Source organism: Anser brachyrhynchus (genome assembly GCF_964034855.1).
Source record: "Anser brachyrhynchus genome assembly, chromosome: 1".
Taxonomy (NCBI): domain Eukaryota; kingdom Metazoa; phylum Chordata; class Aves; order Anseriformes; family Anatidae; genus Anser; species Anser brachyrhynchus.
This window is the reverse complement of record NC_137694.1, coordinates 143495163-143605631: the sequence shown is the minus strand read 5'-3', so window position 1 is coordinate 143605631 and position 110469 is coordinate 143495163. Positions and strand designations below refer to the sequence as shown.

The window sequence follows — 110469 nt, the reverse complement described above, 5'->3', positions numbered from 1 at the left end:
CTGAACTAAGTCTGTACAGAAGTGGACAGCATTTGTGAAATTAGCCTCTACTAAGCTGATGTGTCTGTGCTAAGGTTTGCCTATAGTTAATGGAAGAGAGACTTTCCTTCAGACATCAAGTGAGAGCACCTTAGGGTTTAGCTTTTTAATCTTCATCTGGAGGGGTCACTCTTGCTTCACTGAATGTAAGAACTTAAAGACGAGCCTGCTAACTCGTGTATCTAAGACAGCTGCCTAAAGCTACTGGCAGAGACGCTTTCTTAGAGACCAGATACTTGATCCCCTCATCTTTCTTCAATAAAATAAAAGGACTGTATGGACTGAAATACCTGTGTACCAATCAGTGTTACCAGTCAGCCTTACTGTGAAAGCAGCAGGGTCATTTTACCAGCAGGTTTTCTCTGGGAGATTTTTAGCTTTTTTTTTTTTTTTTTAGATGTTTTTTCAGAACTCAGTTTTCTGAAGTGAACCTTTTTTGTTTTTCTGAAAGTTTACTTCCATCATTTCCAGCTCCCAGCCCAATTATCTCCATTGTTCCTCTATGGCATGGAAACCAGTGCTGTGACATGATCCTTGGTACAGAATTGTGAGAAGAACAGCACGGTTTGCACTCCCTTCAAGGTTAGGCTGTCTCAGGCAGCTGCAGGATGCCCTGAGGGGCTTCTGGAAGCCATCCCTTCAATCTTGCTGTGACAGATGAACATGTTACCCGGTTATCCACCTTGTTCTCTGTTGGATGTTGCTGCTTCTGCCAGAGAGTCAGCAGAGGGAAAGCAGACCTGTACATTGGCTGCTCCATTTAGTAGCAGTCAGTTTGAATTTAACGTGAAAAAGTGTCTGCACAAAGATACCAAGGTGGGAACTTGGCTCTCTGTGGTGGGGGCATGTTAGCAAATCCAGCAGAGGAGTATCAGAAAACTCAGGACAGCGATGTCTTTAAGCTGTGAAGCTGCTGCTTTGTGAACACAGGTCAAAGCCCTGGTATATGTTGGGTCAAACCACTCTGAACTGTCTGTTGTGCCCTATGTTTGTCCCAGTCCAAAACTGGCTGGTTGGAAGTACAGAGCTGCCTAAGACCATCAGAGTTTTAAGGGAATAAGAAATGAGCTGTCTGCATTAGCAGCTTATTTAATTTCCTAAGCTATCATTCTCATCGCCTATGCCATATCACAGATCCCGTAGGATAATATTTGTTTCTAGTTAATTGGTTGCCAAACATCTTGCAAAGCTGTAGCTCATACTATAAAATCTAAGGTGAATCACGTAGTTGAACAGCCACAGGAAAATGTGTGCAAGTCCTGCAATAAAGCCTTTTGGCTATTTTATTTTATTCTACAAATAAAGACACTGTCCATCATTATATGGAAAAAAATAATAGTTTGAGTCGTATATAGCATGAAACAGTAGTACCCTTCACAGAAACATTTCTAATTCATTAGTTTATTACAAAATATCCACTCACAAAAAAGCACAAGCACAATCTTTATACTTGTGAAATGAGTTGATATTTCATATACAAAATAATTTCCACATAATTCCATATAATTTTATTTTATATAGAAATAGGTCATTATTACAACAGCTGTACAATACACTACTTTTTATTTAATAATTACATAAAATCTTTCTTAGAAACATATCAACAGAAAACATACAAAAAAAGCGAAAAGTGCATTTCTTTTTTTTTCCCCCCAAAGGAAAATTCAATCCTAAATGTTATAATGAAAGAGATATGTAATAGTCTGCAGCATCCCGAGTCAGTGGGCCAAAACACAGTGCATATTTCTCAGAGACTTGCAGTGAGTGAGTTATTTAGCTTGAAGAAGGATCCATCGTGTATTATGGGAGAGTTGCATGATTGTGCTTACAAGTTGAGTTCTTCTTTGCAATCACAATTCATATGTATAAAACAGTCCAGTGTTTTTTGTTTTTTGTTTTTAGTTGTGAAGAACAGTTAGGGTAAGCTGCATAATACTTTTCAGATTCTAAATCAAGAGTTATGAGCTGTAGACCATCTTCACCAATGACCAGGCTTTCTTCTCCATTGGATGTGCTAATTTGGCCACAAGAATAAGGAAACAAACTTCTCTTTACAGAAAGTGCCTAGGTTTTGTCCTCTGTGCAGTTGTGCAAAATAATAACAATAATCATAATAAAAATAATCTCTTGTTCTCTCCTCAATAGACCTTTGACGCAGTGCTTTTCATACACAAAAGAAGAACTGAAACAGTGAAGGCCAAGTACCTCAAGTGTCTGTCAACAGTCTTTTGGAATTGCCAGACAGCTTTCTGAGCGGCACGCCGAGCTCGAACTCCTCCTCCCGTGCAGCTGGTGACGGTGGAGTTTGCACAGGACGGTGCTCCTCTTCGTTCCGCTCTGCGCAGTGCGTACTGCGCTCACCAGACAGCGCCAACTGGATCCTGTGGGCCCTACGTGCGCTGTGTGCGGCAGTCTGCGCCCTGTGGCATCCTTCTGTCACAGAGCTCTGAAAGAAAGGCTTGTGCAAAAGCCAAAACGGTAAGTACAGAGTCATTCTCTCCTGCCCCATGTGCCCATTGGTTAAAGCTAATCGTGCATTGATTGTGCTGGTGGGACTCTATCGCAGTGGCTGTGGTAAATTTGATGATTCTGATAAGCTATTGCTTCTTCTTGGTAGTTGCTGCTGCTGCTGCTGTGCCTGATGATACCCCGTGTTTCCTTGCTGTGGTGAGTAAGGTGGCAGGAGCAAAGAATCGGTTTGCTCATTGTGCAAAGAACTTGGTGTTTGCACCTACAGATAAAATAAAATTCACCGTGTTGTTTGATTCTTTCACGTTAGAGCTCGTCGTCCTCAATGTACAGCGTGCTTAAAAATATTACTCTTTTTGCTGGCTTTTATCTCTGGGGCTGTGTGCTAGGCATGGGGTTAGCCTACCTATGCTAGAAGGAACAGATTTAAATTGCAGCAAAGAAGATTACAATTAGGCATTGAGAAAGGTTTTCTAGTAGGAATGCACTGCCTAGGATTTGCGGGTTATTCTGAAAAGCCTGTTTAAGAACAGGCTGAGCAAATATGTCAGAAATGACAAGGCTAGATGACAGAAATGAAGCAGAAATAACACAGGGGATCCTAGTGGACCTCATGAGGCCCCTTCTAGCCCTTTCTTGTTGTGAGTTTACAGTAGGGTGCGACATTGCAGTGTTGAAGTCGATGTGAATTTTGCAGATGCTCGCCTGGGAATGGTGTCTGCCATGTTTTTTCATTAATTCTCAGCTATGATAAGGATTTCGTTTTTCAGTGTGATCATTTGAAGCCGATGATTCTCTTTCAGTGATTCCAGTGGAGATGTGATCAGGTTTTATAGACTCAGTTCAGCTCCTTCTGAGTTAATAGACACCTCCTTTCCCCCCTTTCCCTTAGCTTTACATGTGCTGAATTGGGTAAAAAAAAATCAGTATTTTTATATCTTTAAATCACCTGGTGCTTCCAGGTGATCTGCTCCAATTCATCTTCTTTGCCTTGTGGAGTTGAGGAAATACGCTAATTTATGGAAGGGATATGGGTATCTGATCCTGATCTTATTTTATGTTGGTGCTGGTAATTAAAAATCATCTTTTGACTTGTAAACTAAGCAAATTTTGTACTTAATAAAGAGTGCAGAATAAATCCAAAGGCAGCAATTTTCTCCATCTAGAAATACACTTTAAATACATCCAGGATAATCTGATTATGTTTCCAATGTACAGGATTAGTAATTTCCTTTGAAATATTCTGACTGTTCTCACTGCTCCCTTGCTATACTGGAAGGGTACACGACACCGTATCAGTGTCTTGCACATTTCAGTTATCTCTGAAATGGCCATCTCTGCCATGATCAGGCTCCCGCTGAAACTTACAGCTTGTCAAGGCTTGCAGGCCCCGTTTGCACAGCCCGTTTGCCTTATAATTCTGTGACTATGTTTTATACATTGTCCTCTTTGTCCTTCCCTACCTGCAGGTAGCGTTGTTGCTGATGCTGTTGGTGCTGGAGTTGCATAGGTGGCAGAGAGGATGGCTGGGAAGGAGGTGTCGTGGCAAACCCTTGGTTTAACACTGCTTGTCCCATCAGAACGATTGGAGAGCCACTGCTGGAAGTCTGCACTTCCAAACTTTGAAACATTTGTTGGTTTTGAGAGTATCTGTGGAAGAAAGAAGTAAAACAGTCAAGAACAAACGTGTAGAAACAAAGGCCTTCTCTTAGGATATGGGGTGGGCGTCAATAGTCTTCATAAATAATTCTTAGTAAAGGATTCCAGGGCATCAGACCTGCACGCATGAAAACCAGCAGCATTGGCTTAACACCGTACATGAGCTGGACTTGGAGGGCAGAATACATCTCACCTCAAAACCCAGACCACATTTTAGATTCATTACAGATTCTGGTTTATGCATGTCTTCTCTTCAGCCACAGATTCACATCCCAGGCTCATTAAAACACATGGCCTTTGATTTTGTATTAATAAGCTGAGTTCTGAACTGCAGCAGCTGAGAAGTAGACACGTTCCCTGTTCTGCTGCCTGTGCTTCTATACGACTGCCTGTGGGGATGGTAATCTGCAGGATGGCTAGGGTTGATTACTTTTTAAGCTCCTCATAGACATTGCCAAGTATGGTCAGCAGTTCCCATAGCTGTGACCCACATTGTAGGACCAGAAGAAGTCTCTAGAAGTCCTCTGGACTGGGGGATGAGCCAGAAACAAAATACTCAGCCTCTGTTGCTAGTCTACTTTTGCACAGCAAAACCCAAATATTTGTTGTTTTGTGGAAGGCTGTGGGTAAAACCACAAGGAAGCTACTGCCAACCCAGCCTAATTCTGTTTATCCTGTAAAGGGTGATGAGATCATAGTGTGGTGTGTGTTTGTTAAACAGCTGTTCAAAATTAGGGGTTGGTCAGAAATGGTAAGATTTGGGTACTTATACAAGCATGCGAGCTCCAAAAAAAGTGTCCTGTGAGTCGGGCAAAATATGTGAACGGGAGGTGTATCTTTGAAATTCCGGCCTTTTTTTATTTAGAAGCTTAAAAGCAGATCTCAGCTGCAGATCGGTATGTTTTAAGTTGGAGGTTTTAACTCAAGGTAATCTTAAGCAGCAACAGTGATGTTTGAAAAGAAAAGTGCTGAATACCTACATTCCTGAGGTAACATACAGAATCACTTTAATGAGGGTCAAACATTATCATTTCGGCAGTTCACAATTAAGGACAGAGACAAAAAAAAGAAAAGAAAAAAAAAAAAAAAAGATGAGGCTGACCCTGACACTAGAAGGCAGGCTCGGCCCAGTAACGCGCTCCTGCATTTATAACTACTTCGTCATCTTACTAAAAAACGCTATTTCCCCTCAAAAGCAACTTTGGTGTTTTTGACAAGTCACATACTTAGCCTGGGATCCAGCCATGCTGAGGTCTGAAGGGTGTCTTGCATTACAGGACCCGGGCATCATTGGCTGAATAGGTTGGCTGAGCAACAGTCTTGCACATGGAAAAAAGAAAAAGTGATACTGCTGTGAGAGAAGGACCATACACATGCCACATTTTGAAAACTGACAAAGGATGCTTTTGGAGGCACAGCGCAAGACTGAGCATTAGGAGGTGTAACCTCAGCTCTGGGCTGTAGCAGATGCCTCCTGGGCGCTGCTGGGTGGAGGTTTGGGGCCGTGCCCTTCAGTCCTGGTCACTTGGGTGTCCTTCTGAGCTGCTAGATTTCAGGAGAGGGAAATTTCTGTTGCTCCTGCTGGTTTCAGTGGGAATGGCTCATATTGCCTGAGTATCTGTCATCTTTTTGGTTCAAAGAAGCGTGTAGGTTGGAAAAAACCTTCAAGGTCCAACCATCCGCCTAAACTACCAAGTTCATTGCTAGACCATGTCCCCTAGTGCCATGTCCACACATCTCTTAACTGCCTCCAGGGATGGTGACTCCACCACCTCCCTGGACAGCCTGCTCCAAAGCTTGACCACCCTTTCCATGAAGAAATTCTTCGCGATGTCCAATCTAAACCTCCCCTGGAGCAACTTGATGCTGCTTCCCCAGGTCCTGTCACTTGTCTCCTGAGAAAAGAGACCGGCACCCTCATCGCTGCAACCTCTTCAGGTAGCTGTACAGAGCGATGAGTTCTCCCCTCCTTTTCTCCACACTAAATAACCCCAGCTCCCTCAGCCACTCCTCGTAAGTCCCTTCACCAGCTTTGTTACTCTCAATGCATTCCAGGACCTCCACGCCCTCCTGGTAGTGGGGGGCCCAACCCTGAACACAGCACCCGAGGTGCGGTGTCACCAGTGCCGAGTACAGAGGGACAATCACTTCCCTCCTCCTGCTGGCCACACCATTTCTGATGCTGGTGCAGATGCCATCGTCCTTCTCACCCCGTCCCTCACCCACCCACTGAGGGCAGCCCAAGATGGTGGCCACCTGGGCGCCCCCCCGTGTCCCGCCCTACCTGAGCTGCTGGTCGTGGCTGCAGCCGGCGGCGGGTGGGCCGGGGCCGGGGCCGGGGCCGGGGCCGGGGCCACGGCGGGGTGGTGGGGCTGCAGGGGCCGTGGCAGGGCCGAACGGTGGGGCCGAGGCGCGGAGAGGACGGCCACCACCCGGTGCCAGCTCCGTGCTCCTCACTGCCTTTGGGCCCTGCAAGAGAGCGGGGAGAGACGGATTGGGGTGAGGCCTGGTTAGCCCCGCTGTGAAAGCCCTGTGATGGCAATGAACCCTACAAAAGGAAAAGCTGTGTTTTTTTTTTTTTTTTTTCCCTATTTATCCACTTTTTGTTTTAATAGTCATGCTAATGCAGGTGTGTGGGAGGTTAAACGCTACGGCTGAGGGGTCTGAAGCTAATGGTGCCGCTACATTCGCCACACGCCCAGGCAACAGAAATAAGAGCTAGGTTTTCTGAGAAGGGAGGCACAACAGGTGGGTGGAAGAGCGAAGACTGGAAATGCCAAGAAGCCTGCAGTAAGACAAAAATCCTGTCCAAGCCTACTTGCTTTCACAGGTCTCATTTACAAATACCTGAACCCAAACTTTTTCCTAGGGAAGGAAAGGGAAAGGCACATTTGCAGGACTGACATGACTTCGCTAGCTTGTTCAGTAACAGCTCAGCGTCTTCTTTCCGTATTAAATGCTCCTCTAGTCAAAGAAGTGATTACCTGGCTCGATATCACACTTGCTTCTCTCAGTACTTGCTGGTTCGGTGTTTGCGGAGATGCAATTTGCCCGGGGAGCTGAGGACTGGGGACAAGCTGCTGCTGAGAAATGACCCCTGGCCTCTGCTGTAGCTGCTGCGGCTCTGGCTGCTGAATATTGCTAAAGCTCAGGGACACCGTCGGCTGCTGTAGGAACATCTGGAAAAGAAGAGGGGGACGTTTTATTGACATAGCCCAGCTGTCACGGATAATGAAGGTTACAATTAAATTCAAAGATATGTTCTAAAATAAAATCATCACAGCTCGGAATTCACCACACATTTACTGTTAATTGGAAATCACATTTCTTTCCTATGTTAACAGTTCTGCTGTCTCTGGTTTCTTTCTTTCTTCTTCTGAAAATGCATTCATTACTTGTGAAATGTGTCCTGAAGGTAAAAGCCCTCTCTCCACGGGGCAGGCAGAGCCCTCGTGAGAGCAGTTCGCTGTACATTCACCGTGTTCTGGGGCATCCCGACCAGAGAGCTGGGAGTAACTCCATGTCTTTTCAATCCTTTCATTTCTCTTTTCAACAAACCAGGCTGCCTTTCAGGCAAGGCTGCTTTTGAATTTGTCTCGGAAAATTCAACACCTTCTATACAGTTGGGTCACTGAGTGTATTTAATGAGGCCACAGCCAGGCCAGAGTTGACTGTGTTGAATGGCTGTGTCCTTATCATTGAGAAGATGTGTAAACAGACCGTCACTGTCATTTATCTGATTTCCTGTCAGGTAGCTGTCACCTGGTGTTCTCCCTAATCAGGCCTTGCGTTTGACTTGTGCAAAAGAGCCAGCAGCCCCTCTGTTAGTGTTCTGTAAATGATACGCTCTCCATTCTTGCATTGCAAGAAGAGTCTTTCTTCTTTAAAAGTTGCAGGGCTTTGGAATATTTTTGCTTTTCTAGAGGCTATTTCTTTCAATAGAGCCATACAAAAGAAAAAAGGCATCTTTTAAAACTATTAATTATTAATGCTACAAGCTATCTTTGCAATATTTCAAACCTATCCTCTTGCCACCAAGGACTGTACAAAGCGACACTTCCCAGGTAGTTAAAGGCATTTTTGGCTCTGGTTCTGATTTCACACCACTTCTACAAGTGTGGAACTCCATTATTTTAAGTGGAGCTACTCAAGGCTTAAATGAAATCAGAATCACAATTATTTTCTTCATTACTCATCCATCAGTCTCATGCCTAGCAGTACATCTGAGGTACACCCAGTAATTAGTACACCTTTCCGCAACTTATTGCTGTATTAGCAATTCCCTAAACTATCACGTCCCCTGTAATTTCTCTTGGAATAAAACCCTGCACCTTTCTCTAAAGAACCGGCACAATGCATTGCTTTTCTCCACAGAAGTATGGGCTGATCCATCATATTTGTGCTTATATATCTAGCTATTAAAACACAGTTTTTAATTTACTATGATAAATTTGTAATGAATCTCTGTGTGCCAAGACTTGACTCAGAATTGAGTTACAGACAAAGCTCATGTTAATCAGTTACATTAATCAGCAGAGAGAGGTGGGCAATTAATGAAAATGTTAATGGACCTAAAGCAACGTCTTGTTTCAGGTGCTGTAGACTAACTACACCTCAAAGATGTCTGATAGAAATAAATGGGTCAAGTAACAGAGTTGTGTCTGCTTGCAGTAGGTCTGAAACTAGCTCTGAGTGTTTTCTTTTAAAAACAGTGCTCACAGAGTTTGGAGCCATTACATTTCAGAAAGACAGATGGTCTTGCAACTTCTGCCAAGTAAATAGGTCTTATTATGAATAAATCAAAGGCAGAAGTTATGAAAATTCATTTTCTTGCTTATTTTCTCTATGTAGAAGCTAAGTTTTGAACATGTTCGGTAAATGAACCTGATTAGCTCTAGCAATGAAATTGGTCTCCATTGATATGAAATGTTTAATGTAACATTCAGAACAGGTAAAGCAAGTGGTGTGCTTCAAAAATGTCATGTGGGATGTGAGCCCACTGTTTCTGGAAGATCAGCATGAAGTAAGACCGTAAGGAGCAATATCTTAAGCATCCTCCCTGTACAAGGCACACAGTGCTGGCAAAATACCAAGTTCATCCAATGCAAACTCAATATCCATCAATGCAAATGTTGGGCAGGGTGGGGACTTTCAGCAAATGACTTACTCTGCAGGGAGCTGCCTGTGTGCATGCCTTACTTTGAAGCAAAGGCCAAGTAGCTTATTCTTGAAAGAAAGCAGAGCAACCTGCTTTGCAATTACCAGTGTGTGCCACTGGGTAGGAAAGCGCACGGCTAATGGTTGGCAGCTAGCATGCTATAAATTTACAACCAAGTTTATCACAGTAAACCAATTTCTTTTATTTATGTGTTCATACCCTGAGAGACCTACGTGCGTTTCATATCTAGGGACGCTCTCCCTTGCGTTATAATGGCCAAAGCAGCATTATTACTGTCAGAACACAAATGTCGGGGAAAAACAAGCTCAGGGCAGGAAGCAGTGGTGCCATTTAACCCATGTCCCCACAGAACTGGAAGACTCAAGATGCCTAATCAAGAAAAGAGTTAACCTAAGAGAGGATCGAAGTGGGGAGTTGCTACCTGCAAGTAAGCCTGAAAGCAAGAATGTACTTCATTTGTACAAAACAGTGCTTTTTCATTATGTGTCTCTTTCGTGACTGCCTGAATTCCTCTGAAGCACAAAAATGTTGCAGCTTTAAATAGCAACAGAAACCCCATAATAAAGAAAAAAATCTTTCTCAGTCTGAGCAAATCCAAGCAGACAAATTAGCAGCCCCCTAACTGTGCTGCCGATAACGACACGTCTCACAGCTGATTTTGTGGACTGCAAGGCCAGCGAAGCATCTTATAAATATTTTTTAATTGGCCAGATTGTTAAGATACACAGCAAAGCTGTGAGGGAGGGAAGGGACCCTCTGACACGGCTGCCCCCTCATCCCGAGATAGACGGTCCCTGCAGCTAATGGGTGAATCGCATTGGCAAGACATTGTGGGGGAGACAGCTCTTTGACTCTTCCTGCTCCTTGGGTAATCAGGTGGTGATAACCTTCAGGCTCATCGTTAGAGAAGGGAAGACTCCTTATGTAAAATAACAGCACTGGGAATCTGAGGTTCACGGACTTCGAAGGGAGACTGGTTTGTGAATCATGGGTGGCAATGCACGGTCTCATCTGCAGTTCTTGCAAGCTGGTCAGGCTCAGCTCTTCTTTCTGCTTGCCTCTCCATCCGCAATTCATTAGCCAGACTGTTCAAATCTGGCACAGACACGGCATCCTTCAGACTTCTGAGGTTACTCTTGCTGCTGCCGCCCTTAATGCTTTCGTTTGTCAGGAAAAGCAGTACCCGAGATTTAATGGGGTTTTGAACACTCTTCTTCAGGGCCCACAGCCCTCCTGCTAGTTTGGTCTTTCATCACGCAAGGCTCTTGGAAATAGTGACAAATGCAGACGACTGCTCAACATCTGTCCGGTTGGGAAAGCGTTTCTTGGTGGACTGCTGCACTACAGTTTTGAAGACCTCTGAAGGAAATGGAAATGGGGCTCAATTCTCCACAGAGCTACCTGTACACGTCTGTGTGGAAGGGAGGGAGCCGGGGGGGGGGGGGGGGGGGGGGGAAGATATGCTAATAAATGAGCTAACGAGGGAAAATGATAGAATGCTTCCCCCTTTGCAGCCAGCACACGGCACTCCCCCATGCTTACAACCTGCACAGCCCCATTCTCTACGCGGAATATTAAAAGGACCAGAAATTCACTCAATAGTAAGGCTCTTCTGTTTGCCACTATGCTTTGTAGCCTTGATAATAGACACAGATCGATGTCTGCAGACATCCAGCTCCTTGAATGATGAAATCTGTTCAGCAAAGCATGCGGTTAGATTTCTGATTTAACAGTTTACTCCTAACCTCTTGTGAGTCACAAAAGTGCTACATGTGAAAATGTGAGGCTTTATTTCAAATTGCCTCTAGCCAAGTAAGACAAAGCTAATTCCTGGTCTCACTCCTTCCCTGTAATGGCACAGTAATTTCTGGTTTTCTTTTTTTTTCTTTTTTCCTTTTTTCTTTTCTATTCTTCTTCTTCTTTTTTTTTTTTTTTTCTTAAATCTAGAGAAAGCGGGAGAAGGAAAAGTCCCCACTCCAAGTCAGCGTGACTTCTTACAGCTCACTGTCTCGTGTGATTGTTCTGGGGGGGCTGAAAGGCACTTGGATGACAGACAGTGATCCTCCCCATCCAGCTTTGCCCCCTCAGGCTGATAGGCAGCCCCCACATTTCCGAGCTGCCCTCCAGCCCCCCTGCCTCTCAGTGCTGCATTTGCAGGGAAATGGTCAGTACCAACATCAGAGATCTTGCGGTGCTCTGAAAATACGTCCTCCTTGGTCCAACCTGGCACAGTCCTTGTGGGGGAGCAGATCACCCAAATAATGATCCAAATGATCCAAATCTCAGAGCTACAAAGCAGTAGGGGGTAGGCAGTACAGGGCCTACCATTTACCCACTGGGCCTTTTCTCTCTGCTTGGGCTCCCGGTGAGCACAGCTGAGGATCTGTCCCATGGTCTTTGGGTTATTAATGCGTATGGAAGATGACTATATAAAAATAAAATCCCTTTCCCGCATATAAGAATGTGCTCTGACTTTCTATTTTTTCCTGAAGTATTTAAAAAAAAAAGGGGGGGGGGGGGGTGGGGGGATCAGTGTATCTGAATGTTGAAGACTTCACCGGGAGAGAGTAATGGCTTTTGCCCAATTAAAAGGACAGGAAGTGAGAATATCACGTCTCTTGATATTCATAATAACAATAATAGCTTTCAGACACATACCATGATTCTGAACTGAAGGGCAGTTAATTGCAGACTTTCCCTTCCCGTTATTCAGAGTCAATGCAGAACCAGTAGAAGAAATACACTGAAATTAAACCTGGTCTACCTATATGTTTATATGGTACCAGGAACAGGGAGTCCTGGTTTTGGGACCCGCTACTGCTGTGCTGTCCTATAGCAGTGCGTATGGAGCAGCTTGGGTGGAAAAGTTTCAAATTTGGCTTCACCGATCCCTTAATTGCCTAAACGTACAATCCAAATTTGTTTTAATATGTGAACTGTGTGTTCACAGATGTCGATGATGGGTGAGATTCTGTTTCTGTGCAAGTTGGGAACAGAATTCCCACTGGCCTCAGCAGGTCCCAGGTTTTCATCCTGTGCTTAAAAATGTTCTTTGAGATACTCATTTATGTGACAGAGCTTGTCTTCTAAAAAATCTTGTTAGTACAATGCTCACAGTGGGTCCCCAGTGCAACATTTCTGGCAAGGGTCATTTAACCCAGTATTTATAGTTACATTATGAGGAACAGAGCAGTAATCACCCAGCTTTTAGAAAACTTCCATAAAACTGGATGATTTCTCCATTTGTCATTAAATGAAACCTGAGATGTGCTAAATTGCACTCACTGTTACTCATGGGGTGCGGTAGACATCGGGGCAGTACAAGGCAGGTACTGTACTAGCTCTGTGTAGAAGGTATCAAAGACATAAGAACAGCAGCCTCAGGCTGCTTCACCCTAAAGGCTTGAGCTGGTCCTGTGAAGAACAAATTCAGATGCCTCCCAGGTGTAAACAAATGAACAGAGGTTTGAGCAGAGTTTTTTTCTTCTTTTATAAACATGACAAGGGAATTCATCTCCTGTGCTCAGTGTCTAGGCCAGGAAAACAGGGAGCGAATGATCTAAAAGAGATGAGCACTTGGAGAGTGCCTGAAGGAGAGCTGTTGGCTAAGGGAGAGCTGGACAGACGTGATACTGAGCATCAGCAATGTCCCCACGAAGCATGCAGTGAATGGATGGAAGCTAATGAACTGGAGAGACATAATCAGTGCTGAGTCCAAATGTGAACACTGTTCCATTACAGCTGCTCATTCTGAAGATTCAGTAGATAAAGCATTAAAATACTTCTGTAAATGACCCAAAATCTTCTCACCCCCATAAGGCTGAGATATTTCTTCCTTTTCTTCTTGCAAAAAGCTCTTAATCTTGATGTAGGCTACTCAAGAGGCTTCCAGAGGGCAAAATCCCCATTCAGATGAGCCAGATTTCTCATGTCCTGGACCCTGGAGCTAATTTTAAGATGCCAGCCCTATCAAGTGCTTCAGGAGAGGATGCTCTGCCCCTCCCAGCAGTAACCCACCTGCACACTGGAGTCCTGGACCAGGCAGAGCTGCTCCTGTATCTTCTGGAGCTCCTCTTGCTGCCAGCGGATGTTAGCCTGCAGGATCCGCGTTCGCTGCTCTAGCTGGTCTTTGATGGTCTGGAACATGCTAAACTGCGCTGAGAACTGAAAAAAAGGGGAAAAAATCAGTCTTTATAATAGAAACGGGCCTCAGTATGACATTATTTTGAAAGAAGTTATTGGTTTCTTGATTGTAAAGCACAGTGAAAGGAATAAAGTATGTGTTTGTAATATAGTAACGTCTAGGCAGAGATAAATCTTTTCTATTTCCAATTTTACGCACATATATTAAATTGCCTCAGTTATAGTGATCTTCTTACAACTGACCCTGTTCTGTTAGAGAATTATCAGAATGCCTGTTTTTGAGAGCATGCTGCTTTAAAATATCAAGAGCATCTTAACTCGGTGGCAAATGAGAGCATTATTATTATTAGCGTGTAGTTTGGAGCCCTTAGCATGGCAGAGCTGCATATTCCAAATGTGTTTTACCAACACTTTCCTTTTTCCTCACAGAAATAGCAGTGCTGCAATGGTTTGTTATGCTGATTACTTACTACATGATCACGCAACAGCTGACCACAGTAAATATTTTCTACATTTCTGCATCTGAGTAGTGGCCAGGGTACAAGAAATACTCATTAAGTTATTTTTATACGTGACAAAAAAATAAATAGCCCAGCTCAGTGGGAGAAAGGCTATTCTAAATAATAATACAAAATGGAGATCGCTAATAAGGGTCAAGAAGAAAGTGCAACCTCCAGTAGCAACAATGCCTCGCACAAAGCAGAATCACTCCATAAGCATGGAGGGGACTAGCATGGCAACAAATTCCTAGCTTTATTTGGTATTTACAGCCATGATTCAAAGTCCACCAAAGTTAATTATTACTTTAATTGGCTTTGGAATCACTGCTTTGCATGATCTCATATTCCAAAAGTAAAAAAAACACACCGAGAAAAAAGCATGGTGTAATACTTCAAAAAAGTTCTGTGAGCATTTCGGTAACCAGGGCATCCAAGATGCCTCTGGAAACATGCAGTTCAGGAACATCCAGGCAAAAAAATAAATAAAAGAAAACATTTTGCTATGACTTGCATGACTTGAAGATGGCGCATTGTTCCTGTGGTTATTTTTGTGGCTCTGTTCTGGGGGGTGAAATGATGCAAGCTGCTGGAGCCTTCCTGCTTAATGGAGTTGCACTTGCTTACACCATTTCTGGCTTTCACTTTTTTAATAGGAAAACAAAAATGGTAACAAGAAGGGAAAAAAGGAGCGCTCTGGTGCTAGCAACACTGTACAGATGAATGAAATTTCTGGGTACTTAGAGAAATCTAAATATGACAGGTCAGATTTGTATCAGCTAAGCGCTTGCTTTGCAACATCTAAATACGTGAAAGTACCTTCGCATTCCCTCCAGCAAACAGCTGAAATCTCTGTGTAAATGTCCTTTAGGTGAGAAAGGAAGAGAACTTCAGTGGGTTTATTTATATTTACACGGCTGGAAGGTGTCTTTCCAGCCCAGCTCAGGAGGTCACCCTCCAAAGAGTTTCCTCGTGTGGCCACTTTGAGGGGAGGCTGGTTGCCAGCACTGCTTAGGGGAGAGGAGGGCTACCAAGGTGTGACATGCCAATGCTCTGGAGGCCCCCAGAGCCCACTTTGGTGGGAAAGACATCTGCGAGTGCTCACAGCTTGCATGGTCTACCCAAGGAGATAACGTGAGCACGTTGCCTCTGGCACTGTTGTCAGCAGCACTGTCACCTGCAGCCCCATCCTCTCCCAGAGCAGAGTCAAAGCCCCCGGTGGGAAGTTGGTGTTGCTTCTAATTGGTGTTAAAGGGGAGAGCTCGGAGCTGGTTCTTGCTCTTTCTCTATTCCATGCAGAAAGCATTAACCTGAGTAATGGATGAGTGGAAACCTCTGATGTTTGGGAACGGAGGTAAGTGACTCCAAGGGGCTGCCTGCTCTGCTTGCTCGAGCCCCGTTCCGTGTTTCAGAAGAGACCTGGGCACCCTGGTCTTAGGAGTGGAATAATGCAATGTAGCAGTGGCTTGACTAGGTTAAATGCAGCCATGTCCTGCTTCAATGTGGGTCTGTACAGAAGGACATTTCAGAAAGCCAGGTCTTGGAACCTAATTCTCTCTGTATTAACTCTGTTACTGAGGTCTACTCTGAAGTCACTAAAAGAGTCTTTATCAGAAAGGAATTTAAAAAATTTTAGCCAAAAGCTTCATTTTGACTGCCTGGCTTGCTGATGGCAAACTTCTCATTAACATGTGAAGTCCCTGAAGAGACCTTGGGAAAGGAACCTGGTTTTCCTCAATTAATGAACGTAAGAAATTTTATAGCTGAAAATTTTATAATAATTTTGTACTTCAATAAGAAATGATTTCCATGTCCAAGCCTTAGTTTTAAATATGAGTTTGCTTTTCAATATTGCACACAAAAATGTATTGCTGTTGATTTTAGATCATTAGTCCATGATTTTTTTCATCACCTTCTTATGTTTAGCATATTCAGTATTGAATATGTATACTGAATATTCAGTATATAACCTAGTATTGTCTTTTTGTTTTCTTCTTCATGTTCCTTTTGTATTAATACACTTGACAGCAACAACAATTGTATGGTCTACTGGAATGAGAGTTGCTAAGGAAGAGGATGAGGAACTCTCTTTTACTTTTTTCCCTTTTCCTCTCTGAAACCAAAGTTTCTTGATAACTCTAGCAGTGACCCCTGTGATTACAAAGCTTCTATTGTTTTTGTACAATGAGACAGCAACAGCAACTGACCTGCACAAGAGAGTATTTATCTCAAGATCATTAACTGTTTTACCAATTAAGGAAGAAATCTGTAATTGTATAATGCATTAAAAGAGCTCGACTCAAAATGTTCCACAGAAAACACTGCACAGCTTTAAGTCTGCCATTAACATCAGATGAGGTTGATATTTGTCTCACTAAGATATTTACAAACTTCTGTGGGATCCTCAGAAAACTGCATGTTATAGCTCTCCCAGCTTCCCAGGTACAAACTGGAAAGACTCAACTGGTGAGATATCTATAATTGCAGAGGATCGCCAGTTTAATCAAGGTTTGTTAGTTCAGGGAAAATAATAATAACAAAGCAGTAATTTTAGTCTGCTCTCTTAAAAATAAAAATAAAAAATGAGTTTTTCATGCAGTCCAGGGAGTGGGACCGGCACATGTTGGGTGTGAGCACTCGGCACGGTCCCCATCAGAGATGTGATGAACAGGGGAGTTGGGTACCTCGAAGACATTCTGTTCCTACAAGTTTCAAGAAAATAGGTAGCTGGGTAAAGGCAAGAGACCCTATTTATTTTTTAGCTCGGTTTCCTAAAGAAATGAACCTTTCATTTCCTTCTGCCTTCCAGCTTCCGATCCTTCTGGCCGGTGCTAGAGACATGCAAGAGAGTTGCGAGAGCCTCAAGAGCACCAGGTTGCCATAATGCCACGAAAGCTCTAGCTGAGCAGCGGCGAGAGGGACCCGCTCATTCCCCTCCTGCCACGCCAGTCCCTGGGAAACCAGGTTTCATTAGTTTTGCAGCTCACTGAACAACTTGTTCGTGGTTGTTGTTTTCCGAATAACACCTGCGCAATCCCAAACAGAATTATTAGTGCTGATTATTATTCAGTCATCAACATCCGCTGTGTTGTAGGGGATTTTAATTTATTACAATGAGGCAGACAAACAAACAAATATTCTAATAGGGAGCACTTGGTTTAAAGCAAACCATTTACATTCAGGCAGCACCTAGGACTGTGCTTTAGGGTTCATTCAGATAGCCAGGTCGGGGTCTAAAACTGTATTTTGGCGGAGACAAAACCCACACAGCATTTGCTTGAAACAAAACCAAAGTTCAAGCAGATGGAGCTCGAGGCGAGCACTGGCTGCTCACTGCAGATGCTGCTGCCCTGGGCTGGGATGTTTGCCACAAGGACCCTCATCAGCGTGCTGGGGCCCTGAAGGTCCACAGGCTCAAGCATCTGTGTGTCTGGTGAGACCTTCACCTGAGGGTGGGGAGCAAAAAAGCCAGTGGGCAGCAGCTTCTGTGGCTCTTCCTGCACCGGCGTGCCCTTCCCACGGGGCTGCAGGATGTGGGTTTGTGGTGCTGTTTTCCTGCTTCACAAGAAGGGGAGCTCCAGCTTGAGCTTCTCCAAGTCACTGCTGAGTGACCGAGCTTTGCTGCTGGTCAAGAAGAGGGTTGCTGGGGGATTGGCCATGCAACTGAACGGCACTGGGAAGAAACGGAGCTGGAGCACCAGCAAGTGTTTTATTGGGAAGGGGTGGGGCGGCGGGGTTTTTGGTAAACAACTGGAAAGCATCTCTCCAGAAAGAGCTTTGGTAGAGAAGGGAGGGAAATAGAAGAGAGTCAAGCAGAACATGCACAGGTTTATAATAAATAAACTAATTGATGTTTGGAAATGCATTAATGAATAAAGGAGAGGAATATCTGTAAAAGAAAATGACTGCTCAGAGCAGGTAATTGATATGCTGTTTCTTCACTGCATGCCAGTGTGGAGTCGTGAAAAGAATATTAAGCACAAAAGATAAATGAGAATTTGTTATTTAAAAGCAGAGATCCTCAGGATTTTTTATGTTTTATATGCTACAGGAAGAAACTCTGAGATCTTGCAAGGGAGTACAGTGTACAAGAGGTAGAAGCAGCTTAGGTCCAGGACGCTGTCATTTCTAAAATCAGAGGATGATGAGATAGATATTCATCACAACATGACCACAGGGCAGAAACAATGAGATGAGAACACGGTACTCAAATTTACTCCTTCAAAATCCACTGCAAATGAAACACTGGCTTTTTGGGCCATCACCCACACTTGAGATGTGGGTTCACAGATTTCAGTGGAGGATTTTGTCTCTAGTGACATCCTCGTTGTTGCTAGCACACCCACAGAATAGGTGTTGTGGAACTAGTGTGCCTTTTGCTGCTGGCTAGTTGTGCTTCAGCAAAGCCAAACGGGTGTTTTAGGAGTGTCTTTGTTAGTTTTTGCTTTTAATTCTCATTGTAGCCTTGATTTTGAAGGGACCTGATTCTGTAGAAGCAAAGTTGAAAGCTGATTTTCCATCTCTGTTTTCTGTCCTCCCGTGAAGTAGGTGTGTGTACACTTGAACCTACTCACACCTGGGCTTCTGCTGTGAATGTCTGTATGCAGAAAAATATTTAAACACACAAGTGTACAATTCAGATTACATTCCTACAACATTTTAGGAGTTTGAGAGCTGGTGGATTTGGGGATTTTATCTACTAAAGAAATAACCTAAAAACCCCAAAAGACCTGGAGTCTCATAATTAATTCATTTACTAGATGAAGGGAGAAAACACCAAGAGAGAAACAAGTGACCTATTCCACTTCCGAACCCCCAACTAACCTGTGCCAGTGGTGCAGGCTGACTTTGCAAAGTTGCTTGAGGCAGCAACTGCTGTGGAAGAAGCTCACATGAAGGCTGAGAAGGCAAAGAAGCCTAGGTTAAAAACAAAGCAAAACAAAACAAAACTTTATTTGTAAGTTTGTCTCCTTTAAATTCTAGGTTTCTTCTAATGCCTTGGCTTTTGTGCAAGTCATTTTGATTTGTTAAACTGCTTACGTGGCACATGCCTTATACCTTCTGCCTGTTCCTGTGGCTCTTGGGAGTTACCTGCAGAGCGGTAGGTTGGCTGAGTCTGTGTGCTGATAAGTCCTGCTGCGTGCTGGGTGTCCTTTGCAAGGGGGTGCTAGCCTCTGCAGTCAGCTTTGTTGGTGTAGCTGCAAGAAAAGTGTGGGTGAGTTCTCACAAACTGCAAATCATCGCCATTGGAATTCAGGATTACAGTGAGACCTGGCTAGAAATGATTACGGCCTGGCTGAATTCCAGATGGAGTCGAGGCTGTTCTTGTTGGCTTCAATGGGAGCAAAATTAAACTGATAAGGAGGGTCTGGGCAAAGATAAAAGTCAAAGGGATAGATCGTGATTCCAATGGGCAGAGCAAAAGGACCCAAGAGCTGTTCTAGAGCAGCTGGAACTCCCTTGCATGGACCAAATAACTGTAAATTTTGGTTAGCTCATTGGCTTTTCTTCCAGATCAGGGAGCAGAAAGAGTGCATAAGGTGTGCTCAAGTCATGGCTGGAACATCCTTAATCTTGGCCAGAAGAGCTACCACCCTTAGGCTGCTATTAGGTAAGTCAGGAGGGGCCTCTCATTGCTCATACTGACACCCTCAAATCGGAATATAGAAGTCTTTATTTTCATAACAGATCTAAACAGCTGGTCTCATGGCTAGTTCTGCTACCCATTTTCCAGTGTATGGATGGTCAGACTAGACCCTTCCATCTCGTACATTACCATTGTAGATGATGCACCTCATTGCCACTGACAAACAAATATCAGTACCTCAGGTTAATTTGCAGCCGTGGTATATAGACACGCATTCTGTAACTTGGCTAAATGCAAAATACCGCAGTAACCCAGGAATGCCACTCACATGCTGGGTCTGACTTGGGTGTGTGGGAAGATTTTGGTGAGCTCCTGGATGATACTGAGGGTGTCCGGCTAGCACTGAGGATTGAGGCACCAATATCAAGTGCATTAAAGTGCTGTTCAGGATCCAAGCTGGAGCTACTGTCCTAAAACAAACAGAAAAGAGAATAGCTATTGCACCTGTCAGGGTAAAAATATTTTGAAATGCACCTAGTAATACTTGCAGACCCAGTTCTTTGGCCGGCCTAAAATTACTTGAGCAGAACTAATCCCAGGTAGGCCAGCAGAAGACTTGGGCACAAGTGTCGATGTCCCTTCCAAATAGCATCTAATTAATCCTCTTTCCAGTGAACTTTCACTGAGGTGGAAATAAATAGGAAGCTACTGCCAGAGTCCTTTTGCACATTCAGATGTTTTTCTGAATGTGTGTTTTGCATACAGTTGGACTTGACAGCAACTGCAACCTCTGTGAGACACTCAGCTGTGTGGAGCTTCTCTTTCTTAACTCAGCAGATGTCCTCGATGTAGCCAAGATGGACTGTCAGAACATGTCCAGATGAATCTCAGAACTGTAGCACTTTGCCAAGGAAACATGAAGATATATCACATTGCCCCTGCCCATACTCCACTTAATTTAAGGCTGTCTGTAGTCTCCAGGTTTAACCTTTCATGAACTTATCTAATTTACTTTAAAATTATTCAAGTGAGCAATGAATTCTGAACTTGTTAGGGAATCCACTCAGAAAGACAATGCTGAAATTTTCAGTGATGTTAACATAGGAAATAGTTGCAATTACTACATGTATTTATGAAAAAAACTTGTCTCATTGTACCTTTAGTGCTGAGGACACAACCTCTGAGGACACTTCTTCCAAGCCCATCTCCTGTCTCCGCTCTACCCGAACATCTGCATAACTGAATGTAAAATATAATTCTATGTATCAACACGGTACCGTTATATTTCACAAAATGTACTTCAAGCAAATAGAGGAAAAAAAATATTGTGAAATTTTACAGGTTAAATGAACAGCTTAAAAAAATCACGTCAGATGCAACTGCACAACATTTGAGAGACTATGGTTTAATTTTAATTCCTTTCTCTACCTATCTTTTTGAAATCAAGAAGTGTATTAAAGAGTAGAGGTCAAGTTCACATCCTAAAACTACTCTGCAACTTCACTGAAAAGCTTCCACATATCTCTTAAAAAAACAGAACAGAATAAAACAAAACAAAACTAAAAAAAAAAAACGAAACACCAAGGATTTAAGGAACAGAATAGTAGAGGGAGATGTCTATTCCCTATTTTTGCACAAGATGGAAAAATGCAATAGTTACTCTCCCCCTAAACTTGTGGTCAATAAATGACGCATAGAATAGAGCAAGGCTTAGTCAGAATATTTTTCTACAATGCAGATTTCCTTCAGAGAGTTTAGGCTTCATTTCTGTAGCATAAAAGACACGTCACATTTCTAAGAGGAAACGTTTGCAGTCATGAGGATGCCCTTGTCTTACTGTCCTTTACATCCCCGCTGGTTGATGACAGTTTCCATACCTTACCACCATGTGTGTGCACACAATGAACTCTGGCTTGGAGTTCCACTGGTGGTACGTGATATAGTAATGGGTCTGGAGCCAGATCCACTGCTGTCCTTTGGTCAGAAACCGATAGCAACACGACTTCCCCTTGCCAAACTGCATCACTGTCAGGACAGAGTACACACAGCTGGTCACACGGTTATCAGCGTGAGAAGGACATGAAATATGAACAGTGTTACAAAGGTGTCCACGGCCCCACTGGTTCCCAAGGGAGATCAGAGCCCGAGTACCTTTTGAGTGTGTGGGCCTGTGAATCTTAGGATAGAGACGATCATAACGATCCGTAGGTGCCTTCTTCTGACAACTTGAACAGTACATTCTTTAACAGTACAATTAACTTTAACGCTAGACACAATTGCATTAATGTCTGCTACAACTTAAACATAAATCTTTCCCTGGTTTATGTGCTGCTCACATACTGCTTAATGAGGCATCTGGGATTAATTTCTAAGAGTGATCATCTGAAGATCTATAGCAGAAAAGTACAGGATAAAAATACTTGAAAAGATGAGTATTCCGTATGGATGGATTTTAGTGACTGCAGAATGAAGTGAGTATACGAGATAACATTGTGCAAACACAGAAATCATTTGAAACTGAAAGAAAATTCCCAGACTGACAAGAATTTGAAGTACAGTAAACTGTGGTATATTATAAGTTTCAAAGACTCAAGGACAAAACTAATGTCTGCTTTTTGTTCCAGTGATTTCAAGGGGATCCCAAAGATGCACATATTTAGCCTTTCTGTATTTTAATGTCAACATATAAAAAACTAATTTTGGCCAGATATTTTCAGGCCACCCAGAGGCAGTAAGACTGAGATGTTCCAGTCAAGTCTATAAGTAAATATTTAAAAAGGATTGCCTCATTTTCTTTACTTAGTGAGAGAGCTTTCCAATTAAATCTTAATAGTCTATCTTTAAATAATCACAGGTAATGTCAATGCCAAATACTTGGTGAGCAACATTACAGTAAATAATCTGCAAGAATTTTACAAAATGCAATCTCCTCAGAAATTGCTTGATCTATTCCTGCATATTCTTCACTAATAGAGCAGGGGTCAAATCTGGCATATTTTATCAATTCAGTGAGTCTCACTGACTACTTCTGGGAATAGGGGAGGTGAAAGTGCTCGTTTCAGAGCTGGAGGAATATGGGCCAGATGCTGATCAGCTGCGATGCACCCGATCTGCTATAAATACACTAAGGCATATGGCTGTGAGGCAAAGGCTGGTACCTCACCTTCTGAGTTTTACACCTATTTTAACTGAAACTACATTTTACTGAAAAGAGGTATCCTGGTTAATTAATGGAAATGTGGGTTCTGCAATACTTACGGTGTTCATGGCACCTTGCGAGCAGCTCTAGGTCATCTATATGGTAATAGTCATAGCCAGAAGTACCCAGCACTTCAAAAGGCAAGTATCCTATAATCGGCGGTGCTCTGCATTTAGGCACAAGATAAGTGAATTCATACAACCAGGAAACGAACAGTGTCTCTGCATGTTGACACGGATATGCTAAAAGCCCAGATCTACTCTCACTCATAGGCATATAGTCCTAGCTGCCAGGGGACGGGACCCTGACTTTGCCCTGTTGTGCCTGGAATACCCGGCTGGGGTTTGCCTTGCATCTGGGACCAGTACCAGCACAACAGTGCCTGTGGGCACCTTCCTCCCAGCACAAAACCTGTGATAAACCCTTCTTTTCAAGGAAAAGATGCTGGTGGAAAGCAGCTCTGTTTCTATGGGGCCTTCACGTGAAAACCTGCGGCAAAGGAGTTGTAACTCAGTGGGAACTGCACACGCAGTCATGGGCTGGAGTTTGAAAGAACGATTTCCACAGCTGTATAATAAGGAGTTGTTTTTGCTCTGGGACAGGTTTCAGTCCATTGATATTTTTAAAACAAACAAGAACGAGGTAATCACAAATTCTGCCTGAGAAGCAGTATAGCTTTCTTTTAGAAGACGGATAAAAATAAATGCAAGGTAGAATAGTAAACATCAGCTTTTGTAGGAACTTTAGTGGTAGTCCTCCTGTGACTTAGATGTGAAACATAACACCATTTGAGAGAATTGCACTTATGAAAATAGCAGTAAACAAGCACAAAACACAATCAAGAGTGCTTTTCTTGTCACCAACCTGTGATCCAGGAATAAAAATTTCCATTCCAGACTGTGTCTTGACGTGAATTCCTCTAAAGGTTCTTCCACGATGCACATCTCCTGTGTGGTGAAGAAAACTGACTTACTGAGAGGTGCAGTTTCACCTTTCTACTTCATCTAGCTTTTGTTAGCAATAAATACACAGTACATAAGGAGATAAAACAGAGGATTCATACATTTCCTGCTAATTACAAAGAGCAATCTATTGCATCTCTTCCTGTGTCATTGGTCCCTTTCCCCTCATCAGGGTCACATCTGACCCCAATTCCTCCCACCCTGTCCAGCATACCCAATGCCTTTGCCTCTCCCCTCAAGCTCCCTCTGCCTATTGCCTCTGATCTGTCCCCCATTTCTGAGGAGGAAACAAGGCCTGGGTTCTTCATAAATTCAAGTGTGAAAGTAGGGGGTGAGACAGTGAGTGAAGGTGCCCTGCAATCCCTCTGTGGTCAGACAGGCATCTTCAAGGCTCAACTCCTGCTCCTCTAGCTGCCTAGAGTGAGCCTGCAGACCCCTGGCCTGGGACTTGCCAGCATCAGTGCTCAGGATTTGGAGGTGTCCATGGTTCCCATTTCCCTGTGTTTCTCATGTGCTGGCTGCACAGTGGCAAAAGGCTTCACGCATACCTTAAATTCCTCTTTTTCCTTCTCCATTTTACACCTAAATCCATGCTGATGCCAAGAATATACTCTACAAGTCAGTGGTTGCTCAGGTGCAACGTGCAAACATTGCTACGTGAAACCAAAATGCTGATTCTGCCATGCTTAGCCAGTCAGATACATATTTCTGCCTTCACTTGAGAGGACAAAGCCGAGACCAGGCATTACGTGACTCATCCAGGTGAACTGGAGAGATCTGTGTTTAGGATTTCCTGGCAGTTAAAACCTTCCACCGGTGGTTCAGCAGCTGCTGTCTCCCTCGCAGTGGCTCGCTTGTTGTCATGTTTGCTTTGAGATGCTAGTTACCCCACGTGGGGGAATTTGCTTCCCGTGTTCCCAGATAACTCTGACTCCAACCTCTGCTTCTAGCGTGACTACTATGGTTAAGATTAATGGGAGGTGTCCTCACGTACCGCAGAAGGGACCCTGTGTTCCTGTTGGGGCTGTGAATCAGTCAGGAGTGCCCCACGAGGGCCCCGTGCAGTAACGGAGCCAGGCCAAAGGGCAGTGATTTCATCCAGTCTGTGTCTCAGCTGTGCTTTTTAATCTCTTAACCCCTGGGGATGGGACACCTGATGCAGTAGCTCACATTTGTTAATTAGGGAACCACAGTGTCAGGCACAAGGTTACATCGTCTATCCTTTTTTTTTTTTTTTTCCAGAAGCAACTATTTTACTACCCAGGTTTGGGAGGAAGAAAACTAGGAGCAGTCACCTGAAGACACCAAGGGGCACAAATGAAAGCATGGGTAGCCGTCTGTATGCTGTCCCATCACAGGAGCAGAAGATGCACAAGCTATCTGCAAAGTGACATCGCTGTTCCTTGTGCAACCAGGGTTCGGGTTTCCAGTGCAAGGGGGGCAGGAGTGACACCACTTCTGCAGATCCCGACTCACCCTGCTAATCCTCTTCACTGGGTTTCTGTGCATGAAATGTGATATCTGTAATCCATTCAGTTAGCTAAATTAAGATTTTTGAGCGTCACCCAGTCTGAAAGTGTTTCGAGAACTTCTGGAGTGAGTGGGACCCGGGACATGCTCTTACCTTTAAAAACTGAGGCGTTGCCAAACGAACGGTAGCGACGAAGCAGATCTGCTTTCCTGGTGATGTTCGGTAAGCCCTCGGGACAGCATCATCGAAGCCATTGCAGGTGGAGTTAGGCACTAGGCAGGGAAAAAGCGGGACCCGGAGTCATGCCTTGTATGAGATTTGCTCTCCCTGCATGCTTTGCACACTTGAAACGTACTAATACTAATTTTATTCACATAAAGTGCTCTAGAAGCTTTTAAAGCTGATATGCATATATTTAAATCCAAGTCAGTCATGTTAGGCAGAAAGGCATCGGAGCTTAACTCCACGTACAAATCTTAGAGGTTAATCCTGATAAAAATAAGGCCAAACCTTATTACAGAGCATAAACCAGCTTTCTGGAAAGAAACCCCACGCATCCAATTGCTCTTTTTCACCGCTCACAATACAAATATATGCTGCAGCATGCCTAGCGTGTTCCTTCCGTGAGGCAGTGAAAAAAAGATTGGCGAGGGAAGAGGCTGGAGGCAGTTCTTCAAGCCATCAGTGGCAAAACACTGAGGACCAAAGCCAGCAAGGCTTCATCGAGCTAGCAGAGCCTGTCTGTGATTTGTAGCTGCCAAAACGTGTGCTCCTGGTCTACGTTTAGTAACTGTCCCCAGTGAGCTTGATTTCTGCTTGTGCTGAAGAAGAGCAAAGAGCATCCGGTGTATGGCACTAGCTGCCATCTCTCATGGGTCTGCACATGGCCTGCTGTCTCCTGAAACACTAGCCAGAAGGAAAGACTGGGTGCAGTGTGGCTGCAGTTTTTATGTATGGTTTTCATCTGTCTTTTGTAATCGCTTGGCTCTTGTGTCGCTTTGAGGGCCTGCTAGTACGTCCTGCCATAAAGATGTGTTGCCAAAAGAATGCGTTGCCTTAAGCTTGTCCATAATCCCACGTTAAAATGACATAATGCAAATTATTCATCCAAATCTGAGCTGTTTAGAGATGATAATCCCACTCGCACAGGACTGAAAGAAAACTGTGTTAAACTGCAGTAGGAACTGGACTTGCCCAGCTGACTGTCTCCTTTGGAGGCAGAGAGGGTCCCATCCAGTAGCCAGATGTCACTAGCAGTGGTTAATCTAATGCTAATGGTGATTAATGCTACCACGGAACTATCTTTCCTCAACATTAGACCCCTATAATCAATTTTATGAAGTTTTTTACAGTTTGTTTCTTCTGCATAGGGCAAAGCAAGGATAAGCATGTCAGTTCCTGTGAAAATGAAGAGTTTTGTATCTGTCTGGGGAGGAGTTCACTAGCAAATTTTATTCTGGGGTGCTTCTGCATTGGGCTTTAGTTCACTGGCATAAATTGTAGAGATCGAAGAAGTTTCGATTTACCTATCCCATGTGCTTTTGGTACCCAGAAACCTATTAAAAACCTTAGCGTAACAATACCTAGCTGATATCAAGGATAAGAATGAGACAGAAAAATGAGTGCTCTGAGGAGAATTCACAACTGTGATTAAGTGGCTTAGACCACTGTGTGCACAATACTTTGCGCCAAGAAGGGGCAGAAAGATTTCTCATCTGAGAAGGCAGCACAGGCATGAGCATCCACAGAGATTATAGCCCTCTCTTGCAGTTGAGTCTTGAGGGCATGGCTGACTGGATATTAAGGTAAAAAATATGGGCAAAATTCGACTCCTTTCACCAGCAAAGCTTACTCGCTCTGGGGACTTCCTAGGAATATGTATTCCAGTTCTGATCCTGGGGTTATGTGCACATAAGAGGGCTTCTATGGGATTATTAATACAAGAGGTGGAAAAAAGAAGAAAGAGTTAGAAGCTGCAGGAAATGGGAGAAATCTGAGTAAAGAGTTATTGTTTTTGCTCTGATATGATTACTTCCTGCAAGTCTGTTAATTTCTGTAGTCAGACCAGTTTAAAAAGTAATGGTACGGCTATAAACCCACATTAAGGACATCTGCTGCAGAGAGCACTGAGGTCGCCTCTCGGACTCCTCTTCTCCAGGCTGGACAGCCCAGGTGTCCTCAGCCTCTCCTCACAGGACGCGCCTTGTAGATCTTTTACCTGCTTTGCTGCCCTCCACTTTCAAGTACCTTAGCATCCTTCTATATTGTGGAGCCCAGTACGGCACACAATGCTAGATATAGTGGGAGAATCACCTCTTTTGACCAGCTGGCTGTGCTGTGTTTAATGCACTCCATAACATGAGAAATAGAAATAAGATAAGCACATTCAGCCTCCAAAGTACAGGTATGAGAAATTAACCTACTTAATGAACCCATGGGCTTGCAAATGACACTAGTTCCAGAAGAAATGCTGAATGGAGAGTGAATTGCACCAAAGAGCGCAGATGGCTTTTTTGACGTAAGCTGTTTGATGTAAATGGACATGACTCTGAGACAGTGTATTCCCAGAAGAGAGCCAAATACAGCCCTGAATGTGGCGTTTAGAAAATAGGATTATATTTCCAAGAGGTAAATGCAATACTAAAAGGGTAATAATTGTCATATAGTATAGCAGTGTAGCATATTTGGGATTTCGTCTCTGAGAATGTCAAACTCTGAGGCAGTGAGAGAGAGAATAAGCCTGAGGAGATGAGATAGAGCTGGCCTGGCTGAAAGTCATCGAGTCTTCTAACTGATCCTGTGCCATCTCCATGTTTGATTGCCTTTGACAAAGTCCAAAGGATTAAAAGCATCCATAATGCAGGCAGGTAACCACCACCTTGAAATGTACATCTCGATCTGAAAATAACAACTGCAATGAGTGAAAGAAACAAAAACGTGATTTGTTTCTGAATTACTTTTGCTGCCTGACTTATTTGTTGATATCTGTTCTTTCCACAGGTCTATCTTCACCGCCTGTTTTGCTCTTTTCTTGCAGTTGGTCAGCAAATTCCAACTTTTTTGTTGATACCTTTAAAGTGCAGTTAAAAAAAGAGATCAGTACATGAATTAAATATATATATATTGGTGTAATCTTTTAAACATGCCTTCTGAAAAATCATACTATATGATTCTTGAAGTCCCTTTGAAAGAAAAAATACACACAACATCTTTAAGTTAAAAGATCAGTAGTGAATTTTCTGAGACCACAACAGAAAACCAGTCGAATGCAAAATATAGGGTGAAGTCTAAGGCTATGATGATATTTACCTTTGTAAGTCAAATATAGGTCTTGGAGTGCTTTTGTCAGAAGGTGTCTGATGAAAATGTTGAGCTGGCTATAAGCAGTGGGGTCAGGCGAAGGAGGCCATGTGTGTTTCACAATTAAATGATCTAGATAACACATCCTGAGTAGGGAACTATAAGCTTGTCTGAGAAAGCTAAAGACACAGTCAAAGGTGAAACAGTTGTCTCATATATATCAGTTAGCTGATCATGCTCCTCAGCAGGAGTTTTAATAGTGTTCGTGGTTACCTATCAGATCTGCTGCTCCTAGAGCATGATTCTTTTGCAGAGGAGGTATTAAATTACCTGCTAAAATGTAACAAGATAGAGGAAACTGATTTGCCTATACAGGGGGTTTGAAAATAACAGGCTCAGGTATATTAAGGACAAGATGTTAAAAATAAGTAATATATAAAGAACCAAGCTCTTAGACACCATATGCAAAAAGACTTTTGTCCTTAGGGATACAAATCATGCCACATGAAATGAATGAAAACATGTTTAAAAAAAAAAAAACACAAAAAAACAGATGACAGTATTCAGTTAATTATAGTACAGCCGTCAGTTACTTGGTCATCTTATTTTAACTTAGGATGTTTAAAACATAGTCTTCCTGTAGCAGCAACCTCTCATTTATGTGATTTGAGAGAAGAAATCCCTCCTTCCTATTTTGCCAGTAAATGTTAATGTTTAAAGAACTAGCTTTAGTGACTGACAAACTAACTGAATGGCCATTTCAAAAAACGCAAGCCAAACAGACCAGAATAAAACCAAGAGTGTTTCATATAAATAAACTCAGACCCCAGATAAACAGGACATTCAGCGGTTAATATATGTAATGAAGAACTCTAAAGTGCTAACGGCAAGCAAGACTGCACTCAATAGCTGTGGATGAGTAACACTGATGGTGTCCGTACATCACTTGCCGACTTGGATCTGCTCTCCCCTCTTTCCTCCTCCTGCCATCCTACATGGATACGAACCCCATGCAGACCCTTTAGGACAGGAGTGGTGTCTTTTGGCTTGGTGCTGTGGTGGCCCATAGAGAGCCCGGCATAAGCGGTGTAGGTTGCTAGCAGCAGATTCTGCTATATTGATAATAGTAAATAATACATGGCTGTCAGTTCTGATCAAAACACTCATTTCAGACTGAGATATTCTTGTTATCAGATGTTTCTGCATATGCTTGTGGAGACTCGAGATCAATGGATCTTCTGCATAAATCTGTTTATTTCCTTTAAAAGAGAATTCAGACTAAGTTAATTGTTCTGGGAGTGAATATTTTTTTTCTCCTCAGTGTAATAATTTCCTTGATGGTTATTCTTATCTTAAGAGACACATCAGCTAACAGTAGACTTATCTGCTATTATTAGCATCCAGTAACTAGATACTTCCCAAGTTTCCATATAATTGGGAATAAAGACACACAGTTTTAAATTCCACTATAATATTTAATTATATTTATATTACTTGATCGCGAACTCCTTTCACATAACAGTTATCTCCTCCCTTAAGAGGAAAACCTCAGGCATTTTGGATAAAAGGACAAATCTGCCCCTTTAAAGATGCTGCTGTTCCTTTTTTCTTTTGGTGAACACTTTGAAAGGCAGGGCTGAGTTCCTCTCAGGAGTGTTTAAACAAGTATGTCACCTCAGGAATATGATACCAAAGCCTATATTTGGTTATATAATGTGAGAGATCTTTTTCTGTTTACAAGTGTGCAAACAATTTTTACAGGAAGGATAAATCCAGCCCACCTTATCTTTTCTTATCAGAGTGAGCTATTAAGCAGCTTTGTAAAATAATTTATTCTCACTTAATATGGCATTTCATACTGGGAGATAAACACTTCCTTCAAGTTTTTGGAGGATTACATTTATTGTGTTCCTCCCGCCTCAGCCCTCAGCTGAAACTGGCTGGGAACCACTATGTTATTTGTTGGTAATGCTGACATGAGTCTGCCCCACATCCCATACTACTGGTCAACAGGTGCAGCGGTGGCACTTGGTTCCCTCAGGTATTTCAACATATTCGGCTCCCTTGTTAAATTCGGGACTACAGAAAAGGCTTCAATTAATTGAATGGAGATGGTACTGGAATGGACACGGTCCTGAGCAACCAGCTGAAGGTGGCCCTGTTTGAGCAAGGGGTTGGAAAGATGACCTCCAGAAGGTCCCTTCCAACATCAACGATTCTGTAATTCTGTTATTAAGGCACTTATATCCTGAAATATATAAAAATATCGAAAGGTGTTCCTATTTGAAACAAACAAATAATAATAATAATAATAATAATAATAATAATAATAATAAAAGATCTTTTGCTTTGTGAGCAAGTAGGCATTTCTCATCAAAACAGGGGTGGAACTCTACCCTCCTCTTCTGAGTGGCCTGTAGACCATCTCTCTTCCTCTCCAGGGACTACCGAGTCTTCTTGTCAGGTTACAGTCCTGCTTTTCTCATTGAAGCTTAATTAATGATGATTATATAATCCTCCCAAATGGAAAATCAAATCTCTTGTATTTGATTTAGCACAGCCAGTGACTCATGCAGTTGCTCCGCACAGCTTGCACTGCTGCTTCGCTGGTCGGCCCCTCTTGCCTGGGCACAGCTAATACGAGGGGGGTTCACTCGTGTGCAGGCAGCTCGTGCCACATCCCTGGTGGAGATACAGCTGCAGAAACGTCTTTGCAGCAGGGGCCACAGAGCACTGCACCATCCTCAGGACCAGCCCAGGCACGGATGCTGCTGCTAACCCTGGCTCGGGGCCGGTGCAGCTCCTCTCGCCTCCAGCTATAGCTGAGCCCAGAGGCTCTAGGGACAGTGATCTTCTGAAAGACTGAACACATGCCGTGAGCAATGTGAACTTTTCTGGCAATTTCTGGGGGTTGCACATGCACCTCCCTGCACCTTCTGAGATGGGGAAAAGCTGCCAGCGACTGCTCCTCTGGGGGAGCAGCACAGGCTCGGTGTAGGCCATGTGAGAACCCTGACAGCAATCCTGGTGACAAGTCACCATTGTAGATATCAGGTATTTGTTCTGCTTTAGCTAAATAAATAAATAAATAAATAAATTCTCATTGGCTTCTCAGTGTTATAGCAAAATGGCCTTTAAAGCTGAAGGGGGAATTAGCCCCACAGCTCCCGCTGAAGTTAGGGAGAGCGGCTAAGCCCCTAAGACTTCCTAAGTCTCAGTCTTTCAAATTAATCCATTCAAACCCATCCCTATATGATGCTCTCAGCCATAAGTCACAATGCGATTAACAGAGGAGGAACAAGGGAGGAGGGAGGGGACAAGGGCACCGGGACCCCAGCACACATCACTCTCTTCCCCTAAGCACTGCTTCTATATCAGCAGCGAACAAGAATAAAATGAGCCTGAGAAGAAGAGAACTCAGGGGAGGTTGTGTAAAAGGTTACGTGGAAGGAGAATGAAGCTAGTGGCATTTCTGTTAAAAGAGGCCGAAAATGGACCTACCGGTACTCCAAAATGTTTGATGAAGGTTGAGAAGGAAAAGTTCAGGCTGCCATTAGGACTGTCGCTGCCACGACACTTGGTTAATGGGAATGGGATAGGTCAGTGTTCTGGGGAGGCACAGCCTAATGTGGGGGACCCTGTGCTGGTGTACCAAGTGCACACAGGGAAAGTTGGCTTAGGAAACACACAGCAAATCGTGAAAAACAAAGGTAGAATTTGGCATCGGGTGGCTAAAAAGGAACGGCAGAGATTTGTATTTGGAGAGGAACATCCTGTATTCGTCTCCCATGCGTAAAAACATGCTCACACTTCCACTGCTGTGAAAAGCTACAGGGAAAAGCATTCCTGAATACATCCATAATGAACATCTCCTGCTAATTAAGCTTAATTTGCAATTTCTGTCTTTCTCCCTCCACAGTGTGATCTGCTAACTCTTTTCTTACCTTGGGCTTAGCCTCTTTCCTCCACAAACACCTCCAAAAAGCAGAAGCAGAGGCCAACACATAGGAAGAGCACTGTCCTGAGTGATGCATCTCTTCCCTGCCTCCCTTCCCACTGCTGCCTTTCTCACCCACCTGGCTCAGAAGTGTTGGCTTCACATCCAGCAGGGGGCTGGCTGGGGAACAGGTATTTATGTCATGTAAATGTAATGTAAAAAGAGAGCAATGGATGCACAAAGGTACGACCAAAGGGTCTGGCTGCAGCAAGTCGGGAAGAAATTGAAAGAGATCACATAAAATGGAAGATTTAGAGGAAAGTGGCACACGGAAGAAAAAGCAAAAAATTGAAGCAGAAAGCACATGTCTTATTTGAAAGCTATAAGCTGGGGTCCTTGGAAAATGATTTGGTGTCTTCTGAAATCAATATGTTTCCACTTAGTTTGTATGCATTAAACTAGGGGAGATATCAGGAGCAACAGAGTGAAAATGTAAGTTTTATCATTCTTCTGAGAAATAGCCACTGATCCAAATGCTGGGATGTGAAATCCTAACAGGGAAGAGGGCAATTTTAAGGTCACGCAAAAATAAAAGGCTGAAAATCCTTGAAGAAAATGGATCAGAAATTCCCCTGGTAGAAATTTATCCTTATGAGTCAGCACCTGAAATCCGGTTTCTGCTCTAGAAAACAGAACAGCTTGGTGTGTGCGTCTGCCACACGGCCGCATTTCACTTCATTCAAACTAGAAAGCATACAGGCGGTTGCATTTTTATACAAATAAAGCCTCAAACCGTATGGCACCAAGCGAGAAATACATGCCTCCATACTGCATGTAGGTTTCTATTCTAGTCGCGTGGATCAAGACCAGAAAGTTAAATGGGGACAGGGACATTTCTTCACAGTGTGGTGTGCGGTTTCTGGAAAGCACGGTGGGGAATTTTTGCTGAGGATGACCTATTTGGAGCAATACCAGCAACTTTTGAAATGCCACTCCGGAGTTCAATCAGGCAAGTAACTAAAGCAAACTTGGGCAGGCAGGAGAAGGGAAAGCAATAAAAGAATATTTCATTTCTGACACTAATAGCCATGGAGCAATCTGTTTGTTAGGGAACACACGAGGTAAAAATCTGCTTCTTGTCCCTTGAAAGATGCTTTCCTAAGAACGACTGTGCTGCATTAAGGGCTGTGCTGAGTGTATTTCTTTCCTTTTGTTGTGGGTATTGGGCACTGTGGTGCTGGAGAGGAATGTGAAATGGCTGCGTGGGTCTGCGTGGGGCCGTGGTGGCTCGGTAGATTATCAGCACTGGCACAGGCTGGAATTCATAAACAAGTAGATAGGGTGCCACTATTCCTGTTTAGCTAATAGGTACCATCTTAGCACACAGCATTAGTGAGCAAAAACCGAGCCTCCTGGTGGTGTTTGCAAACTTACCCAGTATCTGGGGCATCTGCTGGCAAGCGAAGGGCATGGACAATAGGAGCTAACACAATTTCAGCCTTCACCGCTACTCGTCCAGCTTTTGCAAATCAACTGTTAGATCCACGGGAAGTGAAATTTACCCCATAATGTTAGAAATAGCCCTTCCAGTTACAAGCCTGTCTCGTTCAGTGGAACAACACTTACAGTTTATTTTACATAGCTAAAGTAACATTTATATAACGATTAAAGCTTACCATTGCTGTAAGACCGAAAATTTCCTACAAATTTTATGTATTCATATGTTGGAAATTCCTTTGGGTTCAAACTTCCTCTCAGAAGATGACAATAAAACTCCAGTTCATTGTCAGCTGGATTGTTAAAAGAAGAAGAAGAAATATACTATTTAAGCTAAACACAATGAACAGCGCCTTCTAACCCCAATCATTCCAAGCAACTGGAAGCAGAGTCAGAGCCCTATGCACCAAGGTACATTAAATGGCAGGGTCAGCACCTCTGCAAGAGTGCCTGGCACGGATCTGGGTTGTGCAGGGCTATGCACAGGTCTGCACACAGCTAATTCACATGGGTTTGTTCTCTTATACTGTCTTCATCATAGGAGTTACGCTGACATAAAATCGGTGTATTGAAGCAGAGCACTGGATCCTTCAGTTACAGCTTTTTTTTTTTTCTTCTCTGTTTGGGCTTTTCATGACTCACAGCTGTTCTACATCTCATGTTGGAAAACTATGCCTAATTACCTCAAAATATCTATTAAATTAACTTTGGCATATTAGCTATCAGCTGCAGGTTTTATATATACAGTAGATTAAGCAGCTGTACATCTTATATTTGTGTGTTCTCTGGTTTCCTACATCTTACCTCCCAGACTGAATAAGGATGAGGCAAATAAAAAGATTTGTAAGAAAAATAAAATTCAAATTGAAAAAGAATTACAACGATTTTACAGCTACTTTTCAACTGTAGTGCAAAACAAAGGTATGCAACATTAGCATATCTCTGAACAGCATCTTACTTTAATGGGCTGAAATATCAATTAAGATGTGATTTGTCTCAGGCAAACTCTCAGTTACCATTGGATAACCTATTTTCCTTTGCTGTCTCAAAAGATACAATATTTAATAATTAACATAACTGCAAGTAGACTTAGCCTAGTAAAATAAATGCAATGGGTTTCATTTAAAAATAGTACCAAAGGGTCATTCTAGGTGGTGAGATCTTTTTGAAATGCTACAAACATAAGTTTTATACTGCATGTCACATAAAAAACAAAACAAAACAAAAACTCCTTTTTGTATCCTGCCCATACTTTTTGATTTACTGGAAAGATAAAATAAAACTTACTTTTTAGGTAATCCGATGAGGCAGAATCTGTCATAAGCATACAGGAAGATAACATCTTATAAATTTCTGAATGTTCTTGCTCCGGGAGGAAATTTAACAAATTTTGATCCAAGACATCACACTGCAAAGAAAAAGAGACCTTGAGGAAAAAACAGAAATGTCACGACAGAGAGCGCAGCAGCATTCACATCGACTCCTTCCTCCCTTGGCTGATACCAGCAGACTGCATGTGGATGCAGTGGCACACAGCAGAGCAGATACACAGCCTGTGGTGGCCAACAGGGGTTGGTGAAATTAGGTCCACTGATTAGGGCCACCTGACAAAGCCTAGAACAAGGGAACTGTTGTGTCTACCCCGTGGCCACTTCTCCCTGGCCTGGTTCCCTGCTTAATTCTCAGCATTGTGCTCCTGTAAAGTTTCTCAGACCATCAGGTGCATGGGGTATGTCCATACAATTCAATGTCAGGACCTGGAAGTGAACTGGGAAATGAGTTCCCAGCTCTCCATCCTGTCTGCCAGTTGGTAGCACAATGCCCTCGGAGATGCAGGATGCCCTTGGATACAGGATGCCCTCGGCTGCAGCCTGGGGCAGCAGCCCTTTCTCTCCCCTTTCTGCATCCTAGGAGGCAGGGCAGCCAGGTGGGAGCAAGGAGAAGGTGATGTCCTGCTCCAGACATCGTTTTGCAGCAGTGGCGTTCCCCGGGTATGGGGAGTTCGTGGTGCCATCAGCACAAGGCCTCTGGCCAGCTGTGGGCTGAATGCCCAGGTGCCTCCCACCTCGCAGCCACCTGGTGGGAACCTGAAATGCTTCCAACATCTATGAGGGAGCTATGCTGCTGGTACTGAGATTTGGGAACAGAAAGAGGAGAATGATTTGTGCAAAAGGCCATGACCCGCCCATGATGGAGAAGACAAGTCTGTCACTGGGTTGCCAAGAAAAAAGTCTCCCTGTATTCAGCGTAGTGACAAACCTAATGCTAGAAAAGCATATCTGAAAGGAAGTTTTCAGATAAAGTAACCCTCTAATGGCATTAACTCGCATTCATCTCACTGGAGACTACCTCGGGCTGAGCTGGCATACTGACATAGCTTCATGTGTCATCAGAGCAGCTGCTTTCAGACTGTATGTTCATGCTGAAAATGTGTTAGCTCTGTATGAGACTGGCAAGTTATTAATCATCATCACTTATTTATGTATTTACTTAAGATTACACTTCGGTTTCCCTCTGCTTTCCACTCAAGCCTGCTGTTCTGTGTGGATTTCCTATTTAGATTTGGAAGATGTGGAGAGTATGCTTTGAAAATCAGAGTGTGACAGTTTGTACCCTGACCTTGATGCAATAATATATTACTTTATTCAACTGTGAGGATTTATTACATATGCTCATTACTTGAATATCCCCTTCGTGAAGAATACTTGAAAATAATTTTCATTACTTTTGTATATAACTTAATATGCATCCAGTTGATGCTGTGTGTGATTCAGTTTTACATATATGTATCAACATATTCATACAAAATATATTACATTGTCCATGTAATTGTGGACATATGAAGAAAGAGCACCTGAAGGGAAACTGCTGTGCTGAGTGCAGTTCAAGGCTTATGGAACAGTATCGGAAAAGTAATTTTTCCTTCCCAATCCTTTTCTACCTGTAAATGGGAGATAATGGTGCTTATCCACCAGCTTCACACAAGTGTCATGAGGGTTAATTAATCTCCCATCCACTCAACAGTAGCTGCAGGAGGACTGGAAGGAGCTGCTCACAGCTGTATGCAGGGCCTCCTCTGCACCCAATGTGAGCTGTCACCACTCCTCACATTCACCATCACTTTGGCAGTCACCTGAGGTTGTACTTTCAAGGTGCCCACTGCCAGGACAGGGGGCAATGGACACAAACAGGCCCCCAGGAGGCTCCCCCTGAGCACCAGGAGCACTTCTGTGCTGTGCGGGTGAGGAGCCCTGGCACAGGCTGCCCAGAGAGGCTGTGGGGTCTCCTCCTTGGAGGCCTTCCAAAGCCGCCTGGAGATGGGCCTGGGCAGCCTGCGCTGGGTGGCCCTGCTGGGGCAGGGCTTGGGCCTGGTGGCCTCCAGAGGGCCCTGACAGCCTCAGCCACTATGTGGTTCAGTGATTCTACGCTGCTTTTTGTCTCCATATTGCGGCCAAGTTTTGCAGTGTCTCTTCTGTTTAAGATCATATCCATTGGGGCCTGCGACTCTGTGTACAGCAGGAGTTGCAGGAGGCTTTCATTCCACCCACCCATCAGAGCAATCTGCTGCCAGGAGCACCATCTATTCATTGATTTCACTAATTTGCAAGTCCTGGCATTTATACTATTCGCCTCCATCATGTACTATGTCCAGAATTCATTTATTTATTTATTTATTTTCATCTTTCCTGTTGGAAAATGCCAACTTTTTAATTTTATTATTATTATTATTATTATTATTATTATTATTATTATTATTATTATTATTATTTGTGGGTAGGAAACTGGGTTCTACTTCTTCATGTCTTTCACAACTCTACCCCTGCAGAGGTTAGGCACACCTGTAGAGCAGTGCACAAAACAATTTCTGGGGCTCATACAGCTCAGGAATACAACAGTATTCTTGAATCAATATGCCAATCAATAATATATTGACATATCAAATATAAAGAAGGGAGTAAATATTCCACAGTCTCACTGGAGCTATAGGAAATGTCAGGCAAGCTAATCAGAGTTAATTCTGCACCGAGCCCAAAGAGCAGCCATCTGGTGGTGTGGCAAAAAGGTGACAGGAGAGGTGGACAACATTTGATGACCATGGACAGAAATGCATCAGTTGGAGGGGGACAGTTTGCAGCTTTATCTAATTCCTCTGCTCTGGGCAGCTCTTGCCCCATCAACAGATAGGCACAAAGCGTTGCCGAGTGAGACAGGCAAAGCAGATAAATGATAAATTACAGTGACTGTGGGTAAAGTGGTTACATGAACTGCATTAATGCATATTTATGCTGCTAAGCTTTGGATCCTCACTGCACCTTCAAATCTATGGATCCTGCTAACAGAAACTTCTGAGAATTTATTCCTGATAGCTATGGCAGAAAAGAAACACCACCTTTGTGTAAATGGGTGCTGGTCATCAAAAACAATACACAATAAATCTGCCCCAACCTCTGCAGTCATTTGATGCACAGCTTAAATGTCTGTGTACTTTGAACAAAACAGCCATACTCCAAAATGGGGCTCTTTCCTCAGATTTTCACTGCTTTTTTGGAGGGGGACGAGGAGGAAATATGATGAATAATTCTTGCTGCTGGAAAAAAACAAACAAAAAAAACCCCACTACACAGGGTAACTGTAACAGGGTCACAACAGGAATGGGAAGGTTGCAAATGAGATGGGAAGGCTGCAAATGAGACAGGATTCTTTCCCAGCAACCAAAAAAATCAAGATAGTTCTTCTCTTTTGTGCTGGGATTTGACCTCTTGTATTGCTATATTAATCCGTATATCTTGCAATGATGCCCATTGCTGCCCTATCTAACAGCAGCACAGCGTACAAAAGTCTTGTACACTATAAGGTGCTGGGTTTTTCCACGTCTGACAATTAACTAAAGCACCCACCATAGCAGAGCAGCTGCCTGAACTTCACCTGGGAGCCAATGGGGAGAAAGAGCCCTCGGGAGGAGCTCAGCCCTGCCAGGACTCCTGCCTTGGCACTATCACCTTCTTGACCAACATCAAGGATCCCTCAGCTATGGGACTAAAGCTGGGTGAGAGGGACACCACAGTCCTGGTCTGTAAGCAGATGCAGCACCTTCTGCCTGAGTCCATGGACAGGCAATGTCCATGGGAAGGCTATCTCCTCCTGTATGTTGGAAATTGTCACTCTGACACCTGTGTTTAATTGTTTTCATTGAGCCAGGCAGGCAAGAGGGGAGAGGGAGGATCCCCCTCCAGAGACCTGCCTGGTTTTGGGGGTGTAACGTGTCATCTGACTGCTAAATGCTATGAGTTGTGACCGGATTTACAAGAGTTCACTTTACTTTAGCTAAAGTCAGTCTTACCACATGAGATAAACCTCTCTTTACATCAACCGACCCTAGAAGTAGCCTCCAACTCTTGTAATAACAGACTATTTAGAATTACCACAGAGGCAGCCGGTGTTTGAAAATGCTCCATGAAACTTAGGGAAGCTGTATTAAAGAGAATTGGATATATTTGTTCTCAGCACCAGAGCCTTTCATGATTTTAATGAAAGAAAATACATCAGATTTCTTGATAGGGGCCCTCAGAGAGCCCTGCTCTATGCTCTGCCCAGTTATGCTTTCCTTTCAGTGCTCAAAGCAGCAGATTTGCAGAGTATCTTTATTTATTTATTTTTCCCCTGCAGTCACAGAGGAGAAAGAATTGGTATTTTGTCTCTCAAACAGTGACTGAATTTAGCTTCCAAATAGATCCTGGAGGTACACAAAATAAGTGATAAAAATTTTCCAGATAACACTCTGATCAGTTTTAAAATGTAAGAAGACATGTAGAAAGGACAGAACAGGACTAAAATGCCCAGTGAGCACCTCACTGCATGCTCTGTTGGGCCTCTGCCCATGGGCATAGTGCTTTTGCACACCTCGGGCAGGCAGAAGCCATCGTTGCTTGCTCATGCGCTGTCTCTGGGATGCACAACGTGCTCCACAAGTTGGTGGCACACTTCTTGGTCATTATTTCTCCATCAGCTCTGAGCAGGTCTGTGGGGACTCCTGCCTCTGCCTCCAGGTTGGTCCCTGGCTCAGGCTGCCATGTGCTTCTTCAGCATGACTGGATAATCCTGCTCATCCTTGTTACCGTTTTGGGCTGGATACTGGGCAAGATTACCACACGAGGCATGGCTCTGGGAGGGAAAACCAGTCTAGTTTTTGATGGTTCAACTCAGGAATTATGGACCTGAATCCATCCACCTTCAGCCATGTGTTGGAAGCAGTTACAGAGGTAACCTTGCAGTTTCAGGGACAGGGTCTGAAATAAGTGACCCTCCCGAACAGCAGTAATTTCCTGCGCAGATCTACCATGTCCACTAAGATCAATATTTGGAAGGAAGCATAAAACACCCAAACCATGAAAAAAACACAAGGCAAACCAAAGAAATTCCATGGAAATCAGAAAGCACATGAAAACACAGCAGTTTGCATGCAGGACAGGGCTCTCTCTGCCTTTGAAGTGAAGACAAATGTCAGAAAATAGTCAACCACTGGGCTTCTCAACTGTTGAGGATTAAAGAAAACTGAAATAGATAGATTCAGTTCAATCTGTTGTTGCATAGCAATATTCTTGCATTTACCGGGAGCTGCCGCCTTTCATCAAGTTCCTTTCGCCTCAGAAGAAAATAATTTTTGTTCGTATTACAGCAAGGTAGCGTGTGTGAAATACATTTGGCTGGGTGGAAAACATAGCACGTATTTGGTGAAAAAGTAAACGAGAGAAAAATAATTGTAATTTTCCTAAGAACATGGGGGTGGTGGTGGTGCAATAATGATTTGGCAGCTATTTTTTTCTCCTGGGCATGCATTTATTTGAGACCAAGCTACTAAAAAATGAGCGTTTGCATTAATCCTTAATTACTGTGCCTTTTCTCCTAGAGCAGCCTTAGCAACAGGAGCAGGGTCCAGAGCAGTCCCTCTGCGCTGCTCCTGCAGCCCAGCCCAGCAGACACAGTCTCCAAGAGCAAGACCCACAGATAAAGCAGCTGTGTGTGCCTGACCCCAGCACGAAGCATCACCTGGGAGCAGGGTGCGCTCACCTGGGGAAACCCAGCGTAGCTGGGGGAGCAACCCTGATGAGCAGCAGCCACCAGCTAACTCCCACCCCTCTGAATTCAGCGGGGTTTTGTCCTCTGCCTCCCTGGAGCAGAATAAAGCCCTTACCAAGCTCCTCACCAGGCTGCCAGAGGCACTGGTGCTGTTCTCACTAGCTTAGAAATCAGAGATGGAAAAAGATCAGCCAGGTCACCCCGTCCCTCCCCTGGCCAGAGTATTCCCGCAGAGCTTTTTCTATTCAGACCCAAGTGCCTCATAGCAACAAAAGCCTGAAGTGCATGAATCATACTGAAAGGGAGCAGAGCTGATCAACAGCAGCGACCGGCATAACGCAGGGACAAAAAACCCTCTCTGGATTTGCAGGAAAACATCCTTCCCACCCCAGCCCCCACTTTTTTTTTTTTTATATGTCCGTTTCTAAAAACTGCAGGGCCCGATCCCATGATTTTTAGTAGAAAAGCTTATGCCGTAGTTACTCACCGGCAAATGCCCTAGAAGAGGTGTAATGCTGTCAGACACGTAGATGATGCTCCCACCTGTGGTTACTGCGATGATGAAGCCATCTAATGCCTAAGGAAAACATACAAGCGGAGAGTGCTTTAGGAGGAAAGAGGGGTGTAAACAGCGTGTCTCGCTGCATGTTGATCAAAACTGTTTTACTTCAGCGCCGTGTGGTTATTGAGTTGTAGGAATGTTATCTCAAGTTGCAGAACAGTAATTCTCTGATTTTACAGTCTGATTTAACTTTTACAACGTTCTTTGTAGTCTAGTAAAACCTACTATTGAAGCAACAAAGGGTTCACAGGAACATTTCATGTCTCAGTTTTTAAATTAATCACACATTTTAATAATGCAAAATGACTAAGACTGGATCCCTTGGAAGTTATTAAAATGAACATTTGAGCTCTGTGTAAATATCAAAGGACGATGAAAGGATGCAGCCCTATCTCAAAATGGTAGTTCTCTGCAAAACCCATAAATCTCAGTTTGTATTAATGTAACGTTGTGTATGGCTGGGCTTTCATGTAAGTAAAAGCAATGCAAATGATCAAATAATCCTTAGCCTGCCTTTTAATTGAGTCATTTATTTTAAAGGTCATGGTATTGGATTACTCATTCAAAGAGAAATTCCCCCTTCTGCAGAGCTTCTTCCTTGCTTAGGTCCCACCTTGCGGTAAGCGCTCTCACACCCAGGACTGCAGTGAGTGACAGCGCTCTGCACGGCAATGCTTTCACTTCAAAATTAGTTTCTTCTTTATTCTGAGCCACCAGGATTTGAGCTAAATCTTGTTCAAAGTTAAATCTAGGTAGATTTCCAGATCTCGAGCTACATCTCACCTATTCTGAGCAGAATCACACTCCCCCCCAAAAATAAAAATAAAAAATCAAAGGCAATATTAGGTGCCCAGAGGTGATATCAAAACTTTCCCATTGCAGTTAAGGAGTCGCAGGTGAAGATCCCAGTGCCTTCAGGTGGAGCAGGTCTGTGTCCTTTCTGTTGGTTTGCTGGTGGCCCCGGGGTTTGTGTTGACTACCACAGCTGAACAGTAGAAGCGCCATAAGCATGATTGAAGCAGAAGAGGGTTTGGGTATGCTCCAGAGGAAATACCTGTTCCTAAGACAGGTGTATTGCTCGGCTGGGGTGGCATGGAGTTACAAAACCTGCCCGTGAATCCAGGAATCCCTCCAAGCAGGGCTAGCAGTTGATCCTGCGAGCCGCAGAGCATCCTGCTCCCCCGCTGACTTCAATAAGGGAAGGAATTCGGAGAACACTAGAAACGCTAATTGTTTCGTAAAAAAAGGAAAGCACAAAGCCTTGAATAAAGACACAAACATATGTTCCTTTTTCCAGAGAATGCTGAGCACCCACAACTATTTAAGTCAATGGGAATCTGCTGGTGCTACAATCCTTTGAAAAGCAGGTCAATAACTTATACCCCAGCAGAAGAGTGTGTGTTTAGCATCTCTGAAAACCCTCCAGCTGCTATAGTTAGTTTTATTTTGTTAATCTAAGTGCACAGGATATGTTTTTTTCTTCTTTAGTATAGTATATTCAAGCTGTTTTCTAAAAAGCATGATAGCTGTTAACCCATAGAAGAGAGCAGTGGTTTCACAAGGCAGCTGGATTGTGCATGTTACTATGGTGAAGGTTTTTCTTTCTTTCTTTTTCCTTTTTTTTTTTTTTTTAAATCAAGTCTTTATTTCATATCCAATGCAAATTATACAAAGTGACTCACATCAGAACTTTGTGGTAAAATCAAGTTAATGTATGCATACATGATTTTATTTTTATTTACTTGCAACTAGTCCTTCCAACACTAAGACGTCAGATCTCTCATCAGAGATTTCACTACTGCAACAGCTGTAGATGGACAAACAGATCCTAGTACCCACTCCTATACAATCTGATGACAGCCTTTTCATGGAGGAAGAAAACGCTGTTTTCAGGAAAGCTGCTGTATTATTACTGTGGTTAAATATGCTTTGATTCTTTTGAATCAACGCTTGAAAAATTCCTTCCCGTTTTTAATAACAGGACAGGAAAAACTTCAAGCAGTCTTGTCCAAATGCTAATAAAATAAGATTAGAGGAAAGGCAAAAAGAAGAAGCAAATAATGAACAGCTGGCTCAACAGGACATCCCGATACTCAATGTTATCATGAAGGGCATAGAAAATCACAGTCATAAGAAGGTGGCTTATAAGCTAGGAAACCAAAAGCAAGTGTTTTACTCTAAAACTGTGTGGAATCAAAAGTCAAGAGATTTGCCAGTGTCTTGCTTTCTGAGGGAGATGTTTTAATGCAAACTGAAGGAGTGATGTATATCAGGTTCCTGTGCACTGAAATGGGAGTCAGCGGTTGTGGGTGCAGCGTGAGCAAAGCGTCCCTCAGCCCTGAACCTGGGCGTCCCATCACCGCCAAATGCAATGGCTGAGGGAGGGGGCTCGGCAACCTCTGCCTGTTTTGGATGGGAGATGATCATTGTTGAAGAAGGTTCTGGCTGTTACCAGGAGCGAAAAATACATTTTAGCAGCTCATTTGCATTTCATCTCGAACGTGCATAAACGCCATTGAGTCACCTCCCTTCAAATCACAGCTAGTGTTAAAAGCACCTATGGTGTAATTTAAAGATAATTTAAAACCTATCATTGCAAAATAACCCTGCTCCCTATTAGAATAAAAAGTGTTTGATAAGGGCCTGGAAATTCGTTACAGAGGTAGTATTAACCGCATCAAGCCAGCAGGAGCTGTCAGTTTTTATCTGGTTGGACAGCACCTAGCACTAAAAGGACGTGACACTGCTGCTTTTTAGGTGCTACTCTTGCATAAATATTAGGCAATAATAATGCATTACGAGTACAGGAGAAAAACTGCCGCCTGCCCTTTCCCTCACCTCTAGTTGTAAAAAACAAAATGCAAAGTGTGCTTTGAATCCCCCTTCTGGATTGCATTTCTTGGAGCCCCATCTGCACCTCTGCAGGCTGCGGCAGCACGGTGCAATGGTGCCGCTGGTACAAGGGTCAAAAGCACCATCATGTGCCAGCTCTAACCCCTGGCTGACGTGACGGCTTTTCTTGATGGTCAAGTACCTGGATAACTGAAACTTGCCCTCTTGGAACTGCCAACCACACTTTGTTCCACAACGGCTAGACAAAATGAGCAAAGCTACACGCATGCTCACCTCCAACATCAGCTGGGTGAATTCTTCGTTGCTGAGGAATGAAGGCTTCCAGTCCTGCTGAATTTCAGAAATCTCCGTCTGTGCCGAGACTTCTAGACAAATAAAACATTTCATTTTTTTAGAATTCAAAGAAAATTATATCTTGCAAGACTATATGTAAATTGCTGAAAAGATAGAAATCACCTCTATATTCAAAAATTGCAGTTTTCAAGCACAGGTTTTGCATACAGAGTGAGAGAATAATGACTGTCTAAGCTGGGCCCAAATCTGAAGCATTTTCTCTGTTTTTACTCAGCTCAGCTTGAACTGAGAGCTGTGGGAGCTTGTATTCACCTAGCCATTGGCCTCTATCAGCATTGTTTAGGGATTGATCAAAAGATAAAAACAGTTTTCAGAAAATTAAAATTAAGACAAGGATCGGCATATGCCAAATTGGTATTTACAATTTGATTTTTCCAGATTAGGATGCCAGAGAGCTAGAGTTCAGCCTGCAGCTACTGTACCAAATGAGAAGCAGCAGGAAACATTCAGAGAAGCCCCAAAGCTTCACAGCCCCAAACAGCAAATGAATTTCTCCATTCTCCAAAATACGTGTGATATCTGGGTGTTGGTGCCAGCCTTGCATGGTGCTGCTGCCCCACTCTCTACTGTGGAGAAGGGATGGAGCACCGGTGTGTCATCCCAAATCCTGTCTGGAGGGGGTCTCCTGTACTCATGCCCTCATGGGCATCCTCCATGTCCTCCGTGAGCTCATGGAGGATGCCCACGAGGATGACCCAGCTGTTGGCCAAGCCTGGCCAGCAGCAGCCAGTGGACACCTAGTGCCTGAGAGCTTTCCATGGAGGAGTGTGGGCACGCCGGCGTGACGCATCATGTGTTTGCAGTGAAACCTGGCACCGTACCAGGGAGATCTGGGTGCACTGTGTTAAGCCGTTTCCTCCAAAAAAAACAGTGACTTGTGTTAGCTTTACCCGAGCAAGGCATTACCAGACTTGTCAGACGACGTTATGGGGGCAGATATTATAATTTAGGGAGGCTGGCACGGGTTTTGTTCGCTGCTCACTCTGCTTCTCCAGAAGTGCTTCCTCATTCAGCGCTGGTAGTGAGGGGATGCTGAGAGCAGCCTGTCTTCTCCTTTCAGTGCTGCCTGCTAATTAATCCTATTGATTAACACTTACAGAGCATGTAATACCCAATGCTCCCTATTCTGAGCACACAGGCAAACTGGCCGGAGAAACGAAAGTGGCTGAATGATATTAAAGATGGTAAATTTATAACAGTGCCTGTGCATGTCATCTCCTAGAGATAAACGAAAGCCTTCGCCTGAGCTTTCTGAGTGGCATGCAGCTTGTTCAGCTCGCTTTCTGTGCTGCTGGGGGCTGTCACAGGCAGCACAGCGGCTCGGCACTGCTGGGATGGTTTTACAGGGAGATTTTAAAACCAGGCGAAGGAAAAAGAGCGATCAGCCCCTGTAGGACTTTTATTATGTAGTCTCAAAATAGAGGATGCTTTCGGCAGGGCCATAGCTTGGAAAAGCTGATATACACAAAACATCAACTGCTGGAAGAATTACTGGAGATTTGGGAGATTCTGTGGATTATGAAGAAAGAGACTGTTTACGAAACAAAAAAATCTAAAAATTGACCCGTTCCTCTGGTATAAGTAAAATCTTGGTTTAGCCTACTAAGTGAAAGGGAAATATGACTGAATAAACCAGATCCAAACTATTCTGAAGATAATCAACTTTAAACTGTGATGCTTTGTATTATATTGTGTGACTACTAATCTAGTTTAAAAATAGACAATATTTACTGTTTTTAGCAAGTGCACAAAACCAGTCATAGTTTGACCCAATTGCTGTGAAAGGATTTGTGACTGTTAGATTTCTTTTACCTAGTTTTTCTTCTAGAAATGAAGTGCCTTTTGGCGTAAATTATTTAGGCTATCAGCTGCACTTGTCTACAATGTTTCAAGCCTTGTGCGATTGTTCTTTGCCTGGCTCTTATAATTGGACATATTCACATTTTCCTTTACTCTGCCCTGGGCAGCTAAAAAAAAATATATGTTATTACTGTCTCTTTTTAATAGGTATATACAATTATCAGACTTTGAGATGTCCTAGTCATGCCCTCCCATATAAAATCACCTAGTCTATGGCAAAAATAAAATCATTTAAAGAGAAACTTTGCTCTAACAACAGAATCACTATAATTATTTCCTCAGCAAGTTTGACATTTGCGACTCCATTATGTTGGGAGTCATGATACAAGAGTTTTTATGTTCTTTTCCGTTTCCCCCGGAGCATCTCCAGGGTGGGAGATGCCCGATGAGCAAAGGCGAGCCAGCTGATGCTGACGAGAACCTTCTCTGCTTTGAGGGACCAGGGACATTCCCCACAGTCACCTGCTGAAACCTCATCTTCTCCCTCAAGGGAGCAGGGCAAGAGGGCCCCATTTTAAACCAGTGCCCTGATTTATAAAGAAGAAGCACTTCGGCTGTTTTTTTTTTTTTTTTTTTTTTTTTTTTTTTTCCTGCTGGAAGATGTTAAATGCATCGGGGAGCCTGCTGCGTGTGCTTCTCAGACCTACTGGAAACTAGACCAAAGGGACTAGAGCAGCAGGGGCAGAAATGCCCTCTGCGGTGAGGGTGCTTTCTAAGACACTTCACTGTCCCCACTCTGTGCATTTTAAAATAAGCTCCTGGTTTTCCAAGGCCAAACTTGACCATTGCAACTGCACAGTGCGCAAATGATGTGAGATAGCTTTCTGCTTGGGCAGGCCAGGTAAAGCATGTCAGCTACCTATGGATGCAATTTGCTGACACCGACTTCAAAAAACCGGGGCTTTTCTGGTCTGAATCTTCTGCTCTCTGTGGAAGTTGAGTCCCACACAGTCCACTGAGGAGCAGGGGGCTGATCAGATTGCTTCCTGGCACTTTTATCTGGAGAAGCTGAGGTGAATGCTTTGTTCTTCTGCTCAATATGGCTATTTTCAAGGAAGGGAATCTCCCCTCTGGCCCCAGACCCCTCTCCCCAAAGCATCTCTCTTCTTCACATATGCTGCAGGGCATTGCTGCCTCAGTTCCTGACATTTGTCCCCTCCCCTAGCAGGTTGAGAGCCATTCTCAACTAACGAGCAGCCGAAGAGATAGATTTGGGCAGCACTGTGCCTGCAAATTATCTTTTTAGAAGCTATGAGATAGAAAAAAATATACCTTACATTGGCACTTTTAGGCCCCTTGAGCCATTTTGATAATCACTGAAGAAAACAATATTGTAATGCCGTTTGGCAAGCGCGTGACGAGCTGCAGGAACTCTTACCATTGTGTTTCTGCAGAAAGCCAATGACTTTTTCCAGCACAGTAGTTTTGTCCATTTTGCGAGTGTTGCCTGGAAGCATGGAGCTGAGCTCTTTGATGAGAACATTGAACTGATCACGCCTCTTCTTCTCAGACTTGTTACGCGAAGCCCTGTAGACAGGGAAAAAAAAAAAAAAAAAGGATGAGCAGAGAGAAGAAAAATCCTCATGCACCTCCTCTTTGCAATGTACACACATGGAAATTAGCTTGCTGCGTGCCTCACCATGTGAAGATCTGCGCTGGCCTCTAGCAAAGCTGCAGAGACAAGTAGGAGGCAACGGTTCCCACCTCCTGCTCTTGTCTCCAGGCCCCTTTCAGAGCCCAGCAGAGAGATGCTCGCCCCTCTGTGCTGCCTCTGGATGCTGTTTGGACAAGCCTATCAGTCAGCATTAGGCCTGCAGGCGAAGGAGCTCTGTCTGTCTCCTGGGCGCACACAGCATCTTGAAAGTCCACACAAAGCAAGAGGAAACAGGGCTGCTCCAACACTGTCAGTTGGGCAAACCATTCGTAAAGGAGAAGAGTGGAGACTGGTTAAAATGTGGGGCATACCCATCTGTGCAGTTTTAAGAAAGAGAGAGAGAGACCCCAGTCCTGCAGCTCAGCCACTGCACTGGAAAGGGGTCCACCTAGAGCAACCTGCCTAGGTTTGCACAGGTCCTCTCTCTACGTCTAAGTTGGGTTATGGAGAGCCATGGGGCTGTTGCCTCCAAGTCATTCAGATCAAGGACCTCAGCAGAGGCTGCTGCAGCTGCCAGCTGGTTCATGTGCCACCTAGCTCAGTCTCCTTTCCAAGGTCGTGAGGGCAAGGATGTGTATCCAGACCTGGGGGCTCAAAAGTGCTAGCAGGGGTCCCCTTCTTGCCCATGTCTGCGTGGCACTGGGCAAATTGCTTACGGTCATGATGGCCCAACTCCTTAGGTGTAAAATGGGGACTCCGCAACTTTCTCTGCCAGTCCTGACTGTTTTGATTGCTGACTCCTCAGAGAAAGCCTACTTCTGCTGCTGTATTTCAAGAGCTCGTAGAAAGAAAGGACCCGACTTCATCTGGGGTGTTTTGGCACCTTCATAATATTATCATTAATCTGTTGATCATCTTTTCAGATTTTTCAGTGCACTTTTTTATTATTTTTTATTTTTATTTTTTCTTTTTAAATATATATCAAGCTATACACAAGGGAAGGTTTCTGAATGGTCCCTATGAATACGACGATCCCTCTATGTGGAGGGTATCTCCTGGACTTCTGTAGCCATGCAAAAATAGAAATAAATACGACCCAGAAGGTTTGTTTGTTCTTCTGAAAGGTCCTCAAGCAGACAATATTTGCTTTGCTAGTTACATAAAGATCTAAAAATCTGGTTGCATGTAGGCAGGAAAGGAAAGCCAAGAGGTCGGTTCTCCTTCTGAGTGTCTCGGTCCCAGTTAAATCTGCTGTACCTTGTAAGGAGCTCTGTACACATGCTGGTGAAAATCAGAGCAGAATTTAGCCCGGCATTTACGTCCCCCCAGGGACCAGTATGGCAATAAACATTTTCAGCAGAGAAATCACTGCAGAGGCTTCTGGATGTTACTACTGACAGAGGGGTAATTTTTGTTTGTCTTGCTCTCAACCCTGAACACACTTGTAGATGCACTGGATGGAAGCCAATGCTTGATTATTTTACAGCACGGAACACAAGAGATTGGGTGGATGCTGCCTGACTGATTCCAGCCTGCTCTTATTACAGCGCAAAAGGCTGTCAGAACAAGATGTGAAAAGCTCCATCCTTATCCTATTTCTGTACAGTTCAAGGGGACTTAAAGAACATCAACATTTTGCTTCCTCATAATTCAATCCTCAGTTCATTTTAAGCTCAAAGGGTCTTGATCCTCCTAAAAATAAAATAAAGAACCAACCATCTATAGGGAAAATGTTGCTTTGCCAAAATATAAAGATGCTTTGACAGAAATGTAAAGTATCTATTTTTAACACTTGAATTTTATTCACAAAGGAAATAAAAAACCTCCTCTAGTGGAAATAACTCTACCAAGATCTGAATCGATGATCGCAGTTAAATTTATAAAAGAGAAAAAACCCACAATTAGGTCATCTAAACTATCCCTGTACAGTTGTAAATGCTTTTGTTCAGTCCAGTTGTAAATGTCTTAAATAATGCAGTTTTCAACACTTCCCTTGGAAGATTATTCCCTCGCCTTGTTTACTTCACTGCTAGGGCATATCATTTACAGTAAGCCAAAACAGTCTGTGTCTTAATTCCATACTGTTTGTCCCAGTTCTCCTCCCTCCTCGCTACTCCGAAAAAATATATGGCATATCCAAGGGGAAGAAGGAGACACGGTATGAATAAAATCTGGATTTTTAGTGAATACAGCTAAAGGCAATACAGGACAGCTTGAATTCAAAAAGATCAAAACCACCAATTTAAAATGTGTTCTCAATAGCCATTTTTATTCTTGTATATTTGCTGCTTATTGTCTTAAAGAGAGGCTGATACTTGTTGAGTAGTAGCTGTTGCACTACGCTGATTTACAATGAAATGTGACTTTACACTAAATTTCACATTCCTCTTTGCTGTCCAATGGGTTATATAATTAGAATAGAATAGAATAGAATAGAATAGAATAGAATAGAATAGAATAGAATAGAATAGAATAGAATAGAATAGAATAGAATAGAATAGAATAGAATAGAATAGAATAGAATAGAATAGGATGTTCTAAACATCTTGAAGAGGTCTTTAATGCTGCCATGTTTGGGGCCATCATATCCACATTTTAGTGTTTGGAATGAGGTTAGGGAGTCAGGCAGCACAGAACAGGGCTCAAAATAACCAGTATCCTGAAGGAAGAGCTGTGCAGCTCAGCCGAATAAGAAACACTTGGCCCAGAGGTGAGAATGCAGATGCCTGTCCTCGGGAGAGGATGGCCACTCTTCTCAGCATGGGCGGGATGTCTGGATAATACAGACTGTATGTGCCTAATAAACTGAAGCTGATAGCAAATGGGGGGAGCTACTCACACTTCTCACTTGAGATACCCAGCTCCTGGCCTGGGAACACCCTCAGTGAGTTACGTCCAGAAAATTCCAGTCTCACCTACTTTTTACTCAAGAAATGGAAGAAGAGAGCAATTTTCCTTGCATTTTTTTTTGCCCCCTCTTGTCTTTCTCCACTTAGAGGGACCCATTCCTCATGCTGAATAGAATAAAACAGACTCTGTTTCCCCTACATCGCAGACAAGATGAGAGCCCTTAGTTTTTAGAGCACAACAGAATAATGTTCAGCCAATGGCTTCTCCCATGTTTGACTTTCTTTAAAGCTTTGGAAGAAAACATTGCAGCTTTTAAACGAATCTTAATGGTTCTAGTATACTATAGTAACTTTAGACTGTTGTGAAGCCTCTCATGCTTTTAAACGTAATTTCCAATTCAGATTTATTTCTAAATACCAAAATGTACTTAAATTATGTTCTAAAGAAGTGATTTCCCCTTTACATTTTAAAAGTTATATATTTTTTTTATTCTACCTTTGAGGAGACCTGCCCCAGGGCACGACAAAAATTCCCTCCTCGAACAAGCGGCACGAAAATCACACCAGATGGTGATGACAATCGCCGATCGTGAGGATATGCCTTATCCTATTTTTGTCCTCTCTGTATTCATTTAGCGCATTTTTTCCTCAACAATGCTAATATCTTGAAAACAGGCAGGACTTAAGCGTGCCAAGCGGTGATGCTTGATTGCAGGTGCTGGCTGCCTCCTGCTCACCACCTCCTTGACCCCAGGTGCCCGCACCAGCATCCTACACTCCTTGGGGCCCCGTGCACTCTCTATCGGCTGCTGTTGGCCCAGGAGCATGCACAAATTAGAGGTAAGAGCAAAGGAGAGCGGTTAAGCTTGGTAGCGGCGTGTGCTGACCTATATTGGTGAGAAAAAGCTGCAGGGAGGGAAGAAGCGGAGAAGGAATCAAAGGAGATGAAACTGGATCAACTAGTTGTGCCTGGACTGGAAATACTCTCATTAGGGGGAACCAAGGGAAAAAATGCATGCAGCCGATGGCTCCCTCTCAAGCAATTGGACTGTGTGCTGCAGTATTGATAATGCTTCCAGAAGAGAATATAAAAATAAAAAAATCAACAACCACAAATGCTTCCAAACAGCTTTAGTGACACTGCAGATGCCGGCCAGATTGGACGGTTATTAGCGTTTGATTGCCACGGTTCTTCTGCCTTGAAGCACACCCTTCCCCTGCCCACAAAGTGCTCACAACAATTTCCTGCCCACGGATCAGCTGGGGCTTTATCCTGGAGCGAAGAAGAGATGTGAATAAATGTTTCTGCCACTTTAGGGCTGACACAGCACTTTGAAAGGTCTTTATCTGGTAGGAAGGTAACTTCTGGGTGTTTTCATCACTGTTAGATAAGCATTGCTGAATAAATGACCATCATATTATATATAAAAAAAAAAACAAACACATTTTTAAAGTTACTTGTCTTTTGCAAGATGTTTCTTATAAAAAACAACCAAAACCAACACACATTTTATACACTCTGGGAGCTAGGATGATGTACTATAGCAGCAGGAGTATGTTGTTGGTTCTTCAATCCTCGTGGTCTGCAGTACTGTGAAAAAAACGATCAATGCCTTTGCTTTTGTGACAATTTCTGCAGGAAACATTGCTAAGTTATTTTCCTCTTACAGGGTAGCCAGGAATAGGGATCTGTGATATGGCAGTTTTTCAAGTTGCGCTTGGCTTTCTTTTCCTCTCTCTTTTTGATTAATTGATTACGGATAAAACAGCTTCTGCAGCAACAAACACTATTAAGCTCTCCGCGAGTTAAACAGAGTTATAAAAGAAGAAGTGCTCACCTCTTTGCCCTGTCTTTCTCATCTTCATCCATTAGATTGTCTAAGCAGTTTTTTCTGTTGAAGGAATGCAAGAATCATTATGAATCGTCATGTTGTTAGCTCTACTTGCAGGTTAATCTCAGTCATGCTATTTCATTTTAATAACAGAGTGATGATATCCAGGTCAGATAAATGTGTCAGCAGTGCTCTGTGCCACAGTCCTTGATTTTAAGGAACATCCATCGCAGATAACATTATTCCTCAGCATCTCGCTAGCTGTAGGGGCTGCAGCCAGGGATGAAGGCTCCCAGGCACAACACTGTGTGCCAGCACAGTACATAAACAGACTTTTCTTGGGGGATTTTCAGTGTCAAGGTTACTTTCTGCCAGCTTGCAGGCCAGATGAACCCCAGGGTGTGAGCAAGTTGAGGAGGCAGTTTCAGCCCTCCCACGTTCCCCAAAAACGGACGGGCTGGACTGGTACAGAGCCTGGGGGGGCCGAGCAGACCCGGTGCCCTGAGGAGGAGGCTGCATGTTTCCTCCAGCCCCTCACCGCATCTCACACCTCTGCCACAGCACAGGAGCTGCAATCCTGCTGCATCCCACACAAATATTTTCCGAATGGGCAGCACAAGGCTGCTGTGAGCACTGGGCATGGTCAAAGCATCATTTCCAAAGTGACGGTGTAGCAGCGTGCCATGATAATGCTCGTTTTCAACAGCCAGATTTTCATTTAATGTTTCCTCAAAATGTAGGACATAAAGAAAATTGAAGGGAGGAGGAGGGAAGTTAATTGCCGTGCATTATTTAAGTCCATGGTATTTTCCACATATGAGTCACACAGGAATTTGCCTGTTTAAGGAACGTTTTATTAAAAAACAGGAGTGAAAAGTTATCAATGCTAAGAACAGTGGATAAACTCCCTCCTTCTGTCAGTGGCTCTTTTACAGTCATATTCCACCTGCTTATTACTCAACAGTTAGCTAAGAACATGCAACTACCCTGTAATTTTTTATCAAATATAAGAGGAATGAAAAATTAAAGCTACAGGTCAGTGATTGGAGGGTAAAGCTAGTGCTTCATGGGATTCAATGTGCTGACGGAGGAGCATAAATAGAAAATATGAAGGCTGAAGGAATCCTGTTATACAGAACAAAATAAAAAATAACACCATGTAGTTTTTTTTTTTTCCAGATACTTCTTTGACTTGAAAACAGGCAAGTCAGCCATATTGCAATCTATATTTTAGACTAGGAATGTGTATAGACCCAGTTAAATTTGTAATAAAAATCCAATATCATTTTACAAATGCTACAGGTGATTATTCCCCCAGCTGAAGAGTTGGGCTGCTAGCCCAACAGATGAGTTTTCAAATGATTCAGGAAAAAGTGTAATGACAAAATTCAGTGTTTTTTATTGCTATTTGCTCACATACTGAAACGGAAATGTTTAGCTATGTTATCTGAGAGTAATGAAAGCATCAGTAGTATGGCAAGGGGTGGCACTTAGGATTTTGTTATCTTTCTTTGCTAGACCTTAGCTCAAAACGCTCCATAGCATGCACTCCTGTTGAATGCAGGATATGACATGTGAGGTGGGGCGGCGTCAGCAGAGGACGCCGCTTTCTGTGAATCACCAAAGATCTTCCTCTGAGGCTCTTCTATTTGCAACAGATTCCCAGCAGAAAGCAGGAATACAGGGACCAGAGCTCTGGGTGGCTCTGAGTAGGGTTGGGGGCAGATGGGGCACTCGGGAGCGCTGCTGCTCAGCCCCATCTGTTTCCACCAGGCACGGCAGACCTATGGAAAGAGGCTTCCTGCAGCTGCACTCCACAAACTGTCACGGAATTGCACTGGGGGGAAGCCTCTACCCTTACCGGGGAGCAACAGGTCTAACTGGTCTGTTCTGCCAGGGATTTGGCTAGATCTGTACAGCAATGCGTGGCCGGCTTCCAGTAAACAAGGTTTCTCACTGACTGACATGAAATTCTGGACCTGCTGTGCTGTTGCTAGTGTTAGACAATATCTAATTGTCATTTCACTTCTGTTTGCTCACACGGCAAAATCTCCAGAGCATTGTAAGCATCGCTAGCAGTGTTTGCCAGTACATATGTACCATATGAAATTAAAACTGCTCTCAATAAAATAGATCCGGCAGAATGTACAACTGCTGCTAACCAGTGCTGTCACACCTCTCCTGAGCCTGACAAGATGCTGGCTAACACCAGGAGGAGGAACCCAAGCCACGGAGCTCAGGAATGCGCTTAGGGCAGCCTGCTTGCTTCGCATTATCCTCCCAGTCCTGGAGCCAGCAGGGTCCCAAGTGGCAAGCTGGGAATCTCCTCTTTCATCCCTGTCAGTGCCTGGCTGGGCAGGCAATGCTGGCTCCCTGCAGTGACGGAGGAGGCAGCGAATTCCAGGGCCCGCTGCCACGCTTCCCCTGCAAAGGCATGGCATAAAAAACAAGTAGCACCAGGATTTCATAAAACAGTCCTTTCATGCGAACAGAGGATTGGAAAACCTACGGGTAACAGCACCACATTACCTAACTCCTGCCAACGGAGCGTTTAACAGGGACATTTATGTTTGGGGCTTCATCAGTACCATCATCATTATCAACAAAGAGTGAAGAAGCTATCACTCCTGGAGTTGGGAAACACCTGAAAGAAGGAGAAAGCTCACATACTCCTACCATGACAGCACTCAGACAAACAGACTACAGAAAGACACACACCCACAAGCAGAGCAAACCAAACCAAAGGCAAGTTTTTCAGCTGTTGCCTGAAGTGCTCCTCAGACAACTTCCTACCATCAAAAGAGCTCAATTTTAAGAAGTAGGAACATACAGCATGAGAAACAAGGCAGGCAATAAAGGCCATCATCATATCTGGGACATCTGGATGGGCTGACGGCTGGGCCCCTTCTGTACAGAAACATGTATAGAAATACTTTATTTCATATGCCTTCCTTTTTGGGATATTTTTTGTCTATTTTTCATGATGAGTGCTTCTTCAGCTAACGGGGAAATGTGTCATTCTGGAAACAAAAGAATAGCTAAAACTCTTAAACCATGCACCCCTGGCTTAGTTATCAGATGGGGAATTACAGCACGAACATCTCCCCCCCATTCATACAATGAAGAGTTGCTTGGGGAAGGATTAATTCAAGCATGGTGCCAGCTCACTCCGGGGACTCCCCAGAAGAAAGGCTGCATATGTTTGTTTTGATACAGCCTATTCCCAGTGGACACAGAGCTTGCACTGTAAAATTCTTCTGGCCCCAATCACCTCATGCTGCACTGGAAAAATGGCTTTTAGTGAGTTAAACTATCATTCTCCTGTGTCAGGGATGTTGGTTTCCCTCCTTACTGTCCTACTGCTCATGAGAATACACCGTAAAATGACTGACACTCAAATGCAAGTAAGCAGCTATTGATTTCCCAATAAGTTGCCACGTGGCCAGCTAATCTCAGCTCCTGCAAATCAGCCTGACATTTAACAAGAATCTTCAATCACCTTTGTTTAACTCAGCTGAAGGCAATCTCTCTGTTGATGATGGCGAAGACAGAGATGTAAATCTCCTTTAGAGGCCCTGGGATGTGCCTGGGGAAGCCTGGTGAGCAATCACAGGCACGCACAGCCACACTGCTGTGCTGGCACCGCTGCCGGGTCCCCTGCCCGGGATGATGGCACCAAGGTCTGACTGTGGACATGGGGCAGCATTGTCCCATGGGTGCTACACAGCACTAAAGTAGACTAAAAAGTAGAGTATTTCCCTTCCAAGCCTTGCTGAGTGGGCAAAGAGAAAGACAAGCACATGGGAAGGAAATAGACACAGGCAAGAAGTGACCATCTGAACATTTTAAATGTCTTGTTCTACATTTCTTTAACATGGATGAAGCGCTCAGACAACCCACCACGAGGGTTATGGTGGGTACACACACAGGAAGGATTTGTATCAAATCAGAATAAACTGAGACATTCACAGGCACATCAAACTTATATGCACCCCTCCACATTCATTTTTCATATGTAAACCTCTGAGCTGTTACAAGAACATGCTAGGGCCCATAGCTAAATACAGCACAATCCCACCCATCCCAATCCAAACTGATTTATGAAAATGCAAACAGAGTAACCTGAACAAAACTTAAGAAAATAATAATAAAGAACCTTCTCTCCCTATGATATACATTGTTATTTGAGAAGGGACTGTGCCTTTTGAGTGGAAGAAAGGCCATCTGCAGTTACAAGAGGTCATGTTATGCTGCAATTTTTACGGGAATCACTGTTTTTATGAGCAAAGGAGAAATCCATGAGTGGATCCATGGTGTCTACCTTTAGAGTTATGATTGCTTTTGGCTGACAGTGTGCAGCTCAGTCTTCATGCCTTCAGTGGTTTACTACATTTTGTTTACACTAGAGAAGAGGTTGTTTATAAGTTTCCAAAAAAGGTACAGGACAGAAAGAAAAAAAGAAGAAAACTTTATGAGGAAAGGTAAACTTCATGAAACTCATGCGCTTCTCCAAGTTTCATACATATTTTCACTGAATCTATAGCTGGTGCCTGGCTTAAAGCAAAACAGACGTTAAAAAAATAGTCCAAATGTAGCCAATGAAAATGATGTAATTTGACAGAAGTTAATGCTCTGCTCTTCTGAACTGGGGCTGGCAGGAGACTGCTCACAGGTAATGCAACTGAGTGTTACGAGATTATAATGAGAAGTAAAAGCTCATAATGTACTCTGGTTTTATCCATTACATTTTTTCCCATTTAGTGGGAAAAGGTATCCTTTTCTGAATGTCAGGAGTGTTGCACCTATTTCTGCGAGCTTCCCCCCACTACCCTGGTGGTGCTTAGATTTTGGGGTGTGCAGCACGTGAACCCCTATGGCCATGGCATGACTCACATCTGTTTGAGCCAGGAGTAACACTGCCAATGCCAGCAGCAAGGCATGCAAGGAGGGCAGCTGGGGTGAGCGCAAAGCGCCCTTTATCTCTAGCTTGTGAGCAAGGCGTAAAGTTTGTGCAGAGCCTGACGTCTCTGACAGAGATCAGTACATGCATGCTCGTTATCTTCCTTGTTACGATCGTTACCGAATGGTGAAAGCCACTCAGACTTCAGTGAGCAGGCTAAGTGAATCCCCGGGTTCAACCCCACTCCGCTCTCCCCTCACACGGCTGCAAACAGAAAGGCAAACAAATTAAACTAACATTAATCAGCAAAGACTGCCATCTGTATAACTCCAAGCATTTCTCCGCGTGCCTGTCCCCTTCCAGCAATGCTAAACAGGATTAGCCTTCCGTGGGCGGATGGGAAAAGTAGGTCAGTTTGGTAACATTGCTGCGTGCGATGAGCGGAGGACGTGATTGTAATGGTCTGCTCGCAGCTCGCTCTCCTGCGGAGTGGGACCTGGGCTCGTCGTGGGGCACACGGTCCTCAGGAGGGAAAGCCTGTTTGTCTAGGGAGAAGGACAGCACCCTTATAGAAGGACAACGCATTTATAGAAATGGGGGCTTTGCAAAAAATGGACAGTGCATTGGATTTTATGTGTGTTTTAAGAAGGAAACCAAGGCATGGGGCAGTTAAAGGCTAAATTATTACTAGTTCGGTATATGCATGTTTCCCTCTTCTTATAAAACTGTGCAGAGTCAGGCAGTGTGTTACCACCATAAGTGTAGGAAAAATGGGTCATTTTTTAGAAAAAGGGGGTGCACAGCCAAACATTGTCAAAGATTGTGCTCAGGCAAAGTAGCAATGGATGGTAAATCATCGAGTGGAGGTATTGTCTTTCTGTGTTGACTTTATTGGGTGTGTAGGGATGGTGTCAGGAGAGCCAAAGCTCACCTTGACGCTTGCAGGGAACATCAACGGCAACAAGAAGAGCTTGTTCTGCCACACCAGTAGTAAAAGGTTGAACAAGGAAAGACGGTTACAGAACTGGAGTGGTGGGTGGATTAGTGAAAGCAAACAGGTATGTCTGAGGTACCTATGCCTTCTTTGTCCTTGCCTTCGCCAGCAAGGTCAGCCAGGCCTATGTGTGGGAGGCAGGGCCGTGGAGGAGCAGAAGGACCAGCAATGATGAGGGAACTCGAGGGAGCTTGAGGAAATTTGCCCCATACAAGTTGGGGGGGGCTGGTGGTCAGCCTCCACTGGTGCTGGGGGAGCTGGTGGTGTCCTCAACTGGGCTGATTTCTCTCATCTTTGAGAGGCTGTGGAGACTGGGGGAGGTCCCTGGTGACTGGAGAAAGGCAGATACGCCCATCCTTCAAACAAACAAAAAAACACTAATGGATTTACCAAGTGTAAATCATGCCTGAGCAACTTGATTGCCTGCTATAACTGACAGGATCTGAAGATGGAGACAGAGCGGTCTACGTCATTTATGTTGGCTTCATGCTCAAAGGCAGGGCTGCTATCAGGGGACACAGATGGTAGGCCCTGAAGCACTTGCCCCGTGAGGAGAGGATGGGGGAGTTGGGCTGGTTCAGTCTGGACAAGAGATGGCTTTGAGGCATCTAACAGGCCCCCAGTTCCTACAAGGAGTCAATGAGAAGCTACAGCCAGGCTCTTCATGGTGGTACAGGGTGGGAGAGCAAGAAATAATGAGCATAAATTGAAAGAAGAGAAGAGAAACTTCTCATGAGGACAACCCAGCAGTGGAGCAGGCTGCCCAGAGAGGCTGTGCTGTCCCAGTCCTTGAAGGCTGTCAAGACCCGATGGGACAGCCCTGTGCAATCTGTCCTGACCTCAGAGCTGCCCTGCTTTGAGCAGGAGGTCGGACTGGACACTACCTGAGGTCCCTTTCAACCTGAACTGTCCTGCGATTCTGGATCTACTGAGCTGGCTACCACCTGGAACATCCTCAGTGTATAAGTCCCCCTGGATAAGTTCCTATAAAACATATGTTCCAGAAATCTATTTTAATATGTTTTTGCTCTTCTGTGCTACAAATAGCTTGTGCACTGTCTCCCCTACACTGACATCTCTCCTGCTTCATAAACCTGGCATCTAGGAGAAAAAAATCTGAGATACACATCTTAACATTGCATGTCTGTATGTCATGTGTCTGTCATGTCATTTTTAGACATCGATTTAAAAGAATACTCACTTTATAATAGAATTACAAAAGAAAAAAAGAAAATGAAGAAAAAGGCCTCTCATGAGAACAGCCCTTGACTGAAAAAAAAATTATTTTTCTCTCTCTCTACTTCTCATGTTCTTAATCTGTTTTAGGTATTTATAAAACTTTAATCCTCACAGTATCAAAAGTCCCAAACGTACAAAGACTTCAGCATGTACTTAACTCTACACTGCTATAAGAAGTCCCTCATGGATGTGTATCTTTGCAAAATCCAGGCCTAAATGTAGAGGTAGATCTGCACAAATTATTTTGCAATAAATAAAACTACAAAAATAAATAAATAAAGCCCTGAGACCTTCCCTTGAAAATGGACTCAGTTATAAAATATTCTCAGTTGTAAAAATCTGTTAAAGTTTATCTGCTTCTGCAAATATTTAAGTAGAATAATATAATATTTGACCTGTGATTTTCTGATGGTCAAACACTCAGCCAAAGCAGGCAAACTGGCAGAATATATGGTTATAACACTCTAAAGATTTATTTGTCAAAATCTCAAGGATTGTTGTTTTGTTTGGCATGAACTACCTGAGAAAAACTAACACAAGCAGAAAGTCAGCCTTTTTTGATGGGACTGTTGTCAAAGTTGCTGTCTTTTCTTTTTTATTATTATTATTATTTTATTTATTTTTATTTTTATTTTTCCCAGCAGCAATAGCCTTGACAAGATCTTTTTAATCTTTTCCATCCAATTAAACAGGCTAGAGTTGCAGTACAGTGTAAAGCAAAATATCCAGGAGCTGAAATAGGATGGTCTCATCCCTCCCAATTTTTTGTTTGTTTGTTAAATATTTAGGGATGGCTCTCAAAGAACCAAATTACTCTTCTGTTAAAGGCTCTGGGCCTAGGTGTTCAGAGAATTCTGAACCTGTGATAACACTGTCAAAATTTACACTGGCTACGATGGTGTCCCCTTTGCACATAAGATGTTGAACTATGAGGCCACATGTTTCTGTGGAGAAACAAGAAAGGGGAAAATACATCAGAAACTAAACATGAAATCCAATTTCTTTCTAGGCTTAGGTGTCTAACCTCATGTGGCAGCTCCCTCTCCACTGAGCAGGACTTGGGGTGAAGGGTCGTCCTCTCTTGGTGGCCTTGTCTTCTCCCTGCCCTGGTAGCACCTTGCTTGCTTTCCAAACCATCAAGAACCAGTGGAGCCATCTCCATGAGGTGGAGACCTGGACTCAAGGCAGGCAGTGAGTGTTCTCCTTGGCCTCAACCTCATGGACATCCCAGCCTGGTGACACCCACGGGGACTCAGCTGCTCTGCCATTGATGGGGGCTGGAGGTGGGAGGCCTGTGGCAAAACCACCACTGCACAGAGCATGCAGGAAGCAACAGTTTCCCTGCCCTGTGCCAATGCAAAGCCGTGGCCTAAATCTGCTGCTGTACAGGGGAAAAATATCCCTACACAATATGAAGAAATAAATACAGATATCAACACCAATAATCCCATCACTTTTGTGTTAACAGCTTGATAACATATCTGCTTATAACTCACACACTGCACTAAATTTTCTGCTCTGTAGTAACTATCATATTCCTGTCAGCAGAACTAAATATTTAATCATCTGGGGAGATGAATCATGAAAAGCTGTTTTGGGGAGATATTTTTAAATGGACGATTTGTTGTAATTTAATTTTGAAAACTTGCTGTCTCTCTCTTCTCTCGGGAGGGACCTTGTAAGCCTGTGACCATACAGGCTATTGCCCTGTACCGCCTGCTGTCTCCCTTGCAGGTGATCCATGTAATCTAATGGGTTTTAAGGTCATCTCTGACAAGACCAAGCTCAGTCTGGCAGGGCACTGCTAAGCCTAGAGATACAGAGAGGCCAGAGACACACGCTCTGCCTGGCTGCATGGACCTTGTAGCTGGATACACTCCAGTTGCAGTTCCATAGTTTCACACCCAAGTCCGTAAGCCTGCTGAGAGTTCAGACACAGCATCAGACCAAGGTTGCATCCATGTTCTACACCATCACCTGCCTTTGTGACCTTAAGCCTCTCCTGCCACGGGCTGAGCCATGCTCCAGCCCCAGTGCCAGCATGTCCCCAATGACGTGCCAAGCACCGCTGTTCCCAGCCTGCTCCTGCTACCAGCGGTTCCCGTTTCTACACCAATAAAGTTTCTCCAGCGTGATGCAAAATTCAAATCAGGTTTTACAAAGTGAATCTCTGAGGAAAAGGGATAATTATTAAAGAGCTTCATTAGTGCTTTGCAATCTTAATTATGATAATTATATTTTTGTAGCTAATATAACCGAACTCCTGCTTTTAAATCCCATTAATAAGCATTTTTAATCCTTCTCCTACTGGGCCAACAAAACCGTAATGTTGAACTCTATATTTACACAGGGCACTATTTAATAAAAATGATGCACTGTTTATTTAGGGCTTCCATTCCCTTTTATCTGCACTTTGAACACGTGCCTTCTCCCAGGACGCAAGGAATAAAGGAGAGCAGTAAAGATGAACTCAGCGGCTTGGGCTCAGTTTCTCTTCCTGGCAATGAGAGAGCAGGTGAGCACCTCCATGGATGGAGCACCCACAGCTTCTCTGGGCAGCCTTTTCCAGTGCCTCACCACCCCCTGAGTGAAAAATCAGAGGAGTTCAGACACCACAGGGAGCCCACCTGGAGCTTGCTGGCAACCACATCCATCCCACTGCCCTTCACTTTCCATGGTGGTGCTGCAAGGAGCCAGTGGAGCCCTGCCTCTGCCTGCCCTGGACCAAGTTCTTCAACCAGCGTGCTCTGAAACGCCTCACCTCTTCCATGAAAGCAGCTGGCGTTGGCCAGCATCAGCAAGCCAGATGCACTGCAGGGGTATGATTTAATACTGAAGCCTGATACACCTATTTCGTCTTCTTTCATTAAGCTGTGGGTCTTAATTGATGGTCAGAGCCAGGGGAAAAGGTGGCAGCTGGAGGGGAAGGGTCAAAAGAAATCTCAGTAAAATAGGAATGCCTAAGTCCACAAACCATTCATCCAGTGCGTGAGCTGGAAGAGGCACCTACCCACCCAGCTGCTGGAAATCTTGCAAGGTGCCAGCAAGTGACACCAGTATAAATGGCCTTTTCTGAGTGCAGTTTATAATCCCTGATAGAGGAGAATTTGCTGTGTCCTACATTATAAACCACCCACTACCACCCAGCTGCAATGGACTAGCGGATTTTTTTTTTATGTCTGATTGCAGCCAAATATTTTACAGTTACTGACACAGAGTAAAAGATCAAAGGTGGAACAGCATGCAAATTCAGATATCTCAATAAAGAAATGAAAACAATAAAGCATGTATTAAATATTATCTGCCCATTAATCTCTGGAGTAAATTCAGAAAACTAATTAAAAGCTTCTACACAGATAAATGATAAGCTTCTTTATTCAATGAGCTCAACATATGAACAAACAGAGGTTTGTGTTGATATCATCGTTATTAGCAATTGCATTAAAGCAAATGATTTTTGCTGTGCTACTGGGTATACAGTGATTTGAAAAACAAAATGTTAGGAGATGAAAAATTCAAATCTTCTCTGTACTGAACATATCACATTTCCTGTTCTTTTTTAATTTTGGGGGGGTGGTAATAATAACTCTTATGGGTCAGCATGACAAACAAAAACAATCACAAAAAAAACCTCAAACCAAACACAAACAACACGAAGAAGAGAAAAGACTGAAGCCTGTGCAGAACCAGCAAAAATCTCTGCATAATCATTCTACGGTGGAAGGCTAGCTTTATTGGGCAACCTTGCCTTCCTGCATGGGAAATTTTCTAATTCATCAAACCTTACTGCACCTCGCGTCTCTTTTCCTGCTACCGGCTTCACCACTGGCAGGGGATTTTGTCTGAATTTTGTCGGGAGGTTTTGTCTCCTCAACCGTAATTGATAGATGTTCTATTTTTGTGGTGGAACAGCTCTGCCTTGCGTGACGTGGCATTGCAGTGCTGCATGGGGAGCTCGCAAGGCAGCCAGCGCTGCTCTCCCGGGGTGCTCAGGGCATAGCCCCCCTTCCAGGCAGCTCTTCTGGGGGGTGCGACTTGGGAAAGGGGAGTCCTGAGCGACACTCAGGACTCGAATACACAATTCGAGTTGTGTACAGGTCAAGTTGTGTATTCAATATATACACAGAGCCTGAAATAATTAATTTAAATACATAGCTGGTCCTGAATCAGGTTATTTAGGATCAGTCAAAATGGCCTCAGAAACTGCGACATCCTCCTGTGGATCCTATGCATGGAAATACCTTGGAAGACTTGATTTTGCATTCCAGTGTCCCCGTGCTGCTTAGCATAAAAACAGCTTTAGATTGATGAAATGGGGGAATGAGAGCAAACTATAACTGCTTTTGTTTATATTTTTTCACACTCAAGCATCTCCCTACTTCATATTGTATATTAAACTCTCGCTATTGACTAAAATGAAATCGAGGTTTCAAAATGTCTCAGCCTAATATCCTCTTGAACACAGGCTAAATGCAGGACATAGTCCAGAGAGTGTAAAGTGCATTTAAATTTTAGCATATTCACTCAACTGCTGTGTTTCAGAAACACAGAAGTCATTAAAAGCCCCATAACAAAGCATCAAATTATGCCTCTGCCAGATATTAACTTTGAAAAGAAAGAATAAAGGCACTCTGAAAACCATAGTGAAACAGCAATATGCTGATTCACCTCATGCTCATGTGCTGTGAAAGTTAGAATTGCAAAATAATATATCTTTTCTGTGCCAAATGGTAGGAAAGCATGTTTTGGCTACAATGGGTGCTTTTTTTTTTTTTTGCTTTTTTCTTTTTCCATTCTGAATGTACATTTACCCTTTCCACTTCCAGGAAAATTTGCTGTCAGAATGATAGGGTGATGTACTACTTTATTTGTCATCTGTGTCAAATATTCGTACAGACACACTAAGAGCGTGTCCCAAAAAGCCTGAGTTGTTGCACACTGCTACACATCATTCTTAATTACCAGGGGTAAAAAACATGAGGGGGGAAAAATGACACAATTCTAGATCTCTACTCACGCTGAATCACATTTTGGTTCAAACACAGTGCCGTGGCCATTACTGGAGCACCACGGATGGAAAAAATAGGACTTGAACCTTCGATACACCATGAGTTTTGCAGGTAATCTAAAAAAAAATCAGAATTAACTACTCTACTGAAAGGAAGGTACTTTACAGTGTATCTATTCTGCTGTGACTTCAGCTTTTGTCAGCATACCTGATCCGGCTTTGAACAAGCAGTGAGGCAGGAACGTGGCTCAGTGTAGGTCTGCTGGCTTACATATTTACGCAGCACCACCAAAAAAAAAGAGGAAAAGAGAAGGAAGCATGTGGCAGGGAGCCCTGGCCGGGTCCTGTGCTGTGGCTGGTGCTGGGTCAGGCCCTCTGGCTCACAGCCTCGTGTGAAACACCCGGGAGAGGCAATCGCAGGCCTGTGGCTCAAGATGGGGAGAAAAGGGAAAGCTCCCAAAATCCACATAAAAAGGTATCCTGAAGGCAGTTTTGGGAAACCACAGGAGGAAAAGCTTTTGTCATGGGATGGATTGGGATGTTTGGTCAGAGAGATACTATTGCTGCTCCTCGTCTGGTGGGTTTCAAGCAGTCTCAAGGGCGTCTATAGGAACTGAAGCAACTTTAGTGTCTGCAGAAAAGACAATTTATAGAAACTGTGACAAAAATACCATAAACTCAAATACCACAGCACTTCACTTTATTATCATACATTTTACTGCCACACTATTATAGGGGTATTTGAGTATGGGGATTTTTTCTTTTAAACAGAACAACATTTGGTTCCCCTTGGGTGTTTTTTTCCCCCTTCGTCTGCCTGCCTTTGGATAATTCAAAAGGCAAGCTCCTGAAAAAACTTTTCTGCTGGCTCCTATTGTTTCCTACTTCAAGTTAAAGAAAAAGTACATGATGTTAAATCTGAACACCAAGACTTTGTGAATGTGTAAACTTCAGAACTCCAAACCTTTCAGACTGTGCCAATGTAAACCACCTAAAGTGCAGAGAATTAAGTACACTTTATCCTCTCTGTCCATGATTGAATGTGTTCCAGTACTCCTAAAATTGGCAGCAGGGAGTCTCTCAAATCCCCCAGAGCGGAGTGGGGCTTTTTCAAATGGGTATGAGAAAAAGAGGGAGATCCTCATCCAAATCTCAGTCCCAACCCTGTAGCTCTCTCCTTTGAAAATCCTCATCTTTTGCTTTTAATGTCCTCACTCTCAAGAACACGGGGCACAAAAAGAGGAAACCTACCTCTGCTGAGTGAAACACTCCGTATTCCCTTAGTTCCCATTCCCTTAGTTCCTGAGAAGATGGCGCAGAAATGTTAACGAGCACTTTTGAGTGCCTATATCACCCACCCTTTTACATGTTGCTCCGTCAATGTCTAACCAACCTGTTGTCTGGTCCAACCCCTGGCTGCTGAAAGGGCTGAGATGCACATTTGGGACCCAGCACCCCTGGCCAGCACCTTCTCCCCTCCACAGGCAGTACCATCCCTGCTCCCCTTTCTTGCCCTGGGCCCATTGCGTGTCTCAGAGGCTGTGCACCAGCAAGGCCATAAATAACACGTCGCGTGTGTTGGAGATGGGTATCTGGGAGCCTGTGAGTGCTGCTACACCACTCCAAGCTGGACGTACACGTTGGCCAAGGGGAGGTGGAGTTTGGCTGCCTGGGTCTGAGCTGGTGGTGGTGAAGGGAACCCCAACAGAAAAGCCAATAAAAGGCTGGCATCCCTTTGATCTGCTCCCATCTCTTCATAACTTGGAAATGTTTCACTGGAATGAGCACCTTCGGTTTGTCCAGTGTCTAATTCCAGGCTGTTTTAAAACTGACATTAGCCTGAGAAATAATGCCGAGTCTTAAACTACACTGTGAGGCGTGCAGTAAATTTTTAGTCAGCTAAAGAGCGAGGAATGAAATGCAAGATAATGTTTTTCCTGATATATTTTTTTCTCTCTCTTCATGGAGATATTGATGGGAAGGATAGTAATATTGCTGCTGAATTCTGACCCGCGTCGCTGTAAAGATGGATTATGTGCATCAGTCCAGCAGGCAGTTCTCTCAATCTTGCTTCCTCTGCAAATGCAGTTATCTGGCTCTGGCACTTTGCAAAATCCTCTAAATTACTATTAAATTAAATACTTTTAATTTATGGAGGATTTTAGCTGAACTCATATTTCTTTCCATTAATTATCAAGTATTTTACTGACTCTGTGAAAAACATTAATGAATCAATCTAAATGAACTCCCACTTTCCCCCATGAACTGGGGCTGCACGTCATCAGTCACACTCCAACCTGAGAAGGTTATATTTCCCTTGGATTCATCACTAATCTCATTTCGAATCATGTATTTCTGAGTGGGCTCAGGACAAGATTTTCAAACATGGGGTTTTTAAGCTAGTGATGGGAGTATGTTTAGCTGCCTGAATATGCAGATGGATTTTCAGAGGTCTTCTGTGATTTGAAACAATTGTCCTTTAGCAATGTTAAGGTTGGCTTGTTTCTCTCTCTTTTCTTTCTTTCTTTCTTCCTTTCTTTCTTTCTTTCTTTCTTTCTTTCTTTCTTTCTTTCTTTCTTTCTTTCTTTCTTTCTTTCTTTCTTTCTTTCTTTCTTTCTTTCTTTCTTTCTTTCTTTCTTTCTTTCTTTCTTTCTTTCTTTCTTTCTTTCTTTCTTTCTTTCTTTCTTTCTTTCTTTCTTTCTTTCTTTCTTTCTTTCTTTCTTTCTTTCTTTCTTTCTTTCTTTCTTTCTTTCTTTCTTTCCAGAAACAGTAATAACACTAGTTATCTTTCTGCTAAAATACAACTCCTACTGTCTTCTTAGACTCCATGGGGCTCTGGGGAAGCATTGGTGGAAACGCAGGTAGAAATAAATCACTGGAATTGAAGGACATCTGGGTGCCTGAAAGTGTAGTTACGTGACTAAATACAGATTTCAGTGCTGAACTCTCGGCACCCAAAATTGAAAATATTGGCCTCGATTCACAGTGCTGGTCTTCAGTGTGTCTTAACACAGCAAAAAGATCTGCAAGGGTCCAATGCAGACAAGTCATATCCCAAAATATAGACTAACGAGGACTGCTTTACTGTAGTAAAGCAGGCCGGTGAGGTATTCAGATGCTGACAATGCTACCAGGGATATTTTTATTGCCATCTCAAAAAAAAAAAGTGTTGCCCCAGAGCAAAAAAGCAAGTCTGTTATTTCACAGACCAGTCAACAAATGTAGATGTTCCCATTTCATCAGTGTTTCATCCGCTGTTTGCCAAAACCAACACAAATCTTGGCAAAGGAAGGTATTTCGTGAAGTTATGTGGACTGACTTAATGTATTAATCTTTACAGTGACACAGATTATTAGAAACTCAATGATATGTGGAATGTTTTACGATGTGCTTTCACTCTGATAAATAGCTAATCACCATATATTTGTGACAACAGAGCATTACAGGAAGCAGTGATATGTGTTCTGAAAAACACCATTGGTCCTTTTATGCCCTCTGCATAATGCCCTATCATCTGCGGTGCTTAACTTTGCAATGTTACTTTCAAAACCACCTAAAATGTTCATTATGAGAATACTAACATTTGTCAAAGCCTCCTTTCTGGTCTTTTGTGGTGGTGGTGGTGTGATTTTTTTTTTTTCCCTAGTAAAAGTGCATTACATGTTATTTGACAGCTGGTAATTGTATGTGTATTGAATTAAAGCATTGATTTTAATTTTCAAAGTCAAACTCGCTCTCTTTTAGCTGAATGAATTGCTTTTTTCATTAGAAAAAGTCTTGGTACTGGACTTCGGATACAGGATCAGAGCTTATGCAGCCTGTCCCCAGGGATATTTTCTACTGCTCTCTTTTTGAAATATTGAAAGATTCTAACTTGCCCATTACCCAGAAAAAAAAAAAAGAAAAAAAAAAAAGAATATAAATCTCTGAATGGCTAGCACAGCTCCTAAATTCATAGCTAGCTTTCAGCTATTTTGTGTTGTATTCCAATTCCCTGGCTGCTGGCATTTTTTCAGTCATACAGGATAAGTAAAAACAGGCTGGGCAAAGCTTGTATGAGAAACCCTGAAAGAAAATGCAGGTGCTGCTAGGAATTACACTGATTATGCCATGGATAGGAATCTATCTTTGAATCAATGGTAAGGCACATTTAGAAGACTCCCTGGGAAACAGAGGCTCTCTGACCCTTTCCCCCATATTGTACTTTTCATAGACGCAGGTGCTTTGACCTCTCTAGTCTGCTCCCGAGGAACTTAACTGCAGACCGAAGCAGTCAGTGTAATGTGGAAACCATAGGAGGAAAAAAAAAAAAAAAAAAAAAAAGGATCATAGGTTGTCATCCCAAAGAGATGTTCAAAAAAAGACTTAAGCTTTGTGCCAAGTTTCAGAAGACAGGCTTCTTCTCCTGCTCTCTCAAAACCTAATCACCATGAGCCAAGTCTCTGACCTGTTGCTCTTATCATGCATTCAAAGACATCTGCTGCTTCCTTATTCTTAGACTATCAAACCAATTATCTCTGCCTCAGCCTGGATTTTGTCCCACTCCAGTGCTCATGAAGCTATTCAGCCTGCCCTCTCCTCCGCTCTCTTCACCAGGGAGCCACCGCCGCCTCCTCCTCCTCCTCCCCCTCTTCCTCCTCCTCCTCCTCTTTCTCCTCTTCCTTCTTCCCTTTCTCTTCTTCTTCCATCTCCTCCTCATCCTTCCATGGCATGGCCCCATCCAGATGTGGCCGCCTCCAGCACACAGCTGGGATGCAGACACGAGGCCACTCTGCTCTCACTCACATCAGTGAGGAGCAGCAGTAAGTTCCTTGATACCAGTGGAGTTAAAGCCCTGTAAACCTGACCTGGAGTTACAAACTAGCACTATACACCGAGCCACTAAAACAGAGCTGGAACAAGGCAGCGCAGCAGCTGCCGCCCTTCCACGAGCAGGTTTCCTGCTGATGAGGAGTCGTGTTTCGGATGAGGAGTCTGCCCACTCGCACAGCTCCAGCCATACTGCGTGTTGTAGACATGACAATTTGACTGGAGATTTTCTGCCATACCATGGCTTGTACTTGTGGGCTGAACAAAGAAACTCTCGGCAGAGTTTAAGAATTTATTTAAATATCATGTTTTGATTCCTCCATGTCTCAAGATCCTGTATGCATGCCATAGCTTTCCCCTCTTTGTCTAGCAATTCACTGCCTTCCCAACAGGCATGATTACAAAACCTGGCAATAGCATTTAATTCAACCCAAATTTGCCTGTCTCCCACTGAAAAAAAAAAAAAATTGCATGTGGAAAGAAGCTGCTGATGTTCTGTCTCATGCATTTTTGCAGCTCTGCTGATATCTGTGAAAGAAAACGCTAGTCCACATTGGTTACTCCATGTCTTTTTTGCTCTAAGACCTGTGATTCTTTTTGCAACCGTGCATTAAAATGGGTTTTCTCCGAGGCATAATAAAAATATCACAGTAGTGACATACATCATCTTTTGGGCGCCATGTTATGTGATGAAATTTTTCATGGTACACTTAGTTTGCATTTGTCCAAAGTAACTGAAAGTGAGAATGCGCACTGACCTGCTCCAGAGCAACCGTATTAGCCACCAATAATGCAGACGATCACATGCATCAATTTGACTCTGTGCAGCACAGTGTGTTTATTATTTCTGCAATAAACTGTGGAAGAAAATAAAGTGTGAGAGCATTTCATTCACGTCCAGCTGTCCTATTGCTATAGTATTGCTTTAACAGCAGAAGCAAGTACAGGAATATATGCACAGGTCTTTTCTCGGTCTGGCACAGGAATATACGCACAGGTCTTTTCTCTGTCTGGCACGGATATCTGTTTTAAAAACCACTTTTTGGTTTTAATTCTTATTTTAGTCAAACCCTCTATAGCCTTTACAAATGGACTATGTTGATTTCTTTCTACTGCTTCCACATTTAGACCACCTACCACTACACTGCTTCCATTTCAATGTTATAAAATGAAATAATGGTTCAGGAACTGGTTGCATATTTGAGGGGTACCTGCTTTTCTGCAAATGAAGGGAGCAATTGATGCAATCTCTTTGCATCATTTTGTTCATTAATAAATATATGCCCATAAAAACTGAGGGTGTGATAATGGATATGAAGAGGAGATCATGCACATTCAAATATTTCTTGATACCAGAATTTGGGAACCCGACACTAATCAGAACCATGGCTGTAATCAGGACTTTCCGAGAAGCCAATGCTCCTTGGAATGCAAAGTGAACCTTGCAGAAAAGCATAGGATTGTTATTATACAAGAAATAATAGGATGATGGCTGATCTTTGTGTGAAAGAATCATGATCATTACTGACCCTCGTCCAAGGACAGCCATGAAGAATTTGGGGAATTAGTGTCCTCTTCAAGGAAAAAGGCACTGGCTGCTCTGGGATGATGTGGATTTTGTATATGGTTCTTTTGTCCCTAAGATTACACAAGCTTTCCATCCTGGTCTTTGCAAAATATTAAAAGATTTTAAATGGGCTTTGCCCCAGAGAGACAGATTCCAAAATGCTGTTACACAAATAAATTGATGAATGGGATGCCTATATATCATTTATTTCCTCTTGGAATTGGTGACCTTCCATCACTCAGTAGTTTCCTTCACACTCCCTCACTTGTGAATTATAAGTTAATCAAGAGTACAATGGAAACAATGCATGCATAGCCTGCTCACTGCATTCATCTCTCTCCTCAGGGTGGATTACGGATGTTAAAGTTGTAATGAGCTTTCTTTTAGGCCAGTTTTGACCTCAATTCTGACTTTACCAGCAAAAATTTCTCATATGAGATTATGCAAGATGTTTTTAGAAAATACAGTGGGATCTGTAAAAGGGGTTATGAAGCACGATTAATTTAAAAGAGTATAGCCTTGCTTTTAACTGCTCTATTTTGGGGCAGCAGGCTACGTCATGTATAATTTAGACTGAGAATCTTCAAATTCATTGTTTTAACTTGGTCTCCAAGGAACCAAAGTCTAACTGTTTTTGAAAGGATGTTTATTTCTAGGGATCCTCAGTCCCAGAATTCACAAACCCGAAATGACAGCCACATGTGGCTGATGGGAGGAGGTCTCTGGCAGGTCTCAGGTAGGGGAAAGAGGTCTCTGGCACTGTGCTGACATGCTACCTCCTGAAGCTGCTCCTGGTTTTGCCACACAGCGTGACTTTGATGCTATTTCACACTTACCGGTGCAGAGGAAGCAGGATTTCAGCATGTGGCTCTGTTTTGCAGAGCCTAAGACTGAGCCTGTGGGACTTCCCCTCAGAGGGGATGCAGTGCATCTGCTGCAAGTATTTATTTTCAAACTACACAGATACACAATGCCAGTGAATGGAGTACCAGGAAAAACTATTCTCACACAGCTGATAATGCTAGTGGTAACAATGAAGGAATTATTCTCATTATAAAGAAGAGTTGATCTGAAAGGTAAAGAGAGGTGGTAATTAATTTCCCTTAATAGTCACACTGGGATCTCCTGTAGTGTGCGGTCTGATGTTAATAATATATTTTCCCCCCTATAATTAATGTTCATGTTCTGTTCCTGGGGGACTCGTCTCCACTATCTTCAGCGTTGTCATTACTTAAGCATGCACAAGCAACTTTAGCACCTCAGTTGATGCAATATCTAATTCAAGCACTGCCTCCCTTGCCCCTGTCTTACCTCCTGCCAGGCGGGTGGCAAGTGCCGTCACTGAAACATGCAACCTCAGGAGAGCTGAGAAATAATTAGGCATTTTGCCCCATTTCAGAGGAATGCTAAGTTTTAAACAAAACAAGAGGATAGCACAAAAACATAAACAAAACAAGAGGATAGCACAAACAGTGGAGGAGCCCCCTCTGCCCGTCCTGCTTTCTGAGGCTCTTTCTGAGAGCAGCCCATGGCTCTTGTGTGTGCCGGCTGCTGAGGGCATGGGCAGAGAGCAAAGCCATGGCAGAAGCAATTGCAACTGTACTCCTGCCGGCTGTCAGTCTCTGGTGTAAATCAAAGCCTGTTTGGAATAGCTGCTGTATGCACCAGAGATCAATCAGCATCTGAATTGCTGTAAGATCCTCTCACTAAGGCATGCTGGATGCTCCTTAGCTGCAAACACAGGCACGATTCTGACCCTTTTTGGAAAGAAACAAATCTGAGTGATGAGTGCTTCCTCACCAGAAAGAGCAGAAAGGCAAAAAGCTCAGAAAGGACTAGGAGAGTAAGTTCTGTGACATCGTACCACTTTCCCCTGGTGTTTTATACCTGTTTCTAATATAGGGTTCCTGCAGGACAAAGATGCCGTGGAAGCGATTATTTTTCCTTTACCCATAAATTGCCTTGTGCCTGCCACGCACTATGCATGCTGATGTACATTCGTCATGTTTTAGAAGATTAGGGAGGATGACTCTCAACAGACATGAAAGAAAATTGGGAACATTACAAAGAGCTCAAAAGTGCATTTTTTTTCTGCAGGACAACAGAGATGCATGCTAAGGGGAACACATACATATATATATATATTTAAGGGATGTTATCTTGTACAGTTGGACAAAAAGTTCCCAAAACCAAATGCACACTCCCACCGCAGCATGTCCAACCCCATGCACTCTCTGACTTCTGCTACACAAGTGTAACCTAACCAGAGATTTAAACTAAAGGAAATTTAAATTAAAGGAAATACCTGCACATAGAAAACACAACAGATTTTCCTAGGCATTTCTTCCCTTTAAGGTAAAACTGAAACATCTATAGTTTTTATATTAAAACTTATTTTTATTTACCTCTTTATGAATAGGAACAGTATTATGCCTAATTTTGTTTGCATATATAAAATTCTCTAGATTTTCTCTGAGAAAAAGGGAAAAAAAAAATCCTGGCTTTTGAACACCATCAAAAAAGCCTGGTATTAAAGACAGAGCTGTAATGCACATAAAGTACTTCTTGACATTTCTGGCTAGTTGACATATCTCTAAAGCAGTAAAATGAAAACAACTAGAAAGACAGAAATAGAGACTACCACCATTACCAACCCATTAGCAAGAGGGTTCCAAAGATTTCAGAGATACTATGTAAGCAGATTTAAGGTCAAAATGCACAAACCCATACTGCACAAACCCATCTTTCTAGAAGAAATGTTTGCAAACTAAACGTTTGTATGCAGGATATAGCTAACACAGCATAGCGACTTCATAATAACCTAACTGGAAATAGTTTATTATGTGGAAAGTACTTTGAAGGGTAAAGTTTCAGCAATTATTTCAAACACTGCACTTTTTTTTGCTCATTCTGACAAAAGATATCTCTCAAATACATTCAAGTTTTTCTCATGATTTCCAATTTTGTTTCTTCAACTTTGCATTAAAAAAAAAAAAAAAAAGGAGGACAGAATGGAGAGCAGAGATAAATCTTTTTGTTGAAGGTTTCATTACCTGTACCCCAATCTTCACAAGTCTAGGCCTTGCACATTTAAACACAGGTTAGTATGAAGTGTTATTTATAAATCATGGATTAAGGAGAGGACTGCCAATCATGTGATAGCCTTTTCTTCCTGAAAAATTGTATATTTTGATTTTTAAGGAAAACAGAGACACTTTCTGCATCCTTTAAAGAAATCTTTGGGATACTGGCTTTATGGAAAACCAGAACTCATCTTTTCTTTTCTGGAATAATTCAGATTGTCTGACTTTTTCAGTAAAAAAGTAACTACCAGTGAGATACTTAAATATAACAAAGGATTATCCCCTGTTATCTGCTCACGCAGATTCCTGGTTCTGGAGACCAGCAAAGGATGGAGAGACCTTGAGTGGTTGCTCACACTTTTTAGTCAGAAAGCTTTATTGGGCTTTCTCCCCTGAACTGTCAGGAGATGCTGAGGTGTTTTACCCATACTTTCTAGCAAAAGAGCCCTGGTAAAGTCACGTAGTGGAGCTGCTTCACTCCTGACCTCTCTGGTGCTACTGGAGATCTTCCAGCACCATGTCTGTGGTGCCCCATCCCAGCCTCACACAGGGAAATGGTCCTGCCAAGGGAGAGTGGCAAAGAAGCTCTGAATACTGCTCTTGACAAATTGAGGAATGCAATACTGCTACACTTTCACTTACATTGAGAATGTACCCTTTTGTCCAAACAACAACAACAAAAAATAGCATTATGGTGCTATTTAAAATAAATAATGGCAACATATCCTTCTCCCACCCACTTGGGGAGCCTGTGTCTTGAAATGTGCTGGCTCTGCTCATACCAAAGGTTTGCTTCTAATTAAGGGGTAACTGAAGTCCTTTCTAACACCTGTATTGTATGGATTTAATATGCTAATGTGTAAGGCTGTCTCAAATATCTAATCCTAAAATGTGTTACTTTCTTTTTTCTGTACTCTTAAGTAGTTAGTGCTGCTAATTTAACTCCATCAGGATGAAAGGCATTAAATGAAATGTCTGGAAGGAATTAATTTAAGTGCTTATCAAAGACTGGTAATATCAGCTTCCACTGGTAAGTAAAATGAATGCCCGTGAACTGGAATCAGATACATTGATTCAGCTCTGTTGTGAAAACATAGCTTAGAGATAAATAGTACTACAATTATTCACACAGGAAAATGTGCATCATCTTAATGGAACCATTATAATGACCTTGACTAAATTAACTGCATTCTCACTTTCTCAGATTCAGTGCCAAAATACCAACAATATCATGAAGTTTATATCTGTGCTGTGAGGTGTCCGTTTTACAATGGGACATTGAGAAAAAAATCTTTATCCACAAACATTTCATGATTCGTACACACAGTTGATGCTGCATAAAAAGAACTAGAAAACAATACAGGATTTTTATAATTCAGGGCTGTATTCTTGGCTTATATTTACAGCTCCTCCAGACCTGCAGGTCTGTGATTTGGTCTAGGCTGACATTCACTAAATCTACAGATTTAGCTCCAGTCTGCCGATGACACAGCCAGAGTTGAGGTTAAGGCAGGGGACTGCTGGAGATAAAAAGCAAGTGGTACTGCCAGGAAGAACAAGGCTAAGGAAGCTCAGAGAGTAGGAGTGCAGTAAAGCATGACCAGCTTGAGAAGGTGGGAATAATACACTCTAGTTGATGTTAGTTTCAGGTTTAATGCCATGGGTAACACTAGAGCTCAGACCCAGAGAGCTGAATTTATTACTGGATCTCACAGGACTTACTGCGATCCCAATTACAGACAATGGTGAAAACTTGCTGTCGGCCTCCTTATGTAAACCCAGGACTGTGCCTTAGGCTGGGCCAACACACAGGCTTCCTCGTTACTCACCCTTGTGCAGCATAAACTCTTCAATTCAATTTGCAGCTGTGGGGAGTCTTTTTGCTGATACACAGGATTTTTAAGGGCTATTATTAGCTTACTGAAATGAAACTGCTGTTGATATGAAAAGCTTCAATATAAAATCAGGACAAAGTGACCTGAAAAAAGTATGGATTCCCTGTCTCGCCAAGTATACATGTTCTGGTGAGGCCTATCATGCACTGGCTGTGTGCGTGTGGAAGATAATGAGGATTCACATGAAGGTAGCTTCAGACCAAGCACCTCAGGCCCAGCTGCATTTAACCGTAACCCTCATCCTGTCTGTAATTATCACCTGAAAACTCCTAGCCCTTAAAAAATCCAGTGGAAACTATTTACCTCAACTGCCAATGCCCCCACAGATGTGGGGTCCAGCATAAAACTAAACTGTCCATCTCTGTAATTCTTACCACTCAGCCCCACTCTACATGTACCCCTAGCCTTCTTTCCCTGTCCTGCAGCAGCTTTCCTGGGGACAAAACTCAGCTTAACATATTTAGTCCTGTCAGTCCTCCTTCATAGCAGCCTTCTGGCCTTGTGCAACCCAGGAATATTTGTCCTCACGTGGCCTTTCCACATCTAATATTTAACTGCAACTTTTACCACAAACACTGGGTAAAAGTTGCTTGGTATCTCCTCCTTTCCCCTACAGCTGGCTCTGCACCTACTGCACCAAAAATGGGCTTCAGTCAGTAACGAATCATTGCTCTCCTCACCCAGCATTACAGAATATACCAGTGATCTCTTGTAGCAATAAGCAGAAGTCTCTTGCCCCTGTGATTTCTAAGAACAGCCTGAATGTTAATCCTAGCTTTAAGTTTCTCTACCCCAAGGCCGAGCAGAAGGACTTGGTCCAGGTGGAGAAAAGGGCTGATAGTAGCTTCTCTATGGTATGCTCTGTTGACTTGGGCCCCTCTTGCCTTTATCTTTTGGGTTCAGTGGGTTATGTTCACTGACATGCTGTAAGAGGTTCATGGTGAGGGTGAAGGCCATATAGCTGCGGATAGGCCTGTGCTCAGGATTAGTAAAGACACAGACTGAAGAGCTAAATTTATTACTATGTCCTGCAAGTCCTTCTGATCCAGAATGATATACTGTTGTCTGGTTATGGCTATGCTTAGAATGTGAAAGAGATTTTTTATACAGCTCATTTCTCTTCCTCGTCTGCAAAAATATCAAATAAATGTCACTCAGTTATTGTCCCATTGGTGAATTCCTTTGAAAATCCTTCATGGCAAGGTGGCTGCCTGGTGCTGTCTGACTGCCGGGGCTGTACACCGCTATTGCTCTGTGACAAGAGGCTCCTATGGAGATTCACTCTCAGTCCTATGTGGGCATTCCCCAGCCTCCCTAAAGATAAAGTAGGTGTTACAGCCGAAGTCTGAGGGTCTGAATAGCCACCTTTATGTCTTGCGTGAGCCCTGTTTGCCACATAAACTAGCTTCCTGGCAACAGACTGGATGCTTTTAGGAGTGCAGAGATGGGAAAATGCAAAGGTGATATTTCTGCTCTGGGGCTGTGCAGGAATTCCCTGACTGGAACGTCCCATGTGGAGAGCAGCCCGCCCGCAGGGCAGTGAAAGAATCACTGTCTCAACCTATGTATTGCACATTTGACTGAAATCTTTGGTTGCGAAGAAGCTGCATTTTTCTGGCACGTTTCTAGGAAAGTAGATTCTTAGTTTGCTGCCAGGTAGGATAGAAGAGTTGAGTTTTTAAGAGCACCAAGTGGCATATTAGCAAGTGTAAATGCATCCAAAAAATGAAAGAGGACTATATATCTGCTTCTGATTCACTGTTCTGTGCCAAATAACAGTCTCTCAGTCACCTTTTCTTCCTCAAAGAGAACAGGTTGTGACAGATTGAAGTCTTCTCCCCTGCTATGTCAGGAGCCTTTATGTGACAATTACAACATCATTTTTGTTTTATGATCAGCTGAAGTCAGTTCAAAACAGCACTTCACCTCACACATGAAGTAGTATGGCTTTATGTGACAGGGACTGGGATTTGGCAGGAGCAATTCCTCATTTACAATCTGCTTTCTTCTGTCTCAATGTTTTACACCTGATGCAGAGTAACTTTAGTTTTGAAGCCAGTCAGGCTTATCTGGAGGAGTGACTCATCTAGGGCAATCCGAGTAGCCAGCTCCTGCTTGCTCTGAGAGGCACTGTAATGTTGAGCAGTGGAGGAGGAGAAAAATCACAAAACCATGGCAGGGAAGACCTCAGTCCTCCCAGATAAAATCTGAGATATTCATCTGCGAGCAGCAATCCTGGTGCTCAGCGGGCAGTTTCTTTATCTCCTCCCTTTCCACCGTGATTTCCTTTCTCTCCCGTTGCACCCAGCTCACATGCCAGGGGCAAAGCTGGCCTCAGGAAGTTCAAAAAGAAGCCAGCTGGCTGTGTGCGAGCCCCCACATCAGTGGATCCTGCTGATGTAATCAACAGCACCATGTTTCTAGCTTTTTTTTGTACATCTCTAGTGCAGCAATTAGCAAGTGTAGGTCTAAATGCTGCAGTGTTCAGAATGATCTTGGCTTCCCTTGACAATTCACCCTTTCACATCATCTATGAGACCTATGAAAATAATACACTATTTCCCATTAGTAATCCCTCCCACTTGTGATTTCTTTTCTTTGTGGCCAGGGGGGACGAAGTGTGCAGTCACCACACAAAGAGCTCTCCAGAGCAATCACCATGAATTCAGGAAACCTGGCCCTAAGCCCATCCACCTTTCCCAATTTTCAAATGGCTCCTATTTAATTTCTTTCCTGGTTGCTTTTTCTTTTTAAAATGTTTATCTTTTAAAATTAAATGCATGAAAACATGGTGTTCCTAGGCATGACGTCCGTAAGTGCAGACTGGCCTGCAGCCTGACACAGACAAGTCCTGCGCAGGTCCAAGAGCTGTGCCACGCGGTGGCAACACCAGGGTGAAAGCCACTCTTGGTCTTATGCAGGCACTAGCAGCAAGCATCTCCATTGCATCTTACTCCTAAATCTGACATTAGGAGCAATTTTATAGGTGTGGAACAACTCACTGCAGATGTGAGCCACTTAATCCAGACCCAAAAGGACATAATAAAAGTTCTGTGGGCAGTAAAACCAATTTTCTTACTGGTTTGTGTCAGAAAGCTCTTGCGTAGGTTACCCAGTGTCTGTAGGGCAGATATATATTGTCACAAAGCTTAAAGATATTCCATAGCTTTGAGATCCTTACCTTTCTCTCAAACTTAACTGAAATTGGCCAGCAGGTTCAAAATATAGCCAGACAGGCATGACACAACCACACATACACACACACACACAAAACATGACCACATAACCCTTATTCCCCTAAGAAACTGAGAAAAAAAAAAAAAAACAAAAAAAAAAACAACTGTTATTAACTCAATCCAGGCAAGTTTTCAGGACTAGATCCTGCAAGGATTTACAAACCAAAAAAAGGTTACAACATCTAACTTTTAGTTGTCTGGGTTATGATTCATCTCACCTAACTTGAGGTATTCACAGTACAGATGCTGACAGCAGAGATAACTGTCAAAACCGCCTTTGTAGTCAGTGGAGAGATACAGAAACGCTTAGGGTACAAGTAGCCCATTTTTAAGAGGGTTATCAAAATCAATCAAATACATCATGCTCGAGAAGTGCCCACTGATAGCAAAGGAGCAGGTTCAGGCTAACCCTTTTCTCTCTCTCTCTAGCCCCCCACTGTCCCAGGAGACTATGTAAGTGCATCTCTGTCAGAAACTTTACAGGTGCCGTCCTATAACTAGCCAGGTTTCTCCACCCTGAACCCTGTGGAAGAAACTGCTCCAGTATTTTCTGCTGATGGCGAGAGGACCTCCTCTGCCAGGTAGCCTAAACTTTCTTCATCTAAGCATTGAAAGTTTAAACCATTTTGTTCTCTGGGTAATGTGCTTTATCTTAAATAACTTTTCTTCCTCATGTTTCCTTATCATCTCATACATCTCCGGAGAGCAATCAGATTGACTCTCAGGCTCTGTTTTGCTCAGCTTTTTTCACGTGCATGCTTCTTTCTTTGCCTTGTTCAACTCCTCTTCTGTCCTCTTTCCCCTGAGCCACTTTGTCTAGGCTAGCAGGTCTTCTCTTAACCTCCAAGGATGTACAATGACAGTTCCCTGATGGGGAAAAAAGTGTATTTTTAAAATTTACTTTGTATATCTGGATAACCTTTATTTTATTGTTCCTTCATACATATGGCCTCTCATTTAGCTTGCTCTCTGCTTGGATGAGCCTAACAGACACAGACAGAAAAAAACACATATGAAACACTCAGAAGCAGAACTGTACAAGCACAAGATGGGCATTCAGGAGTAAGAGGAGTCTCTGAAGTCACTTTGAGTTCATTCTTAAAAAAATAGCAGGCTGCCAGATTGAGAATGTCCCTTTGGCTTCTGTATTTCTCTAGTTTTAAAAACTTAACCAAAGAGCATTAGCATTCTGCTGCTGTGCTTTCACAGGATAAATTACAAATGAGAACAGTGAGCGCATCTCGGAAGTTATGGTCTTGTCTTTGGATACTTGATATTCCATACAGCCAAGAGCTGCCTTAAGACTGATGAAAACTTCTGTATGCTTGATTTACAGTCTATTTGGAGGTGAAAAAGTGCATTTATTACTTTCATTTCCTTGTTTTCTTTTAATTTTTTTTTTGTATATCCAGGCAGCAGTCCAGGAAAAAATGCAAGTTTTGCGGATTCGTTTATTGACCCTTCCATTGTGATTTAGTAATATACATCAGCTGGTACTTACTTGTACTTACTGAAAACCCAATAAGGGAAGATGTTGAGCACATGTTCTAAAATAAGCATATGGTTTAAACATGCTATTAAATTGTAGTACTTGCTTTTCTTCATTTTCTGGATTTTTCCATTTCCTTTCCTGGAGTTTTAATTCCTCTGGGGCATATCATAAAGCCCTTACTCAGAGAAAACTACTTTTCTGTTTACTTTGTTTAGGTTAAAGATTGCATGAGACAGTAATATTCTCAAAACAAAGAGTTTATTATTATTTAGGTCTGCAAAGTTAAATTGTTTTTTGACACTGTAATTGTTGAATAAAATAATATAAAGTTTGCCATTCTTTCCTGCATGGGATTTTCTTAAAAAGACAGGGAGGGCTCCAGTTTTGTAGTCATGGTGTTTATACAGGTCTTCTGCTTGATCTGTGATGGCTCACGTGCACCCAATTTTTGTACTGCTTATGTTTAAAAAACACAGTGAAAGCAGTTTTGATCCTGCATGGAAGCCACCATAGTGGTTTCAACACTCTGATCAATTCTGTTCAGATAACCACATGCTTTGGAAGAGAAATTCTTGATTACTGTCCTTTTCAGCTTTGTACATTTTCCCTTGAATCTCCTCTTGTGCTTGCCTTTCCTTCCATATTTATGCCTTTAGCTCAGCCTGTTGGGCAGCGGGCTGTGGACCGCCTCCAGTGTTGAGGAAATAAATTAGGAGAGAGATCAGCATTTTATCATCAGCATGTCACATGACATTTCACATCTTCTTTTGTAATTGTAATTTCAATGGTCCCTTCAATACTGATGAAATTTATAACATGCCAGGAGGGCTCTCTCAGATTAAGCTGTTTTCTTGTGTATTAAAGGGCCGTCATGGAACATTAGCCATGAGACATCAACTAAATGGATCGAGACTTTAACACAAGGTGGATGACCTATAGCTGGAATTCGGTACCCTTTCTCCCAGGCGAGCTGCTTTATTACTCTGTGAGTAGTTTCAGTTCATTCACTGGGACTACTTGTGAGATGCAGTCACTGTGATTAAGAAGGTCAGAATCTGTCCCTGTTGACAAAAGATTATTTTAACACTTAAGATTTCTTTTGTGCAGCTTTTGCTTTGACTAGTGAGCACTTCATCAGGTGAGTCATCCCCTTTCACTGGGTCTAAAGCTTGCACAGCTTGATCCATCAAGATTTATGGGCATGCATGCGTATACCCCATTAAGCTACACTACTGAAGTGAAGGACGCAGTGTTGGAATAACGAGATATTCACTGTGAGCAAGTAATATTAGACTTGGGCTAGAAACACATTGTGAGCATGTTGGCAAAGGAGATGATTCCTCTGAAAAGGGATCAGAGCTGGGTAATATTATGTGCAGCCAGGCCTGATGTTCAAGCAGCTCTTTCTGGAGTGGAAATCAGAAGCCTGAAAGTGGTGTCCCAATTTCCCAGGCAATATAACGGGGAAAGCGGGCCGCCTTGGATGAGGATTCACAACCGAGAGCGAAATATTTGCTGCCCAAATGCAGAAGACATTGGCACTTTGTATTCCTATCTTATGCATGGCCCTAAGTAAGGTATGGTTTCAAGCCACCCTTCTCCTCTATGCTCCTCAGGGACATGCCTTTCTCCTGCTCGGTCAGTAAGCAATCCAGGCTGTGCATCTTGGGTGCCCAAGGCCAACTACTAAGTTGGCTCAAGGCCATTTGCAACTAAGGGTGCAAATAGGAGCAGTCCTTCACTGTTTAAGGGCACGTGGTGGTAGAGTGCACTTAAATGAGCTTTAGTCTGTTGTGAAACCTCACCTCCCACCCCTCAGTAGATCTGCTGTGAAGCATCCCAGCTGCTCACAGCTACTTCCCTGCATGGCTTCACGAGGGGCAGTTGTCAATTTTGCCCCATATCATTGGAAACAGATTTGGGGACAAATAGAGCCACTTTACCCTGATGACTCTCATGACATTATTCTCAGTACTAACAATATCCTAATAGCTATACAAAATCAATACATTGAAATAGACAGATTTTAAATTAAAAATCATAATATCTTTCTGGAGGGTTGCGAAGCCAACCTAAAACAAACACTTGTCAATTCTATTTTATTTCTTGTCAGGCCTCTCTTTCATCTCACACTATGAACCAGAGAAATGCCTGAGTTTTTCCCTCAGACTTTGATCACTGCATTACCATGACAACAATGTATTTACTGTAGCTATAATGGATGGACTTCAGATGTCAACTGGGTCCCTTGGAAGTCCGTGGGGGAGCTTTTGGTCTCCGTATACCACAGTAAATGAAAGAATGATTCTCTTGACTGAAGAGCTGACAGGTAACTTGCATTTGCTTTCAAATCTCACCTGTTCTTTCAGCAATGCCCACTGCCTTCCATCAGTTTTAAATCCACAGACTCTTTTAATTATATAGAAAAACAGGCCAAACTTCTATTTATCAGCTCCCTTTGTGCTTTGCTGACTGAAGCCCGTAATCCAACAAGTTAATGCATCAATCTGACAGGATGTGACGCATGGACACCATGAAGGTGTTTATTCTTACTGTTTATGTTATTATTCTTTTCAGAGCTTTCAAGCCTTGCACAGAAAATAAATAAATAAATAAATAAATTGTGTAAGGCTTTGTTCTTAAACAGTTCACAACTAAAGGATGATATTTTGCATGCATATGGGTTTGGAGCATAAAAATATATGATAGAAACAAGACCTATTATGCTCCTGAAGACATTGATACATGAGAGTAATCAAGTCACTTCAACAATAAAAATAACTTTCAAGCGAAGCGTAAGCTTTATACCTTATCGAATTACAGACACAATACAGAACAGCACATGGAACTCCAGCTCAGCAAGCGAGAAGCAACTTCGTTACAGCAAGAGTCTTAAAGTTTGTGTTTTCTTACCTTAAGGAGTTTATGAATAGACAATAAAATTCCTTTTGCACAAGGTTTTGTAGAGATTAAATTATAAATATACATAAAAAGCTTCAATAATGCCTGTCAATCTGCTCCTAAAAGATGCAATTAGAAGATCAGAAAACTAATTAAAAAGCCTGTTTGATCTCAAGAGTTTGGTTGCATACTGACAATTTTGGAAATAATTCATATCAGAAGAATTTTTGAAGCTTTATATAGCTCTGAACATGTACAACTGATATTTTCTCTGATATAAAAATAGTGCATAATTCTATAAAATGAGAACTGTATCATCATGGTAGTCATAAAGATGACTTTAGCTATTAGTAAGAAAAAAATCTTTATTAGTCTATTTAAACCAGTTAACATTTTTAATTTAAAATCTTGAAAGGCTGTTTTAACCATACCATAGCACATCACAGCATCAGAAACATCTGAAAATGAGCAAGAAGGTAACATTGTGGGCTCAGTATTTATCATTTCTCAGTTACATACATTTCAAAGTATAAATGAGAAATCCTACATCAAATTTAATCTTTTAAACTACCTGTTTAGCTGTACAACCTATTAGAAACAAAGTTTCCAGGGAAATTTTTCAATTAAACAATTTTTTTTTCCTCTTTTGACCTACCTCAAGCTTGCTGAACCATAAAGGCCCCCCTTTTAAAGCAGATAAAGAGTCCAAAAAATTATGTGTGCTGAGTCAAAGTAGTGGAAAGTTTTGAAGAGAACAGAGTGTGACAGGCAACAACATCTAATAGCCTCATTGCAGCCCCAAAACTCTGGGTGACAAAGGCAAAATTTTGGCCACGTTGGAGCTCAAGGGAGTCAGCATTTCATCTGGAATGTGCTTTTTGCTGCCTGCTTGGTACAAAGTAGATCTGAACCAGGTAGGCAGTCACTCGAAATACCCCGGTGTGAAGAGCTCAGCCAGTCACCATGTGCCACCTCCCCTTCCTGCTACTGCACTGAGGATGTAAGGGAACTGGCCGTGACTCAGAAATATCTTTATGTGGTACACATCCTGTTCTTTCAAATCATCTTCTGGGCCTGTCAGCAGCCACAATAATTGAACAGGACAGTGCTGCTAGCCGTGGTGGCTGTTGATTTTTCCCCCTCCCTACCTGTGTTAAGTACACAGCCGCTGCCACTACCCTTCACAATCTGGCTGTGATGTGCATAAAATACCCCTTCTTAGCCCCGTTTTTGTACATAACCACTTGTAACCAGTAGATTTTGCAACTGAGAACAACGCATGAGCTTAATTTTTCATTTTTTCCTCTCACCCCCCCCAAATACAGAAGTAATAATTTTAAGAGAAAAGGGAGAAACTCATCTAAGAAAAGCTTTGCTCAGTAAATGCATCTAGAGAATGATCAAGAAGAACGTCAGAAGTCTTGAGGGTTTTATTAAGGCTCATATATCTGGCTGCAGGAAATACAAATTTTATTCAGGGCTAGCCTTCTCAGACCTCCCTCACCTCTTGCCTTGTCTAGAGAATGACTTGGGGACAGTGCTGGCCAAGAAGCCTTGCTTGATTCCTCCAGCTATGAGAACCTCTCTTGGTCACACAAAACATTTCCACAATCAAACCACTTGAGCTGAAAGTTTCCAATCTGGTGTCTGCCTTGGAATTACTATAATTATTCCTGATATCAGCCAAAAGAGTTTAAACAGGAGAGTTGTTATCTTCTTGAGAAAAGTCTGACCATCCTGCTTTGCAATTGTATGGTCTTTGCAGCAACAATATCCCACTTTACAAATTGGCCCAGAATAGCTGACAATTAATAAAACAGAAGTTTTTACCCTGCTGCATGCAGATTAATGTCATCATTTCAGAATTATTTTAGGCCAGGACAAGTCAGCATTGCCGTCACAAAAGTGGTCCTATCCTTTCCCTTTCCCCCAGCTTATGCCAGCAGTGACTCAGGGAACTGATTGGGAACTGCCAGCAAATTAACCTGACTTAAAATGACCGGTAACAAGAAACAAAAAAATTATTTGAGCGTAGTGTGATCATTAAATCATTAAGTAGTGAATCATAATGAATATGCAGGAAGTGAATAAATTAAAATTACACAGACAGACTTAATTATGCTATTTCCTAATTTCTGAGTGCTCGACTTTGCATCTGCAGCGGTTAGTGTTTAATGCAGCTTCTGTGAGTATGTGATTTTGCTAGGTCTTTCAAAAAGTGAAAATCCTCATTATTGGCATTGTTCTGGCATTTCCAAAATATCAGCAGACTTCCAGTCACTTCAGCTAACAAACTCTGGAGTGGTCACAGGGTCCTGCTGCATGTAGGAACAAGGGGAAGCTGTGAGATGCAGGGATGAGATGCTCTTCTGTGAGCTTTGTGGGCATTTGTTGCAAGTGGAGGTGTGCTAAATTTGCCAGCATCAGGTTTTCCTCCCAGGTGCCTATGTGAGCAAGCGGCCTGCCTGTCCCTCTGATCTCCAGCCTGACTGCTCTTTGCACACCTCAGACCCCCCAGTCCAGCCTTGCACTTCAGGACAAGCATGTGCTCATCTCTGGTTTTAGCTTTCCAAATCCCAAGTACTTCCCAAGAATCTCTGCTTTCCAGCCTCACTTCCAGTCTTTGCTCAGCCTAAAGACCTCTGTGGCTTTTCTTCCAGCCTCTTTCTTCCCACCGTGCTGCATCCAGGTTGCCGCCATGACTTTCCTACTCCCAGGCTCAGCTCTACGCTCATCCCCTTTCCAACACTATCTTCTTCCAGTTAGCCACAAACCCCCTCTTCAACCCATCTACTGGGGGCTCTTTCTCCAACACCCCTCTCACACTTCTCCCCACTGACACACTTTGCAGCTCAAATTTCTTGGTCTCCTTTGCTCCTCATTCAGTCTCTGCACTCCCTCTCCTTCTGATTATCATATTTTTATTGTCTTCATCTCTTCACTCACCAGCTCCCTGCAAGACAAAACCCAGCTCATTTCTCTTGTCCTCCAGGACATTCACATGAAGAACATTCTTTGAACACTGTAAAGTGGCTTAAACCCATATCAGCTCCAAAGAAAATCCTGCTTTCCTCCTTTAACGCCACCACTACCATTGGTATGGCTGCACCATCAACCAGCTTAGGAAAACATAACAGCTGAAAATTAACCCATCCACACACAGAAAAGGTTAAATTTCAGCAAGATCAGCTTCCTGGTCTGGCCCACTGCTCCAGGACAAGGGAAATAACAGAAATGGGTGTCCAGACTTGGAAGTAAGGCAGGATCATCTTTTGCAGTAGCAGCAGAGACTTACACGGATTAAAGCAATCTTGCTACCATCGCTTTAGTACTAATGGGTAACATTTGATAAAGCAATGGAAAATTGGTCTTAAATGGAAGAATATGCTATGCTGGTGTGCTGCCTGAGTTCATTCCAGAAACATCTCACAAATCCCCAGTTATTACTTTGTTCTCTAAGACAACTGTCTTGCACGAGGTGTTGCATTCTGGCAGAGTAAGAGGAGTTTCACTTGAAACAGACTTCTCCAAAAGAAACCTAGAGACTAGCTGGGAAACAAGACTGGAGAGAAACATCCAACAAGTTATTAACTCCAGATTAAAATGCAGAAAAAAGGCTGGCCAGAGCTGAGCTCCTTACTACTCTGGATTCATTATAATCTTTGAAAAACACACGCTACCTCCATCATAGACACACTCCTGATTGAAGTGTGAATAGAAATAACAATTAAGACTATTAATCAGACCAAGTTTTGGAACTGATTATCCATTTTTGATTTAGGTGTAGCCTGTATTACAGATTTCAAGGGGTGTTGTCAATGGGGAATATAGAAAAACTTTAACGAACCCTACCTGGGAAACATATTTGTGCTGACACTACTACGCTCCCCCTCAAACATCTTTTTTGCTGGGATAGCTTATCCTCTTTGTGAAAAAAGGTTAGTTCTGCCAGTAAAGGAACTTCATACAAACTGTAATAAATTCTGCTAGCAATCTCTGCTAGAGAAAGTTACCACTGTGCCTCTGCACGTATTATTTTCAGCAAAGAGCTTTAACAGCAGACAATGCCCGCCTAGTCAAAAGTGATCCACCTGCAGAAGCATTTGTGGACTAGCTCTTAAGTGCCTTTTTCTGTGTTGCAAAATGTTAATGTAGATTCACAATTCTCAAAAGAACATTCGAAAGAAGCAAAAAGGTTACATCAGTGCCTGAATCAGTTTAAATTTTGCAGGCAAAACTGTGAACCATAGCTTTTCATGAATACAGTAACTAGAAAGAGCCAAAAGCATTTGGTACGTGTTCAGTGCTGACAAATATGTAATAATTTTCAGAAAGCATCCATGGCTCATGCGGTCTAAGTAATCCTTATCTTAAATCCTCACCTTTTCCTGGGAAGCTTTACATACAGATGACCCAAAGTATTCTGCAGAAGACCACTGTCCTCTCCTTGGGTTGCTGGGTGGGTGAGTTTTAAAACTACTGAACGTGAGGTTGCAGAACAAACTAGTTTTAATTATAAACCTACTTTGGATCATCCAAGCCATATGTAGAGGAATTTGAAACAAATGGGAAACAAATGGATAGATGAGATTAAGTCCAGGCTAGGTTGTCTCTTTGGGGTCATATCCAGATACAGAGTTGCCTCCCAAAGTGAGGCCATTTGCTAGCATGCTGATTTTCAGACAGTACACCTCACTTCTTAGCTGCCGTGCCACTGTGATGATTGCTCCCTTCCCATCCAACCCATCCTCGCTGCAGTATATGCGTGAGTCAGACTGGGGACCTAGTCAGCCCTTAAATATGTGCTTAAGTCTTTCCATATTCAGGAAAAGATGGATGAAGTTCTGAGCAAATGGGTAATGAAAAGCATGTGCCTAAGTGTTTACCTGAATAAAGCTGCTCTGCTGAATCTGTGCTAAGATGTCAAGCACACATCAGGCACGCTCAGACTCTTCCCTGGCGTTCTTTCACACAGAGCCCCTGCCATGAAAACTGTTGTGTTCACAAGGGGGAAAACTTCTTCCTGGAGAGCAGCCCTGAATGAGAGGAGCCATAAGACCAAAGATAACGCCTGCCTCTCCCCTACATCCCTCGCTTCCCCAGGCCACAGATTAAAGCAAAGGTCTAGAAACAAGGGGGAAAAAAAAGGGACTTTTTCTAAAGGAGCCATGAGAGGTTACCCCATCTCCCATTTGTTTTCCCCGAGCAGCCCGTAACACAGCGAGTGCTGCTTGCTTGGAAGCTCATAGGCTGAGAGATGGGAAGTTGCCGAGTGCAGGAGTCAAGTTATTTATTGACATCTCCACCCTCCAAGCCTCTTCACAGATTCCCAGTGTGCAGGGGGGATTTCAGACTAACCTCCGCAGGCTGACCTTTTCTCCTGCATGTGCTGGCTCACCGAGGAGGCAGGCAGAATTGTCTCCAGTCTATGTGATTCAAGAAGCCATGGATACTTTTGTTAGTTGGCCATTATTCACTATACTTGGGAGACCAGGCTGTTTAAGCTGAGACTTCTTCGGGTGAAGAAAAAATGTTGCACATTTTACATTATCTCTTGCAAATATGAAAGCTTGCTGCAGTCTTTGGATACAATATTTATGAATTGGTCTTTCAGCCAAATCCACTTCTGCATAAGGATACACAGCTGCCGGTACCAAAAAGTATGGTACTTCCCAAATATAACTTTGCCATTTTTAAAATCACTCTAGAAGCTTGAAAATAATATTTCTTTCTTTGTAAGTTAAATCTCTAGGTCTGGTGTTTCAAAGAGAGCCTGAAATTAGCCAGATTTTGTGTTTGTTTGTTTGTGCACAAGAATAATTGATTAAATCAGCACAAGCATAACTGATTATACACTCTAAGAACAGTACTGAGGAATTCAGCTGCAAAACGAGTGGCATTGTGAAGAGCTATACCCAATTTTTATGCTTGCATCTCATGTTTGGAATCCCCTCTCAATTACACAGTAGCAATTTTGAAATGTCTCATTACCTCCCACCGCTGGGTATCTAGATTTTGAATGAATCTAACCTGCATTTTTCAAAACTCGAAGGGATTCCTTTTAAGATGTCTCTTTAAACTTTTTCATGAAAAGGAAAAATTTGCATAGAAGAATATTTAAATACAACTTACAAAGAATGTCATCACTCTTTCATTAACCAGCATGATGACCCTCTAGTAGTTTCACAGTGGGAAAAAATCTGCAGAAAACTATGGCAAGTCTAATGCCAATTATGACTTTGAAAATATATATATTACAGACCAAGAAAAAAAAAAAAGAAAAAAAAAAAGTGTATTTCAAAGTTAAAAACTGAACTTAGTTCCTCTGAAAAATATGAATGGATGTGGAAAAAACTATCAAATTTCCCATTTGGTAAGCAACAACAAATCTATTGTTCAGATGTAGTGTAAATTGTTCTTTGGAAGAAGACAGTTTTGAACAGAACATATAGAAATTGCTTTAAATAATGCCTTTTTAATTGGCATTACACTATATATATATCCTGTAGTTTTTGGTACATGTTAGGTTTGCCAGAGTAACAGGAAATTGGACACCATGAAACAATGTTTGTAGATACTGCAAAAAGAGAAGATGTTTGCTAATTTAAGAAAGAATAAGTAATGTTAGCATTACGCCTTTTACATTAAGAAATATGTCTGGAGGGATCCAGATGCTAATAATCTGTAAGCTGGTGACATTATTTTGAAATTCTATGCCACCCATTAAGGCACACGCTTACTATTTACTTTGCAAGCATGAACAAGATATTCTGGAAAAGAATCTGAATTTTTGTCAGACTAGCTAGAAAATAATAACAATACTTAGCACTTTCAAAATGTCTTCCATCTTAAAAACGAGAACAATTAATAGGTAGCAGGGGGGAAGCATGAGGTTAGACAGGTAACCAGTGGGGACTGGGCATCCAAGGGAAGCCCAAGTGTAGCTGGAAGCAACATCCCTGCAGTTCACAAGTTCCTAATGTAGCCTAACCACCAAGATGGATCAACACCCAGGAAAGGGTTCACTGTGACTCCTCTTTCTGCCAGTGATGTATTTAGCATGCCAGAGACTCCTGCTCAGTGTCCCCCTCAAATACCTGGCTCTGAATGGCACCCATAGCTGATCAGAGCTTACGTTACACAGCAAAGCTGCCCTAGTTTGTAAATCAGAGGACTGATGCACAAAGATGTTGTATATGTGGTCTAAGCTCTTATCTTTGCACAGTAGAAGAATTATGAACAAAATCCATCTCTTTTGAGATTTCCAGTTTTGTTGCCATCAACAAAACCCTTTTACACGGACTTTAAAATCATGAAGTATTTTCTTCTGACTGCAATACTGTGCCAAATATGTATTTTATCACTTCAAAACCCAATTTACTGCTAAAACCCTGCACAAATGCTTCAGAGAAACTTTTAAGATCCTGCCCAGAAAACAAGGAAAGATTACTGAGATTAATTTTGTGCAAACAAACCTCTGCCTAAATCACCAATCTGTTTCTTCACCCTAAGATAAGTACCTTGATATAGGCACCTTTACATAGAAGTAGCCTAAAGAAGCCAATGAAATTCCTTGACAAATGCATGATGTATACCAACTTTTTACGGTACCTGAGTCAGTGAAGGTGGGGATAACAGAAGGACAACTGAAAGAGAGAATGAGATAATGAGAGGGGAGAAGAAAGGAAGAGAGGGAAAGGTGATAACCAAAAGGTTGTAAGGTCTGACTGAAGAAAAAATAAAAAAGACCCTTATGAAGAGAGTTACAGATGAAAAAATATAAAAGAAGGAGAAGGAACAGCTAAAATGCAAGGTGAGATACAAAATAATAATAAAATAAAAAGGGACGGAGAAAGTTTAGTCCTTTCAAAAGCTCAAGCCAGTAATTCTTTGTCAAGCCAAACTCCCCTTGATTTCAGTAGGAGTTTTGCCTTAATGAGGACAGCAGGATAGTCACCAAATGCAGCTTTATTTCCTATACTTGAATAACAGCAAGGTATAGCAAGATACTCTGTTGTTGAAAAAGACTGCATTTTTGAAGGAATATGGATATTAGGGGCCAGGCAGTATAAGTGTAATTGCCACAACCAGCTGAGATACATCAGTGTGCATCAGCTGACAATGAGGCCCTTTGTGCTGGAAAGAAAGAGAAAAGATGAAAAAACAGACTCATGCCACCTTGCAAATAATCAAATTAAAGGTCCAAAATTATTCCAGGAAAGTTTCCATTGACTTCAGCGATGGCTCAGAAAACAAATAAGATTCTTCAGTCCTTCTTATTAAAAAAAAAATACTATCACTACAACAGTGAATATGAGTGACCTATTTATTTTGTATCTGTATTGCTCTTGCTGAAATTGTAGGAAATGAACTCATGTGGTTCACAGAAGTATTCTTTGATTAGGCTGTTTTCAGGCAGAAAGACAGAGAAAGTATCTTACACAGATATTGTATTAAAATACTGAAAACAAAGCATAAGATAACTAGATTGAAAATATTCTTCCGACCTTTGTAGCAAAAATAAAGCCAATTTTAAAAGCTAGACGCTCATCTGGTGAACAGGATGAAGATTTTGTCTAAGTAGTGGTCTTAATGGTCCATGTAGAAATCACATAACTGATTTCCCGTTTATAAATCATAAATTAAAGGAGCTCTCACTGAAAGTATAATTGGACTGTGGGTATGTCAAATGCAAAGCCTCCAATTTAAAACCTTTTACTGTTTTAGATGTCAAAACCAGGAACAGACAAAATACCACAAGTAAAATCTGAAGAATTACCAATAAAAACAACAAAGCAGATATTTTGTGTGAGAACTATGAACAGCAGAAAAATATCCTGACTCCACTTGATCACATTGCACACAGTAATAATACTTATTATTTGCAAGACTTTGCAAGAATACCAATCTTATCCACTGTACGGGAAATATCAATTCTCCCTGACATATTAATAAGAGTCATCCCACCCAAACCAATAAGTCCAGAACGTGTTCAAAGCTGGATTCATTCAGCTGCTGACTGGACAGCCAGCCAGCAATTCTCAGGTATTGCACAGTCACATTCACCTGTTGATTTAGAGATTACAGGTGGGAGCTTCCTTCTTAAAAGAGCCCTCCATCTTAATGATTAGACACACCTAAGAGTGAATCAAGAGAAAAATGGCTGGTTTGGTTCATCAATGACAGAACGATAAAAAATAATCAAACTCAATTATTGTTTTCTGCAGGACTAAAATTATGCTAAAGAAATTCACTGCCATCTGTAAGCTTGTTAAAGTTGATTTTCTTGTTCTGGTTTTCTTCCTAACGATGGAACAGCATTGTCTATTTTTAAAGAAAATAAAAGCCGCTTGAATAATAACTTGTTTTTCCCAAGATAGAACAAATCATAGTGATGGGCTTTAAGAATGGTTACTGAATTAGAAACGAGAATGAAAAACAAGTATTTTCCTGCTCAAGGTTTTCGTTTTAATGTGTTTTTATTTTTAACTTGATTGAGTGCTGATTACAGAAAATTCAAGGCTATCAGGACATTAGACTGCTCAATTGACTGAAAAGTTTGATGACGTTTCTAAAAAGCAAGGCTTGTTGGGAAATGAAATCAGTACCAATGCTCCAAGATAACTCTTGGGGAGAGAGGTGAATATTGCTTAATAAATAATGTTAAATGAGATCCAGCAGGAATTGCAGGATCCAGGAGTGCTCTTGGAGCTCCTGTTGGTTCCCTGGGCTTATGTTGCTTATGCAACACCACTCACACACTCAGCGTAAGGGCCTGCCATTTGACTGCATAAGGTAGACCTAAAATACGAATAGGCATTCATACAGTTCAATTATGTGCTGCATTTGAGTTTCTTACCAGATAGCATGCAGAAATTTTAAAAAATTATCATAAGGACTTGCACATTGCTGAGTTTCAGATTGTTGCTGCTGTTTTAACATCACTAGATCTCATCTAAAAGCTAGCAAGGAAACACACAAACATGTAAATACATTATACTTTGACCATTGCTTAAGCGATCAGTAATACACAGTTTTTGCTTTAGAATAGCCATGGTGCTCATGATCTAGGGAGTTTAAATCTGCTTCTCGGACAATTAACAAAATTGTCTGGTTTAGTAACTAGCAGCCAACAAGATGTTATTGTTTGAACCAGTGCTTAAGTACTGTGGATAGCTGAAGAAAATTAATTTCCAAGACACAGTCCTATTCTCTATTTGGAATTTCAAAGCCTACTCTCATATGGACAGATAAAACCATAACTACAGCATTGCCAGGTCAGGAAAAACAACCATCTCTCCCCAAATCCTCCCTCTGACACCAGGCAGCAGCAAAGGCTTGGGAAGGTTTTGCGAAGAGGGTAGGCATGTGGCAATATTACAGTCTCCCAGCAGAGACTTCTTCAGCCAGGCATTGTGGCTCAGTATTCAATGCCTTTTGGTGGGATTGCTTCCGTGAACGTAATTGCTTTCTGAACCTACTCGAACCCAAGAAGATAAGACTGTCTATGCTTGGCATGTCTGCACGGATAAATAATAGGACACCAGGGAGGGAGCTTGAGCCCTGTACCCTGCTTTTTCCATCACTGCGTAAGCTTTAGCTCATCCCCTGGCTCTGCTTTGGAGCATTTCAACTAGTTTCTTCAAACCAGCTCTTTCCACGGCAAATATGCTACAATGGGGCCAGCCCTGAGCAGGAAGATGCACGCCACCACAAGCCACTTGGACTGGGGAGCCTACGGGGGCCAGACCCCGAGAGACGTCATTTAGCAGAGCACACACAGCCACAGGGACCTTCTTGCCCAGCCATGGGTGCCAAGGAGCGCGTACAAGAATAAGGCAAACCAACAGCGATATTTCCTCAGGAGACTCACCAAGCTTCCAAGAATTTGCAGCTCAGAACTTCCTAAGCCAGAGGCAGTGGTTTTGTATTTAATAGCCCGTGATGGATTTCTCTTCCATGAACTCATCCAGTCACCTCATTAGCTGATGTAACCTCTGAGCATCCACATCCTGTGGCGAGCAGCTCGGCAGCCTGGCCACGCTGCATGAAGAGCCACCTCCTCTTGTTTCAGTCCCGACAACTGCCTACTTCATCCGATGTCCTCTCTGTGAGCAGTCATCCCCAGCTTGCCTCCTCCACGCTATGCATAATTTTATGGATTTCTGTTGCCTCTCCTGCCCCTCGTTGCCTTATCAGCCCTGTCGCTACTTGTGCAGAAGCCTTGCTGTTCCTCTGATCACCTTTGCTGCCCCTCCCTGAATCTCCTCCCTCCATACACTTTTGAAATCGGTGGATCAACAACACATGGTATTGAAGATATGGGTACACCATAGTTAATAGACTGAAATAATGATTTTCCTTTTTTTATTATTTCAATTTTTTTCTTAGAAACTCCTAATGTTCTATTTGCCCCCCCTCCCTTTTTTCCCTAAACCCACATCTGAACATTGCATTGATATTTTCTGAGTTGTTTGTGGAAGATTTAATCTAACTTTTTGCATCTTCAGTGACTTGTAGCAATGAATTTCTATGATTTTGCCTCAAGTAACACAAACTTTATTAACTTCCAGCATGACACATTATGTCTGAATGCAATGCATATTACATTCACCTGACACAAAGATACTCAAAGAGAAAGGCTGGTTGAAATGCCCAGGTAGATGACACTTTGTCATGCTGGCACTTCTTCCATGTTTTGAAATGACCAAGAGGGTTCATACCTGAACTTCCAAATTTCCATTCTGATCTCAAACCCGCATAAGCATCCTTAGATTTTTTTTTCCATATCATCATTTGACTTGTCTAACAATTGTGGTTTTGAGGCACAGATCCCTAAGAATAGTGTTAAGGAGATGAAACACAATTTCTGTCATTATCAGGCTAGCAAAAGACCACCTGTTTTACACACTTGTGCCCAAGCAGGAGAAGGTGAGCGAACCTCTCTGTACCCACCACGTACAAGGTCATTTCTGGAGTATTCTGAAGCTTCTGGCATGGAGTTGGGCATGCACCTGCTGTACATACACAGAATAAAGCAGTGGCCTTGCCTCGAAGAGCTTGAAGATGAAGAACAGGACAAGGAACAACAGGCAGGTACTGAGAGAGCAGAGAGCAAAGTGTGTGGCAGTGCTATTTCCTAGCGACAAAGGTCCAAGCTCACTGGTGACCTAACTGTTGTAAGAGCTTTATTCTTCTGAAGCCACAAGTGAATTGTCAGGCTGATGCTTTTCAGCCTAGCTTCACGGGTGCCAAAGGATATTCCTCCCAGCTGTGGTAGGCAGCATGCAAGAAACAATGGTCTCTGCCATGGTCCTTGGATAAAGGAAGAGAAGTGTCTTTACCAACGTGTTATTAAACGCAACATTTGGGTTGGACTGAGGTGTGCATCATGGTTTGCCTTCAGGGGAAAAGACGCAAGAACTGAAGCATAAAAAACAGCACTTAACCATCCCACCCAAATGTATATGGAATTTATGTGTGTGAGTCCAATGGAGGTGTCCCCACAAACCCCTCAGCCTCATCTGCTGAGATCCCTGAGCCACCACAAGATAAATGCAAGGAGCAGAGAGTGAACCATGCTTGGAGTTTCTCAGATGCTTCTAACACAAACCTACAGGGTCACATCACATCAGTGTCCTTCCTGCACCACAACTCTTGCATTTCTGAATTCAGATGGTGATATATTAGTATATATATCCTGTGTGGCACATAGCAGATCTTACCCCTGCCTCCCCCCTATCCCCAAACAAACAAACAAATAAACAAACAGAAAAAAACATACTCTGTAATGTCAAAAGCATTGCTACATACACATCCATATGTTCTGCTTAAATAGTATTGCATGGTATTTCCTTTTCAAACTTCGGTATCAGTCTCATAACAAAAAAGCCAGTGTCAGCTGATGCTGATTTCTCCTAAACTTGCAGCCTGAAATAAATTTGCTAAAATACAAATATTTGCATGGCCTCAGCCTAGTTTTTCAAAAACAAGTCTTAATAAGACCAAGGATCAACAGAAAGCTAAGCTAAATACAGGAAGATGACTGGTTTTTATACAGATAACGATCTCTGCAAAATTTGCAACTCAAGTGCATCTGCCCTAAGAGCCTGAAAGCAAAACTATAAACAAATGAAAGTTACTTAAATTCTATACCATCCAGCTTAGGAAGGAAAGAAATGAAGTACTCATAAAATAAACAGTTGAAATAAACATTTTCAATTGTTTTATATTTACCAATTATCAATTGTATAGTGATGAAATTTGTTTGCTCAAAACTTATGGCTGAACATAGGCAACTATTTAAATTATTATGTTTGCTGTGCAAAATGTCCTATCCTTAAAAAATGCTAGAGCTACAAACAATCAGTTGCTGATCTTAATTTTCCTACGTTAGGCAAATGAGTTATGATGCAACACCGGCTACATGATTATTTACTTTTTTGTTTCCACAGGACTTCGCTATTTTGATTTATTCTTAATATAGTGAGCTATAAATTCCCCCTCCAGTTAAAAAAAGTGGAAAACCCGTATAAGCTTCCAGCAGGAGTCACCAGCTGGGTTGACTCCTTGAGGTCCACAGCAGAAAAGTCTTGTGTTACTTAAGTGGGGCATACAAAGTCACCACCTCTCTGTGGCAAAGCTAGTGCCAGAAAAAGGTGGGCAGGCAGCAGGATGGGTCCCTGGGGTGCTGCCTGCTGGCGGGGTAGAGAACGAGGAGGTGAACAGCCACATGGGCTCACAGTGACTCCTGGGCTCCACAACTGAGCTTGCCCTTCTCCAGGTCCAAGGTGCACAACTGGAGCATCAACATTGCCCCTCATGGCAAGGAGATGAAGACAGTTGCTGTGGGGGAGCAGAGAGAGGGGTGAAGAAGGGGAGGAAGGGGCTGAGGACCATGGAAGGCAGTGTGAGGGGGGAGATGAGACGGATAAAGAAGCTATAGTGCCACGATTCAATTGCTGAAAGCTTGGAAACTGCTGTTTTTGCAGGCTCAGATCTCCTGCCCCTATCCACCACAAGGCTCCCTCCACATTTTTCTGCCCACCATTCTTTCTCTGGGTCTGGGTTTTCCACCTCTACTTACAGTTCCAGCCCTTCCCCTGCACATTGTTCCCAAGCTTTGTCAAGTAATGACCCCCTTAAGTCCTCTCACTTAACCCAAGGTCCCTGCCCTTCATTTTTACCACATCTCCATCACCGGTGCTGCCGCTTCTCCCTTCCAGTCCCACCATTTCTTGTCCCGACGCATGCGAATTAAGCCATTTCCTCTTCCTTCTCCACACTGTCTCCATGCCAGCAGGCACACCCAGCCACCAAGGACACAGCCGAGATAGTCTTCACTGCCTACGGAGCTCACCGCAGCAGTAACGTGTCAGAAGAAGACCTGTGGTGGAAAGTCCCCTCATCCCAGGAGGATGAGCAGTAGCTCAGCATGTAGCAGTTGGGGGCATTCAGCATCCTCTGTACGAGTGCTACGGTCAAACCCTCAACACCCAACCACCACAAGCATGCAACCTGAGCATTGCGATGAAATGATAACTGAGGCAAATTCTGGAAGGCTTTCATAGGCTCAACGTAACGCACACCCCCGCCACAAGGTTGATCCCAAGCCAAGTATCTTTTTCCTGCTCCAAAGCACAAAGCCACAAGAATTCAACAGTCTCAATGAAAGTGTTTTCAACGGAGCCAAAAAATGCAGATTCACAGAAAAACAAAGATTGAGGTCTCCCTATGCAGGATGAAATATACCTAAACCATCTTTGTCAGATATGTGGCCAAAGAATACATTTTCCTCTCACCACGTTCTCAGAAACAGCTGAACCATTTTATCTGAAACTTCCCAAAGAGATTCTGTCTTCAGCAAATACTCAACCCGGAAAATGTCAGCCTAGTTTTAAGCTTAGCAAATGCATAAGCACCTGAAAGCAGAGCATTGTATTCGAAAGCACTAGGTAATTTTAACCATAGATAACATTTCTGCCGAGGATAAAATAGCAACGCCTTCAAGTGCTGGGCTAGAAAATGGGACAACAGTTGCAATTCTGTCAAGTGCAGTCTATGGGTTCAATCCTGTGTGCCTTTAGTCGTGAGGGAAAGCAATTTTAGGCAAGCCTACCGCCTCCACGATCTGGGGCAGGGCACAGAAGTGTGGCTAGCTTGGGGAATCATCCTGGAATCGAATACCTGGATCGGGAAAAACCTTAATTTCCTTTCACGTGTTCAGTGGAGATAGTGTATCGTGTGGGAATCACATCCCCTGGAGATTCCCCGTTCCCAGGCCATCCCTGTGGAGTGACTCCGTGTCAACATTCACCTAGAGAAGTGCATGCAGGATCGGGCCCTTCGCCAGCCACCAGCTTTCGGAAATCAGTCACGGCTCAGCACATGAGCAGGCTATGCCTGGAAAGCGTGAACACTAATTATTCGGTACCACCAAACAAACTAAAACCACGGGACGCAGAGGAACATTTCGTGCAGGGGGGAGAGGGCGATCATTTTCTGCTTCGAGAAAAGGCAGGGTGAATTATGCCCACTTGTTGAGCGGGCACGGAAAGCTGGGGTGAGCCGTGTCCATCCTGGGGAGCCCCGCAGCCCTCCCGGAGATTTAGCACGGCGAAAGGATGAAAGTTCCTCTGCTGGCTGCAGCGCTCATAACCGCTAATTATTTCTGAGTCACTCGAGTGAAAGTAAACTGCCATCCTGCAGACAGCTGAGGAGTACGGAGGAAAGTTTATTATGGGCGAGCGTGCCTGCTAATTGACAGCCGAGCCCGGTGACCATAGGGGAAAGAAAGCACGGCGGCACAACTCCTCGCCGGAGACGTCCTGAGCTGCCTCTGGGCAGCGCATCCGAGCCTCCCCTCGTGGGGGCACGGGGAGCAAGCGGGAGCCGGGCTCGGGGCTGCGGCAGCAGCGGCAGCAGCAGCAGGGCTCTTCCAGCGGGTGCCACGACCTCTGCTCCCCCCGGGGACCTTCCCCATCCCCAGACCCCACACCGCCCTTGCGGCCACACCAAGGCGAGGCCGGGGTGGGGGGGGTGGGGGGACATTCGCGTGTCCCCAAAAGGGACATCCCCGTCCGGGGGGGGGACCGGGACAGCCAGCCCCGCACACGCTCCACGCGGAAACTTTGGGAGCGGGGGGCGGGGGGGGCTGTCACGCGTGGCGACGGGGACCTATGGGTGTGGGGGGGTCGCGGGTGGGCGCCCCGCGGGGCGGAGGGAGGGCCGGGGCCGCAGCGCCGCGCGTTACCTGGGCTGCCGCTGCTGCGGGAGCGCGGCGGGGATGCCCCAGCCGCCGCCGCCGGTGCCGCCGCCGGTGCTGCTGCCGGTGCTGCCGCTGCTGCTGTCCGCGGTGGCCACCTGGGCTCGGGAGCCGCCGCCGGTGCCGGTGCCGGTGCCGGTGCCGGTGGTCTGGCTGCCGCCGCTTCTCCGGTGCCTGCCGGTGCCGCTGCGGCAGCGGCCGCCGCTGCTCCAGCCGCGCAGGAGGCCGGCCTCGGGAGCCGGCAAACTCTTCGCCGCCGCCGCCGGGGAGCCGCTGCCGGTGCCGGTGCCGGTGCCGGTGCCGGTGCCGGTGCCGCGTCTCATGGTGCGCGGGGCCGCCGCATGCCGCGCTGCTGCCGCCGCCCCGGGCGCCTCGGGACCCGGGCGCTCCGGGGCCAGGGGCTCCGCCGGCAGCGGGAGGCCGCCGGGAGCCCGGGCTGCCGCGGGGGGGCGAGGAGGCCGGGGGCCGGGGGGGCTGCCGGCTCGGGCTGCCGCTGGGGCATCAAGTTGGCCGCGCGGCGGCGGGGGCTGCGGGGCCGGGAGTTGGCCGCGAAGTTGGAGGCCGGCGGCCGAGGCGGGGGCATCCTCCCCGGCGGCCCCGCATCGCCGCCCCCGCCGCCGCCGCCGCCCCGGAGCCGCTCAGCCGCCGGAGCTGGGGGGGCGCGCCCCGAGCCCCGCGCCCATGGGCGGCCCCGGCCCCGGCCCCGGCTCCTCGCCCGCTCCGGCTTCCCTCCGCCGCTCGCCGAGGAGCGGAGCCGGGGGGGTAACGGGGACCCCCCGCCGCCGGGTCCCCCCTCCCCGCCGCGCCGCCGAGCGCCCGGGCTTCGGGGAGGGCCGGGCTGGGAGGTGGGGAGCGAGAGGGCTGCGGAGGAGCTCTCCCTCCCCGGCTCCGTTTGCACAAGTGCAGGGAATGTTCCACTGACCTACATATTTTTCCAAACATACGTGACCTTTTTTTTTTTTTTCCTCTCTCTCTCTCTCTCGCTCTCTCTCGTTCTGTGGGAGGAGACAGGCGAGGATCCAAGAAAAGGAGAAGCTGGAAAGAGAACGAAAGGGGAAGCAGGGAAAAAAAAATAATTAAAAAAAAATCAAATAAAAAATCAAATAAAACCTCGACCGAAAAACCCAGCCCCGAAATCGGGGCTGCTTGCACAACGCCCCGAGCCGGCAGCGGGGGCTTTGCACGGGGCCACCCCGGGAGCCACCGGGGTCCCCCCCGGCCGGGCAGCGCCCAAGCGGAGCCTGGCACGGCCCGGCACGGCCCGGCCTCGCCCGACGGCCCGCGGGGACAGTGCGGGGACAGCGGGACCCCGGCGACCCCCGGGCGGGCTCCCGGCCTCGCCGGGCACCGGCGGTACCTCCCGGCTCGGTTATGCAACGCCACACCGGCAACTAGAGCAGAGCCTCGACACACAGCTCGCTCTCTCTTTTTTTTTTTCCCTTTTTGCAAAGTAGGTCATTCCTTTTATTCCCCACTTTACGTTATTTTATTTTATTTTTTTCCCCTAATTCTCCTCCTGAAAAGTAGCCAGTGGGAGATGAGGCAGCGTGTTGCAGCCCTTTGCTGCTTTCGCCTCGCTGCTGCCGGCTTCGCAGCGCAGTCTGGGGGCTCCAAGCTCCGGGGGGGAGGCAAGAAACGGGGGCTGCCCCCGGCCCCAAATCCCCCTGTCCCATTGCTACGCCGGGAGCGGGCTTCTCTGCCACCTGCAAGGGGGTTTTCCCGTCCGTCCTGCCTCCCTTCTAAAGCCCTGACAAAAGAGGGCTCGCGGGGAGTGGGCTGAAGGCTGCTGTGGGCATCCCCTCTGCCCCATCCCCTCTTGCCCCTTCCCCTCTGCCCCATCCCCTCTGCTCCAACCCCTCTGCTTCATTCCTATGGCTCCATCCCCTCTGCTTCATCCTCTCTGCTCCATCCCCTCTTCTCCATCCCTTCTGCTCCATCCCCTCTGCTCCATCCCCTCTGCTTCATCCCTATTGCTCCATCCCCTCTTCTCCATCCTCTCTTCGCCATCCCCTCTGCTCCATCCCGGCCAGGCACGGCGACACAAGCAGCTGCTTAGTCGGGAGCATTCAATCCCGACTGCGAATAATTAATTAATAATTACAGGCTACGGAAAACCGTCGCGCTCTTCTGCCGAGTGCCTTTACGCCGTGCTTTATACAGCAGGCGTGACTAATGTTGAAAGGGTAAAGTTGTTTACTTTTAAGCAAGATTAAATACAAAACTTTGCAAAGCTCCTCCCTTCCTTTGGATGAAACCCAGCGTGTTTTTTTTTTTTTCCCCATTTGGAAATTGTCAAACAGTGGTTAAACAATCCTCTGGCAAACAAGTAGTGCCCGAGGGAATAAAGCATCAGATACATGGGGAGTGGAATAAAAGACATTTCTGTTCCTGAGGTATTTTTCTTGTGTTGCACAATGAAGTATAACATCAAATCTTCAAGCCTTGTAAGGTTAGAGAAAAGGAACTTCCCATGATTACATACCACAGGATTTGATAGTCCAGCCCTTTTGAAAATGTACCAAAACCCTGCCCCGAAACAGTTGCACAGGCTCAAAAGCTGGGGAGAGGACTGCCTTGAGGACAACGCTGAGATGAGGGGCAATCAGCGAGGCACTGGGACGCGCATGGAAAACCACATCTGTACCATGTTTTCACACTTTCCCTGTGAATGCGCAAGGACTCCATTGCACAAGTGGGCAAGTGAAGCTGGTTGAGGTGTGTTTCTTCATTCATTCCCTAGGTTACCAGCATAAACTTTAATTAGGGCACCAACCAGCAGGCTGGCAGAGGGTGAGGCAGGGTTTTCCCAGCGCATACCTGAGCCCCGTTGTGAAACACCAGCCTCTCGAGGCGCGCAGACCTTCCTCCAGTCCAGTGGCAAATGGAAAATAACTGAATGCTATCAGTGCCGCGCTTGGCTTGGAAGTTAACCAAAGGACTACGCTGGGTGCCACACACAAGGGCACTGGGGAAAGAGTCCAGCATTCAATTTTAAAAATGAAATCATTTTATAATCGCAAAATATTGGTAAATGACTTCTCAGGCATCAGGAGTCGCAATGCCTTTTGTTTCGACTAGAATGGGCTGGCCAACCTTCGCGGCCCAGAAATGCCACGCCAGGGTTTTCAATGGGCCGCCGACCACAAGATAGGTGCCTCCCAGGGCGGAGGGCCGCGGTGAGGAGCGGGAGAGGACAGCGTCTCCCCCGGGACCCCGCTGCTCCATTGTGGCGAGCCGGTGGGTGGGCCGTGGGGCTGGGTGCGAGTTCAGCTGGGGCGTGCTGGGCTTAACCCCTCTGGCTTTGCTTGCTCTCGCTGCCAGGGATTCGGGTTATGCAGTGCCACCACCACCACGTGGTGCAACCCTCAAGGCAGGAGTAGAAGCTCCAGAGCCACAGCCCGGCCACCACACCCCAGAAGCATGGGCATCACCTCTGCAATGCCAGTGCTTTTAACCTCTAGTGGGTGCAAATACACATTGTGGAGAAGTAGGATGCAGTTTGTGGCCAATATCTTACACTTAAAACCTACATTTGGATCAGCGTTTGTGGAGGAGGAAAAAGCGGTCCCGAAATAATCATCCCCCCAATAATCATCCTCATACCAACATAAATGACAGAAGTGATGCAACAGTCCTGGGTGGCATGGTGGGAGAGGGGGCATGATGGAAAAGAATAAAGGACCCTCAAAGAACAGACCAATTTACACTGAATATGAAGCTATTCTCTTAAGCTTTCCAGTAAGAAGGAGTTGGGCAAGGATTAATTTAATTATTTCTACCCTGTATTAATTCAGGGCCAGGACAGACCTTGGGCCACTTATCTCCCTGCCCTCTGTGCTGAAAGAGACGGCAACAGGGAAAACTGCACAGCAGCTAAACCTGGTGGGAGCACAGGGGCAGATGTGGGGAGCTGCTTCTCTGTGTAATACACCTCTGTAACCAATTTTGGCAGAAATTTCTGCAGAGAGGAATGGTCTTCAGAGGATCAGCATTATTTTTCATTCTGCGGCTTACAACTTGCTGAGGGAGGGAGAGGTAATGCACACTTATCAACCAGCGGCACTGCTGCTGAAGCAGAGGAAGGCAGAGAGATGCCACAGAAAAATGGACTTCAAATGCATCCTACTGGATCCATTCCCAGGGTTTTCATGGAAGAACTCAGCCTCGTGTACAACCTTCCTGAGGGGTTGATTTTTTCCAGCTTATTCAAAGGAGGGTGCGCAGATTTTCTTGAAGTGTTTAATGCGAGGAGGAGGGAGGAAAAAGGCATGGGTTGAAAAACATGACTATACATTGAGTAGATTTCATGTCTGGAAGGGCTGAAATTGCTGCTGGATGTACAGAAAGCCCTAAAGCCTACCGCTGCCTGGCAATGTTGAGGCTGAGCATTTGCAGCCTTCTTGCGAAGCAAAACTGTTCTGCGGTGTGAGCTGAACACATGCACTCAATTGCTGCAAAGGAAATGGCATGTGTGTGTCAGCCTGGAGAGCCCAAGCTCAAGGCTGTGGAAATAATTCTTCCTCGTGTGGGAAAGACAAGATGATCCATTTATCCTCTGGTTGGCAGTGGCCTTGGTTCCTCCTGGCCCATACAAGGCTCTCGCGCTGGGCTGGGAGCACATCTTGCAGCAAAGTCCTGTTCCTGTGCTGGTTCATATGAACAAGGAATTACCCCACAGCTGTACCTGGAAGAAAGGCTTTGGTCTGAAATCAGGCTGATGAAGTTTGTTTGGCTTTGAGAGCTGTTCAGGAAAATGAAGTTCAAGCTCAAAGCCGGCAGTAAAGGTTCTGTTATTTTTCTCTGGAAGTCTCAGTGAGACAGAAGATAATAAAGGGTTGCAGCACCACAACTGAATTAAGAACAGCTGGGAAAAGCCTCAATGCAAACGCAACATCTTCAGTTTTACCTTGACTAAGAAAAGCAACCACATTAATGGATCTATGGATCTGTACAAATATTTTAATTCCTGGCAGGTTTCAAGAGACTTTCTACCACTTCCAGAAGCTCTTGATCATCAGCAGGAAGGTGCATCAAACCATTGCCTCTCTCCTTGCAACAGCAGCCTGGTTCCCCTCTCAGCTGACTTCAGGAGGAGATGGATTAAGCCTGTAGTTCATCATCACTTTCAGGATTCTGCACATTTTCCCAAATTCTTTGTTAACTGCTCTCTCTTCCTTTTTTTTTTCTTTTTTTTTTCTTCTTATTTTTTTTTCCCCTTTTCCTTTTTCTGAGTACTGTACTTCTCACAACCTTGTTGGCACACTACTTACCGCCACGCTCGTTCTTTCAAATTCTTCTCAGCTTTCTTTGATTCTGTGCAGCACTATGATCTTGCACTTAACTTCAGCTCAAAATATTTAACGCAAATTAGTAAAACTATGGAAAATTTAAATGTGAAAGCTAAGTAAATAACAGAAGTAGTAAAAAAATCTTCAGACTTAGGGGCATATGGACCTGCCCTTGTATGTAAGTGTTGCCATCTATGACTTTCAAAGGATTAAGAAGCTATCAGTATCAAGAGAATGTGTTAGCCTGAATTTAGATGCTTAACTTGAAAAAAATTAGCTCAGAAGATTTTGCTCCAGGATGCTTATAGCATACACACTGAGATCTTTCTCATTATGTTCTCTTATACAGGCCCTGCATGTGAGAAAGGACTACTGTGGCCATTGATTTTGACCTCCTGCACCTCCAGGGCACAGAATTTCTCTTGAGTGCATCTGGTCAGGTATCAGGTATTGTTAACCTGAAGCCTGTTTTAAAAAGATGTTGGTCTTGACTTAAAAAAATCCAAATCAGCATCATTTCTTCATCATCTCTTTCAATATTTTGATTGGTTTTGCCTATACTGCGGAAGCCAGCAGGTACTGTCAATGAGGCAACAGAAATGTTCCTCAAGGTATTCTCTCCTGCCCAAAGAGAGGTTAAATTCTTGGTAGTAATAAAACAAACAAACAAACAAATAAAACAAATACATTGAATTTAATCATGCAGTTAAAAACTAATTACCTTGCTTTTTTAAACTTGGTTTGAGCATAGTCATCCAGTATATATATATAAATATATGTATATATATACACAAATTACAAAACTTCTTTTTTTTCCTTTGGACTAGTTCATTTCCTTTTTATTTGTCAATGGCAACGAGCTTCTTCATGGACTGTTCCTTCATTTTTGTCACTGTCAGCTCCTCTCCGTGATATTCACGCAACACACAGTTCTGCTTTCACTGTGAGTACTCCGGGACAGTGCTGATACGCAAACAAAACCTTAGAAAACAACTTCACCAATGTGAAATCCGGAGAGGTGTTCTGTTGTTTTTAGCAAAGTCAAAAGCTTTGACTCTTAAACCTTGGAGTACGTGTCTGACGGCGGCTGTCGGTGCGGGCTGGTGGGAGAGGCTGGGCTGTTCTGCTCGCACGGAGCCTTATGGGAGGGGAGGAAGCAGAGGAAGAGAGCATTGAGGAGGTAAATATTGACTCAAAGAAAGGAGACGTAAAGGAGAATGTGGGAGAGCTGCAAATGAGCCAGAGAGGATGGAGAAAATTCTTCAGCAACTGTAATTAGGTTAGATTTCAGAAGTAATTGCAGTGTTCCAGCATCAGCAGATACTGTAGGCAATATTTGCCCTCAGCTGCGTTCGCAGAGAAGCAGGCGAAGTTGTTTCAGCATGCAGGGCCTGATCCTGACATTGCTGCAGTAATTACACCCAGATGTGAGCCCGCCGCCCCGCCGTCGATGCGACTGGAAGCGGGAGCAGCGTCAGGCCTGGCTGATTCCAGCCCGGGGAAGTGGCAGGCGGAGAGACAAAAACACAGCTGTGTGTGGACACAAACACACAGCGCCTTTTGTTTCTCTTGCCTAAGTGGAAGAATATGCAGCTAACGGAGCTGCCCGCGAGTTTGTGTTAGCAACTCCGTATTGAAAAAACGTGTTGAAAAGAGGCCTCGAAAAGAGGCTTCGAGGCGGGTTCTCGCTCGTGGCCCAGCTGCGGCCCGGTGGTGCTGTGGGTACCACATGTCTGGGAGCCAGGTTATGTACTGCTCCCCCTTGGAGGGACACAGGTTCACTCTGACATTATCAGCCTGACCGATGACATCAGACAGGCTGGCATGAAGACAGGGCCACAGGTGAACTGGTACCAGTGCCTGGCTGGGGCCGCATCCTGTGCAGAGGGCCTTAACTCGCCCCACAGGTGTGGGGAACCATGATGCCCGACCTGTAGCCCCCTCCAGTTCCTTTAAATGTCCTTCTGCTTTATAAGACCAGATTAAGTAGGCTGTCTGTAGGGAAAAGAGATTTCACCTGTAAGTTTTCCGCAGAGGTTTTACATTAGCAGTTCACGCATCATCAGAAAATCAATTACCATCGGTATTACATGCAGATGAACAGCACAGCATAATGGAGAATTCATTTTACACAATGCATTTAATGAAATGCTAAATACAGCAAAACATTTTCCAAAGGGCTATGTACAGGCTCTGTGTCGGAGGCAGGTCACTGCAGGGAAATCTGCTCCTCTGTGGTCTGGATGAGGAGTGAGTCTCACCCTTCTTAGTACTGACATTGGTCAAGTGCATATTTCTGCCACCATGGGCTGAAGAAGACGGCGGCCCATCATCTACATTGCCAAGGCCTGAGCTTCACATGGAAAGAATAATTTTTCTTTCCAAAAGTAGAGTTTCACAGACTGTGTTATTGCAGTGCCAGTTGTTGCAAGACCCTAAAATAACTGAATTGTTCCCTCGTTCTTGACACTCTTATCATCTTCCCCTGTTCTTAATGCCAAAGCAGTTTGCTGATTAGATTTACTGTGTGTATTTGAGTAAATCATTGACATCAGCACCTCTTTACAGACATATCTGAGACAACAGCCCTATCCCTACCTAAGATTGTGCATGCAGCTGGGGCAAAGAAAGGGACTTAGATAGCTTTATCAGGAAGCAATTATGAAAATAAGATCAGCAATGCAGGGCCAGACCAAAGTATGCTGCCTCTATCTGTGGCCAGAAGGAGATGTGTGAGGGAGTGAGTAAGAACAGCACAGGCATGCACTTCCCTGGGGTGCTCTCTCAGCCATCAATTGTTTATGCTCAGGAGCTCCCCTTATGCCCATGTAACCACCATGGGCAACATCTTCCTGCAGGGAACCCCACAGCTTAACTATACGCTTTATGAAGAGCCATCTGGTTTTGCTCGTTTTGAACCTGCTAGTTTTATGTGGCATCCCTTCATTCTCATGCTGGAAGGGAAGGGGAATACTCAGTCCCTCTTCACCCTCATTACGCTGCTCACAGTTTTATAGACCCGTGTCATATCCCTTCTCCATCATCTCTTTTCCAAGCTGAAGAGCCAAAGTTCCCCTTCTTTGCTCCTCATATGGAAACTCCTCCATGTTTTTGATCATCCTCACTGCTTTTCTCCTCTGTTTTACTTTCTTTTCCTTCCCTAATAATTACTAATGTGGTTCAATGGCTCTTGTGTTTTTAAGATCTTCTCAGATTAATGGTACATTTCAGCTACATGAGCTCAAGATTTCTTATTTATCAATAACCCTGTTGAATCCAACCCTAAATAATAAGAATTTGTTATAACTTATCTACATATTTAGCTTTATGGAAGGAAAGGAATGGCTAGGATTGCTAAGGAGAAAATGTGTTCTTATTCATTGTGACTTCCAAAATTTCTGGAGGGGTTATATTAAGATACGTACACAAAAAAAAAAAATAGCCTTTCTGAAGGGGAAAGGGGAATCCATCACAGAAAACTTGAACAGCAAAGGGAAATGTTTCAAAATGTGCTGGGCTTCCGAAAATAAACGTATGCTAGAATAATAATAATAAAAAAGCACGTTGACAATTTCCTTACAACAGAAGGTACTACTTTCTTTTAAATATTTTTGTTAGAGCTAAAACCCATGAAACTATGAAGACAACTAAAATAACAGATGAGTCCTTCTTTCAGTTGCTATTGCAATCTATTAGTTGCAGGAAGGAAGCATGTTTATTTAAAAATATCCTCCTTGCCCTTAAAGATGTAGTCAGATGTTTGTATTACTTGAAAACTGTTGTAAATATCATAATTACCCAGTTCCTTTTTCATTTCGCAATCCTTGCTAGGTATATGACTTTATGTCCTACAAATCTGCGCTGGTGCTATTAAGTAAGATTGATATGGTGCTACAGAAAACCAGCAGCAATGGCCTAAGCTGTGTCAGTCTGACCTTTTCTCCTTCCAGGGAAACATATTTCTCACTGGGCTTTACCAAACAAACCACCAAAACGCTGTGGAGCGCATGCTGTGCATGACACACAGCACATGTCTGGCAGTGTGATGGGGAGCACGTCTCAGTTTCTGCCTGGTGAAACCAAAGCCTTTAAAAAAGTGATGGAGATGCACTGATGAGGATTTGATATGAGGGGACCCACGCTGCTGTATGCGAGGCCAAATATTTAGCATGTACCTTAAAATGCCTCTCCAAAGTTATGCCTAAGTATCCCCAGCTCCTTTATGGGAGTAAGTAAAATAGCCAGAAAGCTTCATTTCAATTAAAATAATCCCTGCCCTAGCTCTGCTTGCAACAAGCAGGAGAGGCATTCAACTTTCAAACGCTGATGGCAACACGATATTGGCAGGAGTGTGCTGGCCTGTTCACTACTTCTGAGGAGAGCAAACAGCTCTGGTTCTACATCACACAAACAGAACTTTGCATTTTTCTAAACCTTTGATCTGTAAATTTCCTACCCTACCACTCTGTCTTGGTTTAGATATTTGAAAGTTTTCCATGGTGATGCAGACATTTCTTTGGGGCACGATGAGCTTTTGACTTTTCCCTTTCTTTGATTATTTTTAGCAAGAGAGAAAGCAAAGATCTTTTCTGTGAGCACGCCTGCCCTAGGCAGCTACTATTCACAGTGGAAGCTGAGTAGCAGTTTGCTATTCAAACAGAAATCTGTGCCTGTTGTAGAATTGCAACAATACAAGATGGACATGGAAAGATGGCATGGAGCCACTTCTTCTTACCTGGCAGAGAAGGAAACTCTTGAAAAGGCAGGTGGAGAGAAGGGTATGGGTGCTATATTGGCAAGGCATGAGGTGAGGGTGAAGAAGCCACCAGCAGATGCCTGGAATGGGGCATGGAGAGAAGGAGAGCAGTCAGCA

At 43.6% G+C, this 110469-nt stretch overlaps 1 protein-coding gene across 5 annotated transcripts; it reads right to left on the bottom strand.

Moving 5' to 3' along the window:
- Positions 1-1296: 1296 nt before the first annotated feature.
- Positions 1297-102479, bottom strand: NPAS2 (neuronal PAS domain protein 2). Of its 5 annotated transcripts, none has more exons than XM_080601568.1 (22): positions 102410-102479; positions 100297-101343; positions 52927-52980; positions 48024-48172; positions 44705-44796; positions 41504-41593; positions 35227-35347; positions 34119-34232; positions 25359-25477; positions 23637-23719; positions 22832-22938; positions 21451-21598; positions 20731-20812; positions 19902-20043; positions 19078-19184; positions 18811-18903; positions 13364-13510; positions 7152-7346; positions 6452-6636; positions 5394-5486; positions 3972-4158; positions 1297-2497 (listed from the first exon to the last, which is right to left on the bottom strand). In XM_080601568.1, the coding sequence occupies exons 2-22, from the start codon at positions 100629-100631 to the stop codon at positions 2246-2248; spliced, it is 2895 nt and encodes a 964-aa protein (XP_080457694.1). In that variant the 5' UTR covers positions 100632-101343; positions 102410-102479; the 3' UTR covers positions 1297-2245. The 5 variants fall into 5 exon arrangements, with proteins under 5 accessions (XP_080457694.1, XP_080457697.1, XP_080457698.1 ...); XM_080601571.1 differs by lacking the exon at positions 102410-102479 and adding an exon at positions 70629-70727 and having other exon boundaries at positions 100297-100434; XM_080601572.1 differs by lacking the exons at positions 100297-101343; positions 102410-102479 and adding exons at positions 70629-70727; positions 98231-100142.
- Between the last annotated feature and the right edge of the window lie 7990 nt (positions 102480-110469).

What these genes read in the sequence shown, in the direction of transcription:
- NPAS2 (XM_080601568.1), bottom strand. Translation starts at nt 100,631, where the DNA reads ATGAGACGCGGCACCGGCACCGGCACCGGCACCGGCACCGGCACCGGC. An exon ending in CGCAAGGTGCCATGAACACC is followed by an intron (nt 21,599 to 22,831) that starts GTAAGTATTGCA and finishes CTGTCCTGACAG; the next exon opens with TGATGCAGTTTGGCAAGGGG. An exon ending in AGCCTGCACCACTGGCACAG is followed by an intron (nt 13,511 to 18,810) that starts GTTAGTTGGGGG and finishes CCTTTTTTTCAG; the next exon opens with TTCTCAGCGCAGTTTAGCAT.